General features: G+C 41.3%; 8 protein-coding genes and 1 long non-coding RNA gene across 11 annotated transcripts; 7 read left to right on the top strand and 2 right to left on the bottom strand.

The window, feature by feature from the left end:
- Positions 1-3,216: 3,216 nt before the first annotated feature.
- Positions 3,217-12,645, top strand: LOC308129205 (protein bicaudal D homolog 2-like). Its single transcript, XM_080495020.1, has 8 exons — positions 3,217-3,729; positions 5,905-6,117; positions 6,680-6,832; positions 7,342-7,806; positions 7,922-8,926; positions 9,906-10,057; positions 10,567-10,807; positions 11,419-12,645. Exons 1-8 carry the CDS (start codon positions 3,490-3,492, stop codon positions 11,419-11,421), a joined length of 2,472 nt encoding a protein of 823 aa, XP_080351146.1. The 5' UTR covers positions 3,217-3,489; the 3' UTR covers positions 11,422-12,645.
- An 866-nt stretch (positions 12,646-13,511) lies between these two features.
- card19 (caspase recruitment domain family, member 19) lies at positions 13,512-18,346 on the top strand. Of its 2 annotated transcripts, none has more exons than XM_080495051.1 (6): positions 13,512-13,551; positions 13,928-14,067; positions 14,578-14,734; positions 14,887-14,949; positions 15,284-15,346; positions 15,513-18,346. In XM_080495051.1, the coding sequence occupies exons 1-6, from the start codon at positions 13,545-13,547 to the stop codon at positions 15,620-15,622; spliced, it is 540 nt and encodes a 179-aa protein (XP_080351177.1). In that variant the 5' UTR covers positions 13,512-13,544; the 3' UTR covers positions 15,623-18,346. The 2 variants fall into 2 exon arrangements, with proteins under 2 accessions (XP_080351177.1, XP_080351176.1); XM_080495050.1 differs by having other exon boundaries at positions 15,284-15,349.
- Positions 18,347-18,684: 338 nt separating this feature from the next.
- On the bottom strand, positions 18,685-25,444 carry LOC308128866 (ninjurin-1-like). Its single transcript, XM_080494567.1, has 3 exons — positions 25,257-25,444; positions 20,636-20,876; positions 18,685-19,599 (listed from the first exon to the last, which is right to left on the bottom strand). The coding sequence occupies exons 1-3, from the start codon at positions 25,311-25,313 to the stop codon at positions 19,463-19,465; spliced, it is 435 nt and encodes a 144-aa protein (XP_080350693.1). The 5' UTR covers positions 25,314-25,444; the 3' UTR covers positions 18,685-19,462.
- A 3,029-nt stretch (positions 25,445-28,473) lies between these two features.
- wnk2 (WNK lysine deficient protein kinase 2) lies at positions 28,474-49,360 on the top strand (the record flags this gene model as incomplete). Its single annotated transcript, XM_080495417.1, has 30 exons — positions 28,474-29,139; positions 32,588-32,760; positions 33,791-34,011; positions 34,961-35,118; positions 35,624-35,712; positions 35,894-36,113; positions 36,584-36,851; positions 37,421-37,728; positions 39,178-39,300; positions 40,324-40,356; positions 40,532-40,648; positions 40,823-41,251; positions 41,450-41,696; positions 41,964-42,088; positions 42,186-42,235; positions 42,646-42,808; positions 42,901-43,017; positions 43,115-43,285; positions 43,436-43,478; positions 43,593-43,754; positions 43,912-44,786; positions 44,920-44,977; positions 45,803-45,867; positions 46,016-46,605; positions 46,716-46,948; positions 47,043-47,270; positions 47,464-47,562; positions 48,393-48,437; positions 48,527-48,852; positions 49,058-49,360. 30 exons carry the CDS (start codon positions 28,474-28,476, stop codon positions 49,358-49,360), a joined length of 6,705 nt encoding a protein of 2,234 aa, XP_080351543.1.
- A 2,745-nt stretch (positions 49,361-52,105) lies between these two features.
- Positions 52,106-60,500, top strand: LOC308129472 (inter-alpha-trypsin inhibitor heavy chain H3-like; the record flags this gene model as incomplete). Its single annotated transcript, XM_080495416.1, has 18 exons — positions 52,106-52,177; positions 52,825-52,985; positions 53,059-53,163; positions 53,498-53,660; positions 53,750-53,860; positions 54,359-54,487; positions 55,115-55,231; positions 55,366-55,534; positions 55,618-55,728; positions 55,819-56,000; positions 56,074-56,253; positions 56,330-56,451; positions 56,529-56,677; positions 58,863-58,988; positions 59,089-59,257; positions 59,838-59,986; positions 60,199-60,283; positions 60,386-60,500. The coding sequence occupies 18 exons, from the start codon at positions 52,106-52,108 to the stop codon at positions 60,498-60,500; spliced, it is 2,415 nt and encodes an 804-aa protein (XP_080351542.1).
- Positions 60,501-63,505: 3,005 nt separating this feature from the next.
- Positions 63,506-64,586, top strand: LOC308129608. The gene is made up of 3 exons (XR_013936608.1): positions 63,506-63,558; positions 63,789-64,068; positions 64,415-64,586. It is a non-coding gene; the product is annotated as an uncharacterized lncRNA (long non-coding RNA).
- Positions 64,587-65,714: 1,128 nt separating this feature from the next.
- il17rc (interleukin 17 receptor C) lies at positions 65,715-69,623 on the top strand. Its single transcript, XM_080494525.1, has 12 exons — positions 65,715-65,811; positions 65,913-66,027; positions 66,120-66,161; positions 66,258-66,376; positions 66,970-67,026; positions 67,143-67,200; positions 67,457-67,701; positions 67,883-67,936; positions 68,020-68,071; positions 68,175-68,270; positions 68,411-68,449; positions 68,543-69,623. Exons 1-12 carry the CDS (start codon positions 65,731-65,733, stop codon positions 69,238-69,240), a joined length of 1,656 nt encoding a protein of 551 aa, XP_080350651.1. The 5' UTR covers positions 65,715-65,730; the 3' UTR covers positions 69,241-69,623.
- A 531-nt stretch (positions 69,624-70,154) lies between these two features.
- Positions 70,155-72,943, top strand: creld1a (cysteine-rich with EGF-like domains 1a). Of its 2 annotated transcripts, XM_080494954.1 has the most exons (6): positions 70,155-70,253; positions 70,609-70,813; positions 70,889-70,972; positions 71,618-71,713; positions 71,807-71,947; positions 72,052-72,943. In XM_080494954.1, the coding sequence occupies exons 2-6, from the start codon at positions 70,654-70,656 to the stop codon at positions 72,270-72,272; spliced, it is 702 nt and encodes a 233-aa protein (XP_080351080.1). In that variant the 5' UTR covers positions 70,155-70,253; positions 70,609-70,653; the 3' UTR covers positions 72,273-72,943. The 2 variants fall into 2 exon arrangements, with proteins under 2 accessions (XP_080351080.1, XP_080351081.1); XM_080494955.1 differs by lacking the exon at positions 70,155-70,253 and having other exon boundaries at positions 70,712-70,809.
- Positions 72,944-78,964: 6,021 nt separating this feature from the next.
- erc2 (ELKS/RAB6-interacting/CAST family member 2) lies at positions 78,965-108,628 on the bottom strand (the record flags this gene model as incomplete). Its single annotated transcript, XM_080495415.1, has 16 exons — positions 78,965-78,991; positions 79,510-80,226; positions 80,975-81,122; positions 81,724-81,884; positions 82,127-82,250; positions 84,521-84,598; positions 86,984-87,186; positions 90,895-91,035; positions 91,328-91,468; positions 92,664-92,801; positions 94,043-94,210; positions 94,688-94,855; positions 95,899-96,054; positions 98,857-98,931; positions 99,220-99,654; positions 107,957-108,628. The coding sequence occupies 16 exons, from the start codon at positions 108,626-108,628 to the stop codon at positions 78,965-78,967; spliced, it is 3,552 nt and encodes a 1,183-aa protein (XP_080351541.1).
- Between the last annotated feature and the right edge of the window lie 1,570 nt (positions 108,629-110,198).

Below are 110,198 nucleotides of genomic sequence, written 5' to 3'. Positions count from 1 at the left end.
AGTGTCAGAAATAAGCTAAGTGAGTTGTTGTTTGTAGAAGGTAGTGGGGAAAAAAAATAAGCAAATGTAAGTAGGACGTAAAGAGCAGTACAACACAGCAGTAATAATAAGATGGTTTCAGCTTTTCTGGTTTCAAAAGTCATTTTTCCTCTGCACTGCCTTTTGCTCTCAAAGTTACCATAAACCAACACACCTCAGTGTTCATTTGTGCCCCAGCTGTACATTTGAATCAGCCGTGTAGCTTTTTCTCTTTTACATAAGATGGAGGCCTGCAGAATCCGGTTGGTTGGGACCGTAAAAGGCAGAGCATTGGTTTGTTACATCTCATGTGTGAACCTAAGAACAAAGATTTACTTTGTTACTTGAAATTTTGTATGCACCATATTTCCATGTAATAAAACCCTCTGCATTTGACTTTAAAAGCCTCCAACAGCTTCTTCTTTTTTATATTTGTGTTTATTTCAAACATTGTAAAGCTCTACAGTTTCCTTTATTGCTATGGGAGAGAGAACAGACTAAAGAAGGAATTTTTTAAAAATAATTTCAACAATGAACTATTTCAACTTGAGGATGCAATAAAAACAAAGAAAAGGTCTGAATATTCAACGAACATACATCACAGAACCTGAACACACAGCAAGAAATTAGTATGTCTGACAGCAATATCTGTATTTAAAATGTACGTTTTTATGACAATAAAATTCAGTCAGATTATGTGTCAAATATATTATTTATTCACCTTCAGTTTAGAAGTTTGCCGAGAGATATTCTTAATATTCTGTATCTGACTGCCTGTGACATACTGGTTTCCACGTTAACTTGTATGACTTCCTCCCCTGAAAAAATCCACCCTCTGTAGTTTCACCACCTGGCTTTTTGTCTGTTCCTCCACTTCCTGTCAAGAGAGACAGACAAAACAATTATTACAGTTTTGAAACAATAAATATTGCCAACAGATAAGAATGTTTAGCCATTCATATTCCACCTACCTCAGAGAGCTGTATTTCCGTTTTGCTCCCCTGAGAGCAAATACTATGATCCCACAGCCATAAGACATCGTGTAGACTGAAAGAAAGCACAGCATTGAACCACAGACCACACTATTTCCCCAAAATATCCATAATTATCTGAGATGTAGAAATCCTTGTCACTTTACCGTGATTGGAACCGAGGTGCAACAGAGCCACAAACACCGCTGAACAAAATCCCCAATAAAAATCTAAAAATAAAAAAGTTAGAGGAGTAAAGTCAGACATTGTAAGGAAGATATGGATCATACTCACCAGCGTTTTTAATGATTGCATATGATTGGAAAATATTGTCTGAAGCAACATTTCTAAGTGAAAACTGTTAATTTCTGAAATGCATCAGTGATGGTTACACAATTTGAAAAATTGTGACTGTTCTAATGATGTGATGAAAGAAATGAAAGGTAAATACAGTAGGCCTACCTCTTTTGTGATAAGGAGTGCCTTTACATCTTCTAGTGTGAGCTGGCATGTCTGAGAGGGAACAAACAATAAAAACAAAAGTGATGCTATTCCTCTTAAACAAAGCATCGTTTTAAAATCATAGCCATTTGGAAACAGTGATAAGCACAGTCACTATCTATCTATCTATCTATCTATCTATCTATCTATCTATCTAGTGTGATGTAAAGTATACCTTACCGGTACATATGCCAAACATTTCAAAAGCTATGGTGAAAAATACACCAAAGCCGACTGGCATCCAAAGAGCTGCAAGAAAGAAATCATTTTAAACATCCACACAAACCATGTTATACATTTATAACACAAATATATGACTTTCCAAAAGCATGGCAATAGTCATGTATCATGATTAAAAATTGGGATTATGTCCACTTACATCGAAATGGTCGAAACAAAGCCATTCCACATCCCAGACCAAAGCAAAGTGAATAAAAGTGGTAATACTTGTCTGAAAAAAAAAGTTCAGAATAAGATATTAATGAAAAAATATATCTTGGGACACCAACGGACCAGGATTATTAAATGTAGGTTATAATGTTCATACAGTGTTGGTAAAAATCATATAAGTCGTTTCCGCTCATATTTCTGTAAAAGAAAGGACAGAAGATTAAATGAGTATGAGTGACACACACACCCACACAGAGAGAGAGAGAGAGAGAGAGAGAGAGAGAGAGAGAGAGAGAGAGAGAGAGAGAGAGAGAGAGAGAGCCAGAGAGAGCGAGAGCGAGAGGGAGAGATTTTAATCGGCATCGCCATACATTTAGACAATATCTGAAGTAATAATGTCAATAGAAGTTACCATTGCCACAGGTGGATGCTTCCAGTGAAGACTCAGGTGTTCTTATAACAATATGAGGTCTGTCCACAGGTGTATCTAATCAAAACAGAGCACGTGACTTCCATAAACCTGGTCAGACCACTTTGTCCGGATGAGATAGAAGGAAAGTCCCACACTGGGACAGTTTTTCTTTCACTTTTAAGTGTAAAATACAAGAGAAATACTTTATTAGACACAAAGAAAACCCAAAGATCAAATAATCCTGAATATGTGTCTGCACGGGTTTACTGCTGATTACATTAAAAAAATAAAATAAAATCAGCTCTAAGAATTTTAAAGGGTTTATTTTCCAAATAGTTTAAAAATTAAATAAGATAATCTGATTTTAAGGCGATATTTAACATCTTAAAACTGGTTGAAGCGTATTGTTTCTCCAGTGGTGTGCTGGTCCCTCTTCCGGTTCTTTGGGGTACTACATAGGGTGCGTGAGATTAATTTAATAGGAATATACAACTCTCAGCACTATGTATACGATAATCTATTATCGAGAGAAAAACGTACTCAAATCTATCTATCTATCTATCTATTTATCTATCTATCTCTCTATCATCGCAACAAATATATTGCACTGGCCTGGTGGTGGGAATAATAGGTTGGCTTTAATAAACTAGTTTAAATTGAACATCTTAAAAGACACCATTAGCAAAAGAATATCTTATTATGATAACAGTTGAAGTTTTATTATTTAAACGCTAGATGGCAGCAATGCACTAAAGCTTCCAGAAACTCCAGAGATCCGGGCCAAACTGCGCAATGCATTCTGGTACATGAAGTCTATATACTGGTTGAACCGAGGAGGCGTCGTGATACCGGTATCTGACTTTGAACTCCATTTCCCGGCACGGACAGGAAGATTTGAACGCAGTGCATTGGGTAGCTTTTTCCAATCGATGATCTCAACAGAAGTTTCCTCTGTCAGCCTCATGAAGGGATTGAAGAAAGTGCAGGAGAATGACAAAGCCACCATCTAGTTCGGGTTTCGTCGAAGTCTGGGGCTGAGAAACACGCCGGGTACTGAGCGCCGTTTTAAGCTCCGGCGATGCGGTTCAAACAAAGAAGGCAGTGATTTAAGCGGCGGGTCTCGGTGGTTTTCTGGCCGCTCCTCCTGCTCGCTCAGGGCTGGGTCCCGTTACAGCCGGGAGTCGGCGGCTCGCCAACATGTCTACGGAGGAGCGGGAATATCCCGAGGGGGTCCTGGTGACAGAAGCCGGGCCGCAGTGGCTCCAGGCCGAGGTGGAGCGCCTGACGCGGGAGCTCCGCGAGACGAGCAACGAGAAGATCCAGGCGGCGGAGTACGGGCTGGCGGTGCTGGAGGAGAAGCAGCAGCTGAAGCAGCGGTTCGATGAGCTGGAGACGGAGTACGAGGCGGTCCGCCAGGAGCTGGATCAGCTGAAGGAGGTGACCAGTGACCACCAAGCCACGCACACAGACTCCTGCTGCACCCAGGGACGATAGATCGTCATTATATCTAAGATACAATTAACTCTTAAGTGCACCTTCTTATTGCTTTTAACGGGTCAGTCGAGAATAAACATATCTCTGATCGATTGATCAGACTGTCATTACATTTCCATTGGGTGATTGGTATGTTTTCTCTCATTTGAACCTCACCCATCTCATTTTTTTTGCCATCAGTAATACCCAAGTACCATAAAGTGTCAATCTTTCGCGCTCTGATGTATTACCACGTTTTATTATTATATTTTAAACAGTGGGATTAATATGGGCCACGAGTTTGCATCGCTTCTGGTCACTTGTCCTCACTTGCTCTTGGTATGTAAAGGCTTGACGTGTGCAACATCTGGAGCTTCAGTCACGTTTCAGCCTTCGACGTCTAATAGGAAACACACCTGGCTTTGGTAGGAAACACGTAAATGGCAAACGTGTACTATAAGCTAACTAAACCCAAAATCTACCGTTATATAGAAGTTTTTTAAATGGACATATTAGCTTCCCTGTCCCCACTTTCTAATAAGTTGATTGTATGTTACCCTCTGGGTCCCTTCAGTGTCAGATAACTATGTCAGAGGTAGTGTTAATACACATTGTCAGAAAAAAAAAAAAAAACTCTTGTGTTGTTGAAAGCAGCTCCTGTGTTATGCTTTGATACATCTCACTCCTGGACCAAAATATCATCACTTTAAACCTGCTGTAGTTGGCAGGCCTCGTGCATTCATTAGGTCTTGTGTACCCGCTCCATTTCATCTAGATGCTCAGGGAACTACCACGACAAGGTACACACTCAACAAGTCACCAGCCTTGTCACAGGACTTTCATTATGGCGCTCGGTTAATTCGAGTCAACATCGTATTGAATCGCATTCCTTTTGGAAAAGAAATGGTCTTTGGTGTGACTGACTGACATTTGCCATGGCTGCTGAGATTTCAACGTGTGGGTGAAAGAGGCTGTAAGTCAGGAGAGAAGTCTGCTTCTCCCCTTCTGTTCGCTACAATCTGAGCTTTCTTGCAGCTGTTGGTCAGTCATTAGAGGAACTTCCATCGTGGCTTCTTCCCACGGTTGTGGGCGCTACTTTCTGTCTGTTATCTGTATCTTCTTTGCTCTCTCTTTAATAATTTAGTGTACTTTTTTTTTGTGGCTCCTCAGCTCAGCCAGTGCTTTTCGTCTCTCACACGACAGGCTAAGTGTACCTTCATCCCAAGCCGCGAGGCTACAAATCATAAGTGATAAATGTATGAAACTAGTGAGCAAACGGGAACTGGTGCGTGGTCGTTGAAATTTGTGTATTCTTACTCAATGGCAGTCCTTTCTCAGTCAAAATGAAGAACTGCATTTCTTGTCCATGAGTGAGTGAGTGTATGACTTATGTTTAGTGTCATACTGAGGGTGGGTTATGTCCACATTATAACATTAAGCTGGAAGATGAATGCTTCAGCACCAAGTGAGTCACTGTTTTAGTCACTCGCCTGATATCTCATGATAGTACATGGTTCCTTTTTTTTTTTTTTTAGGTTTTTGAGGGTGATGTTCTGATCAGGTCTCATGATGACTGACCGCTGCACACATCCGTTTTCTGACTGACGGTTACATTACCAGTTTGTATCAGTAACTGTTGTTTTTGTATACTGTAGTCTTTTTTTGTTGTTGTCAAGTATTACCATTTCCAAGACACTGCATACTTTTTAAGGGTTTTTAAGTCACATTTAGGACCAACATATTCGTCAATATTTTATTTGGACTTCTATTATATTGGATTTAATGTTTTTTGAAGTCGTTTCTTCCAGAATTCATTTAATTTGACCCGAGCTTGTAAAGTAAGTCTCTTTTTTTAATGCAAGAAGAATTGGCAATAATTATTTAAATCCGTTTATACTAAACTACATAACAAACAAATGGTTCAAAATGGATTTGTCCTTTGTGACATAAAACCGGACAGTCAAGTCTTGTATAAAGCTCGTGAAAGGAGGTCTTGGGTATTTATGAATGAGCACTACTTGATGAAAAGACAGGTAGTGACTCCGTCCCAACTCAGTTGCACATTTTCTTAAAAACACGTTAATTCATTGGTCTTCTGTTTGAGGCGCTGTCACTATTTCTTTGTCTGTCTGTCCGCAGGCCTTTGGACAAGCACACTCGACTCACAGGAAGGTGGCAGCAGACGGAGAAAGTAGAGAGGAGTCACTGATTATGGAGTCTGCCAGTAAGGAGGCTCTGTACCAGCAGAAGGTGCTTGAGTTGCAGAATGAGCTCCGGCAGGCCAAAGCTTCCCTCTCCAGTGCACAAGCTGAGAATGATCGCCTGTCGTCTATCGCCCTGGAGATGAGAGAGGTAACGATAAATAATAATAATGATAATCGTCGGTGTACAATTTGAACTCTTCTGAAATTCTACTCGTATCACTCTCAGAACTACATTTTGGCCACGTTGAACATTTCATTAATCCTCTTCAGTTGAAAGTCATCAGAATTTCATGTTGCCGCGCCACAAGTGTGAAGGTCGTTTTGAAATGGGTGAGATAAAACAGATTTCACCTCAAGTCTTTGGTGTGGGTTGTGACAGAGTTGGCACTTGTAATAAGGGGGAAGGCCCCACCAGCAAGTTTGCACTGAGCCCAGCAAGGGGCACATGACGTAATGGCCCACAGCGAGTGACACAAAGGATGTCCTCCACTGGGGCTCTCTGCAGCACGGATTGGTAAGTGGACCATGTCGTCGTCCTGTCATCATTACGGTTGCCTGCCAAGGTCTTGGCCCTGTGGTATGTGAAACGCGCTGGTCCTCATTTCGCTCAGACCTCTGTCTTGTTGCAAACTGCCCATCACTGCAAGTGGCGACCGGTTCACCGTTCACACATCATGCATCCTTCATCCTCCTCTTGTTCTTGTGTGCAGAACTCGGACCTGGCGGAGCTGCAACGCACTCAGCTGCGGGACGACATTAGAGAGTATAAGATCCGCGAGGCTCGCCAGTTGCAGGACTACAGTGAGCTGGAGGAGGAGAACATCTCTCTCCAAAAGCAGGTGTCTGTGCTGCGACAGAACCAGGTGAGACTCAAGTCAAGTTGATCCCAATACTCCTTATTGTCTTACCAAGGATTATGATGGCGTTCTAGTTTTTATCTTTCAAACGACTCAAGTTGTTGCTTTTGGTTTCCAATGTAGCTACAAAGTGATTTGGCTATGTGCTTCTGAGGTTTTGGTTTTTGATGCAATTTTAATCACGATCACAAAAACTTTATTTCCAATAATTCTCAGATATCTTTTACTGTGAGGAAAATGAATACTTAAAATGTTATCATTTGTGACATTTGGCTGGTTGTTCTTATAGAATTAATTGCCCATGCTTGTGTTGGTGTCCTGCTACCAGTATTTAAAAATGTTATCTAAAGATAATTAACTCTTATGTCTGAGAGAATTAAAAAAAAAAAATCTTCATCAAAAAAAAAAATTTAGACTTCAAAACCTTCAAACCAAGTCTTGTAAAGAAAAAAGCAGAACTGTGCATGCCGCCTCAACAATCACTTGCCTTCTTATGTTTGTGATCATCTGCACAGGTGGAATTTGAATGTCTAAAACACGAGATCCGCCGGCTGGAGGAGGACTCCCAGTGTCTTCACAGCCAGCTGGAGGAGGCGATGCGCCTGAGAGAAATCGCCGACCGGCAGCTGACAGAAGCTTTAGAGACTATTAAGACGGAGCGTGAGCAGAAAGCCACGCTGCGCAAAGAGCTTTCCCACTACATGACGATCGGCGGCTCTGTGTTCAGTAGCACTTTTAGTATGTCCATCGATAGCCCCAAAGTCCAGGACGATCCCTCCACTGTCATTGAACCCGACAACGACGATCTCATCCGGGGATTTGAGAACGGATTGATGAAAGCAAGCGAGAGCGATGAAGACAACAGATCGGCAGGGGGCAAGAGGGGAGAGGCCTTTAAGCCAGCGCCGAGCCTGGTGGACGACCTGCTGAGTGAGCTCAACATCTCCGAGATCCAGAAACTTAAGCAACAGCTCGTGCAGGTAAGAGATCTGTGACATGCGCAGAACGCAGCATTTGATGTCTGGTTCCATTTTTGGTGCCAATCCTGTTTTGATCGGGTTCTGTTCAGTGAAAACATCTCCACATCTGCATTAGGTGGAGAGGGAGAAGGCAGCCCTGATCAGCTCCCTGCAGGAGAACCAGAAGCAGCTGGAGCACGCCTATGGTACGGTGTCTGAGCAAAAGGAAACCGTCAACAAACTGACTGAAAACCTAAGTGCAATGAGGAAACTCCATGCCAGCAAGGAGCGCCAGTCGGCTCTGGACAGCGAAAAAGATCGGGACAGCCACGACGACGGCGACTACTACGAGCTGGACATAAACGGGCCGGAGATCCTGCAGTGTAAATACACCGTGGCCGTGTCGGAAGCAGGGGAGCTGAGGCAAGAGCTGAAGACGCTGAGGGCGCAGTACGAGGAGTGTCGGACGCAGTACGAGTACGAGCGGGCGCGGCTGGACAGCGACGTGCAAGACTTGAGGTCAAAGTTGTCGTCCTTGGAGAAGATAAGCCAGGTAGATAAAGCGGAGGTGGCTCGTTTGGAGAAGGAGCTCCGTCTGGTCAGCGAGGCGGCGGGAGAGTCGCTCGGCAGCCTCAACGTGGCTCAGGATGAGCTCATCGCTTTCAGCGAAGAGCTGGCCAACCTCTACAACCACGTGTGCATGTGCAACAACGAGACGCCGAACCGGGTGATGCTGGACTACTACAAGGAGGGCAAGGCCATCGTGCGGAGGGGGCAAGAAGGGAAGGAGCACCAATCTCTGCTTCTTACTAATGGACTGATCACCGACAGCGAAGCTGGGAAGTCCGAAACGACCAGCGGTACAGTCGCCACCGCCGCTCCGGCCCCCGAGCACCGCCCGGAACCCATGAACATCTACAATCTCGTCGCCATCATCAGGGACCAGATCCGCCACCTGCAGCAGGCAGTGGACCGCACCACGGAGCTGTCGCGCCAGAGGCTCGCCAATCTGGAGCTGAGCGCAGTGGCAGACAAAGACAAGGAAGCTTGGATGGAGGAGATCCTCAAGCTGAAGTCGCTGCTGAGCACCAAAAGGGAACAGATCGCCACTCTCAGAGCGGTGCTCAAGGCCAACAAGCAGGTCAGAAGATTGCTCCCACTGGGATGTGTGTGTGTGTGTGTGTGTGTGTGTGTGTGTGTGTGTGTGTGTGTGTGTGTGTGTGTGTGTGTGTGTGTGTGTGTGTGTGTGTGTGTGTGTGTGTGTGTGTGTGTGTGTGTGTGTGTGTGTGTGTGTGTGTGTGTGTGTGTGTGTGTGTGTGTGTGTGTGTGTGTGTGTGTGAAATGTCTGCTGTGTCAACGGAAGGATGTCCATTGTTTCAGAAACGAGTGAAACAGAATGCGATGAGGTGCTTCAGCTCACTGGTTCTCGTGCTTCTTATGAACTGTACTTCCTTTCATATACAAAACTGTGTGAGGGTTTGAGTATTGCCTCAAAGTTTTATGCTGTTCCAACATGCAGTCACAATCGTCTGGCCAATCATTCAGGACTCTTTCACAGTGTCGAGCTATATTAGGAGTCCTGGAAGAAAGAAGTGACCCCCCTCCCCCCCCCATGGACTCCTGATCTCAACGTCTTCAGGATTACATGAAAGGGCAAGAGAAGGAAATTCGATTCTGAAATGGGTTTTAAACAGCCTATTTGCAGAATTCCTTCAAAAACAATTTCAAATCGAAATTAAACAATTGAATACAAAGGATCGTTAAATGAATTACTGATGCTGATGCATAAAACTTTTCAACATAAAACAATTTTTTTTCCCCATGTCAAGTGTCACACAACATGTAACATTTGTGGACAGGAAAGGCCCATATAAAGAAGTAGAATACAACAATTAAAAAAAAAAAGTAATCTCATGAACTAAAGTGTTTAAGTCAGATTGAGCTGCAGTCGTGTTAAATTACAGTGTTTGTGCAGCTCGCCGAGGTTTTCTCGGCTGTTCACCTCCCGAAAATGTTGCTCATCGGAACATCGAGTTTCACGAAAGCTATTTATGGTGCAAGTTATTTTAGCGAGTTGAGGTGAAAAGATGCGGGATTAATGCATCTCACTTTGTGTTTAGACAGCTGAGGTTGCTCTGGCCAACCTGAAGAGCAAGTACGAGAGCGAGAAGGCCATGGTGACTGACACCATCATGAAGCTTCGTAATGAACTCAAAGCCCTGAAAGAGGATGCTGCTACGTTCTCCTCGCTCCGCGCCATGTTTGCCACCAGGTACGACGAATACTTTATATGCATGCTGATTGTTTTGTTTTGTAACTCCCAAATCCACGACTTGCTTGCGGTTTTAATTCATGTTTTACAACCTTTTTTGGAGTTTGGGACGAGGTACCAGAAAACAATTGCCACATGGCGATATCGGGGTGAAGAGCACAAGTGTTGTACAAGTTGGCATCTGTTATGGTAAACAAAAAAACAACACAAAGCAAAAATATGTGTGTGTTCTTTCTTCTTCCCATTCGCCACCTCTGCAAAAAAAAATTGTTAGCCCCAGTGGTAGTTCTGCTGTTGTTTTGTGTGTTTTGTGGGAAAGTCGCAGTGCATTGTGGGAAACAGTCTGATGTAACACTTGTGCCTTCAACTCATCCTCCCATCTGGAAAATGCTGTCTGGGGAATGGAGAAAACATGTTTGCAGCAGGAGACCAAAGCAAGCGGCTCCCCCTTCTGGCAGTAGTTTAATCGCCCTTCCTGTGTCCGTCTGGGCTCCCTCGTTCTCTCGCAGATGTGACGAGTACGTGACCCAGCTGGACGACATGCAGAGGCAGCTGGTTGCCGCGGAGGACGAGAAGAAGACGCTGAATTCGCTGCTGCGCATGGCCATTCAGCAGAAACTGGCGTTAACGCAGCGCCTGGAGGATCTGGAGTTTGACCACGAGCAGGCGAGGCGCAGCAGTGCCACAGCAGGAGGAGGAGGAGGAGGCAAGGCCAAAGCAAAGGGCAAGGGAGCCCCTGCCAGCCACCGAGTAAGTCAGGAGCTGTATCACAGAAAGGCTCAGGTCCGTTCTTTCATCGACACTTCAGATCTCACAAGCACTTATCAGTTTGAACACAGATCCTTCCTAGGGTCATCCACCCTATTTCTCTTTTATGACAGAAATATGTGAAGGCTTTCTGATTAGACAGATTAGAGTCCAGAGGGCAGTCAATATTCAGGAAAAGACATTCACACACAACCTGTGACTAATACTAATCATTGTCAGTTGCAAAGTATGTGGGTTGTAAGAGAGAAACTAGTTGATGAAAGCAGAGCTCTTCTCTCACAGTCAGAAACAAACTAGTCATATATTTTGGTCAAATGCCCGATTTTCTGTATTTTCCACAAAGAAAAAATCCTCCATTTTGCTTTCAAATCGAATCATCGCACTGACGGCAAAGGTTCTTTCAAGTTATCAAATTATGATCAAGTATTTCCTACTGACATTTATGTGGAGTACGCCTCACTCATGTATCTCGTATTTTTCTGGCTTTATTACTTTATTGTCAAGTGTATCCCACAAATCAAGTGACTTTTTAAATTAATGTGATTTCTCTCTCTCCCTCCCCCTCCCCCTCCCTCCCATCTTCCCATTTGCAGTAAATCTCTCGAGCCAAGTGTCCTTAACGGAGTTCCGTCAGAGCGTGACAGTTTCCGGCCACCCGTGCTTCTGGTTGCTTCCCTCACATCTTGGTCCGAATCATGTCACTGTTAAGACAAGCACACGTCCCACAGTATTTGCCAAGAGCCTTCTTTTAGAGTGCCAAAACGTAGATATTAAATTCCCTGATGGTGTTTGTGTGACTGCAGACGATATGCATTTTTACTCCGGCTGCCCTTTGCAGTCACCAGTCTTCCAACATAATGCAGCACTAGAACGAGTGAACCGTAGGAAGAATCCAGTGTTTGGATTCTTCATTACACCCTTGAGCACTTTTTTTCGTATGCGTGTCCGCTCTTAGGTGATTCTAAAATAATGCTAATTGTTTGTTATATGGTGTGTATACTGGCTGTGCATGCTAATCCACCAGGTTTTTTGATATTTTTTATGCATCTCAACATATCGTTAACCTTATTTATTAAATAACAAAGTCATAAATGAGGTTTGCTTTTTAAAACCACAGCTTATGGGATTATTTTTGAAATAAAAAGCAAATATATATTTCTTTTATCTGCCTTTGTTGCCTATTGGCCTTAGATTTAGGTTTGCCTTTTTTTTAACAGCTTATGACGACAGGAGAGATGTTTAGTAACAATGTCACCTGTTCAGCTACATATATATATAAAATCAGGGTCCTAACCACATTTGTTGTTATTGTGCTTGATATTAAACCTAACAGAGTTGTTAAAAATTCAAGTACTTTTGTTACAGTACAAATCCTATTTAAAGATTTATAACTTAAGGTCACATAATAACAGTATTCATAAACTTTATCCATTATTGAGAGTTTAAAAAAAATTGTTTTATTACAACTTTTTGTAAAAAAGAAAAACAAAAACGTTTGAGTTGTGATAATAGTGTGTCTGCAGTGCCATTTTGTGACTTGTTTATTGAAGTGCAATTTTCAGCCGTTGCAAAGAAAAGACAGTCGTGTAAGTGCTGTGTCAGAATCTGTTACATGTTGTTGCTCACAGTCGTGGTCCTATTAATGTTACATGTTGTTACTATTGCTGCAGTTGTATTTATTTGACTATGTTCTGACGACAGGATCCGTCATTGTTTTTGTTTGTTTTAAAAAAAAGTCTGAATTGTCTGAATGGTCACAATTTCAAGAAAACTGAGCTGTGGTTAAATAAACACTAGAAATATGTATGATTGTAGGCTCTCTGTCTGATTCCAGTTGTGACTGGTAAAGAAATAAATGTTAAGCTTTTACGTTTCCATGGAAATATTCCCTTGGTTATGTGAGTATATTTATTTTATGAGGAAGAAAAAAAGTAACACTTCATGTAGTTTAATATAAACAAGGGTTAAGCACAAGGCATTCACTGACACATTTCACCAATAACACTGATTGGAGCAGATAACTAGTAGATTCCTCATGGATTTCTTTTGAATGAGGATTGCTGCTATAAGCCCTTTTCCTTTGTTATATAATTTCCCAAAAGATATATTTAAACTAAAGCTTCAACTCTCCACTTGATAAATATTTACCACAATTTTCAAAAGTTACCCGGAAAATAGTTCGACAGCGAAGAAGTCAAAGCTGTAAATTTGAGAATTAATCCCAATAATTAGATAGCACTCCGGGCGATGTTCGAAATGAACATTTAAAATGGGGAACAAGGTCACACATCTTGGATGATCTCCACAGCTACCATTGTGTTCAAGATTCATAAACACTGGTGACACATACATTAAAATACACACATTAAAAAAACTACTTTTCAAATAAACTAATTGATTTTTTTTCATTCTTAACGCTGCTTGAATACATTCAGATGTTTTGAGTTAAAATTGATATTAACTCAATAAACCCCTTCAAATCTCCATTTGAAACGTAATTTTTGTCATATTCATATATACGAGTAAGCGCCTAAGATATACTTGCAAGAAGAAGTTCACTTTATATCATTATAATTATTAATGAATTAATAATGAAGGTAAACTTCAGCCTTGGCTGACATCAGTTTCCATTTCCGGTGAAAGTGACGCTGCCCATCCCTACTGCGTGATGACGACAGAGGGCGTGTCCAAGCAGAGGACAGAGGGGACTCCGTGCACAATGGGAGGTTTGTGTCTTTCTTACACACAAATAAAACAACAGATAAAGCCTTAATAACTTGTTTGTTTGCCACGGGTGTCTGTTGGGCGCATTTCATGGACTTGAGCACGGCACGTGTGAGGTGAAAGGTGGCCTCGGTTTAACTCAGGAAGGGAATCGAATCTTCCCAAGGTTTCCGAAAGTTTCTTAACAAGGCGCCTGACAGGAGAAAGTTGTTCACCTTAACTTTGTTTTAATTGTACTTGCTCTCCAATGAGTGTTTCATCCTAACATTTACGATCTCGCATGTTTCCACACTGTTCGTTCAGTACTGAAAGTACTACTTTGCTCTGCCCTTTTCCCCCCCGTAAATCGCTGCTGCAATTGTTTCCTTTCTCTCACAGACAGTTTTCACGAGCAGCTGACGGAGGACAGCGCTTTCCTCCGGGCTGACAGCAGACTGGACACGGAGCTGGTGGACAAGCTCATCTTGCAACTGAACAGGATCTACCCTCAGATCCTGACAGACAAGGAGGCCACCAGAGTGAGTCCTGCCCTCAAGAGTCACCGTCCTGCAACCCGCAAATAAACAACCTCGTGCAAAGCTTTACTTGCAGGCGGTTTTCCAACGATCCAAAATAAAAGTGTCCACCCTGCACCAGCATGACCCCTATGCAAACTGTGTTGTCAGTAGAAGTGCTGCCTTATTACTTGTATATTAACTTGCAGGCAGTATTTGATGTTTTGGCTTTAAATTCAAACGGGTATTTTTTTTTTTTGTGTGTGTGTGTTGAAATTGTTTTTATGTCTACTCGTATGACCCTTACATAAAACTATATTTAAAATAAGAGTAATGTTTCACTATTTTTTTCTATTCATATTATGTTTCCAGTTCCACACAACTACCCGATTAAACATTTTTTTTTTATTTTTTTTTTTAGCAAAACCACTTTAATACAAATAAGCATGATTTCCATAAAAATGCATTGAGGCATCCTATAGAAAATATTTCACATGTGTGTGAGTTAATATGCCAATACCTTACTTCTTCCAGTTTCGGAACCTGGACGTCCCGACAGGTGTCCGTCTGGGTGAGCTCCTGATGAACCTGCAGGGGAAAGGCGATGAGGCTTGCAGGGAATTCTACAGAGCGCTTCACTTGCATGTAGAGGAGGTTTACTTCAGCCTGCCCACCCGCCTTCGCCTCAGAGGTTAGACGCCAGAACTCCTTCCATATATTCCCCGTAATCTCTGTTTATTGGATATTTTTTGATAAAGTGGAATTAGTTCAAAATATGTCCAAATATATGGTTATGTATACCAACCTGTTTTTAAAGTTTTATTTATATTACTCTGCCTTCAGATTCACTGGATCCTCTTGCATATCCACATATCTGCCAACAGAGATACGTTCTGAACGACAGGGGTAAGACATGAAGGTTAAATTACTTATACCAGTGTGTTCATTTAAGACATGTAGTCTCTCTTATAATATGCAACGTGTTATACATTTCATGAACAGAGGAACAATTTTGAGGGTATCGTTTTGAATAATTCCCCCATATGTACAATGAGAATGATGAACAATCATTATTGTTATTATTATTGACAAGTTTACTGTGTGTGAGATGCACGTCTGCCCAAGTGAATATTCTATGATAACTTTTGTGTCATAATTTGTCACAATCGCTGTATGATTATAAATGTCAAAATATTCACATGTGATTGTTTTTTATTTTAATGTGTAAACTCTTTTGCAGGTCCTTTCTTCTTCATGGGCTGTTTCAGCATTGCAGTTGGAATGGCTTTACTCTATTACTATGGTGGTAAATTATTTGTAATTCTTTGTTTTTTTTTGTTTTTTTTAAATCATAAGTTTTGATACTAGGCCACTGTCAGCATTATAGTTGACGTATATAACTGAAAGCTCATTTCGACTTTTTACTGTTCACTCAGCGTTTACTCAGACAACGTGTTTTGTTCCTGCAGAAGCCAAAGTGTCGGGAGGCAGCTACGGTCTGGGGATGGCTGCTCTGGGCCTCAAAAGAAAAGCTCAGGAAGTCCTGATATGGTACAGTGCAGAAGGCCTCAGGAAGTAACTTCTCCACAGCGGTGCTGCGTTAATGCATGATAACCTGCACTAAAGCACAGCACTAAAAATTCTCCTTGACGTTGTGATGCAATCCAACAACTGTCCTCCAAATTCCTCCATTACACAACCGTCAGCTATGCACTTTTTTTTTAAATTTTGTTACGTTTAAAGAGGTGATCATTCTAGGTTATGTTTAGTATTGCGGTTGCATGTCGTTGGTGTTGTACCATGCACCGTGATGGTGTTAAAATGCATGTGTATGGCAGTGGGGTGGCCTTAGTGTTAAAAAAAAACCCACCTCTCATCATGCAAAAATACCTCAATAATTAACAGTTGAACTCTACACATCTGCCAGATCTCAAACATACATGAACAGATATAATCTTTGTAAAAATTGACATTTTTGCAGAGCTGATGTTTTGTAATCAATCTGTACAAATTAATGGATCAAATAAGTGTATAAAGTCTTCTAAACGGTTCAGTGGATATCTTGTACACTGTGTATATTATGTATAATATATTGATTGTGCTCTAAATTTGGAAACCTGAGATCTGTTTGGAGCCCCATTTGGTATTTTGCTCTGAATTATTTCTCATTTATATTTATATGGGTTAAAAGGGAGAAGCGACTGGTAAGTCATGTCAAGTCACTTAATATGCTGTATTTTTTTTATTCACCAATTTGAGCGTGATAGGGGCAAAGTAAGGCACCATGATGAAGTAAATAATAGCGATATGGTACATTGTTAGCTATACAACCATCCTGTCACAAATAACTTACACATTTTTGCATTTTCAAGGTATAGTCTGTATATTAATCATCATTGGTCATATTTTAATTAGCATCAGCACTTCATTAGGTTTTCAAACTGAAAGTGTGTGTACTTGTGTGAGGAATTGATCCGTTGGGTTTGTGAACATTGTCAGTGAACAGTGTGTAAATATCACAATAACCCACCAAACCAAACACACCTGTGCATACCTAATCTGACATTCGAATTCTCCATTGGTCACTTATACCATGGTATCCATAAGTAGGTTCATTAATTTACAACGTAGCAGGAATGTGATCAGGAAAAGAATCAGCTTTGTACCTGTGGTGCTGAAATGTGAATCGTCACCATTGAGTTATTTTCAAATGCCTTCAAAAGTAAAGACAAATCCTCACACTTGTTTTAGAAACATGGACATGCACTCTGCAGTACTCTGGTAGGAACCGGGAGACTGGCTTGAGAGGGTCATTAAATCTTGAAATCCATGTAAATTGCAGCAGCAGAGAGCAAGAAGCGTGTTGCGTGGTGGTTGGTCGCCCTCTTGTGGCAAAAAGCGACACCACGCCACACAACCCGGTAATGGCTTTAAAAGTCAAACCATAAACCTCGACACTCGCATCTGGACTGAAATAAAACACTATTATATAGGTGGGAACAATGAAAACAATCAGAACCGTAAATCGACCAGTGATACAGTTTTATATGAATGTATTGTACGCAGGGGGTTCACGTGGTAGCTTACTGCCAATTACGTTTCGTCGTTTCGCGCGATGCATCGTGGGTAGGGAGAAACTGACTCAAAACATACAAATATCTGATCAGAAGCTGTACTTAGAGAGCCGAACCAAGTATGAGGTGTTATAGTTTGCAGATATGTATCGTAATATAAGTGTATTGTTAATGGAATTCGGATAGTTACACCATGAGTGATCGTAGTGCTGTTATTAGTTGGTATATATGACGGTGGCCGGAAAGGGTGGAGCGTGTTGTATGAAAGGAGAGAAGGTTAGCACTCCCCTTGACAAGGATGGAATAGGCCCCTGTGGCCTTCAACACATATACGGTTAAGGCACTGCCACTTACTTCGTGGCATCTCTAACCAAGTTTTTTTTTGTGGTTGTTGCTTTTATGTGATTTCTTTTTTTTTTTTTTTTTTTTTTTTTTTACTGCTGTCAACCTTTTCTAGAACAGCCTGTCAACATATGTCTGTCAGCCCGGGTCCACTTGTGTTCGCTATTCTCACATAGATAAGGAGAGGAAGTAAGGCTGGAGGATTCCTTTGTGTCTGTGTTTCCACTGGGTTGGGCAGGATGGAAAGTTTTACTTTTCCTGTTGCCGCACAGCCCACCACTAAGTGCCACAGAGTATTTTTTTTCTACCCTCACCCTTTCTGACAGATCAACTCTGACTGTGTAGTTCAGACATGCTCTTTTTCTCGTTGGTGTTCAGCACGTTTTGTACCAATCCTGGCAGTGATTTCATTTGTGTAAGAATTACAAGCCGATAAAATCTGAAAGCTATTCTGTGGCAGTTTAAAAAAAAAAAAAAAGGGGTAATGAGAAGTCATTACAACCAGGAAGTGCTTCGGGACATAAATATATCATGTCGGGCTTTGTTAAACATGATGTGGAGCTTCATCCTATCACAAAGTATTCGGAACAAATTAAAGCACTGTTTTTCAAAAGTGGAGTGTGGGCTTCATGTGGGACTACATTTTCTCAATAAATTGTTGTGTACAACTGTTACTTATTTCAATAAAGTTCAACAATAGCCAGTTTGTTATTAAATGCCTGTAATCAGTACAAATAGTTTAGCTTTTTTTATTGCAGCCTACGAGAGCGGAGTCATCCTCAAACTGCTGAATGGGTTTCCAGCTCTTCCTTTTTCAAAAATGTAAAATCTATGTAAATCCGAGAGGCCTTCGTCCCTTTTCATTTCCTGCCTCTAATATTCAAAGCTTAACTCTTATTTCCTCAAGGGATGATTTTTTTTCCCCCCTCGCATGTCATCCTCTGGATTTGAAATGCCGAATTCTGTAAACTTTTGCAGCTTTATGACTTTGATGCAATAATGGTGTGATAAGATCCTGAATCTAAATATTTTCCTTTTGTCTGTTAATGTATGCCAATTGAGTTTCTTGTACCGTGTATGTAAAAACATTGCCTGACATCAAGTGGTGCCAGTGTTTGGAAAACTGGGCCTGTGCTCTTTGTACATTAATATTACTGTGTATAAGTAAGACAAAAAAAAACAATAATAAAAGAAAGAAATGTAACAAGTCTCTTTTATTTTTATTTAGAAATATCCTTTAAAATACTAGTCACAGTGTGTCACACAAGAATATACGGTAAGAGCTAAGAAAAGTGTTGGTCATTTATATAAAAAAAAAAGACATATATAATTTAATTCATAAACACTGATAGATGTTAACTTACATGTTAGTCACTTTAAATATTACACAGCAGACTTTGCATAGCACTTAAAAATAAAGCAGGTAAGGTTCACTTCATCTGGGTTGAAACTGTAAACAGGACGTGGCCTTTATGATAAAGCTGTTACAGTATCTGAGCCATGTGATACTCCATGCAGCATTGAGGGAAGGTGAATCCTGAAGGACTTAACAGTATTTTTTGGATCACGCTGAATGCAGGGATAAAGTATTTGTCCGTCTGAATGAGGCACATTTAAAAACATGGAAAAACAAAAACGTATCAGGCTTCAGGAAACTGTTGTGATGAGTTGTGTCCCTGAACTTCATTTATAAAAGCAAATTACCAGGCAGCCATTTATTTTTGTATTGTGCAACCTGAGCATGATGAGAGGTGATGTTCACATGAAATAAGAAGTGACTACTCTAAGTTGTTCATTATTAGTCATCTTTGGATATCCTCTACCACACACACACACACATACAGACACATACGTACATACATGACCATAAAACCTGATCTTCAGAGTACGTCGGCCCTCCTCGAGCCCGGGAAGCTAAAATACAGAAGAGGAAAAGCTCCTGCGTGGCGTCGACTTCAGTGGATATAAACATCCCCCTCCCTCTGTGGGGGATAATAACGGGTTCATTTGTTCGACAGCTGGACTCCAAACGCCGTGATGAAGATGTTGACGACCACGATGATGAACACGAACGCCGTGGCAAAGTTTTCCAAGACGTTCAGCCTGTACTGCATCTTCTGGTCGTTCAGATCCCACTTCACTGTGGAAGAGAAAAGAAACAAGACGGTCACAATCAGCCTGCAGGATGACCTCTGGGAGCCACAAGAGGGCAGCAGAGAGATTTCCTGTCACGCAATCATTACCTCAGAGTATGTCTGATATTAACAACATCTGACAGCAACTCCCTCAGGTCAATAGCTTTTCTCCGTTTAGAACATTACACGGCTCATCAGCGTGAGAATGAACCGTCGGTTTTCAACCACATAAGCTCTTTTTTTTTAATTTTCTGAAAGCCATATAAGGACTGTCAAATCCCTCGAGACAGCTTTTTTTTTGTTTCCCTCAGACTTGAGGGACTACTTCAAAACTGGAAAGAGCTGACTCAGCGGCGCTTCTTCCTGCCGTGGCTCTCAAGGCAGACCTATTAGAATTCTTTGTTAGCCCGAGATAAGGAGGTCGGCCAGGAGGGAGAGAGAGAGAGACAGAGAGAGAGAGGGGACATCGAGGTTAATGATAGACCAAACTGAGTAGTGTAGAACTTTTATCTCCTTGATGTTTGTCCAGATTCCCGTCATATTTTTAGTCAAGGTATCTAAGTATGGTCCTTGATGAGATGTTATATTAATAACAAGAGGACACAAGGAGTCACAGTGGCTGTGACCTTTGAACTTTAGCCACCGAAATCATACCAATTTGTCTTTCTGCGAGAGGAAACTTAAAAAAAAAAAAAAAAAAAAGTCCTCCGTGTTTTGGAGAGATTTTATTAAGAATGGATACACAATGCCTTCAGCGTCCATGGAGCATGGCATAAACATCCCCGAGTAAAAAAAACTTCTACAAGTGAAAGTGAAACAGGCCAGACTGTTAAAACAAAAGGCCTGACTACATAAAGTTAGTAAGATTAAAAAAGAAAATGGTAAAGTGCTATATAGCTCATGAAAGCCGTACAAGACAATATTCTGTTTTATAAAACTGCACCTCATTTGGTTAAGCCTGACATGAATGTAAAAGGGGTAAAACAGGTGAAAGTATCAGTAGAAAGCCAGCTGGAGGTAAACAATGTGAGGCCGCCTCACCGATGAAGATGAGCAGAACGCCCACCGCGATCTGCAGGATGAGGGAGAGGCTGATGAGCGTGACGAGGGGCACAAAGAAGGTGAATCCTGATCCTTGCTCTAACACGGCCTTCAGCTGGGAGGCGTTGGCCATGAGCAGAGCCACGTCCAGCATGCTCTCCGCCGCACTCTTCTTATTGGCATAATGGTTCATGTTCAAGGGCTTCTGCTCTGTCTTCCCGCTGCCGCCGCGGGACGGGAACTGAACACACACACACACACACACACACACACACAGACCGTGACGTTAGTGCGACGCAGTGGACAACACACACCGATACATACATACATTTTAATGTAATAAAGTCTGTTATGGTCCATTTTCATACTTTCAATACTTGTTAAATACAATTCTAACATAAAGATAATAAAAAATTAAATACTTCGCTTAGCAATGACTTCCTTTTTGCTCTTTATGAGTATTGTTGTAGATTTATTTTCAAGTCACCATCTTGTCCCCGTGAGTCTTGGAAAGCACCTTTTAAACCTCTCTGATTAACCTCGACACCAGAATAAAATCACTCAAATATGGTAAATGGATTTCACATATATAGCGGCTTATAGCTGTGGGAGCAGCCCCAAAGCGCTTTACATAGCTCACCACATTGACCCATTCACACACACACACATTCACACACCATATCATCAAAATTGTTCTAAAACAAATCTTCTGCTTCTGTATGGTGTTGCAGTTAAATAAAAAAAAACATTTTCACTTTCACTCTCACAACAGAAACAGAAACTGTCCAGAAAGTTATGAAAACGGTTGAGAAATAGAGGGAACGTTCCGCTGACGTCATGCAGGATTTTACATCCAACATCTGACTGAGAGGAAAACCACGTTTTCACTTCCACATGAAACAAAAGCATGGGATTTCCTGATATTTCCACCGGAAAGCTCCTCAGGTTGTGAAATACCTTCCCGTTCTCATCACAAGGCCAATAATTAATGAGCAACTTGGACCTGATCACGAGTGTCCCTGTTCCTTTATAATACTTGTTCTTTCTATATATGCATTGTTTGATCATTTCATGAATTTTACTGGAGCGCCTCACATATTCTATGATATTTGTGTATTTAAAAATAATTTGATCCTCAGATGTCCGGTTTTGCTTTGCAGTTTTTCATCTGCTTGTTTTAAGAGATAACCGTTTCAAACATTTTCATCCATCCATCCATTGGCTGCAGCCTGCAGAGCTCACTGTCTCGCTCCTGGAGCGTCGGCTTCACTCCACCACCCACTGACAAGTCTGGCAGGTTAATTGGTCACTAAATAAATGTGAATGTCTGCCTCTCTGTGTTGGCCGAGTGATCTACATCTAAGTCCAGCACCGCGTGCAGACGGCGGCTGAATGGATGGAAATAGTGTGAAGCTGGTAAATGGAAATTAAAGCTTGACTGAAAGGGTTTTCATGAAAGAACATGTTTTGCGCCTGTTGTTGTGGATTTTATAGGAAGTGAAAGCAGAACTTTGCTTCGAAACATTTTAGTGTGGAAGTCAAAAAACTGCCAGCTCGTTTTTGTGTTGTTTGGGAGTAACCGGGTTTCTGTAACTTCAAAATGACCTCCTCAGCAATGCGCTGAGTCGGGGCATTTAAAAACAGTCGTATTTATGTCATGTCACAAGTTTCTATCCTCTGCTAGATGACAGGCAAAATTCAATACTTTCAAAAATGCTTTTTTTTCCGGCTTACCATTAATGACAGAATTATAGTTGTGCGACACACTGTTGTATTTGTACCAAGCTTAATATCTAATGTGTTTTAAATTGAGCTGTGTGTTAATTCAAGGCGATACACTTGACATTACTGGATGGAGAGGTTTTCCCTGGGCTGGATTTTAAGTCTACATGTGCACTATTCATAATATATTTGTGTTTATACAGTTGTACTTGTCCTAGAAGGACAGACCCTATTGGGTAAAATAGTATTATACTGTGTTATACTCTGTTCTATAAAAAAAAACAAAAAAAACAATCCCATTTGGTCACAGATAATATCACACTCATATATATAAGAAGTTAATTTAATATCATAAAAGAAAATAAAAGTGTCATACATAAACTATCAACCTGATCAAACCGTCAAGAGATCAGTTATTGTGGAACAAGCATAATAGCCTGTTTTTGTTCATCCCACCACTGAGAGGAGTCAGTGATTAATGGTTCATTTAAAAATAGGGTCTAACAGGAAACCAGGGTCGCTATGGAAACCAATCCTGACAGGAGTTGAGACCAGCACCGGAGGTTTGATCTGGGTGGAGTTACAGCTCAGCCGCCCCAACAATGGCCACCTTGTGCCCAGGTTGGCAGCGTCACACGCTGAGGTCCAGCTCTCCATTTCCCTCCTCCGGAGCCGTGACAACCTGCCAAACCGCTGATGGAAGATGGACGGAGATCTGCGGTGCGCCAGCAGAGTGTCGACAACACGACCCGCCCTCAAACTCCCGAGCTGCTTACAACTCAGGTTTATAATGTTTGCCCATCCAAGCAGAAGTGAACTCTCTTTGTACTTCCTGTCTGACACATTCTTCTTCATTCTTTTATGAACAACAGAGATTTAATAGATGAGAACGTACTTTTAACAAGATATCTCAAAAACTATTGAGCCGCTTCTTTATACAAATTGGTCCATAGAAGAACCCATTACATTTTGGTGGTGATCCAGATCAAAAATAATTGTTACAATAGAACATTTTCATTTTGCAATATATTGTCTTATGTTGTGCTCTTACTAATTACGAGATGGCAATCATGTGATCGTCGTACTAAATATATGAATAAAGGCAGTTGATGTGGATGTGAAATAGGTGTCATTTCTCTGTGTCCAAGTCTAATCTCCTCTGGCTAAGAGTGAAAGAAGGCACTGGTCAAAGACATGTCGTAAATTCCTCACCAGGCAAACACCATGACAGAGGCAACAACTCCAACAGTCACCAGTTAGCTTCAAACATGTTTTTTTTAACAGTGGGAGGGAACTGAGGAAAACATGCCACACAACATGAACATGTAAACTGAAGAGTGCCGAGTTACCACTACGCCACCACAACGCCCACAAGTAGCCAGAACATGACGTCAGTGTCTGCGTCCAGAAAAATCCAAATGGACTTTTACTCCAGTTCTTCCAAACTTGTCAGATAAAGCAGATCTACTGTCAATCATAATTGTAGTTATCATTTATTAGGCCTGAAACTTTGGTTTGTGGAAAAAAAGCACTACATTTGACATTGTTTGATGACTTTACCCATTGAGACATAAACTATTATCCCTCCAAGAGGAAATTGTAGACATTTTAAATATATATGTATATATATATATATATAGTAAAATTATTTGACAGTCAGTAAAGACAGTCTTCTGAGTGTGACAGCAAACATGCTTTGCTGTGAGAGGTTGTGATCAAGTTTGTTGTACTGTTTTTTTAATTCAATGAAACACACACACACACACACACACACACACACACACACACACACACACACACACACACACACACACACACACACACACACACACACACACACACACACACACTTTTAGATGATCGTTTTATATTGCACATACGTTTTTGTCTGTATACAAAATATATATTATTACTATGTTTTTATCATCACTTGCATGGTTGCCATATTGCCACCATTTAGATATTGATTACAATATTTCTTTGGGCATAAATTGAGCATGTTGCCCTCACACAGTCAACTAAACAACCATTGACTAGACTCTGTCAATCATTTCTAAGATTCCCCTACACTGTTTGGACAGCGGGGGCTTTACAGTTGAAAGTAAAACCAATTCGGTTCCTTTATACTTTTGTGCGAAAGTTGAACTGCATGTCATTTCCTTTAAAAAACGGTTTTTATTGCTTCCAATCTGACATTTTCAACGGGATCAGGACTGAAGTTACAGATTAGTAAACTTATCATGCATTGGGGTTATTACAGATAATCCACATAGGAGAAGTGGAGTTTCCACAGAGCTGCTTAACCGCAGGTTTTTTTTTTTTTTTTTTTTTTTGTGTTAAAGGAGTATTGTTTGACGACACCCATTGGGTCAGATTCCCTGATGAGTATCAGTATCACATCGGTCCTGGTTGATCCGGCAGTGACCACACACACACACACACACGCACGCACACACACACACAGACACACACACACACACACACCCTGCAGCCACTCGGTCTCTATCGTCCTGTCTCGTGTGACTGAGGGGAAGCTGAAACCACCGGCACACTTACATTAGCCTTCACATGTCCGTTTAGTTTGGTTTAGTTTAGTTTAGTTACACAAAGCTGAGCCGCCGCCGCTCAAACTGGTTACTTTTGTATTTAAAATAAAATACTGGAAACGCCACTTGTTCTACTTCCTCGCATCAAATGAATGAAGCTGAAGATGAAGATGAAGATGAGAGTGATGGATGTGAATAATAAAAGCCGTGAGAAGTCCTTCTGGAATAACTGGTCGCTCCCTTCCAGCCTGTCGACGCTTGGCCGAGCATGAAGGGGCATTAGTGGGGCGGATTAACATTTCTCAACACGGAGCTTTTTTTTTTTTTTTTTTTTTGCTTTTTTTTCTTCTTACCTCCACATCTCCGTTCGTGTCGTCCCGGTGCATCATTTCGTGCTCGTCCGTTGCCATGTTTCTCTGATCCGAGTGAGGAGGAGGAGGAGGCGGCTCATGAAGCTGCGCTGCGGGAACACGGTGTGTTTATAAAAGGCTGCTGAGAGGAGGAAGAAGGGCAGAAACAGTCCCGGACTACCGCCCCTCCGACATGGGGGTGGCTGTCCTCTGACTGCCGGGGGGACTTTCAAGAGAGGAGAGGGAGGGAAGTCCTCTCACGGTACTATTTAGAATGATGTCACGTCACACGTCGGTGGAAACATGAGGGAGAAAAGTGTGATAGAGAGACGACAGTTGCGTTTGGACTGTTGCAACCCACAGACTCGTTCACTTTACACCGCGCCCCCAGTGGAGACACGCGGTATTACGCGATGGAAAAAATAGACCCCTATTAAACTTTATGAGCGCTGCCAAGCGGCCCCGGGTGCCATAACTGGCCCGCTTCAAGAAATTTCCTCCTAAAACGACTAAGGATACAAAACCGGCCCTGTTTTTTTTTTGTTTTTGTTTCAGATATAAGTGGTGTCGACACTTTGCAGGACTCAGTCGTAACCCAGCCCTGCGGATGGCAGTGAATCCCCCCCCACCCCAGATTACAGAGATCCCTGTCTTGTTTTGCTTTACAAAAATCCAGCCATTAACAAAATAGCTCATTGTTTCAATGTGATAATGTAAACAACAAACCTGGATGAACATATTAATATAAGACATTTCTATACTTCAGTCCAAGTTTTCATTGTCAAAAATGTAATCTCTTCCTGTCCCTGTGCAACTGATCATCTGTCCACTGGGGGTCGCCTGCACTGTTGATGTGAGAGCAGCAGAACCAACACAAACCTGAGAACTACCACTGTCAGGTGATTGCAGCAAGGTGGAGCAGGGAAAGCTCACTCTTTACTTGCAAAACCACATTTGCATCAACTCATACATTGTTAGTGAGTTTAAAAAAAAAAAAAATCATGCATGAGATCTGCAGGAATACAAGAGACACTAAAGGGTCTTGACAAGGATGGTCGACAAAATCACTGTGGAAATTAAAATGTTAGCTTGCACTTAAAAATAATATAAAAAACAGGTTCTATCTTTAGAGATGCAATTATTTATAGTTTATCATGCTCTCACTTTACTGTCCTGGCATAGGTGATACCAAACAGTGCTAAATGTGGCCCCTGAACTGAAATGAGTATGACACCCTTGCTATATAACATTTTAGAGGGTCATCAGTTTCTGGCAATACTAAAATACATGCCTTAATTTATCCAAGGTTGTATAATCACCGCCCACCCCCTTTTTCTCTCGGCAACGAATCTCATATTGGAAATACTAAATACTTTGTTTCTAAATGTAATGGTGTCACAATTGTAACTTGTGGGATGAGCAGTTTAGCTGGAGATTGCTCACAGGGGAAGTCAAAATCTGTGGGTAGTTTTTATAACACTGTTTTGATGCCATGGGAATCTCTGTGATGGACCAGTGACCTCTAAGGTAAATCCGACCCTCACATAGCTGGAACAGGCTCCAGTACCTTCAGTGACTCTGAGCAGCATAAAGTGGAAGATTGATGGTTTCAACTGACCTTATCAAGCTTTACCCCATCCACTGCCTGGCGATAAGTTGCTCATCATGTTTATAAGGCTGAGAAAGGCAACATATCATAAAACTATGATTCAAAATTTGAACTGAATGACCAATGTATTAGACGATAACCAAACATAATTTCGGCACCTTCAAAGGTCAGTGTAAAATGTGTGCGTGTGTGTGTGTGTGTGTGTGTGTGTGTGTAGGAGGGGGGGGGGGGGTCTTTTAAAATATAGAATTCAATTCTTTGTACACAAGCTGTATCTGTGAGTCTATTCAAATATTTATTTATGAAATACATACAATTAAATAACATAGTACAACATTAGGGATTCTGATTACAGACGAGACTTTTACTTTATTTACTATAATTTAAAGGGTGCTTTACACGTGGGATTTGAAACCTTCCCTTTATAGTTCAGAAAATGAGCAATCCTGTGTCACTGACGCACCAGAAATTAATATTTAAAAAAGACCAGAATGGAAGAAGCATTTGCATCTGTCCACAACTGCGGGATTTTCACTCTCCAATAATCCCATGCTCGATCCTTTTGGATATGGTAATGATGATGATGATGGTGATGATGATGATGATGATGATGATGACGACGGCACACGTGCCATCCGGTTGCCCATAGCGTTCCTTTTGGTTGGTAGGCTGTAGTCATCTCTCCATTGGAGGCGTCGTGCGTCACCCTGAGGGCGGATGGTGCCGTGGTCCACGCAGCCTGTGTCAGGGGAGGGCGAGGGTGCCGCCTAAAAGCGTGCCAATTTATTGGATGCGTGTTGTTGCCAGGGGCGTGGGTTGTGCCGTGAAATTCCCAGTTTTTTCCAGAAAACCCGAGCGAGAGAGATTAAGATGAAATCTGGGAAGACATCCGCGGTGTCAGCTGGACGGGAGACGCGCTGGAAGCTGCGTGTGCGCTCCTGCCTGGACCAAAACTGTGCCGCAGTGAGCATAATCTGATAAGCACTTCGGGTCCATCCCGCACTCTGCCCCAGGACAAATCACACGCCGGTGAGGAGACAGTGAGGAGAAATTATGCTCAGGCCACACACATCGGTCGGAGCTGACTCAGAACTGCACCCGGAACACCTGCTATGAATTTGTAGCCAATCATCTGGAGCCCTGGTCGATGCGTGTTTACATTGGTGGACTGCTGCGCACTTCATCCCGTGATGTGTCTGAGGAGGGAAAGGTACGTGGCGCGGTCGAAACATCCGGACCTGTCCACTGTAGGACAGTAATTCTCCAAAACACCATCGCATTTCTACAGTATTGGCTGGAGCGCGGATTTCTTGCGCAATGTGGAGGAAAGTGACTTCGTGAGCGCATGACATCGGGCTGAACTGGAAAAGCGGTACTGCAGCAAGGTGGACCGGGGCGTAAGGTGGCCAGGAGCAATGCGCGCAACCTCCGAGCTGGATTTGTTCTATGGGGATGTTCCGTCTCCAAAACAAACGTGAGGCACAATAAGGCCAAGCATCCTGGAGCTGCGCGAACTGCGTCACTGCATGCAAGTGTTGCAGGTAGGCTGGGAGAGGAGCGTGCTTCATCCCTCCACAATGTCGCCTCGGACTGTTTGACCATTCATCCGGGATGGATTCGGCGGAGGATTCGAGCAAGGATCCATTAGGATCCACATTTTCCTCGGCTCCTAATTTAGACTCGGACATTAATGCAAATGCCTGCAGGACCGTGTACGAGAACGGGACGGATCACAATGTCAACGTCCAGAACGCAGCCCTGCGGGGCGCCAGTGACCCCAGCGCGTACCCGTCCACTGACTACCGGGGGCTGATTCGCCAGAGGTTCATCCGCCGGAGCTTGTGGGTGTCAGACACCGATGAGCATCCGGTGGACCCACCGGAGTTCATCAACAGCAGCCCGGTGCTCAACATAGACCTGAGGACCATCGTGGACCGGAGTCGAACCCGAGTCCTGCAAGGAGCGCGCCTGCAGGAGACATCCAGCACGGAGAGCCAGGTGGGCCTGAAAGACAGCAACACAGAGAGCGCGAGCACAGACGAGGAGAAGGCGGACCGGAGCCAGACCGAGGCCCAGGCCGAGGTTGGGAGCACGGATGTCACAGGTAAAGCAGGAAGTGACGAAAACGAAGAAGAGCCAGGGATGAAGGCCGTGTCCACCTCACCTGGGGGGCGATTCCTTAAGTTTGACATTGAGCTGGGAAGAGGCTCATTCAAGACGGTCTATAAAGGTCTGGACACCGACACCTGGGTCGAGGTGGCATGGTGTGAACTCCAGGTGAGTTAACCCAGTCAGGTATTACAACAGCACCTGCAGATGTCCACAAACACAACTAGTTCATTCGTTCATACTGTCAGTGTAATTATTTGAAGATGCCACCCTGAGGGGAAAAACACCCCAACTTGAATTATAATAAATCCCAAACTATAAGTACCACATTCGAGGCTTTACACCATCGGATTCCCTTTATTATCTTTGTTTATTCTTCAGGAATTAGGCTCAACCATGTCTTTGCCAAAGCTGTTCTCACACAATGTAGGGAAACACACCAGCTTCAGGGTAACCATCGATTAACCAGTCAGCAGTTAGAGGCATTTGTGTCACATCTTCTTACTGATGGAGTCGTATCATCAGAATAGCAGGGAAAAAAAAGTTTCTCTAGTGCCTTTCTTTCACCATCCCTGATGGCATTACACAATCCTTGTCTTTTCTGAGAACAGGTGCAATTGGTATGATGTTAGTACTTTGCAAAAAGTTTTCAAATCGTAGTATCATCATTGTTTACAACTCATTCTAGTCTAGCACCCAGTTTGCAGGATTGTCAGCAGAATTTCTTTTATCCTTTTTTTTTTTTTTTTACTATAGTTTCTTTAAAAGTATTTGGATAGGGGGTGATATTCAGACATTTATGGATTCATATAGCAGCGGCAGCTCACTGTATCACTAATCTGTGTGTGTGGTAATCTAATGATCAGTTTAGTTGCTATCCATGTGATGCACAGATTAACCTGTAGATAGACCTGCAGACAGTGGCTGCCCTTTCACAGCTCAAAAATGTACTAAGCTTTTACATGCCATCCACAGAGTTGAAGATGTATTATTCTGCCCTGTGAGGTTTTATTTCTTCTCACAGAAACATGACTAAAACAAGATTTTGGCAGAATAATTCTGCTCTTTTAGGCAGAATAAGAGGTGTGATGCAAACAACATGTTTTCACAGATTTCATGTTGCTTCAGAGTAAAGAAGCTGGTGTTTTTAAAAATAAGTCTTGCACCTCTTGCAGAATTGAGGTTCATCAAGTCAGGCCCCAGGGGGTAACTAATAAAAGTACAGCCCAATCAGGTTTAGCCATACAGACAAATCCCTATTTGATTGTGCAGTTCTCAGAGCTGCAATAACACAGGTTTTCAAGGAAGTACAAATCTAAAATTCTCTCTTCCGTAAATATTAGTTGTGCTTTGCATATGTCAAGCACATTTAAACTTTACCAGGTCTTGTCAAAGTTGAAGAGGATGTCGACAAAGATGAACAGTAATAGTGATGCAGCTCCACATCAACTTCATGTCATGTCACTGAAAGCCAAGGCCCTGCTCAGGGTGATATAGACTTAACCCTGCCTTTGGTGCTTCGGTAGCTTGAAGAGCATGCAGTCCCTATTCAAGATTTAAAAAAAGATTTAAAATGTATTGACAGTTTTTGGTGTTTGCGTGTGTCTTAATTCAAATCCATAAATAAAAAGAAACCACTTGGGCATTTTTAAACACTTCTACATTATTAACCACATTTTAAAGCGCAAAGGGTATGTCTTCTCTAATGTATACCAGGAAAGGCATGCATCATGCATGCCAGTTAGAGGTATGGCCTGCATATTTGTATCAGTTTAGTATGTGAGCAGGTTCTCAGTGGAGATCTGGTGATGATTCAACCATCCCATCCCTGGAGATGAGGCCGTGCCCTTCAGGGCTTCAGTAGCAGTGTTACTTGCTCATAAAAGAAAAAAAAAACCCTGCTGTAACACGAACCTTGTGCCTCTACTGTCTGCATATGGTGCGTGAATTTCAGGGTAATAACTAAGAGTGAGACTGCAAAAAAAAAAACAACCTAGATGCTCGCGGAAGGATTTATGAATCAGATTTGATGGGGAGATGGTGTCTGGTGTCGACTCATCGTAAATGTGTCGGACAAATGACGGTCAGAGATCGTCTCAGCGAGCCATTAAGTTGGAATTCCCAAAAAAAATCACGCGACATCATTTATTAACACGTTAAAAACATTTCACTGTTTTGAGATCTTATTTCTGATAGTTGCACACAAATGATGTTTGCCTTAATGGTAAATGTTACATTTATAGCCCTGTGGAGTTATCACACCGTTATGTCTGGAGAGTAAATGTTGCTGATGCGGCCCTCTGGAGCAGGAGGGAGAGGAGAGCGGAGGATAATGGGTTCATCTCAGGACAACTTGTAAGATGTGTAGTAGTTGATACAAACAGTCAAACAGTGGCCCCATATTTAATTAGCTGCTGCGTCGTCTTATCAACAAACTACATCACCCTTCCTTCCTATTGAGCAAAGATATGGCCCAGTGCAGGAGGTTGTGAGCTGCCACACCCTGCTCAGATGTCCCCCTCCTAAAGTCTCATTTATATACTGGAAATGAAGCAATGCAGACCGAGAAGAGGCGGACACAAATATATCTGTCCTCCATGAGCATCCAAGTATTGCAGGTAGGAAAATGAGGATGCGCCTTCACGGTGCTGCAGCTAATGTAAGACGCATTAGACTGCGCACTGCACAGGTCACTATGGGCTGAGAATACAATCTGATTCCTCAGCATAATCAATAAGTCAATGATCAATGCTATGGGACACGCAGAAAGTTACTGTGTATCCAAACCATTTGAGAAAACAGTCAATTGTCAAGCATTGGTCGTGACTGAAATGTCTTCCTGAATATAACAGCAGAGAAAAGCTGGAGGTCATGCGGTGCTTGTCGTGGAGCTTGCCACTCAGTTGTATCAGCTGTGCTGACCTGGAGAAAAACAGAAATGTAGAGGCTGTTTGCTGTCAGCTGTTTTACTATTTATACAACAGTTCAGGGAAGGCAGGGGCCAAAATATTGATCCAGTATACATGCATTCACTCACGCAGTAGAGATGAACAATTTAAACTCTGAAAAAATGGTGCAAAGTAACTACATCAATTTTTGTTTAAAAAAACAGATGCTTCCCCCCCAGCTGCTATATGGATTTGTCTGTTTTGTTGTTCCATTATTTACTAGGAGCAAAGTCATTTTAGGATTAATAATGTGAATTACACTTGGGGTTATATGTCATGACTGCAGTGTCTGTGTTGCACCACACTAAATAAAACATACTGCTTATCTGTCTTCTGAAACAAACTCCTCGCACTTGATAGGTGTTTGAGTGCTGTATTATACACAGTAGTGATGGAAAAGAGTAAAATGCTCAGACCCTCATCTTTGCTTATACAAAATGCCAAAGGTGTGTTTACTCTAAACACCACCACAGGCTTCCTCAAATCCATTCAGACAGAAAAGGCTTTTTTTATGGAGGCTAAGAAGATATGGTATTTTCTCTGTTAATGAGCTCCTCATTCTCCCCCACTGCACCACTTTTAGCTCTCTGTTGTCTTAGTTCCAAAGTACTGAAAATAAAATGAGTAAAAGGACTTAAATGAATTGTGTTTCTCCTTTTTTTTTTCAGGAACGGAAACTGTCCAAAGCTGAGAGACAGAGGTTTAAAGAAGAAGCAGAGATGTTAAAAGCTCTGCAACATCCTAACATTGTACGATTTTACGACTTCTGGGAGTCGCCACTGAAAGGAAAGAAGTGTATTGTTCTGGTGACGGAGCTGATGACCTCAGGGACGCTAAAAACGTGAGCATGGTTTAAAAAAATGTATATAAGCACATATTTTTTCACCCTTTAAAAATTGTTATTGTTAAAAATTGTTATCTCATCAGAAAGTTTCACAACTTTTTCTCACTTTAGTTGCTTTGTGATGTTAGAAAGGAATAAACATAATAAAATATTTTTTTTTCATTTGATAAAGAGTAGACAAAAATCACATCTATTTAATTCATTAAAAAAAAAAAAAATCCCAGAAAAAGTTATTATTTAGTCTTTTCATATGATGCATCACTGAGAACTGATGTTGTTTACTGTTTTGTGTTATTTGTGAAAATTTAGCTTAAACTTGAGTTTTTGGGTGTGTGTTTGAAAATTGATGCATATTCATTATGGTCATTTGCTCTAATATAGAGTCAAAGGGGCAAAGCACAATGGTGTTCAAGGCATTAGGAGAAATATGAGGCAGACAGTTTATAATTCCTACAAATCTTGCACATGCTGCTCCTATTTACATGTCCTGCACTGCTTTAAATAACTTATTAGTGATGGTTTTAAAGTTACGCGGTCTGCATCTGATAAAGAATTAAATTATTTCCATAAATTATTATCCTGTTACTTTCAGTCAGTCCATTAGACTGTCGAGACCCAAACTTTAAAGTGATTTTCCCATTAAAAACTAAATTTTCTCATTCAAAATGTGATTAACAAAACAAATTATTCAGCACAAAGTGTGGGACTCACATTGACCAGTTTCATTCTTTGTTACTGCCAAAATTAGGTGATTAGTTTGACAATGGAATAGTCAGTGAAGCAGTTGAAGTGCTTTGAGTTTTTTGTGAGCACTTTTTCACATTATATGAAGTTTGCCCTGTTTACTTGAATGAATAGGGTTATTTCCAGGTTTTCTCTTCTTAGACACCTGCCTTTTATATCAGCTTATGCATTTGGTTGAAGCTTAATGAAAGCAGTAATAATCAATGAAAAAAAAGCCAAGTGTTGCTGACTAACACATTTACGTCAAGGCAACTGATCTTTTTTTTTTTTTTCCTTAACACAGGTATCTGAAGCGCTTTAAGGTCATGAAGCCCAAAGTTCTGAGGAGCTGGTGCAGACAGATTCTCAAAGGCCTCCACTTTCTCCATACAAGGACTCCTCCCATCATCCACAGAGATCTCAAGTGTGACAACATCTTCATCACCGGACCGACAGGCTCGGTCAAAATAGGGGATCTGGGCCTGGCTACGCTGAAGAGGGCCTCTTTTGCTAAAAGTGTGATTGGTTAGTCATCAGTTTGTTGGCTCAACACTTTTTTATTTATTTATTTTTTTTTAATTTGGTCCTAACTAGGGTGTAGTGCTTAGGAGTTACTAAAGAGCAGACGATCGCCATTCCCGCCGAATGTGTGGAGTTTGCATGTCGCTGTTCAGGACAACCGGACTACCTGGAGAAAAGCTAGGTTAGGAGCTCAATGTTGTAACCTCGTATGGATCCTTCTCTCCTTGGAGTGTAAAAATGGCTGTTGTATTCCTATAGTTGTACCAAGATGTGAAAGTGAGAGGCTGCCTGTCTTTCATTGTTTGCCCTGTGATTGTTTGCAGCCTGCCTATAGTGTACATTGACTTTCACCCAGTGTCACCTGGAATCAGCCTCATGACGCCCTCATGACTTCGATAGAGTAGATGAATCTGATCCCAATTCATTTTACAGTTCTAAACAAGGTGCAGTAGTTTTTATGTGTGCACTTTGGGATTGCAGAAACAGCTGCTGAACACAACACTGTTCAGAACGTAATATGCAGTCAGGGTCATGTGATACGATTAATGCCTACTTTTTGCTCCAGTTTTTGAATTATTTTTGTTTTTTTGCTCAGTGCTCTAAAACTAAAATAAGAGATACGAACAGTGAGAATGAGAACAATGTGTTTAATTACCAAATACAGTCACTTTGTCTAAAATAACTAAAATGTTTTCAAATATGTTAATTTTATTTATATAGTATGGATTTCAACAGCAATTGTTTTTAAATTGTTTAGAGTTGTAAAAAAGGATATAAAACCAATAGCTGGACACAGTAACCTCAAATTATCATGTGAGTCATTAGAGATTCCTGGAATAATGACTTAGTAGGCATGTCTTATCTCAGCTATCGATCCGTCTGATGGAAATGAGTCACTGATAAGCAGATGTGACTTGATGATTTAGCACCCCGTCTTCCACTAATTCTCCAGGTACTCCAGAGTTCATGGCTCCAGAGATGTATGAGGAGCACTACGATGAGGCCGTGGATGTCTACGCCTTTGGGATGTGCATGTTGGAGATGGCCACTTCAGAGTACCCCTACTCCGAGTGTCAAAATGCGGCTCAGATTTACCGCAAAGTCACCAGTGTGAGTTCATGTTTAAAGCTGGAACACTCTGCACATTGTTGTTATGAACTTAGAGAGTTACAAGCAGACCAAGCGGAAATCTACATATACTTTCCTAAGTCTTATTCCTTCCTGGAATGTGTGCTTCCTGGAGAGAAGCAGTTGTAATCATTTGTAAATCATTATTTTCATTAAGACAGATGCAAATATCTTTGGCTTTTCTTTTAGGATTCTGGGACATCTCATGCAAACAGTGTTGAAGTAATGTGAGCACAATCATTATGAAATTCACAACCGTGAAAATACCAACACTGGGAATGATACACATTACTTAATAGTAACATTTTTTTTTCCTGACTCTATTTTTGAAAGCAAAATTTTCTGGTGTTTATGAAGCACTGTTTTTTTTTTTTTTTTTTTTTTAACAGATCACGTTTCCTGTGTTATCCAGTCATGCTCTAATTGCTGCTGTTTTCAGCGTTTCACTTCTTGACTCAAGGCCTGTTCATGCTGGATTCCTTTTCAGGGTGTAAAACCTGCCAGCTACAGCAAAGTCAGTGACCCAGAAATCAAGGAAATAATCGGGGAGTGTATCTGTCACAGGAAGGAAGAAAGGTAAGTCCACCAATACTTGCATGCAAACAGAAGCTCGCCCTCATCTGAGAGTTGTAATGTTTTGGTTCTCCTCCAGCAGGGTGACGTTATCGCCACTATTTGGGTGTCAGTTGTGCATCATTAGGCTTCACCATCACAGTAACTGTTGAGTTCTTAGATGGTGCTTGTGTGTTTCATACAGATTCTCCATCAAGGACCTCCTGAATCATGCCTTCTTTGCAGAGGACACAGGCGTGAGGGTCGAGCTCAATGAGGAGGATGATGGCAAGAAATCATGGATTGCTCTGAAGCTTTGGGTCGAAGATCCTAAAAAGTTGAAGGGGAAATACAAAGACACCGGAGCCATTGAGTTCACCTTTGACTTGGTGAATGAGATCCCAGAAGTTGTTGCTCAAGAAATGGTAAAAAAAAATTTTTTGGTTTTATTTTGTGAATGTAACTAATGACTGTGAAAAAATAACAATGTATCAGTGATAGACTTCAGAGTCTATCTGACCAGTGACAATCCTTTGAATAAAGTTTAAACAAGAGAGAGAATGTAGAACATACATAACAAATCACAGTTGAAAATAAGAAATTTTACAATTTCAACTATTACAAATAAACTTGGACTCATTGTTTATTTTCCACAACAACACTGAGCACTTGTAATTAGGTGTGATGTAGACATGAGTTGGTCAGTGGTCCATGACGATTGGCTTCAAGGATGAACTGTATTGATTGAAACTAGAGTAACTAGTCACTTGGCCTTTGCTTCCCTATGCTAATGTGAACAGATGCAGAACAAGAATATGGATTAATTGATTTCTTAAATAAGATGTTACAACCCTGACATATTTCAATCTGAGAGCATCTGACCTGTGTTTTGTAGGTGGAGTCAGGTTTCTTCCTGGATTGTGACGTGAAGATAGTTGGCAAGTCCATCAGAGATCGTGTTGCTCTGATCAAATGGAGGAGGGAGCGCACGGTCTCATCAAATGGAAATGGTGACGTCTCTGTGAAGAAGATGCAGCCCAACTTACTGCAGGTGCCTGGTGCTGCAGTAACACAGATATCCACAATGGCCACCACGGATTATGAGGATCAGGAGGTGGAGCAGCAAACTTTGACCTGCACTGTTCCAGCGGCATCTGCCACATGTGAGACCCTTCAACAAATCAGTTTTTGTTTTAGCAGCATTAGAAGCATTAACATGTGACCATATACAGTATATAACATTATTTCAAAAGCAGATGTTCTCAGAGTGTGGCGGGATAGGCCCACCCAGAAAACTGAATCTGCATTGCTTCTACTCCCAAACTTGTTGCTGCACAAAATGTTCCCTGTCAAGGAGTGGTGGTTGAACCTTAATAATTTTCATGTTATAAGATATTAGAGTTAATAGCTGTTGAGCTATTAACAAATCACAAATGTAACAGAGTCTCTCTCTCTCTCTCTCTCTCTCTCTCTCTCACTAGTTTTACTCTTTATCCAACCAGAAAAAGGTCACTCTGCATCAAGAAAATGACAGACTACAGTTGGTTTCACAGAGAGAAATTGATGAAAGTTTATTAGTCAAACAAATCGGAACAATCAAACTCTGATGGTTGTATTTCAATGAAATGCTTTTTTTTTGGTGTCTTTTTTGTTTCCCTGTCCTTGGCTTAGTGTCTCTCCTCTTTGCAGAGAGTCATTGTGAATCACAATGTTTTATTTGCTGTTATTGCAGCTGATAGTGGACTGAGCAACGCAACGCAATTCAATGATCTGAACAATCAGCAGAACGGCACCTACCAGTCACTCCCAGAGCCCATTTCTACTGCGCAGATAATCTACAGTCCCCCTGCACAGTGTGATCCTCAGCTGCACCAGGGACACTACCAGCAGCCCACTGTACAGGCAACACATGAAAACTACACACAAGCAGCTACACAGTTACACCATGGGGTGTATCAGCCAGCTGCGGGTCAGCTCCATCCCGTGACCTTCCAACAACCTGCCGCAGAACCGCACCAGGGGCCTTATCAGTGTCAAACAGTGAGTACATAGTCTTCTTTCCATTGCAATCTGTAACTAATTTGATTTGTCAGATCTTTTGTTTGGTTTTCTGAAATAACATCTCTTTTCTTTTAATTACACTTCACTCAGCGTCACTACAGCAATCCTTTTGTATGCCAAGAGAACCTGTTCATCACTGAGAGCTCAATGTGTCTTAGGCGTGGCAGCGCCTCCTCGGTGGAGATGTTTCAGTGTAGAGCGCACTCGCTCGCTCAGACAATGACTCCACTGTGTCCTCGGCAGGATCTGCCCTCGCTAGACAGCACAGAGGGTGCAGTGCATGCTACAGATCACCTGTACTCTAACTCAGCCCCAAATCCCTCATTACTATCCCCTGCCTTGCCCTCCCATCGACACTCTCATCATGACTTGGCAAGTCATTTCCATTCACCTCACTTTCCCCCGAATTTACGGCCTCCGTCAGAGCACCGTCTGAGTGTCCCACGAAGCCCACAGCCCCACTGCAAGGCTTGCATGTCTCTTCTCCTCAAGGAGCGGACAAAGGGAGGTGGATCATTGGGGCACACACCCAAACGCACTTTTGCTGCCTCGGCCCTCTTTACACCTGCTCCAAAGTCAAGCTCAGCCTCATCTCCTCCACTGCCAAGGCCTGCTTCTGTCACTCCACCTGCTCATTTACCTTCACCATCTCCCTCATCATCAAACAGTCAGCCATCTCTTGAGACTTCCCCTACAGGTCCATTTCCCTCCTCAAAAAATGTGCCCGCGAAGTGTTTGTACGAGGGCAGAGATCTCACTCTGCTCAACTACTGCCTCCACCACATTGTCAGCCGCAGGACCAGCTCGCCCACCCTTTCGGACAGAGGGATTTTTAGTAGGTCCCTGCACAGAGAGGTTGAAGGCCGTAGTTCCTCAGTGACTGAGCATATAGACAAGAGTCAGAGCCTGGATGTCCCATTTCCCATTAGCCCAAAACTGGACAGGGATGTGCCCTTATCACCACATTACAACAAAGGCGTGCCAGACCCACTGGTAGGTCAGAGAAGAACATTTCATGTAGGCTAATAGACTGATATAGAAACAGCTGGCTGCACCTCTCCTTTCCGTATTCTCCCTGCTGCACTTGACCGTATATCTGAACAACCCTGGCTTAATTTGCAGTAAGCTTTCAGTTTTAAGCAGAGACTGATGCTTTCGCATAATCTTTTGACAATATGCATTTTGAGTGGGTTATTTAGTATAACTAATATTTAGTATGGTTATAGATTCCTACTGCGGCTTTTTCTTTTCCTTTGAACTTCCTGTCACAAGTAAATAGCAACTCCTCTAAAACGTAATCTATGCGCTTTCCTAAGAGTAAGATCAATGCTTTGTCAATATGTTTAGCCTGGTTGCAAAGGTGTAAAAATGAATATTACCTGAACAACAGGGTTCAAACGTTTGATGTTTTTCATGTGTTTTTCGCAGACGGTCTCGGCTCCAGCTACACCGGGCCCTGCTACGCACCAGGGCAGACAGTCGGCACAGAGTTACCCAGCTGCAGCCCCGACTCTGCAGACTCAGCTTTCCACCCAACCCGGCCAGGCGCAGGTACCACATGCTGCTCATCGTGCCAGATCTACGTTATTTGGTCTGAGTTACAGAAAGTCGACCAGGGGAGCAAAGGTTTAGATGTGCACTCAGCTGGCTTGCTACTACATACATGTATTTAGAATGCTTTCTCATGGATACTCAATACTATTAGATTTAATGTCTTTGGAGGTCTAAGCTACATGTATGCTTGAAGACTGCTTTCCTCTTCATACTGTAGCATTGATTTTGTAATTGCCCATCATATTATTTTGTAGGCTGTTAAAGTTTGTGTGAGGTGAGAAAATTAGATAATGGCATGACAGAAAGGGGACCAGTGATCATGAAGCCATTTAATAATGCAAATATGATTACAGCACAGCAGATTATACTTATTGTTGAGAACCTACTGATGGCTTAGAGGTTGAGAAAAGAAGACAGTGGGGTCATTTAACAGTAAAAAAACAATATAGTAATTCATGTCATCTCTCATGGAGGTTAATAGACCTATCCAGTTTAGGATGATCATTCTCCAGGTTAGTATATGTACTAATGTCAATCTCTTCATCAGTGTAGCTCCTTATATAATTCATTATACTTCTTAATTTTAGAATTGGTATGATTGTAATGCATATGAAATATGATTTTTTTTTTTTTTAGCTCCTTGCACCCGGGGCAGATTTGTTTGTAAGGCTAAGGTGTATGTATTGTACTGTGAAAATGAAAGGAGTGGCACAATAACCTGGTGTATTGCGACATACAAATGTTCAAGAAAATGCTCTAACTGCACAAATTGTTGTAGGATCATTGTCTTTTCACAGGATAAGGTTTGTAAATTTCTGTCTGTTTAGAATTTAAATCCTCAAACATAATGTCACTGGCACTTAAAAACACTATTGTTAGTGGTGTGTATGAGGTGTGTAAAGAATGCATCTGATCCCCCTTCACAGTAAATGTTTACTTTTCCGTATATCTCTGTGTGTGTATGTGAATGGCTATTCATGTGGCTTGTGTTTCCTTCCCATTTGTTTCTCCTCCCTGTAGTGCCATCTCCAACCAGCTGCTTTCCTGCCCCAGGTAGACCAATCCCCTAAGAACCTACACAAAATAACAGAATCACAAAGTCTACCAGCCTTACAGCTCACATGTATCAAAATTGAGCTTCAAAAAGTTTCCAATTTTCCAGTTAAACGTAGAAGTAGTTCATATTCCCTCACACATCCTCAATCAAATGTTTGATTTCCTTCCTTAGCTGTTATCTGCTGACCAGCCTGCATCCCACCTGAGTCCTCCTGATACAGCTACCAGTTTCCCACAGTCAGTCTCCAGTGCTCCTCCCCAACTCCTGCCCCTGCAGATCACCCCACAGGTGTGTTGTGACACCGTTAAAAAGTGCAAGAATTACCTAAAGATCAAATTTGGCACATGCTATAGCATCAGGAGAGATCGCTAGGTTAAGTCATAAAGGGGCCTGCCTGATTGTTATGTCTATCAACTGGTTGTCTTTGTTTATTTTATATCATTTTTCCTTTTTCTTTCCCAGTTTTCCTCACCATACTCTGCTGTTCAAACAGGGGGCCTCAGGCCCCGTCCCATCTCCCCATCTCCTCTGTTGTCTGCCTACAGCAGCACTGACCCTCCTTTGTCTACTATGTCTAGCTCCTACTACTCACTCTCACCACGTCATTACTCTCTTCCTCTGACCCCTCATGCTGCATTGCCCTCTGTACCAAGTCTTGGCAGCCCTCAGACTCCTCTGTCCACACCTCAGTATGTGACTAGCATGGCACTCCCTATTCCACTTCTTGTCATGACCATGCCTTCTGCAGTGCCACTGCAGCAAGGCGGCCCTCCCACGTCTCAGTCAAGCCTTGGCTTCTATTCCACCCATCACTTACCCCTCTCTCAGGTTCAACCCACCCCATACCCTGCCCCCAACCCTGAGCAGGAACTTGCTGAGCTGCCTGTCCAGGTGAATATTCGCCTCAGTATTAACTGTGATGGTTGAGTCAGGGGACATCTGTAATAGTGAGGTATTAGTGTGTCTAAACTGTTGGTGTGCTGCATGCAGGGCGTGCATTTTGGGGATTCAGAGGTAAATATATGTAAATTAAATATTGGGCAGTTCTCTAAATATGCTTTCTGTTGTTGTTGTTTGTTTTATATACAGGCAATTGCTCCACATGGTCCTTTGGGAGATGCTCAGCTTTTGGCTACTGGGCAGGCTCCTCTCTGGGGAAGTAAAGCAGATACAGAAGCTACAAAAGCTGGCCCAGGCTTAACACTTGCTCCGACAGTGTCCGTCCCCGATCCAGCCTCCACCTTAATCTCAGCTGCCGCTCAAGTTGAAACCCAAGGCCCAGCACAAACTCAAACTCTGGCGCGATCACAAGATACAGTTCCTGTATCAGCTCAAGGTGGAGCTATCCCTCAAACTCCAACATCTACTCTGAAAGCCCCAACTTCAATTCCAATTCAAGTTCCAACCACGTCACAATCGCCACACTCAGCACCACTATCTACATCTGGTGCCACGTTAGAGCAAACAAAAGTCTCCTCTTTAAGCTCTGACACATCATCGGTCATGGGAAAACCCTCAGTCCCAGGTTTTGCGTCTGGTCAAGTCTCCGTCAGTCTGCCGGCAGCAGTTCAGTCTGCAGCCACTGCTCCTGTCCTTGTCGCAGCTCCATCACTGCAACCTGCTGGCATCCACACAGCAGTCTCATTGCCTGAGTGTGCCAACCTGACTGCAACTCAACTAAATCTAGAAACAACATCTGGCACCTTTCAACAGGAACCCTGTTTGGAGGTAGGGATAAAGACAAATTTGTACGTTTAACATTTTTGAGGATTTCATAGCTAGAGCTTGTACCACAGGCCAATTTTGGTGTTTTCTCCTTCTGCAGGATGTGCTTCGGGACAAACCAACATCTTTACCGAGTTGTGCATATGACAGGTCTGTGTCCAACCTTTCGACAATTTGCAGCTTTTTCTGATTTTTCTCTCTCCCTCTTTTCCCTATTCTACATGACTCTAAAAAAATTAAGGATATTTAAGTTTGGGGTGAAATTTATAGAAAATGTAAAAAGATCATTCTACAGTGATAATATATCATGAAAGTGGAGCAATTAAGTTTTGCCATGGAGCTTGTTGAAACATTGAACAACTGGACATGTGCATTCAAAGGTTTAGAGAAGTTCACATTAAGTCCACCTGTAAAGGTTATAGTGCATTTTAGGTTCATCCTGAAATTTCACCCAAAAGGCAAATATCCTGAACTTTTTGCGAGTACTGTAGTTCGGAAGACCATTTGTTCTACCAGCAATGAGATGAAAGAAGTGTTTGGATTTTTTTTTCCCTTTGCAGTGTCAATTCTGATGTAGCATCCGGTAAAGAAACAAGCGATGGCTATGACAGCTTGGCTAGTGGAGGCAAGGGGGATGGAAAACCCAGAAAACACCATCGGAAATCTGCACGAACACGTTCCAGGCAAGAAAAGACCAGCAAACCCAAACTGAGCATGCTGAATGTGAGTCATGACCTAATTTTTGTAAACTGACATTTACATTTAAAAATACCTTTCAGTTTCTGTTTGTAAAATGTCACTTCCTCCCTTCATAGGTTTGCAACACTGGTGATAAAATGGTTGAATGCCAGCTGGAGACTCACAATCACAAAATGGTGACATTTAAGTTTGATCTGGATGGAGACGCTCCAGAAGAAATAGCCACTTACATGGTCAACTTCGCTTATTACAATTCACAGTTTTTGCCTCACACATTGGTTTCATATGTGACGTGACAGATTGTAAAAGATGATAAAACTGTGTCTGCAGGTGGAAAACGGTTTCATTCTACCACTAGAGAAGGAAATATTTATTGACCAACTCAAGGACATTGTGGACAAAGCTGAGGACATGCTAAGTGAAGACTTGGAGGGGGAAAGAGACTCAGCTTTGAGTTGTAGTCCACTGCAAAGCCAGATGTTAGAAGGGCTGGTTGGAGAGGTAATAACGAGTTGAAAACTCATCACAGCAATTCACCACATATGTTTATATATAGATATAGAGATGAACAGAGACATCTGAATTAATGCCTGTACAGTTGCAAAGCAAGTAGTACTTTAACTTGGCTCCCATTTGTACATTTCTCTGTAGAATCAGCAGTCTGGAGCACAGCAACCTGTTTACCAGCAAAATGGTAAAACAGCATTTTTCCTAAAGCACCTTGTTTGTATGTCTGATAACTCATTTGTTACTTTGACTTCTATGCAATTGTATTAACACCTCTGGTATTTAAACTGTTTTCTCACAGTCCTACATACAGGAAAGAGATGGTTTATAATCTGCCCTGTCGAGGAAACACCCACATCTAGTCAGGAGACCCCCTCCGATGGGACGGCCACACAGTCACCTGGAAGCTCAGCCACTACACAGCCTTCTGACATGAGCACTGCCAGGCCGCCTACATCCAGAGGTGACTTTGTTCCTTTTGAGCAATATCAGCATATCTGGAAGCCTATTAGAACAGCTCCACCTTGTGGCATCTTGGATAAGAAACAGCTTAAATCTGTGGTCATTTTTGCTCATCTTCCTTTTTTTTTGTTGGTTTTTTTTTTTGTTTAATCCTTTAGCTGAAAATGGATCCTCCTCTACAATGTCCGGCGGGAGTGGAGGCTTCTCCTATGACGTGTATGGATTCTGTAGTCCTCCAATAATGTCCAACACAGATCCGCTGCTCCTCGCCACTCTGTCCCCTCCTGTATCTGCACCTCCAACTCTCCAGTCGGCGTCATCAGTGGAGCCTGCAGGCAGCTCATTGCAGCACAGCGTGCATCAAGCCCAGCCAGCCAGAGCTCAGACGTTTCCCTCATCCTCCCCACACACTTCCTATCCAGTGGAAGATTCAAAGGGATCTCCTCTTGGTTCCATCTCGCCTGTTCATGTGGCTCAGCAGATGCCCGATATGACATGCCCCGCATCGATTGCTGACGAGGTGCCCTGCTGCCCTCTGGTCATGCCCCTGTCTCTTGATGTGAGCACTTCACAGGGTGGCTCTCCTCTCACTCCTCTTCCCCTTCAGGAGCCTGGGTCAGCCAAAGACCCGCCATCCGTCTCCTATGCTCCGGCCGCACGCAGTGAGCGCCCACAGCAGCCCGTAGTGCTCCACCAACCTTTCTCTACCGTGGGAGGGACTAAAGTGCCCTCACTACCCCAAAGCCCAGCTCCGTCACAGCACGGTGTGTGCCCCGCTGAGTCTGACGGTGAAGGACGGCTGGGCCGAGGAGGTTTCGTGGACAGCACCATAAAAACGCTGGATGAAAAATTAAGGAATCTGCTCTATCAGGAATATGCTCCTATGTATCCATCGGGCACTTCTGCAGAAACACCAGGATCTGGCACAGAATACATTCAGTCTCCTCCTGGTCCTGACAGCGCCACCGGAGGGTCAGGAAACAGCACGCCGGGGCCAATAGGAGAGGGGCGCTATAGAGGAGGGGAGCAGCTGGTAAGTAGAACAACAAATACTGCTGCCTTTTAAGATTTTGTTTGATATTTTGCTTGATGCATTTAGTATATTAATATTTATACAGTCTATGCCTACTGATTTCTTTACAGTCTCCAATTTCTTTCTTTCTCAGCCTCAAATTCCTGAACGAATGGATAGTTTGAGCACACTGAGTGACTCTGCTGTATGCGGTATGTGCAGTCTAGTCTGATCAGTGTAAAATAGTGGGATACAAGAGTTCCCAGAGTACTTTGGAGTATACCTTTTTAACCATTTTAGTACTAGATTGACTGATTTTGTTTCAATTTCAGAAAAAGTTCAGTGAGTAATTGTTTCTGCTACATTCTCAATATCTGGCATTTTTATCAGTATTATGGTGTGTTGTTCATTGCACTCGAAGTTGTACTTAAGATCGTATTGAGGAAGTGCAGGTCTACACCATAATGATTAGAATATGGGCACAATGCTCTATAAATCGGCATTCTGATAGTTGCTGATTTTTTGAGATAATATAAACAGTCTGGAACTTATGGTTGTGACAAATACAAATGCAAATTTTATAGGCGTAAAAGGGTGCAGTAAAAACGATGGCAAGCCATGCGATGGCTCTGTGTCCTCAACTGGAACACTGAGCTTTCACAATAGAAGAGCACACCAAATACAAATACTACATTATTGAGTAAAATAAGATAAGTACTGAATATCTCTGCATTACTGCATCACAATGAAAATTCTGTTTGCCACCAAATTACTGATGTGTTGTAATGGTTCCAATTATCACTTTAAATTATTATGATTTAACTGAGATAGGTTGTTACTAAATGAGAAACTAATTGAACAACTCATTTGTCCTTTTTAAACCCAATAGATTTTGTTTAGGCCTGCAGGTATTTGTAGATACACATAGGCTTCGTTAATAGAACAAAGTTTTAGACAAATAACATCTTCAGCTCAACATAAAATTGTCTTGCTCCTGTTACTGTTCAGTACTTTATATGTTGTAAATATTCCTGCAGCTTCCTTGTCCAGAAGACATGTTCCTCACTCTCTTTCCTGCTCTGGTACACGAGGGCGATTTAAGGTAGGAAATAATGATTTCTCTTCACACCCAAGGCTATAGCAGGGCTGTCTTTAGTACGAGCTGTGCAATCACAGCCGCACTATGCCACAGCAGATGCCCGATATGACATGCCCGCACAATTCCTCAATCGGTTCTTTGCTCCTGACAGATCATCTCTGCTCCTCCTGAAGTTGCCAACAGGCGAGATGTGAAGCAAAGGAGCTGGAGCAGTGCTGCCTCTCCGGCACACCCTGCTGGATATAACGGTGACCACATTCAGGCTGAGACCATGACTACTTCAACCACGATTGGCCGCTTCTCTGTGGTGAGCACTGAAGATGACATCACGCAGAGGACACGCTGCAGCCGCTACTCTGCCCCACCTGATTTCTACCTGGACACGCCTCCTTCTATGGCCAAGCGGGGCTCCCTGCCTCGCGCTCTGACCTCCCCCTCAGTACCTGTGGACGTCATGGTCCATGCTCGCTTCCTATCTTCAGATTCAGGGGCAGAGAGCAGCCCTGCAAAGCTGGCTCACGCCACCCCATCCCAGCACTCTCGCTCTGAGCGCAGGGGGAGCGACCTCATGAAAAGGGCAGTGGCCTTTCTCCGTCGTTCTGGTCGCAGCAGCAGCGTGCAGAGTTCTGACTCACCAAACAGGCATGGAGGCATGCATGGCTCTGCCTATGCCAGCAGTGACAATGACTCAGAGATGGAGGATTCTGACATAAAGAGGGAACTGCAGAGACTCAGGGAGAAGTAAGCACAACCTGTGACTTGCTGTCTTATGTAGTGTCTTTAAACATCATGCAAATGTGTTGGTAATTTGTCTATAAGTGATCTATATCTTTTTTTTTCTCTACTCTCAGACATCTGAGGGAGATCTCAGAGCTGCAGGCTAATCAGCGGGGAGAAGTCGAGTTGCTGTACCACAGGCTTGGCAAACCTCCTCCCCCTGGCCTGGGTCTCTCACACACTGCACCACACGCCGGCCGCAGAAAGAGGTCCAGCAAACACAGGCTCAAGCCAGGCAAACTTCTCAGCCCTTTGGTTCAACAATTTAGAAATGTCACAACCAAAACTAGTGACTCCAGCAGAAACAGTGAGTTTAAAAACAATGTCAGTAGCGAGGGGAAAAAAGAAACATTTATTTGATGTGTGTGTGTGTGTGTGTGTGTGTGTGTGTGTGTGTTTAGGTGCGACTCCAGGTGCAGGTGAGCCCACAGTGAGTTTAAATGGCTCTCCAGCCAAAGGTCCTTTTCCCACTCACAGCAGAGCGCGGTCATGCACCAGCCACCTCCCCAGCTCTACAGAGCCAGTGCAGACTCAGCAGCCCTGTTCTCTTAAGGGCTCTCTGTCTTCTGATAATATTTATGCTGGATCACATGGCGACGGCACCGGTACACAAGCTCCTCCTGCACAAGGTACGACCCGCAACACACAACAAAGCACCATAGCTCAGAGATGTCTTTGCTCATGCCAGACTGTAAACACTTTCATTTATCGCAAAGATGAGATGGTGATTTAATTATTCGTGTTGACCTGAAAACATTGGGTGTTTCATTGTGTACTTTTCTCACTCTGTAATCTTCTTCCCCTGGTTTTGCCCCTCTGCAGGCTGGTCTAATTACCCTCAACCATCTGAGAGAGTCACCTATAAATCCAGTAGCAAGCCACGAGCTAGATTTCTCAGTGGGCCTGTGTCTTTGTCTATCTGTTTGTATCTCTTCTTTTCCCATATAGCTTTACATTTTTGTGTTCCAAATTTCTACTTATCTTCCTTTAGCTCACAAATATTTTTGTCTACCTTTGCCAAACTGTACTGCTGGCATTTCCTATTGCTTTGTGTCATTCCTGTTACTTTGCCTACCTATTGCAGCTTTGCTGTCACAGAAAGGCATTGCTTATTCAAACCACAGGGAAGTAGTGTTTATTAAGAAAGGATGACTATGGGAATTAAAAAAAAATATATATTTTTTTAAACCTTCTCCACATGTGATTGATCAATACATATTGATTCTTTTTATATAATAGGTTGATTGACCTATTCAGAAATCCTTTTATTATTTATGATTATGTTTATTAGCCAATGTGGTTCCATTTTAAATAGAAAGGTTTGAATAATCAAGGTTCATGTGAATTGTAATGATCATTATGTAACATAAATTCATAAATTATATAAGCTTGTTGTTCATCTTATGACAAGACCACTTTTGTGAGCTTATCCACCATGTATTAATATGAAATCAATATCTGCATGTCACATACATCCCAGTGTATTGCAAATTATGTTTTCTGCTTCATATTTTCTATCTGACTGCTGCATTTTGACATGGCTCTCAGCAAGGCCACCTGCATGTTTTTCTAATACGTATATGAACTGACTTGTGTTAAATGACTGCTTTTTTTTTTTTTAGCAATTGTTTATGTGGTTTGTGTGTACATTTGTTTTGTGGCAGAATTCAGTAGATTTTCTTGTCATTGCATCCTGTTACTGGACGTTTCTAGCTGTTCGTATGAATGAGATCAAGTTTGTTCTTTCGTAGGGTCAACTCTGAAGCGTTTGTGTCTGGGCAAAGAGCGAGGCAGCAGTATGTGCAATAACAGTTTCTTATGTACATCAAATCAGCTGGTCAAACATGGCACCCTGACACCTGTGCATGTTTGTGTGTTTTGTCAGGGTCCGGAGCTTCAGCATCAGGGGGTTTCAACCAATCACAGCAGCTGCCGAGTGGCGTCACACCTTCTCCCCATCAGCCGGTGATGGGCCTCGCCCAGGCACAGGCAAATAACAGCAACAACAAGAGAGGCATGCACAGTGGCTCACCCATGAGTGCCATTGAAAGCAACCTGTCTGAAGATTTACAACGCCTGATGGATGACTGGGCCCAGGAGGTTCTCATTGTCACCCACCGACCACGCACCGACTCTCTGAGCATCAGTGGACAGGAGCTGTGGGATCAGGTTGAGCTGCCAACACAAGAGCAGCTCGCTAGAGTGACAGAGGTGAGATTCAGGGATCTGCAACCTTTACAATCTAAAGAGCCATTTTGCCCCCTTTCCCTCCAAAATGAAGTCACATCCTGTCAGATTATTATTGCATACTGCCTCTCTGATCACTGCTTTTCATATGATTTCAGCCAACACCTGTTGAATCTCACTGGAAAACTGCTCGGTGTCCTGTTTACCTTGTGTTGTGTCAACATTTTAGATGCCAACATGGACAACCGCGGGTTCAGAGGGGAGCAGTGTGCCCCTGTCATGGCCGGACAACCCTGGTGCAATGGCGATGACCAGTCCCTCTGCAGGGCCTCATCCAGGTTATCAGCTTCATTCCCCTGCTCCATTTGAGGGCTTGTCCTCAACCCTTTCTCTCAGCCAGTGGCCTGGATTGCTCTTTCCCCTCCCGTCAGGAGTCCTTCCCTTCCCAGACATGCCCACAGCCCAGGATCTCCACAGCCACATTCCCGCGTCATCATATCAGCCGGCTGATCCCAAGGCGAGGACTCTCTAATCTGAGTAGCATTGTGTCTTCCAATTCTGTTACCAAAAAGATCTCTCATTATAGTTCTAATCAATCTTATGTGCATATTCTGTATATATTCAACCAGCATGTATGTAATCATATGTATATAATCATCTTAAGTTTTATGCTATTTGTTTAATTTACATTGACATACCTCATGTCCATATTATAGTACATAGTCTTTGAGAGCAATCAAATAGAAGTAGTACTTTTAAAGTATAAATAAGCCCCATAAGGCTTCAAAGTGCAGATTTTTGGCGTTGTTTATGTACATTGCTACTCAATGTTCATAATATATTGTTGGTTCATGCTAAGTTCATGTCAATAGTTGATGTTTGTGTTGCTCATATCACCTCTATATACAAGCTGCCGTATGTATATATGAATTCTTGTTGGTCTGTACATAGCTCCTTTATTGTACAGTTACCATTAGATAATCCATAGGTCGGTGCTGCAGCTACATGTCTTAAAGCAACACCGTATTCGCCGCCATCATGCCATCACTGTGAAGACTTGATATCTTGGTCAGTAGGACCGGTCGCTTTTCTCTCTCTCTCTCTCTCTCTCTCTCTCTCTCTCTCTCGCTCTCGCTCTCGCTCTCGCTCTCGCTCTCGCTCTCTCTCTCTCTCTCTCTCAGTCCAAGGATAGGTTTCATTCCTCATCGATGAAATGCTTCCAGCACAAGCGCTTGAAATATCTTTAAGAGATTTGAATGAACTTGAACTTTATCTTCAGGTGGAAAATACACCTGTGAGAGTGCCTTGAATAGCAGTTTCCATTTTCTGAGGAAAAGCATTTAGATTCAAAGCAGACACTGAATATTCTATATATGCTTTCACATTAATAGGTAAATTATGTAATTTGAATACCGAATGTGGATTCAGACATGTTTGATTTAGCAGCAAAACATACCTAAACATAATCTGGTGTTGTAGTATGTTAAATATCAGAGATTGTAAGGGGGGAAAAAATGATTTAATCAAAATTAGCTGATATATTTATTGTAAGTTTTTCCTTGATCACTGAAGTTCTGTTCTTGTGGGATCGCTCAACCACCGGCACACTGCAGCCTGCATGAATACACTAATACTGAATGTGCACAGGTTGACATGATGCGCTACAGGAAGATGTAAGCAGACCCAAGGTTTGATACCACGTGACAAGGATGGCTGAAGGACTCAGCATATGAGATTCAATCATAATCATCCCATACCTCAATTAATGCAATCTGTAGCTTTACATATTGTTGCCTTTGTGGTTTTTAAGAGATTACTGAGTGGTGGGCTGTTTGTTTGGTAAATACGGATGACATTGTTAGCGGGACACAACGAATGTGAATTATTGAGAAGCTGTTCCACATGTCATTTGTAGTATATGTAGGTTTTAAAATCACACCCGTTAGATGCTGTCGTCACACTGTCTTCTAGCTCTTGCAGCAATTAAGATTAGTCACTCATGGGCTGAAAAGCAAAACTTGAAACATTTCTCCAGTGCAACTTGCAGCAACCATCTTAGAGATTCACCCTTATTTTAATGTATTCCTGAAAGAAGTTGACCGTTGATGGTTTGATTGTCTATATTGTGTCTCTGGACAGGACAGAAAACTCAAAAAAAGCTTCTCCTGATGGTGTCGAGCACCTTGCATGACATGACTAATCATGTGAAGCTCGATGACCTCTGAAGGCATTATATACCGCCCGTCTCAGCAAAAGCAGTTATATCATCCTCTTCTCAGTTCACTGTACACTGACATACAACTCCACTTAAGGAAATACAGCCCCTAACTACACTAGTGTTATAGTCTCATCAATATTGTAATGATTTGTTTCCAGTGGATGCACAACAGAGAGTGATTTTATTCAAAATAATACATCCGAGGTCAAATTATTCTGGAAAAGTCCAAGAAATACTAGCAGCTTGAGTATCTAAGAAAAACAAAATACAGAAAATATAGTGTCTTTGATTTAATTCATCAGTTTTCGGGGCCATATGTAATAGCTTTAATTCACACAAACTACGTGGAACTGCTCATGTTGAATAAAACTTTAATTCATATATAAATTCAGTGGAGCCCCTTTAAAATCATTTCATGTTTGCACTGTATCGCAATACTTTGACAGTGAATATTTGTCTATGAGCCAGTATTCATTCAAAGATGACATAGATTGTTTTATGACAACATTTCCTATGCAGTTTTTTTCTTTGTAATTCACAGTAGCTTCCGTCTTTAATCGCTTTAATGCTTGCAGCGAAAGCTTCATGTACGATTGCTTTGCCTGCCGTGTCACCTGTTTTCCCAGCACTTTCCTGACCTTGTCAGACCGATACTCTTAAAAAAAAAAAAAAACTGTACATACTTGAAGACAGAATTAATAAATTTCATTTTTGCTTGACACAACGTAATAATAGTCATGAGCTTTTTTTTCTTTGATAGCGCCTAAATAAGGGCAGTTGGGTAAAGGGGTTTCCTTGTTTAATATCAAATGTTGTTTCTCATTACAGATTATTTTGCAGTTACAAAGTCCTGGTAAAGTTTACATATTGGGCAATCTAATCTCTGATCAGTTTCTGGTTTGTGCGGGCGTGTTTTCATGCAAGTTGAGCTGTTGAGACAGATGAGAGAAAAAGAAGGGTTTTCCCTTTAAGAGCACTAAGTACACATCAGTGCTGTCCCTGTTTGAGTTTATAAAAGACAGTTTCAGCTGCTGGTGTTGCACTCTGGTTGGAAGCGTGATGGGGAGAACCGCGGTGCAAATCGCCCTGATAGGGCTGATGGTGGCTTCGGCAGCCACACTACCAAACAAGGTAAGATAACACTATCAGTATAACAATATCCTGTCAGAAACACACCGTGAAGACAGGAATTATGCATTGAAGGTGCAGTTCAATTTATTGTTGACAACACTGGACTTTGTGTTAACATCAGATAAATCAGGTTGAACGACCTTCTGACTCTTTACTGCCAGAGTTGTTACACAGTTTTATTGATGGTTCTACTTTGACTTGGTGACGAAGTTTAGAGTTTTTGACATCTGAAAACATCTGAAGATTGTTTGATACTTAAAAATCAGGTTAAAGCATACATCATAGGTATTTAGTTTTTGGTATTCAAATTAAGATCAGGCAAGTAGTAATCATACTGCTTGAGGTCAACGTATGTCTGCAGGAAAACCAATGCAATGCCTCCAAAATCTATTACATGCAAAAGTGCGTGTTTTTCTCTATGTGGGGATATGATTCTGTTCAGTCAGTAACTTTGTGAGGCAGTTCCTTAAAAAAAAAGAAAACATACTTCTATGAAGGTAAATCATTTCTAAGTTGGGGGAAGAAGAATTAATATTTTCAATTTCACTCAGATTTTGTTTTTCCATCTGACCTTTGGTCAGCAGGTCATTAATTCAATCAGCCGCTTGAGTCATAACTTTTGTTTGCCGCCTCTTTTGTTTGTTCAGGACGACTGGGACATCTACAGCTTCCACATTAACTCCACAGTCACTAGCCGCTATGCCACCACTGTCATCACAAGTCGTGTGGCAAATCGCATGGACGAGTCAAAGGAAATAGAGTTCCATGTCCGGATCCCCAAGAACGCCTTCATCAGTAAATTCAGAATGTGTGTGATTCACACAAACACATTTTAGGATACTTGAAGAAATGCGTTCAAACGTTTCATTGGTTTATCTCAGGTTTATAGATGGTCAGGTGTATGATGGGAATGTGAAGGAAAAGGAGCAAGCTAAGAGGCAGTACACTACGGCGGTGTCCCGAGGTGAAAGTGCTGGACTCGTCAGGTAAATGAACTGATGATTTATTTTATCTGCCTGCTCTGAGTCAAGCTGTTTGTAAATCCCTTTATCATGATGATATTTGCAGAACAAACACAGATTTGAAATTGTTAAATGTTACTGTAACTTTCTCTGAGGAAGCAGTATGGTCATCCTGCGTAATACTCAACCCAAACACGCCACTCACATTCCTTCATGAGATTTAAACTAACTTTTCAATCCAAAGATGGTTTTGTTTTATGTGGGGTTTTTTTGTTTGTTTGTTAGCGTTACTATCGTAACATAAAGGCAAAACAGTTTGATGCATTGTATGGAAACGTTTTTGTTGTTTGTGCTGCAGTTCAGTAGGGAGGACTCTGGAGGAGTTTAAGACCTCTGTCACCATTTCTGCACACAAAAAGGTCACTTTTGAACTCACATATGAGGAGTTGATGAAACGCACACTCGGAAAGTACGAGCTGCAAATCCACGCCCGACCCATGCAACCTGTCAAAGACTTCAAGGTGTGTCTTCAGTTACCTTTGCAAACACATGAATGGAGTAACAACCGCAGCCACGGTCAAAACTTACATGTTATATTTTCTTTGGCCAGGTTGATGTGCACATTCAGGAGAATGCCGGCATCAGTTTCTTGGATGTTAAAGGAGGCCTCAGCACCAATGCCCTGGCTAATGCCATCACCCAAAACCTCGCAGACAAACAGGCATCTGCAGCATTGTTGTTGAATACATTTGGCTTCTGTGTTCTGTATATTGTGGCTCGTATCTACCTGATAAATAGCAATTAGTATTATGACATTACCTTCTCTATGTATTTGATATACGTTTTATCCGGTCAGTTTGGGCATATGTGACATTAATGAATACATAACTTCATATCATTAGATTTCCTGGACACAAAGTATTAAAATTTAAGTTTCACCAAATTCCATAACAATGTGTTTTATTGTTGTATTTTTAAAAAAAGAAGAAAAGAAGGTAAAACCAGTTTTAGTCTTATATCTAGATGGTCTGAACAACTCTTTTTGAGAACAGCTTACAAATTCAGGTCAGATGTGAACATTGCTTTTGTCGCACAGAATTGTAAATATATAGTGAATTAAAATATTAATCTGTTTGAATTAACAAGTAACGAGAAAACTTTGCTCATGGACTTCATTAATCAAAAAACTCTCATTGCTTCTGTTTCCTTCTGTTTGCAGGCCTGGGTGCATTTCTATCCTACAGAAGACCAACAGAAATCATGTGACAGCTGTTCAGAGCAGGGTTTGAATGGAGATCTGGTTATTGTTTATGATGTCAACAGGAACTCCACACTGGGGGACATCATGGTAAAATCACTGTAATGTTTTATTAGCTCAATACATTCCTCAACATATGACCAGAACCATGCAAATGATCATTCTCGAGGTTAATAAAATGGAGGTAACTTCACTCTGACAGCAACATGAATGAGCTTTGACTTTAAGTGAAATTAACATCCGCCTTCATTTACAGGCCTAAATAAACATGAGTTTACCTTCATAAAAGCTTTCAGAGGATATTTGCATGTTTGTAATGTGTCTTTGCTGTTTTTCTGTTGTTTCTTCAAGCTGTTATTAGTCCATATATGTAACTTTCGATATCTGCTACTGTAGACATTTAAGAGAATTTCCCTCGAGCTAATCGGTGAAACTTCAGTCGGAGCTTCAGGGTCAATCAGTCAATAATTTGAAATGAATGTGTCACAGCAACAGAACAATAATACAGGGGCAAACAGGGCGTCACACAAACAAGCCTAACTTAGAGTGACAATAGTAAATTGACATTTAATGCTCTAAGTAGCGGGTTGGTTTTTATATTCAGTTACTAGTAAAGTGACTCCACTTTTAAAGAAATTTGTATTTCTAATCAAGTTCTACATTTCTGTGACTTAATGTATCTTTTGTTTCATATAGTTATTTTTTCTTTCTTTTAAGGTGTCTAAAGGGTACTTTGTTCATCACTTCGCTCCATCCAACCTTATCCGAATACCAAAAAATGTTGTCTTTGTCATTGATCGAAGTGGATCAATGCATGGCAGGAAGATTGAACAGGTACAGTATTTGAAGAATGTGAAATTATGACATCTCAACCTCTTTGTGTAACTAATTATTTTTAAACTGTAATATATGATACAAAACAAACAATATTACAGGTAAAATAGAAACATGCCAATATTTTTCTCCAGACTCGAGCAGCATTAATCCGTATTTTGGGTGATCTGGCAGAAGATGACCACTTTGGTCTCATTACGTTTGATGATGGTATTTATCACTGGAAACGAGAACTTGTTCAGGCGACCAGCGCAAACCTGCAGAGTGCAAAGAATTTTGCACGAGAAATCACAGACAGAGGAGGTGAGAATTTTCAGAAAGTACTATTCTTTAAGGTGGAGATTCATGCTTTATTGATCAAATGGATTTCTGCTGCATTGTTTCAGGCACCGACATTAACAGAGCAGTGTTGGAAGGAACGCGTATGTTGAACGCGCATCCCAGGGACGGTTCAGCATCTATCCTCATACTTCTCACAGACGGAGACCCAACTTCAGGTCATACTGAAGTCTGCACACAAACATACCTACGTAGGAACTTTTAGTTTTCTTGTGAACCTCAAAGAACTATGTCTTGTGTTCACGCAGGAGTAACAAATATTGAAAAAATACATTCAAATATAAGACAAGCCATTGCAGGGAAATTTCCACTCTACTGCCTTGGCTTCGGTTTTGATGTCAATTTTGAGTTTCTTGAGAAAATGGCACTTCAAAACAACGGTGTAGCACGACGCATTTATGAGGAGTCGGATGCTGACATCCAGCTGAAGGTAATCTCCTCCACACTGTCCACACAATTTCCACCATAACAATATTATAACCTCCATGCTTTAATGTCAACAGGGTTTCTATGAAGAAGTGGCCACTCCCTTGCTGACAGATGTAACAATGTCCTACAAAGGTGGAAGCAATCTGACCGAGACTATTTTCAGCCAGTATTATAATGGCTCTGAGATAGTGGTGGCTGGTAAGATCGACGACAACAACCTTGACGCCTTCATTCCAGAAGCTGTGGCCATTTCGGTGAGGACGGAACCACACTGCAGCTGTAAATGTCTGAAACCTTTGTTGGTCTATTAATGCAATGTTTTTATGACAGGCCACTGAAAGAATGACATTTTCTGAGACAAGCAGCCCAGTGGAGACTACTGACACTGTGTCTGAAAACCAAATTCAGAGAGTTTGGGCTTACCTCACTGTCAAACAGCTTCTACAGAAAGAGTAAGTGTCAAATTTTCTATCTTAGTATCCAACATAGAAAATAACTTTAATCACTATTTTTCTTCAAATATCTACAGGCTGCAAATGTCTGGACCTGAGAAAGAGGAAGTGAAGAAAAGGACCTTGGAGCTTTCACTGAAGTACAGCTTTGTGACGCCGCATACATCCATGGTGGTCACCAAGCCCCCCGGGGAGACGGCTACTGTGCTTCATAAACCAAAGGAGGGTAAACAAGTATCTCGGGAGAGTTTAAGTCATGTTTTACATTCACCAACTCTCTTCTCTGGAGCAATCAGACCTTATGGTCCTCCAGGTGAGCATCTATATACAAACTTGTACAGAACGAGAATGAGTTTCGCTTCTTTTAATAAAAGCTTCTGCTATGAAATACATTCACTGTTAAAAATATCATGCTTATGATCATGCATGATTATTAAAAAAAAAAAAAAAGTTCAGGATAAATGCAATATAATTGTTTTCCTCCTTTAAGGACGCAGAAGAACCCAACAAGGTATGACACTAACTCATCTACATACATTTTCACCATCACCTAAATTAAAAAAATGTATTTATCAATATTCACAGTATATATAAATAATTACATTATCATCCAATAAACATTGAGAAAGATGATGCTTGTTTAATTTCTTTTCAGAATTCCTGTAAGTTACAATAATGCATTAAAATGTTGCTTTGCATCACAAAGGAACAAAACATTTTCACTGTTGTTAACCTACAACATTTGATCTATAAAGGCTGAATGTGCTTCACTGAAGCATCCTTGGAGCAACAAAAAGAAGCTGATTGACTTTTTTTTATAACTAGATACATCTTGGAAAGAAAATTTCAGTTTGAAACTAGCTCAAGATAATTGCTAACAATATCTGAGAGTTTCATGTTATATTCTTCCTCAGCAAGGTATCCGGTGTTGCAAAGCCCGGATTTCATGGAAGCGGATGATCTTCCAGGTATATGCACACAAATCATGTGTCTATGTAAAGTTTACTTCATTGTTCTATAAACAACTTTTCACCAAAGTGTCATCATAGAGAGTGTATTTCGACACTTCTAACCTGTTAATGTCAGCAAGGGAGTGAGACACCCTTGAATATGATTTTGATTATAGCAGTTCTTTCCTCTGTCCTTGATCAAAATTGATTGTTGCGCAATCGATCGTGAAAAAACGATTTAAACCTATAGAAGATGAGTATATTCTTATAAAGTGAGCTTTCATTCTCAATAGATATTGTCAATATCCATATTGCACACAGTAAATTTTTTGTACTGCATGTAATACACACTGCATTGTGAGAAAAAAAGGGGTAGTCCCATTCATGCAACCATAGGTGTGGATCAAAAGAACACAACCTGAAACGGCAAGATGGAGACCAATTACCATGAAATATAGTCCTCACACACAAATTATATGGAATTTAGGAGGAAGCTATATTCACAGACAGCAAAACATTACAGATCATCTTAAATAATGTATAACCTACTTTGCCTGCAGGCCTTCCAGGTGTCTTCGGCAGTGCCTCACTTTTACCATTGGTCCCAACGCACGTGGATGTTGGAAGTATGACAATTCAAATCAATTCAATTCAATTCAATTCAATTCAACTTTATTTATACTTTAGAACTTCATGAAAACAAATGGCTTGATTTGAAAATTACTATAGTGTTTTTCTTAATCAGTATTTGTATTGTGATAAAATGATATTCTCAGGATTACTACATGTCTAATAAATATTACAAAAAGGCTTTCATTTTGCATCTTTTAGTTAAGAAACAATGACAGCCACTGAGTTTACAACATGATTTGCACTTAAAAACTATTTTTCATCCCAATTGTTTATTTTCAAAGTTAATATTCAGCTAAGTAAATCAGCAATCTAAACTGTTCTTGTAATTTTGTAAAGGTTTGTATTCATTGTGTCCAAAATTTACAGACACTAATCATGTCAATCAATAATTCGTGTAATTCTACCGGGAGAGAAAATAGAAAATACGACTGTCATGCAAACCATGTTTTCTTACTTAGTATTTTGAAATGCAAAAATGCAAAATGGCTAGCGAAACCGTTTTGTATGCTCTTTAGATGAAATTATGCAGAACTTTTTTTTTTTTTTTTTAATAAATGCGTTTATCATTTTTCATAATTTTCTTATGCCTCATCTTCTCCTGCCCACCTGACCATTGTCTACACCAAGTCTTCCAAAATCCTTCATCTGAGCCTCCAACCTTAGGTAAAGTATTACAAATCTTATGATTAATGACCTCAGGGTCCACACTTTAAATACACGACTGCTGATCACTCTGCTAAAGAGAAGACTTGAATGAATAGATATGAGGAAGATATAACATCATTTGGTGAAACTGTTGTTGTGTTTCCATACGCCATGTAACCCTAGGTGTTTCTGCACGCCCAGCCTCTCCTCTGCACAGATTTTTGATCAAAACTAACAACCTGGCCCTTCCTCTGTGCTTTGACATCTCTGGGTATCCCTTCATCAAACTGCTTCACCACCCCAGTAGAGGTCAGTAATGATCCTCTCAGCCTGCTGTGTCAGTAAACCACCAACAAAATGTACCTGCTCTGTTTGAAGAGCAGCTTTGATTCGCTCTCTATTGTTTTAGAGTTGTTTGTGAATGGCGAGCTTCATTCAGTGACAACTGCGGTCTTCAAGAAGATTGTCATCCACTTTGAAGCCGATAAACATGTTGAGGTTGACACCAAAGGAGTCACTGTACGAGTGGGAGAGAACACAACGCGAATCACTGGAGAAGATATGATCACAGCTGACAGGTGACTTTACATTGTGATGATTCGCAGTGTGTAAAACTGTGTGTTACATTGTCTTATCGGAGTGAGGCTGACAGAGATGATTTGACCCTGAGAGGGCCCCATACCTATATACACTGCCCAAGCTCTCATTGCCATGTGCCTGAAAGTGATAATTCATTGTTTATTGCGTGCATGTTGTGGTTTGGATGCGAAGCAGTGTGGATTCTACAAACACATTTAAAAATGAAACGCCAGTGAAATGAAAATACCAAAGAATAGAATAGAATAGAATAGAATAGAATAGAATAGAATAGAATAGTCATTTATTGTTACTCTGTAGCAATGTTAAAACAAAGTGTTAGTTGCAGTGAAATGTCGTGACAGCAACCTTAGTCACAGCAATAAAAAAATATACAATAGTAAAAGGTAAAATATTAAATATCAAAAACACTTATTATTAGTAGTAGTATTTTGGATCATAAAATGTCCTTCATCCTAAATCTCTCAGACATAAATGAATGTGTACTGATGCAACTTAAGCAGAACTATAACCTTAAAAGCTAACAGTGTTTGTTTTGTTAAAACAAATGTGCTTTTTCAGTTTGACGGTGATCACAAGGTCTAAGGAAATAGACATTGCAACTGGAGACACACGAATGGTCATCATTGTTCATCAAAAGTTTGGTGACGAATTCCTCTGGCCGGTCATGAGACAGAAACCATCGGCCACCGACATTGAGGGAATTCTCGGTGAGTGAAAACAGCCTGAAGGTGTTTCTGTATCTGCTCTGATTTAAAGGTCAATGGATTGTGTGATTGCACATCTTGTGGATTATGTATTAAACATGTTTTGCACCCAGCTGAGGTGTTTTCTTAAGGAGTGATTCATCGTCGGAGACAGTGACTATTTTGCATTTGGATTTTTTTTCCCTCTGTGCTTTATTGTCTTGCTCTGTGTCCAGCTCTAAAGCCAGCAAGTTATGAGGATGTCGATGGTTTTCCTTCCACAAAAAAGAAGATCAAAGACCAGGAGATCACTGTTATGAGGTACATTTTGTTAATTTGCATTGATGCTTGTTCATCAGAGGGTTTGAGTGTGGCAGTGTTCCTGTTCCTATATAAATGTTCGTTTTTGTTTTTCTGTTGTAGTACCAGTGCTGTTGACTACAGTATCAGCCCTCCTGAGATGATCACGTGTTGGCTCATGGCTGCTGACTCTGCTCTGCAGAGTCCCCTCAATGATTTCTCGGTTGCTCAACTTTGAATGGGAGCAATGTCACTGCAAACCTAAATAAATAAAATTTTCCCAGATGTCCTATTGTTTAATTTCAAATGAAATAATAATACAAATGAGAATTCACATATTTAAAAAAAAAAGTAAAGATAGTTACAGATTTGAGTTCTTTTTTTCCACAACAAACACATCAACCTAAATTCCAAATATTATTTACCCATAAATGGTAATCAATTTCTGCTTTTATTGTTTACATCGTATGGTTTAAAAAGAAAAAAGAAATAACACAGTTGTGATGAAATGTCAGAAATTAATGAGGTATTAATTAACCAGCATATTCAACTCCTTCCATCCATCCATCCATCCATCCATTCACCCACCCACCTGTCCATAACATTTAGAGAGAGGTCCAGTTCATAGAGAGTGTAAACATAAAACATGTTTCAGTAAAAAGCAACTCAAAGTGTTTCACAAGTGATTGACTAAACACTTTGCAAAAATCTGAAAAAAAAGAAAACATTTCTAACAAGAAAGTGGAGAAAAAGACTTTGGAACAATTACAAATACAGCTTTGTGACAACACACACACGCATCCATAGTGATCTCTGAAGACCCAACAAGGGAGATGACCAATGTGCTTCATAGCTCAAAGGATGGTCATTTAAAGTTGGTGAAGAACCTGATCTAAACAGTTTGCATTGGAGACATTCTTGCTGTCTCTCCATTGTAATCAGTCCTAATCCTGTCCAATCTCACCACTACCAGTAAAAACTCACACGGTTTTACTGCTTTTGATTCAGCCTCCTGTCCTTTTGTTCCTTGCATGATCATTAAAATGAACAACACTATCCTGTAAACCTTCTCCCTCCCCCTATCTAACCATATATCTCTATATATTGTTGTGTATTCTATCATAGAATAGACAACAAACACAACTCATGCTTACTCAACCCACAAACATATTTGATTTAGTTCAAGTTTTGTGTCGGATACCCTTGCTGACACAACCTGAGTAGTTCGGGGTTAAGTTTCTTTGGACCGCCGCCGTTCTTTTTTATACCTGCAAACAGCAATCCAGGAAAAATTCATCTGATTTCAGAAGTGATGCCCTCTGTGCCAGACCCTCTCAGCCTGCTGCGTCAGTCACCGTCAACAATATGCCTGTGTAACTTATTTTCTGTTTGAATGGTAGATTTGATTTCTATTCGGCCCAAGCTTGATCGACACTAAGTCACTTTCTGGCTGAGATCCAAGCTAAATATGGCAACAAACAAAGGGAACATGTGTAGTTTCCTGAGTGAGATTTCTTAGTTTAGAAAGTGTTCAAAAAAATGAAGAGTTTTCAAGATCTCAGTGGTCAGTCGGCTGAAACACGAGGAGGGATATTCATGACATTTTGTCCACTAAAAAGATGGTCAGGCCATCGAGCCTTTGAGTACAATGATTTATAAGTGCATGAAAAGAGATTAAAGGTGTTTCTGCATTGCTTCTAAAAGTAATTGCATTTGTGTGTGTGGCTACATATCATGTGAATAAGTCAGTCACCCAGCTTAGGTGTTTTCTTCAGGAATGATTCATCAGAGGAGACCAGTTTGTGTTTTGTGTGTCATTTTCACTGTGCATATTTGTTTTGTTCTGTGTCCAGCACTTAACCCAGCAGTTTATAAGGAGATGCAACAAGTCCTCATAAAAACACATCTATAGATCAAAGACCAGAAGATTGATGTTACATTTTGAATTTGTTCCTCACAAAGATATAGTTTAAGTGTGCTACTATTGCTGCAATATAAATACATGAATATCCTTTTGTCCAGTGTTTTTGACTATAGTTCGGCCTCTGCTGTGAAAATGACCTGCCGGCTCAGGCAGACAAGCGATTCCTGAATGGCGTCTTTGTTTTTCAAGAGGAGCCATACTGAATCATGTGAAGAATATCAAACACTGTTACAGTATATGGTCCCATGTTGATTTCCTTTTCCCAACACATTTTCTGTCTATGGGTCCTTATGGAAACAGAAAAATGTAACATTTCTCAAGGTATTTACATTTTTCTACAAAACACATCATGTATTACTGTTATAGCAAATTGTCTTTACTACATTGTTGATATTTAAGTAAGATGTGAACTAAAAAATATGCTGTCTCAAAAAACCTCCAACCGGCAAAAATTCTGTGTTGATACTGTACATGTCTGTTTTTTCAAGGAATTGAATGTAGGGGTTTTTAGATTTGATTAATTGATTTGTACTAACATCAACAGACAATTTGTATATACTTTAGAGATTAAATATAACAGCTTTCACAAATATGAACTACGGGCATTTTTATGCTTAATTTACTCTTAATGGTGTTTGTTTAAAAAAACAAAAAATTGTCTCTGTCTCATCAAAGTAAAACCAACCTGACAAACTGGACAGTTTGTTTAAAAAAAAAAAAAAAAAAAAAAAAAAAATCCTATCAACACCTATAAACAGTCTCTAGCATTCAATTACAGGAGTTTCTGGCCTTGAACTAAAGGAGGGGAGCCGGCATCGCAGGTGTTCAGTTCATCTTTAGTGGTCAAACCAGTTGAACAGCTGAGTGACGCCTCGTGTTGCCTCTCGGATGACTCTTGCTCAATGACTGTCTGGGATTATTAGCGTGGGCCAAAGGTATGTGCCCGATCATGAACTCAGCCAACAAACATGTTTTTGTCTTGACCTGCAAATATTTCTGGTCTTTATAGTGAGAGACGACCTGAAATTGTTTAGTTGTTGCCAAGGCCAGCTATTCTGTTTGCATTTGAAATGTCACACTGTGTCACATTGAAAAAATAAAACGTACTTCAAGGCAGTTTTCATAGTGAAGCCATTTCAGATATGTTGGACTTTGTCCGGTTTGTCAGGTTGGTTATACTTGAGAGAGAGAGAGAGAGAGAGAGAGAGAGAGAGAGAGGGAAATGAAGGGAAGGGTGAGAAAGAGGGAGGGACGTCCTAAGTCGGATCACTCATCATTCTTGAGTGTGGTGCAACCTTGACTCAGATACCTGGCAGTAACTTTAACAGCCTGGACGTGCAAACCGGGTGGAAGGAGCTCGAACATTAACACAGTAAGTAACATTGAGCCCCATAATTTTGACACCATTTCTAATGTTTTAGTAAGTTTCTCCTTTATCATATCACAGCACTTTGTGTTTATGTGTATTTTGTTGTTCTGTTATGGGACAGTCCAGATATGAGAGTTATGACCTTTGTACCACTAAGGAAGTGTTTCTATTTTACATTCTGAAGGTATAATGTGTTAAAAGAAATCAACTCAGACATATATTTTCTCCATCAGATAACAAACAAAAGTGAAAGTCACACCACACACATACACAGCTGCGGGAGGACAATTTGTCTCAGGACAGTGACTTCCATGCCAGCATACAGTTTCTCCACCCCGAATGATGACGAGGAGGAGGAAGATGGTGGACATGCCTAAACAAGAGACTCCCACCGTGTCTTGAAGCAGAATGTGTACTTCTGGATGGTCCATCTGCTGTGTTTTACTGACTCTCTTCATGTCAGCTGGTGGACTGGAGACATCTGGACATGACAGCCAGGTCATTTGCCCTCAGGTAATTTGTGGTCCATAGCAGGGATACACTGAAGGACTTAGTTGCTCTACTTCAGTAAGATTGAGTAAATTAGCTACACTCTTCACAGATAGGTTACACCTTTTTAATTTCCTTTTCACATTGGTGAAGCCTGCCTCACATTTACTAATTTCCCCTTTGACTGATAAGGCATTTCATTCTCAAACATCAAATAAAGGACAGATACTTACTATCGCCATGAGACAGATTGTCACAACACGAGAGTGTTGTATGTGCATACAATCCTCAGAACAGCAAATATTTACTGGCCAGGCTCAGTCAGCAATGTGATAACTTGTCTTCTTTCTTCAATTTTGCCTTTATTCAGGGACTCTCTGAGTGCACCATGGAAGATGATGCCTCAGTGAATTTTAAGGCAGAGAACTCCACGGATATTCGCAGCATAAAGCCGCATATCAGGCTTTGCTGTTTGGATGGAGATCTATGTGCACTGTGTCTGGTTATAGACATCGAGCTCCTCATTCAGCCGGACAGCGACACTGAGGATGAGAGCCACTTAAGATCTGATGGAAAAAACTACAAACCAAAAGGTACGCTGAACCTACTGATCAACCCAGTGATTAGCCTTTGCACTTTAACTCAATTCTCTAAAACAGTGACGTTCTGCTATCTAAACTACCTCAAGGTAAACCACCACTACAATAGTTCCTCTTCACAGTTTGTTTTTATTTATGCCTTGAGGTTCACAGTGAGTTGTTGTTACAAGCAGAGACTGGTTTGGAAGACAACCAAGTATTGACAGTAAAGTCATTTATTGTGGCATGTGACGTATTCACTGAAAGAGTGAGTGAGCAAGTGCTTGTTGTTTTAAAGAAGGGTGAAAAAAAATGGAAGTAGCTGGCTGTGTTTATCTAAGATGGAATGCCCTCTTCTTGTATTGGATGAGACTTTACCCAGGTGGGGCAGTTCCAGTACCTTAGACTTGTATAGATAAGCAATGGGAGGAGGGAGCTGTCAGCCCACTGTCACAAGAAACGAGAAACGAGTTTTCTCTACAAGGTCGTAGGAATCACTCTTTGTGTGAGGACCTTAAAATCTGACAGAAAGTCAATGTAGAGCCGTTCCTACTCTACATGTAAAGGAGACAGTTGAAATGGGTCAGGCACCTGATTAGGTTGCCTCCAGTTGGAAGGTGGATGGCACTTCCCATCAGAGAGATTATGTCTCTTGGTTGTTCTGGAGGCAGTTTGGGACCAGGGGGGTTTGAGGATGTTGGAGACACTGTGACATCAGAGCTTCTCTGCTCTCCAGCTTGCCACCATGTTGATAAAGCCAGAATAGAAGAATATCTAAGATATTTTTCCATTGCTAATCCTTTGCACATGTATAAGATTGTTTGTTTCATATTTAGACCATATTTAATGTTCACCATAAGGACATGTAGTTAATGTGAGGTCAACATGTGGTGGTTGGAATGAAAAGAAAAAAAACATGTAGCTTCTTATAAATAATTGAGTATCTCCTGATTTAAAATGAGAAAACTGCTGATATTGATGTTGAAAGTGAGCTTTAGTAGGTCTTGCATGTAAGGAGATTTATTCCAAGTTAATTATGTCCTTGGTTTGAATCCATTCTCAGCCACACCTCTGCCTGTGAACTCTGTTCGTGGCAGTGTGCTACAATATGGCAGTTACCATGCCTGTGTGCAAGAAGGTGGAGTTTACAGTTAATCACGCAGCTCTTTCTCACCGAAACAAGGTCAAGGTACTGAAGATCACACACTATCACTCTGCTGTCACCACAGTGGTTTGATACATCCATTTCCAGATGCCTTCTTTTATGACTCTTGTATTTGTCACTTCCAGATGACCGTGGTTATTACTAAGGCAAAGGGCTTCCCATTCAGCAGTCAAGTGTTTGTTTATCCGGCTCAACAAACAAATCTGTACCAAGAAGTACAGACTCCTTCTCTAAATGAAGGTGATTACATTCAATATGAGTACAGAAAATACAGATCAATAAGTTACTTCTTGCACAGTATCAGTGACACAAACCTGTTTGTTTGCTCTCAGTTTGCTCACAGGAGCTGTGGAAGCATGTTCCACAGTGTCAAGGTAAAGAAACAAGTGCATTCACACATATACATCCTATGATAACATGTTTCATGTTAACTGTTCAAACCACCAATATTTCTGTTGTCTTCTTCTCAGTGCCCACAGTCAGCAGTGTAATAAACCAAGAGAAGAATCGGGTGGAGCTACAGTTTGAGAACACAAATGATGCGCTCCCGTCAATGTGTGTGCAATATGAGGAGAATGGGAACTGTCAGGTAAGTCTTTTGTCACAGTTCATTGTTCATTTATTGCCAAATTTTCAAAGCCATCTTCCAAATCTGATCTTGCATCTCTACTGAAAATGCACCCAATCAGCTTTATCCTTATTCCAAAGAAGAGCTATGGTCTCTGCAATAAAGATGATATAACTCGACAGCAAATTTTATAACATCGCTCCACTCTTCTCTAAATCAACGCAAGTAAAGTCAGGATTTCTATAAAACAAGTCCTTAACTTGGTTATGTCCTCAAAGATTTATCATCTACCCACAAAGACAGTAACAGCAGCACAGTAGAGATTTTTCAAGTGCTTCAAACTTTCTTAAAGAAACTAGGTTCCGCAGCTGAAATCTGGGCAGTCAATGATCCATGAATTTGTCACAAATTAATCTCTTTATTTATCAGCAAATCACTGTGTGTGAAATTGTTTGGTAAGTCATTGGAAAGAAAACATTAATGAAAACAGTTTTGTTCTAAAATGTAGCATAGAAGAAATGTATAAAAAAAAAGACCAAAGAAGCAAATGCAGTCACAATCTCTGAATGAATATAGTCTGACTTGTGTATTTCTGCTGTGATGTGACTTTACAGGAATGGACCAGAGCAACTATCCCACTGCATTTTGTGACCCCGTGTATGTGTCTGCAGGTGCTGTCCTCCCACATACGTTATATTTATTGCTAACACATCACAAATTATTATTATTATTTTTTTTTTTTTTTAATGATTTGCTCATTATTTTTGTGGGTTTTTTTGTCTTGTAGCTATGGGATGAAGATGATTGGGGAAGGCGTTTGAAACTCTGTCCATTCAACAAACCAGGTGAAAATTGAGTTAAAAAAAAAAAAATACATCCAGGATGTAGTGCAATGATATGCACTACATTGTCATTAACCTGACATCAACAAAACAGTTTCCTGAAAAGCACACATGCCAGATACAGATGTGAGGCATCTGCCTGTACTGTAGACTCTACTGCAAACTCGACTGATGTTCACATCATTTAGTTTTTGTTCACCTCACAAGATAAATGTTTTTGATGCTGAAATTCAGTAATTTCTTTGTGTGTCCTCTCTAGATTTTTCTAACATCTTACAAAAGAATATATGGGACAACGTGTCGGTGTCTGTCCGCCAAGGTAAAATGAACGACGGCGGCACAATGTTGTCGTGGAACGTGTCTGCACCCTGCAGGCTGGAGGGTGAAGTGTGGCCCTGCGCTGGAGAGAGAGGCTGCTGGAAGGCAAACGCCTTCAGACAACAGCTGGCAGAATCACAATCAGAATCGGATGGCACATGGAAACAAAACAACAAGGGACACTGGGTAAAAATGACAGATTTTGGAATCCTAATTCTCTAAAGATTCTACATTTCCCATAGCATTTTTATATGGTTGATTGCTTCATTCTGAGATATTCCTCATGAAACGACTAGCAATTACATGTACATTCCAAGTCTTTTCAACATGTTAAATATGACTTACAATTAGCATTTCTTCCCTACAGGAGAAATCAGGGATTTTTGAAAACAATGACCCAAAGCTCTTGCCATGTGTGATGGTAAAATATAATTTTCTATTCTCTTCTATGCCTTATACATACATAACAAGTTTGCTTAATTAATAGTGTATTTCTTTGTACAGCTGAAAATAAAGGGTGTTGGACATAAGCTTGGACCTTTCTGCATTTATAAAAGTAAGTCTGGCACAGCTCACGTAAACAGACATACCCTGACATCAAACATCTTACTGAAATTGAAACACTATTAACTTCTGACCTTGCCTGGTTTTATCTGCAGCTGGCAGGAGCCATTGGAGTCTCCTTGTTATCGGGTTCATGTTGCTGGTTTGCTTGATGATTATATTGTTTTATTTCTTCCACGACTTTGTCAAGAGTAAGTTTTGCTTAGTTATATCTTCCTTACTATGCTTTTAAAGGAATTCATTATTTGCTGAAATGAAAAGATAAAATTTCCCATTAAAAACTCTGGTAAGTTTTAATGTGTATTTACATGTAACCTTCTGGATTTTACAGAGTGGGTATGGAGCTGGCGCCATGGTGGATTTGTTAAGAGTGAGTTCATATTATACCTTTTTAAAACCTTTTTAAACACCATTTCGGCAATTCACTATTCTGACCTTATCATGTGGTTTTCTCCATTTAAAGTTGGTGGGAAGGGTCATGTGGTGCTGCTGAGCCCTCCAGATGTGGACTATGGTGTTTCAGAGTCCGTATGTCAGCTGGGGTCCCTCCTCAGCAGTCAGGGCTTCAGTGTGTCCGTTGACCAGTGGAGCAGGAAGGAGCAGTGTACTCTGGGACCTCTGCCATGGCTGCACTCACAGCTGCTGAAGCTTGACAGCCTGGGTGGGCGGATTTTGCTCGTTTTAACGCACAAAGCTTTGGAGAGAACAGAGGAATGGACCCATTGGATGAACGACATTAACAATATGCAGGGGGAAGACAAGGATCTCCCACTCTTATGGTCCCCCTACGCTGATACGTTCACAGCCTCCCTGTTCATCATGCAGGCGGACAAGCAGCTGGGCAGGGCTGGGGAACGCTTTCTCCTCGTGAAATTTGACTCACACCCTGCGCAGTCTCACAGCAGAGACGGACGTCTACCAGAACCTCTTCAGGGGCTGCCGCTGTTCCAGCTCCCCTCTCAGACTCCATCTCTCCTGACAGAGCTGACTGTTGTAGAAGCAGAAAGGGGATCACGCAAAAAGACTGGGACTATCCCAACATGGATTACTACAAAAGGATGGACAACAAAAACTACAAAGGGACTAAACCAGCAGAGCAAATTTCTTGGAGTTGTGAATAACCACAAGTCATCCCCTTTAAATTACCCTTCAATGTCATAATGAATAATGTTGCTGCTCTGTGATTTTATAGAACATGAGGCAAGTGAGGATATTGAGACACTACCAGTACAGTTAAAATCATCCACATTCCTGAAGAGTCCCAAATAAATGATGTTCATCTAAACACCCATGTAATTTTGTTTCTTGTAACGACATAAAATAATATCTAGACTTTTTCATTTACCTCTCTGAGTGCTGACACGTGCGCACATTGTAAGTAGTTAAGCTTTTAACCTCTTAATTATATTTTAGTCTTCATTTTCCCCAGAAGGGGGTTACACTATGATAACTGATCATTTAGATGAAATCAACATACACTTGAGTGGATGGTGACTGAAATATATAGACACAAGTCTAATGAATTAGTATTCAACTTAATTATTCCAAACTATCTGTGAGGTGACAGGCGTCCCTAGCTTGTGCTTGCAAACCCCTCAAATGTGAGTGCAAGGCCCTGAAGTGCAAGTGTTGAAATGTATGAAAGTGAAACAAAAACAACAACAACAACAAAACTGCAGGGAACATGTTTTCTTTGATAAAGGAATAAAAGGCTCACTGATGTAATAAACATATAAAAATAAAAATGAATTAACTGTAATGAAGTGTATCACTAATAATAATAAACAGTTCATTCAGTCTGTTAAAAAAAAAAAAAATCAGTTGAATCCTTAACCTGGTCTTTAACAGGCTAATTATATCGACCGGACAGCACGCTCCGGTCTATAAATAAAAATATGCCTCATGTTTTTCTCGCCTTGAAGGATCTCGAGTTGTGATTGGCCATTTGTTAATGGACGGCCTCATTCTGATTGGTTCACTTATGTGTCTGTTTAAGAGTACAGTACGGCGCTCGGTTTTAATGTCAGTACATTTTGAAGGGGCGGTGCTGGTAAATTATATCCCTCCCCCTCTCCCGGGATGTTCGGGTGTTTAGTCGAGAACCAAACTTAAAGTTGTGCGTCAACGAGCCACTCGGCTGGATTTACTAAAGACGACTCAGTTTAGACTCAGAGGTAATTAACACTCTCTATGTTCATCAAGTCTGGATTCCAGGTGTTTTTGAAATGCTTTTCATATTAGGTGTTTGTGTGTCAGGGTCATTTTGAGGTGGTTGTTAAGGGTAAAATGTGACAACCACACAATAATTAAACAACACGTTGGACTTTTAAAAAGTCTAAAAAAATCTATGGTAATAGGATAGTAATGGGGAAAAGAAAATATTTTATCATTAATGTTCAGTTTATTATTGTTATTATTATTATTATTATTATTATTATTATTATTATTATTATTATTATTATTATTATTATTATTATTATTATGATGATGATAGTATTACTATTCTAATTTTCTGTATCATATTTTAAGTGGAGGAGATAGGCGGTGTTACCTTGTGGACAGACGGGAGTGAAGATGTTCTACAGAAAGCTGCTGCAGGCTGCTTGGCTGTGGCCTCTGTTGGCTGCCCAGGTGCACAGTTGTCCAGATGCCTGCAGTAAGTGTTCTGGCCCAGAAAATGACCAGTGTGTGGAATGCAGAGCTGGATGGACCCTCCACAACAACACCTGTGTAGGTACTGTAAATACATTTGCTCACAAATGTGGAAAGCATCATAATGTACTTGATTTAAGGCTTTTTGTTTCTGCAGACATTGATGAGTGTGGCACAGAACTGGGTCACTGTTTACCGAACAGTTACTGCTTGAACACAGAAGGATCCTTCAAATGCAGAGGTCAGTGATGTAGAATTAGTGTAAATGACACAATATGTGATTTATCTCAGCACAGCCACAAAATAAATTAAATCGTTAAACACTCAATGTGGTTGCTAAATATTAGAACAAAATAAAGCATACTTCCAAATCCAAAAGCAAGTGCTCCAGGATTGTTTATTTTTGTTTATGTCGATCACATGAGTCTGCAGTTCCCTCCAGCAGTCTGTGAGAGGCAGAGCAGCTTGATTTACCTTGATTTTTGTTGTTCTGACTTCTGGCCTGTCGCCATGAAGTATGATATAATTTTTAAAAGGTGAACAGTCAAAATGATCTTTTCTAAACACGATCAATGGCGATCAACAATTGGCCAAATATGCACAACATGAATGCACAGAGCATGAAAACATCATTCATGGCAGTTCAGTCTGTGCTATATGTGATGTGTGGATTCCAGATGTTGATATTGCCTTGCTAATGTACTGTGTCGTTCAAACATGAGAAGTAACATTCACCAAAGCAATTTCTCGGGTTGGATGACTGGATGCTCTCTTTCTAACCTTTTCATTTAGTGTTTTGTAAACCAGTTCATCCACAGAATTCATGTACATTTGAGAATGAAATGAAATTGATACTTGATAATCAAAGTGTTCACTCTGTCCTCAGGTTGTGATGGAGCCTGTGTGGGCTGTATGGGCAGTGGACCAGCTCGCTGCAGGAAATGTGCTCCTGGGTACAGACTCATGGGGCCCAAGTGTTTGGGTAATTACAAGTAGGGAAATATCACTTCGGTTTTATGTTCAGCAGGTGAAAAATGCTTCGTGTGATTTGACGGGGCGCCTTTGTTTTGCTCAGACATCGATGAATGTCACGACCGCGTGCTTGCCTGCCAGGGTCTCGATGAGATTTGCATCAACACCGAAGGCTCTTTTCGATGTGACTGTGCTGACGGATTCATCCGCAAGTCCAGTGTTTGTGTGAGGAAGCAGCTGTCGAGTGAGTTATCATCCAGAATGACTGCAGTTGCACACATGGGCAAAGTTAAGGTAATTCAAAATCAAACTTGCTGCTTCCCTCCTCTCATGTCCCGCCTGCTGCAGGTGTTCCGGAGAAAGGCCTGTTTGAGGATATTCAGGATGAGGAGGTGGAGGTTCTGCAGCAGATGTTTTTCGGGGTGCTGCTCTGTGCTCTGGCCACACTCGCAGCCAAAGGAGACATGGTCTATACGTCCATGTTCATGGGAGCAGTGGCAGCCATGGCGGGTTACTGGCTCTCTGATCGAGGAGATCGGTTGGTCAGCAGCTTCCTGAAGGGACTTTAATATTCCAAAATGGACATTCAGTACCAAAGGTGTGCAAATCAATTTGTCGTTGCTCAGCAAAGCTTCAAACAAGTTCATACATTTTATTTATCGTCACGGTTTTTTGAGCAATAGAAGTTCCTTTAGGGTTCAATAGGCAATATTTCTGTTTTATGTGAATGGGTATTTTTTTCTTACAAGTTCAGACCACAACATGGTTTGTATTCACTCAAAGAGGAAGCAGAAATATACAGAGGTCTGCACTTTATGACCAAATTAGCCTTTTTGCCACATTTCCACAAAATAAATTTTTCTGGTGCAGGAAAATTTTTAATTTTTTTTTGATGAAGAGAACCCAACTTATAACCTTGATATAAAATTTTGCTCCATTTTCCAAAACTGTAGTTAATGTTGCCTTAGTGAAATTTAAAGATGTTTCATCTTCGCATTTTAGCTGTATGAGTGGATCTGGTAGCCTATTTTGGCCATTTTAAATGTTTTCACTATTATAGCTGTCACATTTGTAATTACAAAGTGCAGTATAACATACACAAGCAGCACAAATATTGCCAAAATTGTTTATTTACTATCATTATCCACAAATATCTTTTATTATTATTTTAGATAGTTTACGTTTTTGTCTTCTCACTTAGAATACAATCACAAGCACACAATAAAACACAACTGTGTATAGCAGCTTTTGACTACTTATGTGTATTCAATTTCTTCATCTGAATTAAATGTTGAAACATTTTTCCAGTTGAGCTGGGAGGCCTTTCTCTGGAGTTTCCATGTTCTCGCTTTGCATCTGTGGATTTAGTTGGATTTACTCCTGGTTGTCCATTTTTCTCTAAGAAAAAGCTTTTGAAGATCACTGGTGAATTTGAATTGCCCAGAATTAAGAATGTGAGTGTGGTTGTGTGTTTGTTTGTCCTGTGATGAACCAGTTCAGAGTAAACTTCGCCTTAAAGCGGCATAATGCCTGGGTGGGCAGAAGTTTTGTAGAAGTACTATGCTTAAAGTACATTATTGATTGGCATACATGAGAGTTTGTTCACATTGCAAGCAAAGCTCTTTTTACAAACAAAGAACTGAGCGAGTTCATAAAATTAGGATAATTTTACATTAAATCAGTTATGTAACATTATGGTCAGTTTAATTGAGGCTGTAGCTCCATGTTGTCCTCAAAAACCTCCATTGCTTGTGAGCAATGGGTTACAAAAAGAAGATTTCAGTTATTTTTAGAGATCAGCATTTGGATCAGTTAGAATCTAGTGCAGCTAAGATTAGTTTTAATCAAATATGTGTGTGTATTTGTGCTTGCACTAAAGCCGTCCATCACATTTGGCTAATTTGAAGATATAAATGCTGAAAATGTCACATATCCTTTATTGATGCACGTCTCATTTGTAACTGTGCTGTTAATGTTATAACAAGTTCAGCATCTGTCATCCTTAGTGAATGCTCTTGGAGTTATGAAAGTAGATACACACCAGTCAGCTTCAACATGTTTGCAGGTTGATAAATATTCAAACAACAAACATTTTAACCTTGAGTAGGATATCACAAACAAAGACAGAAAGAAAGTCACCTTTATTTCATGGATATAAACAAGCTGGCCAACACTCAATAGTAATATTCTGATACAGCACATACAATAGCAAACTGGGGCACTGAGGACAGCCTCCTATAGTTTGAAAACCAAAAAAAAAAAAAAAAAGAAGAAGAAAAAAAAAAAGAACATTACAGAGTATCCATGCTTCATTTGAAACATTCTCAGTCTCACTTTTTTTCTCTTGGGACTTTACTTTCTCTGATAAAGTTGATCTTTTTAAATAGATTTTTCTCTTGTGCATTCATAACAACACAGTCACACATACATACATTCATAAAACAATAAATTGCAGTTATGCGCACGCACGCACACACACATCTTCCTTTTAGGAATACATTTACACCAGCAACCCCAAAAAACATGCTGCACTCTCACAAAACTGCACAGGCTGTCTACTAAGGGGACACAGTAAGTGAGACACACATCACTCTCAAACACAACATCACACCGTCACAATGCACGATGCGGATGCAATTAATGTATGAGGAATGATGCTTCGTGGGAGAGTAACTCACGTTCACACAAATAATCATTCAGCATGCTGGACACACATTTAAATTTGTTCCTAGGTCTTTACTGTACAGCTCAGAACATTTACTTATACAAATAGTACAGTCTCAAACTGGCATTTTCAATAAGCTGAAACAATAGAAAAAATAAAGCTTAAACTTAAATACAAAAATGAATGATAAAAAAGTAAACCCAATATTTCTTCTGTCAAACAAAAATGTTTCTGGCATTGGTCACAGTGATTTGTTCAATCCCAAGTTTTCAGCGACATACGGTGAAATAAAAGCAACCTGTTGACAACAATAAAGTGAAACTGTATGTTCGGCATGTCATGCTTTCTTTGAAGGCCTTTTTGAAAATTACTGGTGAATCTGAAGTCTTTCTAAACAGCTGCTTCTTAGGCACGGATGAAGCATTGCCTTCCTCGACGGCGACGTCAGTCATTCACAACCGGGATTAGCCTGTAGACGAAACCCAGAAATACGCCTGCCTCAAAGCCTTGTTGTCTCCTAAACCTTATTTTGACACAACAGTAGAGAAAATCGCTCTGCATAGAGAACAGGAGATTATCCTTACATCATCACTTTCAGTTGGCACATTATGTAAAAAAATCAGCATGCATGGGCACAATTAAAATGTTCCATGTTGTCTACCATGTAAATCATATGCGCTATTTCATGGTAGGAAAACTCCCTTTTTCAAGTATTCAGTAGATAAGGACCTGAAATTGGAGGATTTGTACTCCATCCCCCTGATGGTGAAGTGAGAGGAATTTTGCTCCTCTGTCTGTGTGCATTGTCCCCCCCCCTTTTTTTTTTTGTTGTAAAACCACACGAACTTTCTCCTAACACTTGTAAACACAAACACCAAAGTTTCACACAATCCGGTTGATTCTTGGTCAGTGACAGGAGCTGTAAAGATTCACGTGGGAAGCAGATACATGAAGGGGTGATGCTCGGATCACTCTCAGGTTTTGTGGAGGATGGGCAGACGGAAAGACATTTATATACAACAACCAACACTTGGCCATTTACGGGAGACGAACAGGCACCATGGGGGGGGAGTGAGAGGAAGTGGGGTTAGTAACAGTCTACTTAGTTTCTCCACTAAACTGTAACAATGCGAGTTGTTTTTTTCTAGTTATTTGGCTGTCACAGTCATATACGTCACCACTTCTGTTCACAAGACGACGACGACAACGACAATAAACACACGAAAGAAATGCATCCAGACAGAGTCACTCAAACCTCCACTTGGATGTTAAGTGTGATAGTCCTCACTCACAAGTGCAAGTTTCTGACCGCTGAGTGCAGCAGACATAATCTCATTGCTACCTGTGTGAGCTGCAAAATAATTAAAAAAACAACAACCCCAAAACAAACCAAAACTAAAAATATAACAAAGATTTATTTTTTGTTTAAAGTTGTAACCACAGGCAAAGTGGTCTTCAACTGAGTTGTATTCACATTAAGAAAGGAATGTAATAATGTAATCTTTTCTAGACTTCTAGATAGATATGGATGCACTTCTTTATTATCCCATAAACTGCTCTAAAGCTCTTTATTTTCATCTTTTTTTGGGCTGTCCTGTATTTTCAGACAGGGAATGTTAACTTGCTGCTGAGGGTTTTTTCTCACTAAGTACAAATCAGAGGAAAAATCACGCCACTCAACGCTCTAAGTAAGACATCTGTCTGACCTCTAGCCAGTTAGAAAAATAACCATGAAGGAAAAAACATATAGTATCTTGTCAGTTTGAAACGATTTTCTGACCATGTATAGACACACTCTATAGATTTCTCTCTATATGTATAATATATGCATATCTATCATATGTGTACAGTTTTTACGAGGCACAGGCCACTTTGTTGAGAAGGAGAAAACGAGTCACTACGTTTGGGGAGGTCACACAGACTACTGCTGGAAAAGTACGAGGGAGAGGGGAGCTGGAGCATACTGTAGGTCAGAGACTGGGGTGTCTGTGATACAAATAGACCTGCAGGGAAAACATCTATTGGCCACTGCCTTCACTTCATAGTCTATCACAATGTTTAGTAGTAGCAGTATTTGTTGAGGGATGTTGCCTCTGTGTGTGGGTCTTTAAGTGGTCATTGCCCACCAAGCCTCCATCGTCAAATCATATTTACAAAGCAGTCTTTAAAGTTGTCCGTGAAGCCCGTTTGGGATCTAGTCCCTTTATTGTAAAAGGACTAAAAGATGCTCTGGATCAGGTCTTTTGACACAATATCAGTTTGAGCACCAGCAGAAGCACCATCAGTAAAAATTCCTGCAACAAAGAGGAGGTGCATAGGTGCATAGTCTCAGAAAATCAGAACAATACGATGAATGTTTTCTGACCACTCTCTTGGCTGCTCTGATTGGATGGTTAATTACAGTTTGATTTGATTGGACTTCAGTGAGGATGGCAAATAAAAATGCATTCACTCTATGTTGACATCTGCATAGATTGATTCTCTTTTTTGACTACTTCTGATTAAAATGAGGTAACATGAAGAGAAATGTTGATGGCAGCAACAGCATCAAGGCTAAAACAAGCCCAGGAACTGGAGGGTCCTACACATGCAGCCACAGAAACCCACTGATGCTGCAGGCAAGACTGAAGGCGTGCTACCAGCCAGCTCAAACCTCTTCCCTATGTCACTGAGAAATGACATTAGAAAAGCCTAGAATGACTTATATCAAGTGTTTTGAACATGCAAGTAAAGGGAAGCAACATTACGCTTAGAAAGGCTGGAACATGAGACTCCCTCTAAATGGAAAGTGAGCGAGGTATGTATAAAGGCTAAAAAAAACAAACAAACAAAAAAAAAACCAATAGGTCACTGTGTGCCACAGAGGGTTAACACAGCTCATCAACACAATCAGATGTTTAAAATGACAAGAGACTCTGCACACTGAGGGTCAAGGTAGCCAGGCAGAGGGGTCAGTTGTCACCAGGTGTGTCACATGGGCAGTGAGGATTGAGGAACCATGACAGAGGTCAGGCGGAGGAGCCAGCCAGAGCCAGAGGAGTCAGTCAGGCAAGTGAAACAGATAGCAAGACAACCATGATCTTGAAGCAGTCGAAGGAAGAAGCATGAAGCAGAAAAACACCGGGCCGGTGGACAGTCGGATGAGATATCTGCAGGGAGGATCATGAGGGTGTCGTTGGCCTGAACGGGTAGATTGATCAGCAGGTGACGGACAGGTGAGGTGAACTCTGTGAGACCTCTTATGCAGAGCTACCTGATCGGCTGCACATCTGTCTCTGTTCTTCCACCTCAGGTGTGCATCTGTAACCCAAGAGGAGGACGTCTTTTCCTGTCCACAGGTAGAAGAGGTCCCACATCACCTGGAGCAGAAAAAGAAGAAGAAAACAGTGTGAGTCTCAGCTGCAGTTTGAACACACCATTATTTTGTATGTCTGGATAAACCTGAAGGTACCTGCTCAGCTGCCGTAGTCCATACATGGCCTGCACACCTGAGTGCCTCCCTTCCTCTTCCCCGAAGCAAACAATCAAAAACGAATAAAAAAAAAAAAGTCCCATTTCTGATTACGAATTGAGTGAATGTAATAAATGTTTAGTCGGGTAGTGTTTCAACATGATGGCATGGCTCTGCTCCTCCAGTAGTGACTGAATCATCTAAAACAACACAAGACATCAGACACTTAAATGTTGTGAAGGTGACATATTGTGATTTCTTTTGAGAGAGAGCGATTATACATGAGCATAACAACACAACATTCTGTGTGCTCCCGAATACAATATCCATGTGGTTTTTGCATTTTTCAAAACCAAGACAGACTGATTTGTGCACAGCCCCTAAGTCTCTGAAAGAAAGCCTGATGGTGAATTAATTTGCAGAATGTATGATGGGAATGTCCCAGCAACTAAAGGCAAAAGCCTGTACATATGTATGCACCATTCTGTGTTGGTATTCTTCTCTCACTTCGGTACAATTCAGGACTCAGTCCAGATGCAACTGTATTTTTTTTTTCCTTTGCACATTAGTGAAGTTACTCCACAAGGGAAATGTACAGTAACCTTAGTATTATGGCAAAAAATTAAGCTTGGAAAAATCTAAAGGAATACACATAATAAAATCATCATATTGGTTGATATGAATTTAAGAATTTTATCCACCTTTGCTTTTAATTTTACACTATTGTTTGACTGTTAGCTAACTGGCAGCTGTGTCATCATTCAGCATATTGAGCTTCTTCTTGTAATTTCTAGAGAAACAATACTTTATTTGTATTTGTTAAGCAGTGTCTGTGTAGGTCAGTTCTATGTTGGGGTCTGACCCTGGGTAAACATGTAGGTGTGCACGGTGAGTCTTGGCAGCCATATTTTCTCACAGAAACATGCTAGTTGCCATGGAGATGGCAACACTTCCCTTGCATGAAGGCATTCAAGTAGACATGCAGTAAAATGAGTCACCCTAAAGATGACATGTTATATTTAGGTCCAAAACACACTATGGACTAGGACATCCATGGATATTGAGAAAAAAAAAGACAAATTGTCAGCTTTAAATGTAACTTACCCCTCAAAACAACAATAGAGCTTTGGTTGTCACAGCTAGGATTATGCCCAAATGCCTTCCTCGTCATCCTGTTGTTGGCGGTGTGAGAAGAAGCACACAGAAGATGGAGACAAGGGATTTTTAAATAACACCACACATCTATGACAATACACAAGTTTAGAACTAAAGATCAGGAAACAAATTGCCCTGTTGAATTTTGCCATTGTGGTTGAAGCATGAGCTAGTTGTTTGTTTTCTACTTGTGCATCTAAAGCTGTATTCTGTCCTATAAAAACAATTAACAACTGATAAACAATTAAAAATGTATTCAAATAGTCACTTCACCTACTTTGAAAACACTAGCGCACAACTATTGAAACAACATAAATACATAAATAGTTGCAATAAACAAAACAAAATGAAATGTGCAGATTAACTATAATAGATTTTATGTCTCTGGCTTCTTTGTGATTGTTCAGTGTGACTGATCACCTCTTACAGGCTTGACTGTTAATGAATATTCAAATGTCTGTGTTGTTTGGCAGCACAACATCAATGTTTTCGTTCAAAATCATCAAATGAGATGAAGGTGGATGACACATCTAACCTGGTCTGGGGACGGGCGGTGACCAGCATGTGGGGGTCCTCGGGCCGGCCCTCCACGATGGTGTGGTGATGGGTGCCTTGGATGCTGGGCGTGGTGTGGGTGTTGTGGATGCTGTGGGTGCTGAGGGTGCTGGGGGTGCTGAGGGTGTTGTGGATGCGGGTGTTGGGGGTGCGGTCCTTGTTGGGGAGGTCCGTGTGGGTGTTGAGGATGAGGGTGCTGAGGTGGGGCATGTCCATGTGGGTGCTGCGAAGGATGCTGCGGGTGTTGTTGGTGAGGGTGCTGGGGCTGTGGCGGGCGTGGGTGTTGTTGGTGCTGTTGAGGTGGCTGGGGGTGCTGCTGATGCTGCGGATGCTGGGGGTGCTGTGGGTGCTGCGTGTGTTGCGGGTGTTGTGGGTGAGGGTACTGTGGTTGTGGCTGCTGCGGGTGCGGGTGCTGTGTGGGAGCTTGTGGGTGCTGCGCATGCTGGAGGTGCTGTGGGTGTTGTTGGTGCTGTGGGTGCTGGCCGTGTGGATATTGAGTCTGCTGGGCGTGTGGGGTGTGTGGGGTGTGTGGGGCGTGCGGTGTGTGCGGAGCGTGGGGAGCATGAGGAGCATGGGGGTACTGGGGCTGAGGCTGAGGCTGAGCATGTGGGGGCTGAGGCTGGGGGTGGTGAGGAGCATGCGGATGATATTGCTCATCTTCATAGTTGTCGGCAATCAGCTTCATTCTGCTTTGTGTCTGCAGGAAGAAGAAAGTCATGCAACGTCTATAGACATTCAACATTGGAGCTTCTCATGTGCAGTTAGAGTCATGGTGATTAATGTATTTCGAAAAGACAGGTTTTGTTTTGCTTAAAGTGAAAAAGACACTTTTCGCACACTTGGGGTGCAGTGCATGCAATAATTCAGCTTGCCATCATCCTATCCTGCACCTAAGCTGCTGACTTTGCAAAATATATACACATCTGTGAGCTCATGGCTGTATTTGTTTTAAAAAAAAGGCTGTGGTCAGGTGCATTTGTGGTGCAGTGGCATTTTAAGGCAACAGTAAGTGATGGCAAACTGACAATGTGTGTAGACAGATGACTAACAGCACAAATACACTCCGCTTATAACACCTGCAGTTTGAAAGAAATGTTTGCAGGTGCTGAATATTCAAGTCACATTAGACACCATATCTTCTTATTGAAAGAGCCACAATAATTAGCAAATATATATTTTGAGCTGTAAATTAAAACATATGTAAGATAAAATTATACTTGGGTGTTCCCAAATGATAAAACAGCCGTTGTGCACTAAAACAAGGCAGATCATTTGGAACTAGTACTAACACTGAACCTGCAATGTGACCGTGCATATCCGTGTATTCCTGTAGATAAAACGAGGAAAATGGCTCTTGTTGCCTTGCAGGGCTTTAGTTTGCCACAATATGGCAAACAGTGACTGTGCACAGAGGAATCTGTGTGGCACCGTGCTGCAGTACTAACGTGTTGTTTGAGCTGGTGCATCAGTTTGTCCCGCTCCCTCTTGAGGCTGAGCACCTCCTCCTGGGTCTTCTTCTTATTGGATGCGGAAAGTTCCAGCAGCGCAATGTTAGCATCTTTCTCACTGATGGCTGCCAGCAGAGCTTGTTGTCTGGAAGAAAAACAACTCTGAAACATTCAGCACAGAAATCTGCAATACAATTTTGCTGATTCAATATAATTCACCAAAGACTTAACCAAACAACGCAGTTAAACTGCATCAGGGTAATTTGTGCCAATTAATTTGTGAATTTGAAGAGAATGGGTGAATGTTTCGAATGGGTTTGAATGGGTGGAAAGTCTGTGATGGATACAAATACTTTGTGATTTACTGAATGGGACACCGCATAAAATCATACTAAATCCACTTTTAAGGCAAGAGCAAGACAAATGTTGCCTTTTTATTTAATGCCTTCAAATGATAAAAAATGGCATGGCCTGCTGGCCAATGCAATGGCTTTCTGTGGTCTTCCCTGGTTGACTGTCAATCTCACAAAAACGACTTGAACCAATTATAAAATAGCATTTGTTATTGAAGTGAACTATATATTACTGTTTGACAGGATGAAAATACCAGCAGTCAGATTGTTTCATGATATAAGGGCAAAATACATAGATAAGACATTTTAGTCAAGAAACAATCGCAGAAGTTAAATTGGAAGGTCTTTGTGAGGTTAAGGTTAGCTTGTTAAACAGTAATACGCAGAACTAACTTCATTTCCAGGATCTCCTCCAGCTGTTTCCTGCGCTCTTGCCTCATGTTGGTGAGGTGGGAGTCGCGCTCCTGCAGCGACTGCTGAGTAGAGGAGAGGCGCTGCTTCGTGGAATCCAGCTCCTGCCTCGTCCTCTCCAGTGTGTTCATCAGCTCCTCCAGCTGAGTCGTGAAAGAGGAAACAATCATTTCAATTATGGGAAAATAGTGTCACAAATAATATCAATTATTCAATTCATTTAAAAATAGTCATGACACAAAAATCTTTTTGAGCGAACAGGCCACAAAGAAAAAAAAAACGACTTGACAACAACCATCACGGTACAGCGGTAAAAACAGTTGGAGGTTCGACTAAATAGGACATCAATATATTGATAAATGGTTAATAAAAACAACATCCAAACCTTCAAGTGGTGACTACCGTCGATGGAGCCATCTTTGCGTGGGTCCCCTCCCAAGCCTTTTTTGTCTCCTTGTGGTCCGAGTTTGATGTTTGAGCCTTTCTTAGTCAAATCTTTGCCTCCTTGTCTGTAAAACCACAAAGATTTAGGAGCATATTCAAGTCAAGCACATCTATAAACATTGTGTATTCTCTTGATGAATGCAACAACAAGGATCTTCTTGAGGAGACATAGGGAAGTCAAAAGTCAGCAGTGTGTCAGTAGGGTTTAGTGAATCACAATGAAAATATAAGAACAGAAAGAAGCAGGAATACAACAGTATAATCGTCAATCATGCCAAATTCATTTTGAATGAATAAATCTCGTTTCAAAATGGGAGCAACATGACACGAGCATCACGGATGACCTGGTGGCTTCATGTTATTTTTGCGAGGAAAACTCACAGGTTTTAGTACCAGAGACAGGATGGATATAGGCAGAGATGAGGCTACCACGGGAGGAGGGGCATTACTTACCGGGGAGCTAGACTGGAGATGGGGAGAGGAATAGGTCAAAGAGAAGGGGATGGTGGTACAAGTGAAGAAGACATTGGACGTCAGAGACAAGAGCACAAAAAGGAAAAAAAAAAAAATAAAGACACATTAAAACATGAACTTAAAGAAACAATCATACAAAAAGAAAACAGTGGAGTAAACCCAGAGGAGATCACACTGTGTTTATTGTCAAACAACATGGGAGAACACAGAGGCACCCATGACAGTTGCTTCTCTGCAGCCTGACACAGAGAATGCAGGATGCACCTTCTCCGATTAAAAAAAAAAAAAAAAAAAAAAAAATGGAACCATGTGCATCTGCTGCCCCGCCCAGGAGCGGCAGACATGCAGTCAGTCAGGCAAGAAATAGCCGGGCAAAAGAAGAAGGGGAGAAGGAAGGAGGTTAAATTTAGTTGCCGAGCAAAGAGAAGGGAGGGGGGGGGGGCAGTGGTTTGGTCGGAGTAAGCAAGAAGGAATGAGCTAGTGAGGGAGTCAGTTATGGATGCAGGTTTGTTCAGACAAAGGAGATCCGACTGAACTGACACACTTCAAGACTGAGGGCTCAGTCCAGACCCTACCTACCACAGCACCTCACATTGAGCACGTGTGGACCTGGAGCACAGCAGCTCTATTCATGCAGGCAACACTAGGTTCAGCATTTCCCTTAGTGTCTGCTAGAGCAAGCTTGGCAAGGAAGGTGGGGACGGTAAGGAGGGAGAGCAGAGGAAAGGTGGGAAAGGACCACTTCAGAATTTGAGGTGTGGGCAGGTGAACTGGTGAGAGAGTTAGAGAGGGTGAGGCAGGGAGATGGGTGGCGGGAATGAGAGGGGGCAGCGTGCTCATGGCAGGAGGAGGACTCAGCTCTGACAATAGAAACTTTGTACAAAAAACTACGACAAACGGCCAACAGCAACAAAAAACACAAACAGTAATTTCAATAAAAAGACAGAAAGGAATGGGAAAAATAAAATGACTAAAATGAACAATTGAGAGTTGCAGGGGAAATTACACCAAATATACCAAGGACAAAACAGGTATTAACACAGCACTGATTAGCACGTTTACAGAATGATGAGGGTTAACATTTGGTCTGTACATGTGCAATTTTTGATAAGGGCCGGGACTTACAGTGATCATTTTGCGGACGAAATAGTGAAATTTGGTTGCTGTTTGTTTTTCTTGTCATTGGTGACTGAGAGTGACTTTAACATGCATCATTATAGTAACAAACTACAACAGAAAAAACAGAGCAAAGCATCAGATAATCCCAAAAATGCCACAGAATATATGCCAAATCCTGACATACATTCAAAACATTATGATCTGATGTATTGCACTAGTGATCTGTCTGAAGAACAAACCTTAAACAACAGGGTTGAACTGCATTTTGAAGTAAAGTCTACATGGTTTTATTTACTGAGGTTTAAATTACTTGTCATTGAGCCAAAACCTTATTTTCTTTTAGTGATGTCTTTTTGATTGGTCTTTAATGACACATGCAGTTGAAATAAATAAACCCATGCATCTCTCTCTCTTCCACACACACTCACAGCGCACACAATGATGACAAACACGATGAAAAACCACCCATAGCACAAGTGCAAACTGTTCACCACAAAGTAAACACGTGCAACTGAAGGAAAAACATCTGACTCCAGGGATTTTTGTATCATGAGCACAAGAACAGAAACAGAAACAGTACCACAAACTACTACACTCTGTGCCACTCTGATACAAAGATCTGTGAATCCTTCAGACAGCAGGCAGACCGAGGCACGCGGGTGAAACCGGAGACAGTTGCGGCAGTCGCAGTCGGAGACTTTAACCACGCAGCCGAGCTGAAGTGCCAGGGCAGAGCACTCACTTTCCCAGGAAATCCCACACCATGCCCCCTATCTGCTGGGGAGCAGCTGACACAGATGGGAGCGGGTCAGGGGGAGCTCTGCCACCGGGACGAGGAATGGAGCGAGGGACAGTGGAAGGGGGGCTGGTGTTCGGGGGGGGGGGGGGGGGGTTCAACAGAGAAAGAGTTGCAAAGGGGGAGATGAAGAGATCCAAGAATACAGAATTGGATTTGAGGTGAGATTAAAAAAGGGGTTTGAGGCCAAGGTTGAAAGTCGTCAATGGCAGAGGGTGAAAAAAGAGACAGAAGGGCATGAAACAGGAGGAAGAAAGGGAAACAGGATGGAAGAAAGTGGGTAAAGATAGTAAAAAAAAAAAAAAAAGACAAGTACACTCAATTATTCAAGCACTACTAAAGAAATTATCATGACACTCAACACAGTGGAACAATAGTGAACCATAGAACTGGTTTGAACATTTAGAGATGGGCTTGTGACGTGAAGGAAAGGGCCGTCTTTATGACACAGTTTGTGATGTGATTGTCCAACAATTCTTTATGGCGATCGCAGTTTGAATCCTGCTCTAGTAAATGACAACAACCTCTTTCATTGGCCAAAGTGCAAATCTCTTTCCAGTGTGGGGGCAGTGTACAGCACATCACACTCATCCAGCCGAGGGTTGAAGAGGCCGCTCGGTGTATTTATGCAGTCCATTAACTGAAATTAGCTCGACCTCTTCTATGAGGAGGTGACTGAGTGCTCTAACATCAAACGGAACACAGTGTCGCCAGTTTTACAACGACTCTCCAGGTGCATCTCCATGCAGTACTGCAACTATGGTCCCTTACACGGTCTGAGTGTAGAATTCAAGACTACCGCTGATCCAGTGCAATGCACAAAGCAGACGACAAATAAAATCATATATTTATATAACGTGAATAAATAAATTGAGTAGCCATCGTTAGTAGAGGTGGCTTTATGTAAGCCAAACCTTGGGAGAGAATAAAACTATAATTTATTCTATCATAGGACATATCTTGGAAATGAGTGCAATGTAAGTGATTTCAATCATAACTATTACAACCCGAATAATTACTAAAGAAGCCACATGACTCTTCAATATAGAACAAGGATATCTACCATGGTAGCTTGATAAAAACAAACCTTCAATAGCCTAATTTTGTTTTTCTTAAGATTGCTCATGTGTTCTTCATTACATGCGTGAACTCAAAGTAACTGAACTTATGGCATTGGAAAACCAAATGAAGCCCAAGGAACAACAGCTACACAGGAAGCGTCTGAATACCTGAGTGCTTCTACATTTTCATGGTTTGACTTACATCACAAATAACATCAAACTAAGGTTTCCATGCCTTAACTTACAGGTAAGAGCACTTTTCTGCTCACCAACACTCTTTTATCATCAGCTGCCGCTTTAGCTGAGCCACCCTGCACCTCCAAATGTAGATATATATACATGCAGGGTAGTATCACAGTAAAGACACTCTAATAGAGCAGGTCAGACCACAGCAGAAAACATAGAAAACAATATAGTAGTAAGCAAAATCATTAGCCCCCCCAAAAAAATCGAAATATAAAAAAGTAAATCTTTTGTGTGATTTGAAACAACAAACATGTAAAAGGGTAGGATTAAAAACGTTAAACTTTTTCCAACCCCCTTTTGGAACATGTAACGCACTAATTCCTAACTCTGGGTTACTCGTTTGAATGATTGTGTTTCTCTTGTTTCTTTTTAATTTTATTTTTTGTACATATGAGGAATTTCTGAGGAATTTTCCCTCATGCCTTCAGGCAGACATTATTAAGTGTCCCAAAGGAAAACCAACAGGTACTCAAAGTCCTTCATTCCCTCAGAGGGAAAGCTTGATATTACACTATTAATATTACACTTCTCTTATTTATTGGCTTTTATTAGTTTTTTTTTTTTTTTCAAAATATTTCACTGTCTTGTGTTGTGATGTCTTGTTAAATGCTTCTCTTTCTGGCTTTTATTGATTTCTTATGTTCTGACATTTCCCTATGTCACTTACTAACTCCCGACAGATCGAATGAGTGATGCCCAATGCACGCATGCGAATGTACAACTGGGAGCTACAAATGAATTTCCCCTTGTGGGATAAATAAAGGTGTCTGAATCTGAATTGGAATCGTATTCAGAAATAAATAAATCAAATCAAACACTAAACATGAATAGCAAAAGTTTTTTGTTTTTTCTCTTCTTTCATTTGCCACAAATGACACGTGAGCAATATATTATCTCTGTGTCCAGAGCTGCAAGGTGTGGCATTAGTGACGTCAAATCTGCGCAGAACCCAACAACAAACAGAGACGGCACTAATCGTGAGCAGCTTTGCTGTATCCATTCTGCTGAACTAGCAAACAAATCCTCTCATTACTTCTGTGTATCATCAACAGTGAAACTGAGATAAGAGTGGCAACCTTGCGAAGGGGACAAAAGCAGTTACCTTTCCAGCTCAGCGATTTTCTTGTCCTTGTCGTTCTTCTCAGTTTCCACTTCTCGCAGGATATCAAGGAGTCTCTCCACCTCCGTCTGAGCCTTGTTGGCTTCATCCTTGAAGTAGCCCACCTCCTTCTCCAGCAGCTTCACTCGGTCCACGTACTCCGGGTTCCCCCTGGAGCCCGACTGCTGGTCCACCTCATGGGCCTTCTGCATGAACAAGCCAATCACACATACAAACAAGCACACAAGCAACAACACACTCAGGTAATATGACAAACATGCAGCATGTTTTACTGCCCATGAAAAAAAAAAAAAAATAGAACACTGCAGGCCAACTTTGCCTCAGAATATCTACTTTGCTTTCTGTCTCACTGTCTTTCTCAATGAATGAAGCAGAGTATAATGATGTGGACGCAGGCATCATTACTGGCACTGGCTCATTAGCTTTCACAGAGCTATTATTTAGCTCCATTTAAATGGCCTTCTGAGACTCCCAGTCACTGTGTATTATTTGGTGAGTGTGCAGAATGCAGCTTGGTGTGTGTGTGTGTGTTGTTGTTGTTGTTGTTGTTGTGTGTTGGTTTTGTGTTTGTGAAGAAGAAGGAATAGGCAACAAATCAGTGGCAATTAAATGAAGGGTCATGCTTCTTTCTCGCTGGTTATCTGACACAAACTAACAAAGTGAGAGCTCTCTCTTCCTCCTGTTCAGTGTAAACCAATGTCATCATGATTGCAGCAGTTTCTAACTCCCCACGAATTACACCACAGCGTTACACACACCATCCCAGAGACAATACGCAGCCACACATGTCAACACATGTCGCAGAGTTATACAGAGACATCCATCAGAACACTGCGAGGCTCTCCGACCACGGCCAAAATCTCAGATAACCGCACCACATCGAGACAAGAGAGAAGCGTGGCAACACTGACAGTGACAACATGCATCAAGGTTAACCAAGACATGCAAACTCCACGAAGCTGCACAGTCTCCGTCAGTCGAATACAGAAAGAGAAGCAGGAGCGACTGAGAATAAATCAGTTTAAAACGTCATATTTTAAGCATGAGGAGCAATGTTGGCATTTACTTTGTGAGATCATTTTCATTGTGGGATATGTAAATTGATTAATCTCCAACTTCCACAAGGGTTGTATAGCTAAACAAAATGCTAATAAATTTAAAAAAAAGGATTTAAAGTGGTCAGTTTTGTGACTGTTAGTTTATTTCTGTAAGGTGTTGACTTAATTGCTTTTGTTTGTTTACTTCTAGTCTCTACTCTCCTCAACTTAGTTTTGTACCTGTGATTCTACCAAGCTCTTCAACAATGCATTTCATTGAATCAAGAGAGAATCTATTTTAGAAGCTATGTAAAAAATATATTGTAAAGCTTTCTTTGAATATTTAACCATGAAACACATCGAAATATGACTCTTGTCCTTCACCCTAAAACCAGGAATTAAATAAGCCGGCTAGTTTTTCTGTCTTCTCCCAGTAATATCGTGTATTCTGAAATGTTTGGGTAATTAATTTTCTTTCAATTCTATATGAAGAGAAAAGTGTCACATTAACCAATACATTAATGTATTTAAACTAATCCCAGTTAAATCCACTACAGAATCACATCACAGGTAAACTGACCTAAAACTAATGCAATCTAATCCAACAGCTCTCTATTAAATCCTCTGCCAGGTTTTGTTGAAATTACCATAGAAAGATGTTGAGGGACTTCTGGTGGCTTCAGCTGTTTTATCCAACTAATATAACAGCAGATTTAATAATGGGTCACTTACCGAGATAACAATACATCATCTAAAAAAAAAACCCCAAAACATCTTCTAAAGCATATGGTACAATAGGACAGTTCTGTTGGAGTGCTGCATTCGTTTTAGTCAGGCATACCCAGTAATGGGGCAACAGAGTGGAATTTGGGACCTCATTTTAAACCTACAACAGTGTATATTCAGAGAAGTTTCACCAAGTGTCACAGATACAAACAGTAACAGAAAAAAGGTCACACAGGACTCTTGAGTGCAATATGAAGCTCAGTATATCCGTACAGTGCCATGAGCAACATGCATCTGTGTGAGAGCAGGACCTGTGCTGGGATTTGGCACAATCGCCGTCTTGCACATCTCAGAGAGGTTATCAGTGTCCTCATGCTTTCAATATGTGCCTCGGAAAACTCAAAAGATGGGACTTACAGGATTGTTCATGTGACTAAATAGCTGCTCCGCTTGCTACATTTCAAACGCAGGGTTCGAGGAAGGGACATGGGGAAGGAGGGAGGGGAAGGAGGAGGGAGGGGGGTCCCAGGAGAGTAAATGTTAGGATGTAAGTTGAGCCAGAGAGAACAGCAGACATTACATGACTGACAGATAAGTGACACAGTCTCAGTACAGCACGTGTTGTAACGGACTAACGGCAGCACAGCATGGACAAATGCAGAGGAACACACACTGAGGGATCGTCTGTGGGTTACGGAAAAGACGAGGAGGGCGGGGTATTTGACCAACTGTCTGCTCCTTGCTGCACCCTGACAAAGCAGTTGACAGCCCAGTGCAGCATGATGGCAGCCTCGAACAGCCGAAGCTTTGCATAACTCAAGTTCGTGTTCTTGATCAGTTCCGACATTAAAGCTACGACAGCATATTACAGCCCCAGTAAGGGAAACAAAAAAACAACAAAAAAAGCAAAGTTATACCATTATTGAGCAATTTGAGCGTAACGTTAAAACATTGCATTTTCAATGTATTCTTAATATACTAATCATTCAACAAAGGACTTTGCCATCAGCGTTTCAGCACGAAGACCCCGTAAAAGGTTGTATGAGTGCTATGTGATATCTGGGAATATAATGTATTTCTAGTAAAAATGTAGACGGGGGGGGATTGTTCCGGATTTGATTGACATTTTTGGAAGCGAATGTGCGTTACACGCCCCATTAGGTTAAGCAAATATCTAAAGCCAGTGGGTCTGTTAGTGCAGAGGAGAAGCTGCAGATGCATTTCTTTAGGAGGCATGATGAATAAACTCCTCCTGGCGCCGGATGAGTCATCAAACATTTAACAGTGTTTTACAGGAAGGAAAAATGAGGGGATGAGATATGTGAAAACACTGAAATTACAGTGTTTGGAATTTGTCAGAGGTGAAGAAATAAATGAGGAGGCCCATTGACAGAGGACAAAAACTACATAAATGTAGTTTTCTTTTGATTATAGATTTCTTACTTTGTTCTTGACCAAGTGACCTGGATAACATTTGGACTTATCTATAAACATTTTGGATTTACTATCCAAGCTTTTAGCGAGTGGAATACAAATTGTGATAATTCCGAATATATTTCAATGGAAATTACACCCCAAAAGATTGTTTTTCAAGCACAATAACAAGTTATTCATCTATTTATTTTGAAGTTTAGTTTGTAACCATTTAACAGTCTCCATTCAGGTGGTCCCAGGACTCACAGCACGTTAATTATTTTCTTCAGAACAGCAATGACTTCTTATCTTCATTTCAGTACAAATAATGAGAGACATCTCTACAGTCGCCACTTCATTGCTTCAATAAGCAATTCACATTTCATTCAATTTAATATTCAAAGAACACTCTCCAAGAGTTGAGTCTGCATCATTCCACATAAGCATAGATAACTGGTTTCCTCATGTTTGAACTTTTACTTATTAAACACAAATTTCCTGAGCAGATGAAGGTTTATGGCTGTGGAATTCTTTGTTTTATACAACGACTGGGTCAGCAGGTTTGAAGGTTGTGTTGTGATCTATAATATTTGCCTTCAAACGGGTGATTGAAAGGTGCTGCAGCTAAAACTAGTAAATGACAGTTCACAAAATCTCATTGAAAGCTGCACATTACATTGTTAATGGGTGATTATGCACTGAGAGACACACACCTACCTTCTGCAACTGCGTCTCCAACTTACTACATTCCTCTTTTTTCTGTTCAATGGCAATCTCTAGTGACTTGAGCTTTGAGTCCTTCTTGAGGCCAGAGGAAGCCAGCGACGAGGCATGCTCTTTCAGATCGATTAGACTCGACTGCAGGTGAAAAGACAGTGAGCGCAGGTTTAACGCAGGCAGACCAGCAGCAGCGGCAGCGGCAGAAGCAGCAGCAGCAGTAGCAGGTATAACTAGGCCAGAGTGCCGGAGGCGACTGCTTAAATGCCACAGAAAGGCCTACTGAAAGAAAATGGTTTATTATGTGCATACAAAGAGGCATGGTGCATGCTCTACAGTAAAGTACAGTAGACAAACACAACGGCACACCACATGTGCAATCCCACTTTCATGCAGACACACCCTTACAAAGAAAATCTCTTCATGGACCGACCTCTTTCTCAGTTAACTCTATCTGCAGGCTGTTGACCTTCTCCTTCAGGTCCTTGTTCTCCTTCTTATAGGAGTCTACTTCTTCCAGGCGCTCTCTGTCTTCCCTCTCTCTTTGGTCCTTTAAACGCTCTATAATCCTTTCCTAATATGCACACAAACAGAGAAAAAAATAATCACATCCACATTGATTGTACGACTTATTTAAAATGTAACCTTCATGTGTAACTCTTAAATGTGCACAATCCATCTATCACTATGTTCTCTTTAAAACACACAGTGCATACATCCATCTTTAAAGCTCATCTGATTTAAGGATAGCTGAGTGGTAGTCGCACGTCTCACGGTCTAACAATATTTACAAATGAATAAAAATATGAATGAACTTGAAAATCAGTTGTGTGATCAAACATTAATGATCGGGAAACAGCCAGACATTTCAATATTTAAATGGTTTCACCAGTTTATATGTATGGAGGAGAGGCTCCGAAACCACAAGGAAGAAATCAGTGAATTTTAAATGGTGATATATCAATAAAAGTCTGGAACATGTTTTTACCGACTCAACACTGACATTGACGTTAAAAAAATGAGGGGCTTCACATTAAACCACATGAATAATGCATTTAATCCGACTTACTGAATAATATATTAATTCACATTTTATTATTATTAATCATACATTTGGAAAGAGTATTTTAAATTATATTATCCATTATTATTTAAAATACTGTATTTCAATAGTGTAGAGAGTACTGAGACGCAAACGCTCTCCACCACTCTTTCAGCAGTAAGTAATGACTGAAATTGTTTTACCAAGTTGTTAAAGTGGGTGTTAACAGTTGAAAGGCCTTTGGAAACAAAGTCTTCATGCCATGGTGAGACAGCTAATCTTCAGTACCGGTATTCTTATGCTTAAGATTTCACACATTAATATTGTAGTTATCTGTAAGGAATACAAAAGCTGAGTATTGTGACAACAGTCTTGGATGAACGAATTGCACGGAGTAATAGATTTAAAATCAGAAAAAGGAGTTATTTCACTTATTTTCTGCCGTATAATTGGGAGAACAGTTTATTAATGCAAGCATGCCTATATGTTGAGTTTAAAGCGATGCTCTCGCTGTGTGCAAACGTAAGAGTTTTACACTGATTTAACTTCTAAAGAATAAACATATGACTATAAAATTGATCTCAGTGTTTTGCACACCTTCTCCATGCTCTCAGTTATTATTATTATCTTTTTTTAAAAGATCTTCCTCCAAACAGGAGGAAGCGTAGGTTCACATCCCAGTCAACACTCACTGCAGCCAACCACGCGCTCCAACACTCTGATCTACCTTCTCGGACAGCGCCTCCTCCAGGGTGGCCAGGGCAGTGTCTGTGTTACTGGAGTCCGTCTGCAGAGACTTCACTCTATCCTTCAGGTTTCCCAGCTGCTTGTCTTTGTCCCGCAGCTGCTCCTGCAGGTTCTCAATCTGACGAGTGGAAGTGTCACAGACAAGACCAGCAGAGGTAAACAGCATGATCTCAAAACCAGAGTGGTGTTTAAACATGACATGACGTCTGAAATTGGTGATTTGATTGGTGAAGTCTTTCATGATTCACACCCTTTTTGGAGCCTGAATGTCACTCTGTGTTTAGGGAAGGAAAAAAAAACACTTTCTGTTTTAAGAAGAGATACACCAAAGTCTGTTTGGGAACAGTGGAACGCTCAGGCTGGGCGATGTGGGAAAACGCACTATCACAATGATTCTTTTTCATATCAGTCGGCATCGCTATATATCACGACATGAAAGAAATAACTATATTTTGTCAATCTTGAATGTTCCCTGTTAACCCTAAGTGAGATTTGAAGATATCAGAAGGTTAATTTTTATCCAAATATTTCCTTTCTGTCAAAATGGCAACGAGCTGCGACTGTGCGCTACTTGGCATGGCTCTATTACAGCCACATGATTGGTCCAGTACGGAGCAACTCTCAGTATCATTAGCTATTCATATTGTCTGTCAAAACATGAACGGATGTAATCTATCTATCGACCATTTTTCACAAGTCTTTCTAGGTAAAGTTATTTTGTGATATATATCTTTATTGTGTTATCGCCCAGCCCTTGGTGGAACACAATATATATCAAGGTCAGTGTTTCTGAGCAAATGGAAACTGACAAATCAACTGCAGCATCGTAGAGTTTATATACAGACAAATAGCATCAAATAGGCACACTGGGAGACAAATAAAGATTTTGAATAGGTAAGAGATGACAAGAAATGTCAGAGAAGAGATTAAGAGGGAGGAGAGGTGTGATCAAAAGAAGACTAGAAAAAAAAAAGCAAACGGGTGAGCAGGTTGTGGTGAGAGCGAGAGAGAGAGTAACACTCGGTGAGTATTTATAGCACACACACACACACTAGAGCCAGTGAGGCAGAAATATCTTCTTGCTTGTCTTTCTATGGACACTTTTCCCCAGAGAGCACGAGACTCTCACACACTTAACGGAGAGAGTAGCCACTCGGCTTTGTATTTTCACAGTGACTGGTTGAGTCCGGGACACAAGTAGAACAACACAAGCCCTAACAGCGTACTGAAAATTCAGATAGCATTTTGAGTAAAGCTGCATTTTCCTCCACACTAGAGTCCAGAATAATGCACAATAGGTATTGTGTTGTGTGTCTTCCACCTTTCCACACTGGCGTTTTCTTCGCCTCTGATTCTCACCTTCTTCTGCAGGACATTAATCTTCCTTTCCTTGACCTCGAGCATGTCCTTCATGTCCCTGATTTCTCCGGCAAGGGTACCCTTCTCCTCCGTCAGGTCCTGCAGCTGCTTGGTTTTCTTGTTCAGGAAGGACTCCTTCTCTTCCAGACGCAGACGCAGAGCATCCACCTGGACAACAACACAGTCCATTAAAAGAGAAGTTGAATCTTTAACTATAAATTAACTTTAATTCTTATGGAGTTCTGAACAAGAAGCTATTGATGGAAAACATAAAGCAGCAACTAATTATTTTAACTTGTTTGATGTTTTCCACATCTAGATGGTGCTGTGGCAGTATATAATAACTGAATCAGAATCGGAATCAGAACCAGCTTTATTGGTCAGGTATGTTTATCATACAAGGAATCTGACTTTGATATACTGTGCAACTTTTTGTCCGTGGTGACCTGAACTACAGTTCACTTAATGCTAAGCCCCCGAAGTAAACAAAGTGCTGATATGATTTGCAGTAATAAGCCTCAACTCCAGGGCAAAATCTACTATTTGCTCGATTTGCTGGAGACTGAAAATGTTGGTAAGGCGGCGTATTGTTGGGGATGATTTACTGCATGTATGCAAACATTGCAGGGTTTTTTTTTTCATTACCTCTGTTTGCAGGATGGCAGCACGTTGCTCCTTGGCAGTGAGAGACTCTTTGAGCACCTCGATATGCTGTTTGCAGTCGGAGTTCTGGTTGTTGAGGGTCTCGAGCTTTGTTTGCAGAGCAAGTAGCTCCGACTCTTTCTTTGACAACTCTTGCTTCAATTGGTCAATCTGCGACAAAAAATAAACAATACAATCTATTAACAAATGCAGTACAGAAGCCATGCAAAGTCTTAACATAAGAAAACATTTTTTAAATTGTAATCACACTACATCTGTTTGACTGCAATTATGGTTGGAAGGTCCATGACCATGTACTTAAAATGCACACGTGTGCCACAATTGTGTGTGTGTGTATGTGTGTGTGTGTATGTGGAACCTTCTTTTTAACTAAATAGTGAGCTTTGTTAGAACAGCTTTTGCACTATTTTCATCAACACGCTTTTCTCTCATTAAAAATGCATTTGGGACTGACTCCCCTGCATGCATCATATATTATACATCATCTCTATTCATGATTGATGAAAAGAGATCCAAAAATAGAATAACAAAATGTGGCTGGTCTGTGCCTGGTCGACTAATACAGAGAGCTGTATGTAAACACGGAGTCAATGCTTTGAAGAGACATATGAGCCCCAGAGAGCAGACACACTGATGTTCGACACAATCACAGATTTTCGAAGGCAAAGCAAAAGGCTCCTCTGTAACACTCTAACTCTGAGACTACGAAACAAGGTATCATATGATTGATCTGAAAACCAAGCAGATGAGACCACTTTAATAAAAACTGAGCTGTCAGTGACTAATTTGAAAAAAGAAAAAAAAAGGAAAAAAAAGGAAAAATATACACAAATTTCACACTTGAAATCACTTTTTTTCTACTTCTACAACATAATTCAGATTGTCGTTCATTAGGTGGCTCCAGGCGAATGATTGGCTTAAGTAATTAGCCGACATATTCAAACACAAAAAAGGTTTGCATGGATTGCTGATTTTCCTTTCACTAGGAAAACTGCAGGTCAACCTCTCAACCACTGTTGCCAACAAAACACTTTGCCATTGGCTTTATTCAAAGCAGTTAACATACAGATCAGCTTCTATTAGTGTCCTGTCTGCACAGAGTATCTCAAGTATCAAGAACGTGTTTGTGATCTTATATAAAGCACCAGTTTCACAACATCAGCTTTTGTGCATGGAGTGTTGGATGCATGTACCTTGGTCTTCATAAACTTTGAGTGGTTCTTGTAGACCTCCATTTGTTTGATCTCTTCTTCTCTGTCTTCTGTGTTCAGTAAACCGTTTGCTTTCAGCATTTGGATCTCATCCTCCAGATCTCGAATGTTGCGCTCCAGAGAGGCAATTTTGGTGTCCTGCACACAAACATGCAGATAATGCAGATCTCAAAATCCAGACTTGCATGTCCACAAGTTGCACGATGAAAAAGACTTCAACTAAAGAGTCCGGGAAGGACATAGAGAAGAAAAGTTCAGACAGAAATAAAGACACAGACAGAAAGGAGAGAAGAAAGATGTAAGGTGAAAAAGCGAGAATAGAGTAGCTCTTTGGTCTGGCCGAGCGCAACTGCAGTATCTGTCGGTGAAATCAGAAGCTTTCTACCCAGCTCGTTGCAGCGGCTCACAGGATTAATCACCATTGGGAAATATTGAGCGCACATCCAGCACGGAGAGATCAGCCAGGACTGGAGACAAACGTGCAGAGGGGAGAGAAAGAAAAGTAACAAGCCGCAGCTTTTGCCGTAGTTGCTTGCAGATCAATGCAGAATCCAGTCTATGTACTGCGACTGTGAGTGCAGCTTTAGCTTCACGGCTTTTTAAATAAATAATACAACGTCTTTAAGATTAGCCATGGTCCATCTCCCTCTTCAGCAGAGCATAGAGCAACCGTGTTCCTTCCTGTCTTTCTCTCTTTTGGTGTCTCTCTTTCTCCCCTCCTGGTGTCTCTGAACTTATGAACTTGTGGCCGTCAACAGGGTCAGTCATAGCCCACTGCAGAGGAACATGGGTAATGTGTCGTAATGAGGAATGAACTACCGAAGAAGGATCTCTGGGGTTAACGTCAATGCAAGAGCACTGCACATGTACATGCACTTCGCCCTGCTGCTGCATCTCACCCCAGTCTCTGTGTTACAAGACGAACATCAATGAACTAACAACGCTGCGATAGACACAAGACACCGTACCTTCAAAGAAGCGTGATTTTATTCCATCCACATGTAATCACTGGTACATCGACCTGGTCAGTAAATCTTGCTCATTATCTCTCTTTCCCTGCCTGTGAATGTCTCTCTCTCTCTCTACCTCCCTGCATACTGGCCTCTCACTGTCATAAACAACCACACCTGTTTCCATGGTAGCAGCAGCAGGCAGACTATATACTGTGCACTGTCTCTGGTGAGTGAGGAGGAGAGGGCGGGAGAGGGATGTAGAAGAGAGTTGGAGGGAGGGAGGGGAGGAGGAAGGGAGGGATGGAGGATTATTCGTGCTTCCATCAGCATCAACACAGCAGAGCGAGAGAGGAGAGGGGGAACGATGCAGGGTCTTCCTGCACAGCACAGGATGAGGAGGAGGAGGAGGAGGAGGAGGCGGGACTTCCCTCGCTCTGTGTGAAAATCAACAGGATCCTGACGCCCAGAAGTCACATGACCACGCTGAGGGAGGCTGGGGCCTGCACAGTGTAGATCCAGCCGAGTAAGAGGGGCTGTGTCAGCTCAGCGATGATGTCATGATTTATTTTGAGGAAGTGATGTCAGGCCTCTGCAGTGAGGCAGTGGTTCAGGAGCTGGATGGTCCTGATATCTCTAGTGCCAAATCCAGCTGCTGTACAACAAGTGTTGATCTGCAGAGACATTTCCACCTACGATATATATGACATAGGCATATCTGGATTTTGAGTTTATGAATACTCCAACTTCAACCGTGGTAACAAGGCAGGTGCATATAAAGCTGAATTTTCTTATCGCTGTAAAGGAATCAGTCATGTTAGTGGGCGAGGTCACTAAAGCTGCAGCAATCCAAGTCCATTTTTATTTTATTCCTGCACAATTTATTATGCATGTTTTTCCCAAGCACTTTACAAACTGAATTGTTAGTTACATTCAAATTGTTTAAATCCAAGATTTCATCTCGAGGCCTGCATGAATCAATAAGCAGCATACACCAAAGACATTTGAGATATTAGTTCATATTTGTTATAATCATTGGAGACAGACATATGCACACTATTTGCTCCAGCAAAAATTGTGCAAAAAAAAAAAAATCCTTAGAAAGAGCTTTTTGAAGGACAAATCTAAACATTTTTCATAAATAAAGCTATCATAGTGAGTGATTTGAATCCGTTCTTCCCTTTATGTTATTCGGTATAGTCACAGCCCTGCAATGACTAGTTATTACCATTGCAGACATTACATTTGATTTTTTCCTTGGTCAAGCTCTGCGTCTGGTCTGCCTTGTTTAGTTACATGTTTTGTTTGTATTGGTGTACCCTTCATGCATTGAAAATACAAACCTCCACATTTAATGGTTTGGCTCAATTACTTTGGTGTCATAATTGTCTGTACGTGTTAATGTGTGAGATCCTGTGTCTTTCTTCTTTCTTTTTTTTTAGCTCGGTGGTGGACTGGAGATTAATTCAGTGTCCCCTGTTTTTCATCCAATGTCAGCTGAGACAGGCCCCAGCCCCCATAATCCTGACTTGGATGAAGTGTTGATAGACGTTGACAGAAGTGCTTGATTTGGTGACAAACATTGAACATTTTAGACAAAATCCACAAAATTACACAATATTGATCCTTCTAAACATATAATCTGATAAAATTATGCTATTCACTGAGAGAATAAATGTGATTCTTATGAAATGTGTGCATTTCAGTCTGGAACGGCACCCAGCCACACAAGCGAACAATGTCAAGCAGCCATGTTGACTTGTGTTCATGTTTACACAACTGTTTTGTGAGGTGATGTGGTGTGTCTGTGTGAGTTGACAATTTACTCAGCTGCTGAGAATCACAATGACAACAATAGATTAGCAGCACTGTGTGTGTGTGTGTGTGTGTGTGTGTGTGTGTGTGTGTGTGTGTGTGTGTGTGTGTGTGTGTGTGTGTGTGTGTGTGTGTGTGTGTGTGTGTTCAGTATTATTGTGACTCGAGTTCTTACTTTCATCTCTATGATGGTCTGCAGGGCCTTGGTTTTGCTTGGATCCTGGTGCAGTTGGTTCCTTCTGTGCAGTTCCTTCAAGACATATAGATTGTACAGATACATAAAATTATTTGTTACACACACAGAGGGACTATATTTATAACTAAGTATCTTTATACAATGAACAGAGAGCTCCATGCATGTAGCCTGTTTGATGCTACTGACATGCTTTTCAGTTTTCACTGATACATTACACAATCAGTACAATTTCGACTGGATATTGATTTTGCAGCACCAAGCACTGCCATCTAGTGACACAAAAACAAAAGAACAGTTTTAGTCAGAAAGATCAACTGTAACCTAATATATGACAGAGGATACCTCTCGCAGATGGATGTTCTCCTTCTCCTTTTGATCCAAAATGACCTCCAGGTGTCCGAGCTGGGCCTCTGCTTCAGCGATTCGCCTGGCTCGCTCCTGCTCTTCTTCCTCAGACGCTCTGCCTGGCCCGGGAGGCAGCCCTTTGCTCTGTAGCATCTCCAGCAGCTTTTTAATTGACTCGTCTCTGGCTCCAAGTGTCTGTTTCTGTGTTTCAATCCTCAGCTCCATCTCCTCCAGTGTCTTTCTCAGCAAGAACAGCTCCTTTGCCTGCCTGTCATGTTCGGCCTGCAAGCGACGGAAGTTCTCCTCTGTCAGCTCGATGGTGGTGAAATGTTCAGAGGCAGATCGGTTTCCGCTCTCCTGCTGCAGCAGGTGGTTGAGGTCTCGCTGTGTCCGCAGCTCATCCTGCAGGGCTTGGATGGTCATCTGGAGGTGCTGATGAACACACACATGAAATATGCGCGTATACACAACAAAGAAATTGAATAGATTTACAATTGATTTTCCTATATCACACTTAACAAGGGTAAACTCCCCTAAGATAAAACCACACACACTCGCACGCTCGCGCACACACACACTTTCTGGTTTAAAATTGGTCCATCATGGGGAACTTACACAGAACTTACCTCAGCCCTTCTTTAGACACAAACAGGGATTATGTTGTTTTACTAAAAGCAAGAGATACTTATAATTGTTGAAAAAAGAAAAGGTCACATTGAGATCTTTTGGAAACACAAGTAGAAGCTAAAGTATCTATACACTGTAATGAAGAAATACCGTTACCCATAAAAAAAAAGTGTGCATGTTTGTGTGTGTCCACAATGAAAAGACATGGAGCCACACACAACTTCACTCAAGATATTTTATCGTCTGCAGGGATGCTGGTACAGGGTTAAAGGGAATATTAATAATTGGGCCAGTTTTCTGCCAAAGAATGAATCAGGTTTGGTGTTAACAGTTTCTCTACGAAGAGGAACAAAGAAAGAAACACAGATCAGTCTTTGTCCAGAAAATGGCCCACTCAGGTTTTAGAGGGGTGGACAGGCAGCCATAGGGGTTATAGGGTTGGTGGTATTACAAGGGATGGAGCACCACACATTTTTAGACTTGTGTGATTAAACTAATCACTTTGTAGTGGGTACAGAAACATACAACGGATCATGGGAAAAGGGGGCAGACTGAATTGCTGAAAATATTTCACGTTCAATTCGAGGTCACAGGATTTGTAGGAAAAGAGAGGTTTTATGGTGCAAAGGGATCGCCAGGTGTCTGAAAATACACGCCACACTGAAGGTGACTCTATGTTGTGCACGCAACACGCAGTGCAAACATAGGGACAAACCTTGGTTCTCCTGGCATCCAGCAGCTGCAGAGCATGGGCAGAATGAACAGAAAAACAAATGTATGGTGAAAACAGAGCGTCAGCGCTTGATGCAACAAAGATGGATGATCAAAACAAACCAGCCAGAGTTAGAAAGAAAAATGACAGCTGCCAATTTATCAGTCTTCAGCCATCAGTCATTACAGCATATTCACAAGGGACCTTTTTCACAACAGTTACCCAGGCTTGTCACAGCAGGAAAATTACAGGTGAATGAATCATTCTGATAAAAGCTGTAATTCAGTGCCCGGCATTGTGCATTTCCAATTCTTCAGCATGACTTCCTAAAAACTGTCATTGTCGAGAAAATTTGTTTCACCTCTGCTTTTTTTCTCCCATAACAAGTCAACTTATCAGCTGTGAAATAAAGTCAGTGTACCAGTGGACAAACTGTGACTTAATCAATGTAACCTTTCTGGAAAGACATGAAAAAAAAGGAAAAAAAAGCATGTGACATGAGTCACATGTTAGTGTGTAGATTGCAAGCAAGAGACTCAAATTCAGAACACACAGACAGGGCGTGAAGTGAATACTGCAAAAACGTAGTGAAAAAAGAGAAATGACATATGATTGAAACAATCAATCACATGAGATGAGGAAGATCACCAGAATATGAAGAACCATGAGGGACTCAGACACTGGGAGGAACACAGAAAAACACTGGATGATAGATGAGTTGTCCTTCCATCAATCTTCTATATCGCTGTGCAGGGTCGCGGGGCGCCGGAGCCAAACCCAGTATACTCTGGGTGAGGGCAGGATCCACCCTGGACAGGTTGCTCGTCCATCAGAGGGCAGATGAGAGTCGCAACTGATAAATCCTAATGAAAAGCTCCACCATTGAAGACGTAATTTGAACATACAGTTATACAAATCATAACAAACAAGTGGCATGGGTTGAGAAAATTATGTTTTAGTGTCACTGACTGAACTGATAGCATATCTGTCACAATCAGCCATTCACTGTTATTGATTAGTGACTCAACACAACATGAAACTGTGACTTTTAGAGCCCAAGAGTAAAAACCACCATGTGTTGTAGTGGTAATTTAGGATTATTTCAGATTCACTGTAAATAGAATGCTTTAATATGAGCAAATACAACAATAAGATGGGTGAAAAGAAAAATGGTTAATCAAAAAAAAAAGACTTGTCAATGACTTCAGCGCATGACTGAATGTGAAGCTCTTCCAACCACCGGGAGGCGCTAGATGTGCTGCCAGCAGATGGGCTTTTTCTTCTGACAGCATAACTGCTACCACAAACAACAGTTTTGGTAGCACTTTCCTTCTGTGTGTCACTGCCATTTGGTCAGGCAACAGAAACCAGCACAAAAATGTCAAATTCTCAATTTTCACACGTCCCTCATCAGCTGATTAACACGCCGTACACACTGTAATGTGCTTCACTAATGTCATGGCTTAGAAATGTAGTTTACCCGAGAGAAGTCCTTTGTGTGCAAAGCTATAACTCTGAAATATGGGACGTCTTATTCATCATTATGACGAATATCTTAATTTTACTCAGACACAATTAAACAGAACGAACCATGATAAACATGAAATTGCTACAGTGGTTGCATCCTGATTTCAACCCAACCCTTTTCTCACAGATGACATCTTCTCACTGTTTTCCTCCTCTTTCCTGCCCATTCTCTCCTCCCTGATCAATAGGCTGCAGTCCTGGAACTAAACTACAGGAGGCAGTCCAATGGCTCCATTTGCATAATTGCACTGTGGGTTGAAATGACTACATGGCCAATTCTCACAATTCCCCTATCGCCCACGGCGGAAAAGAAGCAGCTTCTGTGACTCAGCTGTGACTCAGCGGATATTGGTGAGGTGGTCCCTCCCTGTTTCACCAAAAGCTCCTTTTTTAGTTGCATATCCTGAAAAATCAGATTCCACAGGTTTCAGCGGAGTCAAAGAGTGATGTTGAGCTCCAGTCGCTCCCTCTACTCCTGACACATGCAGCGTCTCGGGGAACCGGCTGTCATAAATCCTGTAGTGCAGAAAGAGGGAATCCTTCAGAGAGCTACAACAAAGTCTTCTGCCGTTCTTACGAGTGTCTTTGCAAAATATTTTGGTACTCCATCTCATAAGTGATAGCATTTCACTGGAGGTGCTGCCATTTTAGACACAGCCGAGGAAAGATCACTGAAATCTCCTTATTATATCTCGTACTTATGAGACAATACCTGAACCAATTTTTATGAGCTGTACAGCAGTGTGTAGTATTCAGATTTTTTTTTTTTTTAATTAACATGGAACATTACTCGTGGAAAAAAAAATAGTTTTTTAATGTAAACTGTGAGAAAATACTTTTTCCACACACTGACGCTCCAATGACATTTACTGTAAGTGTTTTACTAGGTGGCACATGAACAAGCGTGTGTGTGTGTGTGTGTGTGTGTGTGTGTGTGTGTGCGTGTGTGTGTGTCTGAGAAGGTGGGTGTGAGAAGGCGGGTGTTTCTTTCTGACACTCGGACAACGCTACAGCGTTGAGTCGGAGCAACCTACTGCTCACTACATTCCTAATCTTCGTTTTATATGTCGTGATGGTTGACAATACACAATTATACACCCACACTGCGTCAGCGGATGCTGCATTTATTCATCTCACCTCAACTAGTAAAAAGTTGGAGAATGGTGTGAATGCAGAAATGTGAGAGACGGGACGACACACAGAAGTTAACACTCGAGTTAGAACTGAAAAAATGTTCTCTTCACAATACATTTATATGTTGATACATATGCACAATGCCACTGTAATGTTCTGTTTACATTGCCATCTATTTTTGGGGAACAAATAACACAGCAGGTAATAGAAGGGCTCTTTATTGCTGAGAACACCCACCAGTAATATTCAATCTTTATTTAGTTTGACAAAACTAACCACTGAATGAGCTTATGGCATCCTTTAATTTGTCTCACTATAAGAGGGATATTAACACGTCATACATCAGTTCAGAAGCCTTAAAAGCAGGTCTGGTCACACACAAATTCCATTCTAGGTACAATTTACCATAAATATAAGATCAGATGTGAATCCTTTAAAAAACAAAACAAAATCAATGATAATAGAGAATCTCGCCAAATAAGGAATCAACCCAACAGGGCTGGCAACGCTCACACTTCGAGTGAGACACGAGAGCATGTGACGTACATGCCGTGCAGGGCCTTGCCTCTCAATGTTACCTGCTCATCTTCATTCTCATCCGGTCTCAGGGGTCTAAGCCATTCACTCAATAAAAATCTTTTCAAACACTCTGGCTAACTGGATAAAGTCCTTCCATAAATTACAGAAGAGCAGGGTTTTAGCCTTAGAAAGGATAATAGTGATTTCAGCAGAGAAATGTGCGTAGGACCTTTGTTGTGATTTTTGACAACATGAGCCCGCAGTGTTTTTAGTAAAGATATATTTGCTTGTGATTAATTTTGCAGACAGAAAATACAAAATTGTGAGGGAGCAATGGATCTAAAAAGATCAATAATTATGTTCCTCTATAGACCATGAATATCTGTGCAGTGGTTGTTAAGAAAGATCAAAAAGATGTGTAATGCACTACTCTTATGCCATTTTCCTTTTGAGTAGTTTTCATTGGCAAAATGCTAATATTGTTTAATACTTTAAATTGAGAGTGTGGAGTTGAGAGACAAGGAGCAATAAGAGGACAGTCCAATACCTCAAAGTCTCAACTACTGGATTTGAACCTATTACATGTGTTGTCGCCACCATAATACCAATTGTTCGTTTTTGGTTTTTTTTCAATTATTGTTCAATAGTATTATTTGCTGGTAACTCAGTATCATATGGTCCTTTCCATTTATGATAATAATGACGCACGACGAGTGTTTTACTTGACTGGGCGGGCGGTAAAAGTACTGTTTCTATTTCAAAATGTGAATGATTTCACTTTGGCAACCTTAAAACCTTTATTTAAAGAACACAAATGTAAAAACAAATCGGTTGAAATATTTTGTTATACCTTTTTTGAGCAATACTCTGACTTAAGACATTTCATTTACTTGTTAAGATCAGTGTTTTTGCACTCCTGGAAAAGCTCTTATATAGTATAAACTTGTGGGATTCTTGACAGAAATACGCCAGCCAACTGTGTAATCCCAAAAACTCTGTTCTAATCACTCTAATCTCACCCGCACTTCTCTCTGTAAACATTGCCATGCTTTTCTGCATTTTGAGGAGAGAAACTTGTCAATTCAACAAGCAGCAGCCATCTTACATGCTCAGATGAGGGAGTAGGTTGTTTGCCACAAGAAGAAAGTGACTATTTTATATATAATTTCACGGATACTGAAAGTGTCATGACACCTCTATAGCATCAATATGACATGTATGCATCGCAGTATTGACTGTGTATATGTCACACAGTGAAATGAGCTTAATGTCCAATCAACATATTGTATTACGTGTGTTCACTTAAGCAGTGAATCACAAAAGCAAACAAAGTCACAATAGAAATAATTTTCTCACACACAATACAGCCTGGTGGCGACACTATTCAGGTATAGAAGGTGGCACGAATATCAAAGAACAAAACCTCTGATATCATCTAACTGGACAAACAGACAGTACTGCCCACACGCTGTATGTTACACCTATACACACGTCCAAATTATCATGGGGTGCGCTAAATACATTAAACTCCCCCCTGCAGTATGTCCAAACCCAATGGCTCACACAGCTTACATGTTTACCCATGGATGTTATAACTGGCAGTGAAAACCGAAAACACGTGTTTTTTAAAGTGTTGCAACCACACAGACAGAGCTGAGTGATTTAAGGAGCCCAGCCTCCATTTTTGAGGGAACTGTTGATGAAGGCTGACGTGGTGGCTGAGCAGCAGTGGTCTCAGACAGATATGCTACGCTGTAGCACACACGCACGCGCACAAGCACGCACACACACACACACACATTTGCCTCCAGCAGCTCTCGTCCAGCTTCAGCATGACAAAAAAAATCTGTAAAATTCAAGTCAAACAGATGAGCGTTATACTCGCGTGCGCCGGTAGCGCGATAGATTACAACTGTAGCCAATGAAACAGTTGCGGGCTGATCTTTACCACGAGTCATGAGCAATGAAGCTCTTTCTTAGAGGTCTGCAGGCTATAGTTGGTATTGGACCTCCAGTGGAGGCTGAGGTTTTAGAAAGCTGATGAAGGACAAACTCTAATGCCTGAATGGACTGGCAGTTTTCTGGAAATGTTGTAAAAAGAAGTGCAGGTTTCCAAATCTTTAGTTTCACCAGATAAATAATGCATGGTATTTGCTCAAGCTGATCGAGGCCCAAGGCACCTGATGCGATTGTGAGGGGTGCTCGAACACAAATGTAAGGTTTGGCCTCAAATTACTCCATTATTAATGAAGCAATTTGCTTCCCAGTCAGCCTCTCAACAAACCCAGTGGGTGTGACCAACCCATCCCACCATAAGTACACACTTACATAAGGATGCCTTCAAGCACAGAAATCAAGTTAGAAAAGGGTAATTATAGTAACAAGGCACATCTGCCTTTTATTAGCTGACATACTTCATTGATGAACTATACCAGGAGGGGTATAAATATCACTCAGTGCAGAGGCAGGGCCAACGCCGGACATGGCTAAAGATGAAAATAAATAAATAAATCTGTCATTGTATCGACCACAAAGGGATGAAAGCCACTGTATATAGCTTTCATATTCTGATGGACACATTCAGCTCCTACAATGTATGAAGCCAGACTAAAAATGCATACAAGACTTCAAGCTGAGCATTAAATACCACTAAAAGGAGAGAATAACCAAAATGATTAATTGCTTTGACACTGTCACTTTAGTGGTGTTGGTTTATCCTGAAGAGACAGATTTTTCTCCGAGAACACTGCATGTTGTATATTATAAAGGTACATCTGCTCCCCATACGGAACACCGGCAGGTGCACCATTGTTTCGCGAGGCATCCTTTCCTATAACAGCCTGATTTATTGCTGGCTCCAGTTAACTCCAGTTAGATCAGTCAGTCATAAACAACTTGTTTTAGCTAAGTGTATTCTTTTGCATAAATCCAGACAGCTGTGCAGATGAACATGTCTCATGTCACGGGCCCACTAATGGTATCCTGCTATGACCTTGAAAGGCAGAATGACAGTGTCTGCCACTTTGAGTAATGAGCAGCCCACTGGCTGCTTCGCGCCCCCAAACATCACTTAAATAGACAGACTGACAGAAATGTGGACATACTGTTGCACAAATTCCGACCAGCTTGGGAAAATTCTGTCTTCAAATAGCTCGAGGCATCGTTCAAATTGCTGCATCATGCAGCTTACCTCAGGTAGGAAAAAAACTATAGTAGAGCCCATTCTAGCCAGCCAAGAAATGCGCTGACCTATTCCACCATTTACTTAAGGGTGCCATTCACATCTCCTGACGGCCGGCATATCCAACTGAACCAAGGGATTTCTATTCTGTCTCCAAGGTGAGTCAGCTAACGGCTTGGAATCCTGAAACTGAGGTTTGACATGACGCTCATCCACATCAGAGCAATACAGAGAGCCGATTTCAGACTGAAAGCAAGTGTGTTAAGCGATACTATCTGCATTATTTTGAGTGGAAATGCACACATGTGACAAACTGGAAAAGGAGTGATTGGATGAGATGGATGGAGAAAGGCAGAGAGAGATGATCAATGTCAGATTGAATAAGAGAAAGGCAGAAGGGAAAGAAACCGAGACAACGAGAGACTGAGACAGACAGAGAGTGTGTAAGTGTCCTTGACATTCGTCGCTGGGCTTTGTGCCTTCCCTTGTCAGTAAGTGTTTTAACTGGGCCCTCACTGCACCCACGGATTGAGGCAAGCAAAAAAATTAACTTTTGACATCACCTCCTCCTTGAGAAGCATCCACTGAACCTTTCAAAATAAAGCAGAATCAAGCAATGTTGAAGCTGCAATTTGTAACTTCAACTGTTGGAAATGGCTTTAGTCCAGATTGGCGAATGAGTAAAAGCTCAGATTTCCAAAATAACATTAAAAGCTTGATTACAGCGTTTCCCTGGGCAGAAGGGACACTGACTGTGCTTGGAATGTGAGGTGAAGCAACTGTGTGTTACATGATTATGTACAGAAGGAATTCTTTCCAGAAAGGTTTCAACAAGTACTGAGAAACATGACTGGCTGCATTAATTCTTGGACTGAGAATGGCTGTGGTTTATTGCAGAGGAGAGTTTGATGAACGCAGAGAGACACAGATCAGAACAGACAGCACTGGAAGGAATGAAAACAAAACAGACAAGCAGCAACTAAAAGTCATTGCAGTAATGAGTGGATTATGGCGGCTTGGAGCATGGGTCTCACCTGGTTCTCCTCATGAGTGACTCTCATCTGCTCTTTAAGTATTGACGTTCGAGCCGCCTCCTCTTTCCTCATTATCCTCTCCTTCTTCAGTTCTGGACTCCAGAAGCTCTTGATGCTGTTGGTGGAGGATCCCAACTTACTGTCCTTAAGGTCAAGCTCCCGTCGCAGTATATCATTCTCCCTCTGCATCTCCCTGAGCTGGGCCTGCATCTCCAGCAGCTCCCCCCCACTGCCACGCACCGCCTGCCTGAGCAGGGCGGAGGGCACCCCCTGGTGGTGGTGGGGGTGCAGCATGGAGAGGGAGCCCAGGTCACTGTAAGACAGAAGGTCAGCATGAGGCAGCCCCACTGAGGCAATGTTGGGACTGCTGCCCATTGCCGTGACGCGGCCCCCATACATGGCACGGCTGGTGGCGCGGCCCAAAGTCATGGTGCCCTTCGGGTAGGTGGCAGTGGAGCCCACGCCCTCGTGGTCACTCAGGTACATGGGCCCCGAGGTGGCATAGGCAGCGTTGAGAGACTGGATGTTCTCCATGGAGAGCGTCTTGCCCCCCGCACCACCCCCGCTCCCGCCGTGTGCCCTTCGGTGGCCCAGTCTGGGGGACCGTGGCAGGCGCGGGGATCGTACGGGGCTGCTCTCTACATGGCCTACAGCTCTGGCACTGCCGTACATCTCCTGCGATTCAGCGTAGTAGCCAGCAGAGAGTCCTTAAGAGGGGTGTGCTGAAACAAGACTGCTCTGACTCTTTGAACCAAACATGGATGACTTATTTCATGTGTGAAAAGATGGAGCACATGAAGGAGAGATCTGGGGAAAAAGAGAGAAGTATGTGTTAGATGATCAGCTATTAGCGCAGGTCAGATGAAAGATGTTGGAGATGCATGCAATTAATAAAACAACATATTTTGAGTCAGATGAGCTGAGAGGTGCTTCTCATGCTAGGTGCAGTGAACAAATCTTAAAAAAAAAGAGGCAGTTGTGCTTCTTTCAAGGTGTTTAGTATTGAATGAGTCAAAGGCAGCAAGCTGTCCCAATTGATGTGCTTCCAATCTCAAATGGCCCACAAGGATTTCCCAGCATCATCCTCAGCCTCCCGACTGGCCACCACTTATCTACATTAAATCCCATTAACTCTGAAAACGGAGTCAGAAAGACTGCTTTACAACCTGACGGTATATCAGATAGAAAATAAAACTCGGGATCAATGTTGCATCCTATATACAGATTGATGTTGTGGTGTATCAAAACAAATATATTAGTGAAAGAAAATGTTATTTTAAAATTATTTGCAAATACACACATGTTGATATTTAATCACTTAAATATCCTTTTTAAATAGCAAATTGATGATGATTTGTTTTTTTCAACTGTTGATTGTGTGCATTCGGTGATGGTGGGAGTACAGTTATAAATAGACGTTTATGTCAGTGACCCATAGCTGATCGGCTCTTCGTCTGCAGAGGGAAACATTTTCTTCGAAATGGGTGTATTAATTAGTCAGCCTACACATAACCTACATTTGCAGTGGAAACACAACAGGGTGCACTGTTAAAAAAAATAGGAAGAGCTTCCCAGTACATCAATATGAAGCATCATGTTGCACTGAGCAATGCAATCAATACAATATCTGTGACTCAAAGAAGAAAACAACATCAATTGTGGATAAAGCAAATCTTCGTAGAATTGCATTGTTTTATAAACACATGCTTTAATCAAACCAGTTATGTTGTGATACCTCCATGATAATGTGTAAAATTGTGGATTGAACTTCTACGGCTGTTACGATAGCAACGATTTTATTTTCTCAGGAGAAAAGTAGACAAATACTTACCTACAGAATAATAGGACCAGCTAATTTTTATTATAATAACAGATGTGTTGACCTCCGAACCCTAATTAAACCAACTACAACTCTCATTAAAATTCACAGATTGTAAAATAAAACAGATCCTGCTGGATTGCAGAGGGTAAAAAAGGCTATGAAAAACGGAATTTTTAATACTTCAATAATGGCCATGCTCTTTTATTCAATTTGTAGTTATAATATATCACGTCGGATATGTCACAGTCCATAATTTATTAACATTCTCATGACCTGTAGTTATACTGAAGTAGGTAATTTTAAGCCAAATGCAGTCATCTGGTGAACAGCAACTGTTGAAGACAAAGACTCCCACTGAGGCTGTTAATGTCACAGGCTGCCCGCTGATGACTAACATTGGACTGTCTGTGACAAAAAACA

Source organism: Blennius ocellaris (assembly GCF_963422515.1).
Source record: "Blennius ocellaris genome assembly, chromosome: 4".
NCBI classification, from domain to species: Eukaryota; Metazoa; Chordata; class Actinopteri; order Blenniiformes; family Blenniidae; genus Blennius; species Blennius ocellaris.
This window is presented reverse-complemented; position numbering and strand designations above follow the sequence as displayed.

What these genes read in the sequence shown, in the direction of transcription:
- creld1a (XM_080494954.1), top strand. Translation starts at nt 70,654, where the DNA reads ATGTTCTACAGAAAGCTGCTGCAGGCTGCTTGGCTGTGGCCTCTGTTG. An exon ending in CCACAACAACACCTGTGTAG is followed by an intron (nt 70,814 to 70,888) that starts GTACTGTAAATA and finishes TTGTTTCTGCAG; the next exon opens with ACATTGATGAGTGTGGCACA. An exon ending in TGTGAGGAAGCAGCTGTCGA is followed by an intron (nt 71,948 to 72,051) that starts GTGAGTTATCAT and finishes CGCCTGCTGCAG; the next exon opens with GTGTTCCGGAGAAAGGCCTG.
- LOC308129205 (XM_080495020.1), top strand. Translation starts at nt 3,490, where the DNA reads ATGTCTACGGAGGAGCGGGAATATCCCGAGGGGGTCCTGGTGACAGAA. An exon ending in CTGTGCTGCGACAGAACCAG is followed by an intron (nt 6,833 to 7,341) that starts GTGAGACTCAAG and finishes TCATCTGCACAG; the next exon opens with GTGGAATTTGAATGTCTAAA. An exon ending in TGCTCAAGGCCAACAAGCAG is followed by an intron (nt 8,927 to 9,905) that starts GTCAGAAGATTG and finishes CTTTGTGTTTAG; the next exon opens with ACAGCTGAGGTTGCTCTGGC.
- il17rc (XM_080494525.1), top strand. Translation starts at nt 65,731, where the DNA reads ATGGCAGTTACCATGCCTGTGTGCAAGAAGGTGGAGTTTACAGTTAAT. An exon ending in CCCCGTGTATGTGTCTGCAG is followed by an intron (nt 67,027 to 67,142) that starts GTGCTGTCCTCC and finishes TTTGTCTTGTAG; the next exon opens with CTATGGGATGAAGATGATTG. An exon ending in CTTCCACGACTTTGTCAAGA is followed by an intron (nt 68,271 to 68,410) that starts GTAAGTTTTGCT and finishes TGGATTTTACAG; the next exon opens with AGTGGGTATGGAGCTGGCGC.
- LOC308128866 (XM_080494567.1), bottom strand. Translation starts at nt 25,313, where the DNA reads ATGGCAACGGACGAGCACGAAATGATGCACCGGGACGACACGAACGGA. An exon ending in ACACGAACGGAGATGTGGAG is followed by an intron (nt 20,877 to 25,256) that starts GTAAGAAGAAAA and finishes GTGTGTGTTCAG; the next exon opens with TTCCCGTCCCGCGGCGGCAG. An exon ending in CGTTCTGCTCATCTTCATCG is followed by an intron (nt 19,600 to 20,635) that starts GTGAGGCGGCCT and finishes TCTCTTCCACAG; the next exon opens with TGAAGTGGGATCTGAACGAC.
- card19 (XM_080495050.1), top strand. An exon ending in CACCCGCCTTCGCCTCAGAG is followed by an intron (nt 14,735 to 14,886) that starts GTTAGACGCCAG and finishes CTCTGCCTTCAG; the next exon opens with ATTCACTGGATCCTCTTGCA. An exon ending in TTTACTCTATTACTATGGTG is followed by an intron (nt 15,350 to 15,512) that starts GTAAATTATTTG and finishes TTGTTCCTGCAG; the next exon opens with AAGCCAAAGTGTCGGGAGGC.